Genomic DNA, 144,179 nt, shown 5'->3' with positions numbered 1-144,179 from the left:
ACAAACCTAGAAGCATGATCAGAGCGAACCGGGATTCGAACCCACGATAATAGGATCCTGGCATGCCTAAGCGACGAAACTCAACGCGAATTGCGGCGCGTTAGACGACTGGGCCTCCCGTGTGCCCCGTCCATTCATTAATGAATGCATGTTTTCAGCCAGCATGTATATGTCAGCGAGAGATTTTCACGTGTATGTGTCTGATGACAAAATTACCAGCGATAGATTGTCACGTGTGTGCGTTTGTTGACAAAATTGTCAGCGAGAGATTGTCACGTGTATGCGTTTGTTGACAAAATTGTCAGCGAGAGATTGTCACGTGTGTGCGTTTGTGGAAAACCTGATGACGCGAGCCGCCGCGCCTTCTAGAGGCCACGTTTATGGAGGTAACAGCTGTTGCACTCCAACATAACTCTATTCTGTCGTGCGAAATCAATGACACATGAATAACGAGTCGCCATCTTTGTGAAGCATACGGTAAACTAAGGAATCTATACTTTAAATGTTCAATAGACACACGAGCGCTATGAGCGGGATGGACATATGTGATATGCTTTAATGAGAACCTGCATCTTCGCCTGGGACCTTGAAGCCCTGCACTGCCGAATAACATACACCTGTACGTGATCACATTTGAAAGCATTACGCGGTATGTTACTGAGATCAGTTATTTACTGGTGAATGAAGAATTTCAATTAACATCTGTTGTCCTAAATTACGCATGTGTTGTGAGCTGCTATGTGGAAATAGCGGGACCGTTAATTCGAGTTTGAAGCTGAAGTTTTGATAGCGTGTTTCCGTTAAATTGAATTTTCAAGATGGCGATTTCGGGAAGATTGTTGTACCTGGTGATCATGCCCCTAGTATTGTCGGCCATTGTCCTGGGGGTCATGCTTAGCGTCGCGAGCAACGTGTGGGACTCAGTGCTTGGGACAGACGCGCGTGAGAGGAGATTCCTGGAGTATCAGCGGAGTGCTGGTGGTAGAACAGGCCCGGGGGAGCAGGGGGTCCCGTACCACCCCCCGGGGAATACATTCAAAAACAAGGGAGTAGTGAGCCTTCTGGCGAGTGACACCATTGCTGTGGACCGAACCATTAAGGACTTCCGGCATGAGAGGTGAGATAAACTGTATTACCCACGGGCTGAAGAAGAGGGATGGTGACATATACGTCATGTGTGTCATGTAACGTTGACCTCGTTTTATTCCATTTGATTGGATAACCGTGACCTCGCTAAAGTCCGACATGAAAACTCATGCTGGAACGTGTTTGGTCATTCATAACATAAAAATAAACTTCTTCGAGACTAACACAGTGACTTTATTACATCAGAGAAGCACGACACATACTTCAAATTTGCTCTGCATTCTAATTTTGTTGTGCATAGATGTACTACAAGCATAAGACAATCGAGATTCACCCGTTTGCCATGTACAAATACACTATATGTACAGACAGGTGGGGGTCTCTCAGATTGGTTCCCTTGGTATGCTGCGAAAACGCTGCCCTGACCGCCATTGACTGCACAATGGCGGCCCCCACTAGACAAACAAACATGGCGGGTCTCTTGGTCAATGCTTGTGAGACACCAACCACTTTCAGCTTTAAATCTGAGTGAGTGAGTATGGTTTTACGCCGCTTTTAGCAATATTCCAGCAATATAACGGCGGGGGACACCAGAAATGGCCTTCACACATTGTACCCATGTCGGGAATCGACCCCGGGTCTTTGGCGTGACGAGCGAACGCTTGAACCACTAGGCTACCCGACCAGGGCTTTAAAATCTGATATAATGCAATAAGTTCAGTGTGGTGAAATGAAGTCGGTTTAATATTTTGTGGCACAGTTTCCGGACGTGCTTGTGTATGAATGAACGTACACCTCGCACTGTCAGATCACTCAAACTGAAAAGTCCCCGCACAAATGATACGAAAACCCCGTGGAGCTCAATCTCATTAAAATCAGATCTGAGTTCTCGCTACCGCTGAACAAAGATCTGAGGACATCCCATTGCGGGTCGCGTCAGACCGACCTTTCGCGAACTTTGACCGACTGACAAGAAGTCGACATTAGCCAATCAGAAGGCAGCTTTCTCGTGTTTTACGGCACTAATTTTAAATTGGCGACAACCCTTCGATGCATATTTTGACAAATTCTCGATTAAAACTTTAAAACCTGAACAAAAAAACATTCTGGAATGTCTTTGAGTCCGTTACTATCGTTCGGAATACCCCGTGTTAAAGTTTTCAAGGTTGCTTGATCAGAAATCACATTCCGACTGCCTCTTTCATGATCTGGTAAGCGACGCTCTGATTGGTCGGATGAAAGGTCGTTCTGACGTGACCCCTATTGGGATGTCCTCAGATCTTTGTTTAGCGGAAGCGAGAACTAAGATCTGATTTTAATGAGATTGCCGTGGAATGCCTGGCTTCTGATTGTGTGGCCCCAAACATCCAAAATGTGAACAATGACATGCCGTATTGATCCCTAGCGTAAAACGTGCTGATCACGGTTGTCTTTTCCTATTCTGATGTGACCTTGCCCTTTGAAGCTGACACTAAATATCCAATCAGACGAGTTTGTTTACACTTCCTTCAGTATGGGTCGTACAGTAAACAAGGACTTCATTAGCGAACATTCTGATTTTCTTTTACCAAAATGGTAGGGACAGGATGTAAATTCATCTGATAGATCAAAGACACCGGACTACTTTGATTGCACAGCGGGGATACTGGTAGTGCGGGTGTCCGACTGTCGGCTGTAGGTCCGAAATTCAAAGAGTGGCCTTGATTGACTTTTAACTGTTCTGCTCACGAACAACTAAGCGTTAAATTACCATTAGCAGAAGACATTCCAAAATATTGATTTCTGCAGTCGTGTTTGCACACACAACAGCAGGAACACCCTACTGAGGCGTATGCAGAGAAATGTCAACAATGCCCATATTGGGTATATACCAATATTCATGCGCAATCGGATTTTGGACCGGTTAAACGAATTGTTAAAAGAAACATAACTGTTATATATTTACATTTTAATACACATTTAACGCGAGTAATAAATAACATTCCACATTCATTCTCGTTAGATGCCATTTTACATGAACTCGTGAACGTTCACTGGTAAACTTACTAAAGGTGTTATATAGTTACACTTAAATGCATTATTAACGTGGGAGATTCAATAATTCACTGCTTAAAATACACATATTTTTCTCTGAAATGTAGATCTGAAATTTTTTATTTTGATTTATATTGATATCTATATCAATTGATCAGTTCTCATAAACTTCCCGGCAAAAGAAAGTATGTGCACCCATGTTTGATGGTGGCTAAAAATGAAACAAACAAGAAATTATTATTTCGATGGTGATGTATTTGATACAGTTGTCATGGTTGTGTTTTGGACCTTAAGTTTGCAGTGTTTTAGCGACTGTTTTGAGCCTTGTAAAGTTTTGATAACTTTTGTAATGTTTTGGTCAAATCTAATTTTCAAGTATATACTTTCTTTTGCCCGGCAGTTATATCAATAGATGTACTGGATACTTTAGGTGTACCTCTTTCATCTTTCATTCAAGCTGTATGGTGCTGAGGTACACAGCACTTCCTTCTGCCAGCGTCATCATCGCTTACGACGTTGAAGCCTTCTCCGTGTTGATGCGAACTCTGCACAGCGTTGTCAACAGGTCACCCCCTCGTTACCTGAAGGAGGTCCTGCTTGTCCCGTTTGGTAAAACTGCAGGTGAGCAACAGACAACGCACCGAGTCAGTGAGTGAGTGAGGTTCTACGCCGCATTAGCAATATTCCAGCAATATCACTGCAAGAATGGACGTCACACTTTGAACCAAGGTGAACCGACGTCATCGACGTCCCCTGCGAACGCGACGTCTTCACGCATGCGCAGTGGCAGCCGAACATACGGGTTAATGTGAGCAACGAATTGTAGACCTCACACGTTTGGTATTGCCCAGACTGGGCAAGCGAGTCTGACGCCGGGGAACCGCGGACAACTTGTTTTACTATGTACTATGATTTGGCAACGAAACGTATAAGATTATAGTTTAAACTTGATTGTGTACAGAACTGAAGCAGGAAAGTCAAGCTCGAAGTGAATGGATTCGCTGGCCTCGAATCATCAATGGCAGTTGTCATCACATACTACTTCTGAATTTGAAACCGTCAAAGGGAATATTTGTATAGATATACGCTGTAAAAATATCCCCAAAACGACGTTAATATTTTTCTACGTCAACGCGCCTTGCAGTTTCAGGCTTCTCGTGTGTTACTGCAGTATATCAACATTATTTACAACACCCTATTTTGTTTAATTTCCCGTTTTATGAAGCTCAATGTTCACACAATGATGGCGATTAACGCCGCACTCAGTGATATGTAAGCTAAGTAATGTCGGTCTGTAATTAACCGTGTGTCTACCAGACAATCCAGTGATTGACATCATGCTCATCGATCCACGAAATAAGGATACGATGACATCAACCAAACGAGCCTGATCACCCGATCCATTAAGTCGCTTCTTAAGACAAGCACAGATTGCTGGGAGCCTATATTCCTACAAGCAATCCCCGTGGGTGTAAGCCATATGATTTCAGAAACTTTGATAACACTACTGACCTCATTACTGTCTTCTTTACACAGGGTTAGAAGAAATCACCACTGCCATACACAAGACCTGGCCAGAGGGTCCAGTGAGAGTTATCTCCCGTAACGACCTTCACGGACTTTATGAGGCTCGGTCACAAGGAGCGGAGGAAGCCACGGGAGACGTCTTGGTGTTCCTGGACCCACACTGCGAGGCGGGAGATGGATGGTAATGAATTATCGTCGCGGTTTCCTTTACTGGAAAAGCATTTATTGTTCCTCAGAATTCAGATCGAATCGCAAAAGACAGTTCTTGTTTCAGATGCCCCCAACGCCAATTCACATGTTGTTTATGTTCAAATGAATACAATATACGTAGAACTGCACTTGGAATATTGTTGGAGTTGAGTAAAATTTAACGTCGCAAGTTACCCCGGGGGAATAAGTGAGTTGGATTTTACGCCGCTTTTAGCAATATTCGAACAATGTCACGGCGGGGGGACACCATTTGAAGATCCGAGGTGTGTGTATGTGATATGTCGAGAGTGGAAACGAGAAGCGAAAGTCTAGTATTTCACCTTGACCCTGCACACGAGTCCTAACATGTAATTTAAAGAAACGTTAAATATTTTTACAAATACTTTTTCGAGATTCGATTTTCCAAGAAAGAGTGAGTGAGTATGATTTTGCGGCGCTTTTAGTAATATTCCAGCAATATCACGGCGGGGGGGACACCAGAAAAGGGGCTTTACGCATTCTACTCATGTGGTGAATCGAGCCATCGGCGAGCGGTCGCTTTAAGCTCCTCCAAGCAAATAGTTGACAGTTAGAGTGTCATAGAGTGAACTAACGACGTTCTATAAAAGCAGCGATAATGGGAGATCTTTTGTCTGATTGTGTTGCAGGCTCGAACCTCTTCTCGAGGCGATCAGTCATCACCCGAACATAGTCGCGGTTCCAGTGGAGGACGTGATAGCTACCGACACCCTTGAGCACACGGAAACAGCAACCGAGCGAACGGGGGGCATCTTTTGGAAGCTCACAATGTCGTGGAGACCTCTGTCGGAAGCTGAAAAGAAAGACCGGAAGTCACCCATAGAACCCATTAAGTAATATTCGAATTACCTCCCCTTTCATCAATACTGTCTGAATTTCATCCTTGATTCCAAATCTCATTGAGACCGGAAGTCACCCATAGAACCATAGTAATATTCGAATTACCTCCCCTTATATCAAGCTTGTCCGATTTTCATATGTGATTCCAAATCTCATGGAGACATCTGTCGGAAGCCTAAAAGAAAGGTCCCAATAATATGTCATGGGACGACTAGCTGCTTTAGTGTGCAATGCTTGCCCTGCATATCTCGCTGACTTGTCTGATTTGACGTTGAAGGCCACCGTTATATATAGAACAGTGTGTTAATGCATCCTTAATAATCAGTCTCTTATTTATAACAAGACCCTTTGAATATCCGAAATAGAATTAATCTTCAGGAACTCATGCTTGTCGTAAGAGGCGACTATGCTTGTCGTAAGAGGCGACTATGCTTGTCGTAAGAGGCGACTATGCCTGTCGTAAGAGGCGACTATGCCTGTCGTAAGAGGCGACTCTGCCTGTCGTAAGAAGCGACTATGCTTGTCGTAAGAGGCGACTATGCTTGTCGGAAGAGGCGACTAACAGGATCGGGTGGTCAGTCGACAAGACGGATTTAGTAGTTGTTCATGTTATCAACCTCTGGTTTGCCTGGCTTTGTGGGCCTCATGTTTGTCCGACTAGTGGTTTAACCATGGACCATTGCTACTGCGATCGAATACTGAAAGAGGCATGGCATAGGTGTAATAATGTTGAAACGCCATTTACCCGTCACCTCATTCTGAATGAGTGACTATGGTTTTACGCCGCTTTTAGCAATATTCCAACAATATCACGGCGGGGGACACCAGAAATGGGCTTCACACATTGTACCCATGTCGGGAATCGAACCCGGGTCTTCGGCGTGACGAGCGAACGCTTTAACCACTAGGCTACCCAACCGCCCCGACCTTCTGAATGAAGATTTATGTGTGAAGCTCTTTTCTTATGTCTACCGTCGTGATAATCCTAGAATATTGCTGAAAGCGGCGTAAAACAATTCTCACTCACTGAATTAAAATGTTACGAGAACGGCCACACTTGGGATTTTATTTATGTTTGTTTGTTGTTTAACGCCGCACTCAGCAATATTCCAGCTATATGACGGCGGTCTGTAAATAATCGACGCTGGACCAGACAATCCAGTGATTGACATCGTGAGCATCAATCCACGTATTTGGGATACGCTGACCTGCATCAAGCAATTCAGCGAGCCTGACCACCCGTTCCCGTTAGTCGCCTTTTACGGCAAGCATAGTCGCCTCTTCCGACAGGCATAGTCACCTTTTACGGCAAGCATGGGTAGTTGAAGACCTATTCTACTCCGGATCTTCACGGGTCCTGGGGATTTTAAACCTTAACAAATCATAGTCTAAAATAATACTTATAGTTCCTGTTGCACTATCAATAGCTATAACACAGATATTAACGGTTCACGTATTAGATGAGCCGTCTTATAGAAGATGGCCCAAGTTAATCAGATAATAAGGCAAGAGTTAAGTCTCTTTACACGGACGTGTTGTAGTGATCGACAGCGCAGATGGTCAAAGTAAGGAATAGAAAATTAAACACGTTATCTTTGCAGGTGCTCGCACTTTATTTTCCTTAATCAAATAAGCCAAGACACGTTCAGTTAAAAAATACATTCTTTGCCGTCTTCTAGAACACCTGTGATGTCTGGCGATGCGTTTGCTATGGCAGCTAAGTTCTACAAGTCACTTGGCGGCTTTCGGCCCGAGATGCGCACGCGCGGCGTGGAGCTGGAGTTCTCCTTTAAGGTATAGCCACAGTTAAAGACACTCGTGACACAGATGTAATTTAAAGATTTGTGTAATTATGTATTATTAGTTATTAATTTATTTATTTATTCAATTCACGAAACAATCATTCTTTCTGAAAATGTCTCAGTTTTAAATATGGTCGTAATGCAGTGTATGTTAGAAATACTTCGAGTGAGTGAATGTTGTTTTAAGTTTTTCATCCAATACTCACAAAGTGTGCCTAGTCGCCCGGGTTCGAATCCAAGTTTCACTGTTGATGTCCTTGGTTTGCCAACTCCAAATTCCTATCCATGTTTGTTTCATTTACCTCTGATTGCGTTACTCAGAACCAACACTCACTCACTCAATCACCCACCCACTCACTCACTCACTCACTCATTCACTCACTCACTATAATGGTGTATGTTACAGACATGGATGTGTGGGGGCTTCCTGCTCATATACCCCTGTTCACGGGTGGCACATCTGGCGCATGCGCCGGACGCATATAATAAACGTAGGTACACCCTCTGTGTTTTATTTGTTGATGATACTTGGAGGTAAATTTGAATATCACAGGTTTGGGTACGATACTATGTGTGCCTTGTTCACAGTAACTCTTCGTGAGTTCAAATTGTTCAAAGCGGCGTTACAATCATTCACTCGCTTGACTTGCTTTTGCATGTGTTTGTGAGGATGTCACCTGGTATCATCACTTTTTGACACATGCTTATGATACAATCGGAATCGTACAATGGACTCCGCTTTCAGCAGAGATTTCTTATGATTGTGTAAAAGGTTTTGCTCTGTTTACTTGCGTGATTGCTATGTTTTAGATACATAAAATAATCTTGAAGATATTAACCATCTTTGTTCATACCATTTTATGTACTTTTAATGAGCACCGAGAAATATTGTATTTATCATGATAAATTGTAAGTATCTAGAAATTTCAACACACTGAAACGCGGGATATTTTGCGGGTGTTCCAGTGAGCACAGAGACGGAGGAGAAGGCGTTGATACAGTTGGCGGAGGTGTGGATGGACGAGTATCGACGGCTCTTCTACATGTACCGGAAGTACATCCTAGTGAGTAAGACCCCCGCATGTACCTGTAATGTACCTGATACGAACCATGGACTTTCTGTCCACGTGACCAAATTGACAATGTATGGATGTAAATACTGGTGAATAGGGTTCCATCATGTACCGGAAGCATAGACTGACGAATTGGGCCAAAATATGTACCGGAAGTATATCCTGGTGAATAGAGCCCCCAAATGCACCGGAAGTACATCCTGGTGAAAGGGCCCCAACATGCACCGGAAGTACATCCTAGTGAATAGAGCCCCAACATGCACCGGAAGTTCATCCTGGTGAATAGAGCTCCGACATGCACCGGAAGTACATCCTTGTGAATAGAGCCCGGACATGCACCGGAAGTACATCCTAGTGAAAAGAGCCCAAACATGCACAGGAAGTACATCCTGGTGAATAGAGCCCCAACATGCACTGGAAGTACATCCTGGTGAAATGGCCCCAACATGCACCGGAAGTACATCCAGGTGAATAGGGGCCCGATATACCTGACGTACATCCTCTCAGTGGGCTTTGAGTTTAATGTAAAAGACCGTCCTCTCGTTCGGTTGCTAACTTGCTAGTGACATGGCACTATTCCACTGACTATGTGAGCCTCGCAGTGCAGGTGTACCTATCGTATGTTTCTAGTCACAGCCGTATGGGGGAGACTTCGCCCAGGAGCATCTGCTGCCGACACGCCAGAAGTGCAACAGCTTCGGCTGGTACATCGACTACGTCTACCCAGAGAAGTTCATGCCGGATGAGAACGTGTATGCGTGGGGTGTCGTAAGTACTTTGTTGATTGTGGTGTAGTTGCTGATCGCGGTGTAGTTGTTGAATGAGGTGTTGCTGATCGCCGTGGATTTGTTGATTGTGGCGTAGGTCTTGATTTCGGGGTAGTTGCTGATCGCGTAGGAGTTACTGACAGTGGTGTAGGTCTTGATTCCGGTGTAGTTGCTGATCGCGGTGTAGTTGCTGATTGCGGTGGAGTTGCTGATAGCGGTGTAGGTCTTGATTGCGGTGTAGTTGCTGATCGCGGTGTAGTTGCTGATAGTGGTGTAGGTCTTGATTCCGGTGTAGTTGCTGATCGCGGTGGAGTTGCAGATAGCGGTGTAGGTCTTGATCGCGGTGTAGTTGCTGATTGCGGTGTAGTTGCTGATCGCGGTGTAGGTGTAGATTGTGTTGCAGTTGCCTGTGGTGTTACTGATGACGGTGTAGGTCTTCATTGCGGTTTTGCCTTTTGCGACGAAGTTGCTGATCTCAGTGTAGTTCCTGATTGGGTGATGCTGATGGCGGTGTAGGTATTGATTGCGGCGTTGCTGATGGCGGTGTAGGTATTGATTGCGGCGTTGCTGATGACGGTGTTGGTATTGATTGCGGCGTTGCTGATGGGAGTGTAGGTATTGATTGCGGCGTTGCTGATGGCTGTGTGTGTGTCATTCCCAGGTACGGAACCCCGAAACCAACATGTGCTTGTCAATACCTGCCACCAAGACCACGGAGCTGCCAAGATTAGGGGACGCCGTGTCAAAGGTCAAATGTGACCACAGCGGGAACATGGACCAGGTAGGTGTAGCATGTACTGTTCGACGTATCATAGGGATACTGAGATAGTTCGGGATGTTCACACATACATGATACAAATAATATGCCGGATACAAAAGAAATGCCCTTATCAAAAATAGACAGAGTGGAATACCTCGAGCCAAAGTCGTCACTGTTTACAGATTGTCTAAATATATCCATAGTGTCTAAATGTATCCATAGTGTCTAAATATAGCCATAGTGTCCGACTGAAGACCGCCACCGTGGTCTAGTGGTAGAGCGTCTGCCCTCAGTGCAGAAGCTCGGAGTTCGATCTCCGATCGCGTCATACCAAAAGACGTTAAAAGATGGCACTTGCTGTTACCCTGCCTGGATTAAAACAAGGACTAAGTTAAACTGCGACATTGTATTTTAGTGAGTTAGCACTATAAAACTCATTAGTCTGGACAAGTACAAGCAGCCACACACGCGCGCGCGCTTCATTAGACAAATAGTTTCAGCACTTGGATCTGCATCTCCCAGTTTCCACCCTTGCCGAACTAGGCTTGAATTACTGGGCTCGATTGTGGCGCCACCATTAGCTACTACCAGTTATGTCCCTTCTAAGGCTCTCCTATGGGCCAATCAGATTCCACTCTCGTATCACTTGCATTTGTTTCACACAAAATGGTGGCGCCCGGTCAGGACGATCTGATCGATAATCAAGATCTATATTGTGATAAAACGGGTCTGACATCGCGAAATACATCAAATCACTTGAGCACCTTGATTAAAAACATGAAAAGATTTGGAAAATATCTGCTGACAATGAGTTGACGGTGCACATGCTTTGCTAATCCTGCAATCGACCGAAATCTGCTTGACCGTTTACGAACCGGATTTCGATTTCGGTGCACGATTTTGATTGGACTATGCATAGACTCGTTAGTCCAGCCAAAATGTAACTCCATAATACAAGCCTAGTTCGGCAAGGGTGGAAACTGGATTTTTGTAGTCAGTTAACTCTCTTGCCTCGGGAAGATGTTGGATCTGTCGCATTCATGTCCAGTTTGAATTAAAACACACACAATTATTACACATTTCAATATGTCTCCCTTTGAATCCTGGATCGAGTATGGTGTATTCTTAATCAATATGCGCTATGACATTGGACGAGAACACTTCAGTATTTCTACAAAAGATTATGGGGCTTTGTGAAACAGAATAGTCACAGATATTATTGATAAGATAATATTATTGATGGATAATAGCGTTATATTTGCTGAAGTGGTCACAAATATGGAACAGTTATTGTTGAGCTGAAACAGGATTTTACTGCCGCTTCTAAGATTAATTTGAACTGAGACTTAAGCTTGCGATACGATATTCTGAATTTTATTTTAAGGCGCTCAATGTGTACATGCAGTGTCACTAAGCCGCGATATGATCCGTTGACCGTGGGTTCGAATCCCTGATTTACTACAAATAATTAACCTTAGTTGCCAGCACCCTACCTGTGCTCTTGAGTTTCACAGTCAACTTATAAGTCAGTTTGACTTTTCATCTCACACTGGGGGGCCCAGTCGTCTAAGGCGCCGCGATTCGCAATGCAGAGTTGCGTCCCTTGGGCATGCCAGAAACCTATGATTGTGGGTTCGCATTCCGGTTCGCCCATGTCCGTGCTCGTGCGTTTCACCGAAGTGATAAACGTCTGAGACCTGCATCACTTCGGGCTTTCCTCCCACATTAAGCTGACACGCCGCGATGTAACTGGAATACTGTTAAAAGCGGCGTTAAACCCACCTCACTCACTCATCCCACACTGCGATGATCCCACGGGGATTACGGGTAGACGAGGTCCCCAGCAACGTTTGCCTGTCATAAGAGTCGACTCAATGGATCGGTTGTCGGGTTCGTTGACGTGGTTGATTGCAGGGCGCTGTACTCCGACGTGACGACGCTATAATATCAATCAGTGGTTTACTGTTCCACACTCGATAATTTACAGGCTGTCATCCTATAGTTACAATACTGCTAAGTGCGGCGTAAAACAACATACCAAACATTAAGCTGACGCGCCTTGTTGTAACTGTGTCTATTTAAAGCGACCTTTTATTCGGGCTAGTAGAAGTTCATGGGTATCCCTGTAAAATGTAAATATTGACACCTTGAATCACTTATCAGTGGGAGCGGTGGGGTAGCCTTATGGTTAAGGCATTTACTCGTCACGCCGAAGACCCGGGTTTGATTCCCTAGATGGTCGGGAAGCCAATTTCTGGTTCCCCCGCCAAGATATTGCTGGAATATGGCTAAAAACCGCGTGAAACCATATTCACTCACTTGCTCACTTACAAATGTTTGGGAAATGTTCTTTCAGACATTTTCTTACACGTTCGACAAGACCATCCGACAAGAGGAGTACTGTCTGAGCAGTGACGGCGGAAACAACACGCCCCTCACCATGGTCGACTGTCGCCTCGACTTGGTCACCACGAAGTGGGACTACAATAAGGTAGGAGCGCCCACAACATCACGTGGTGGCTTGCTGACGAAACATATAGTTTTTTGTTTTAACTTCATTAAAAACATCACTTTAAAATTCTAATTCGTTATTGTAAAACCTTATCTATAACCTTTTGGATGTTTGTTTTTCGGGTTTTTTTTGTTTATATGTTCCTTTTGTTTGTCTATTGTGTTGCGATAAACTGCCGGGCAAAAGACAATACGTATTCACTTGTAAATTGGATGTGGCCAAAGCTTTACAAACGTTATCAAAACGTTACTAGACTTCAAACAGTCGCCGAAACACTGCCAAAAGTTAAGGTACAAAACACAGTTATGGTGCCCGAATCAAATACATCCCCATCGAAATCCGCGAAGATCCGGGGTAGAATAGGTCTTCAGCAACCCATACTTGCCGTAAAAGGCGACTATGCTTGTCGCAGGAGGAGACTAACGGGAGCGGGTGGTCAGGCCCGCCGTCTTGGTTGATGCATGTCATCGATCCCAATTGTGTAGATCGATGCTCATGATATTAATCACTGGATTGTCTGGCCCAGGCACGATTATTTACAGACCGCCGTCATATAGCTGGAATAGTGCTGAGTGCGGCGTTAAACAAAAAACAAACAATTTTAAAGAAACATCACCATCGAATAACCTTTTCTTGTTTGTTTCATTTTTTCCACCATCAAACATGGGCGTATATTTAATTCTGCCCTGCAGTGTATTTTCATGGTCCAATACATTTTTATAAATAATTTTGCAGTGGGGCCGCAGCTTTTCTTCTGCTGGTTAAAATGACATATCTTTTTAACATACTACTTTTATTTCTCTCCAATGCAATTACGACTGCCAAGAATGTCTGATTTGACGCTGCACACCTTCGTTGAAATATGTGTGTTGTTAATAGTGACGTCACGAGTTCATGTGTACACGGTGGATGTAGTAGCAGTTGATGGAGTAGTAAATGTAGTAGTGTATAATAATTAATCAGCACTGCTCAGCACCCCTACCCCCTTTCTCTCCATCCCCCGTAAGTTGTATCACGTATATTTAATGAAATACAACTCGGTTGCACGGGTGGCCCAGTCGTCTAAGGCGCCGCGATTCGCTGTGCAGGGTTGCGTCCCTTGGGCATGCCAGGAACCTATGCTTGTGGGTTCGAATCCCGGTTCGCCCCTGTTATGTTTCTAGGTTTGTCAGAATCATACCCGTGCTCGTGGTTTCACCGAAGTGGTAAACGTCTGAGACCTGCATCACTTGGGGCTTTCTTCCCACATTAAGCTGACACACTGTTATATAACTGGACTACAGTTAAATACTGCGGTGTTAAACCCAACTCTGAAATACAACTCATTGTCACATTAAACCCAACTCACTTACTCACTCATTGTTATCCAGGAGGACTGTATGGTGAAGCACGTCAAGTCGGGGCTGTGTTTGTCATCAGGAGGGGGGCAGAAACCCTCCCTCTCCCTGAAGCCATGCGTCAACCAAACAGAAAACCAAATATGGACATTTCTCTATTACCTGAATGTGCCGCTCACATAGAGGGACCAGTCATTGCTGTGTTATTAATATACACAGCAAACATGCATACACCGCAATCACATTCTATTACCTGAATGTGCTGCTTACGAAGAGGGACCAGTCATTGCTGTGTTATTAATATATATACACTGTCAGCACAGCAACATATACCACAATCATCCTCTATTACCTGAATGTGCCGCGCACACAAAGGGACCAGTCATTGCTGTGTTATGAATCTACACTGAATCCTCTCATTCGTCACCACTCGCCCCTTTCCGTAACCTGCAAGAGGCTATTCAGCTTGTCCCGGAATAACACGAGTTGGTCACGAATGTGAATCCTCTATTACCTGAATTACCACGACCTAACACCACCCCGCAATTGTGAACACAATTGTAAAACCACGCAACAAATTATATCATTAATGGCAATACGAAAACATTTGTACATTTTATCCATATTATAACTATTGTTATGGTTGGTTATAAAGCGTATTGCGTGGCGCTGACCTATTAGTATTATAAGCGTTCGTAAAATAACCATTTAACTCCTTGGGATCTTTTTTTTTCTTTTCCTTTTTTTGATCCTTGGGACCTTGCGTACTCCTGTCGGCGACAGTTTGTTATAAATAAGCTGCTTACATCCGTAGATATTGGGTATCTCTACTGATTAAGATACAGATTGTGTTTATGTAATATTTTATCGAATCGTCAGGTATCAAGATGGCATCAACAAGACAGTCCTTTTGAGTCTGTGACGTTATTGAGCTGTGAGACATCTGTCTCCCTGTTGTAAATACGCATTGTGTGAAACCTTCAGCATAATTAATAAATCTATTTTTGAACAGTTTTGTTTTCATTATTGCATGACAACAGCAGTTTGAACAACTATCAGTGACTCACACATCCTCTACCTAGTGAGGGGCGGTCGGGTAGCCTAGTGGTTAAAGCGTTCGCTCGTCACGCCGAAGACCCGGGTTCGATTCCCGACATGGGTACAATGTGTGAAGCCGATTTCTGGTGTCCCCCGCTGTGACGTTTCTAAAATATTGCTTAAATCGAAAAAACAAACTCACTAACTCCATCTCGTGACTGCAGTGTGGAGAAAATGGACGCAATGGCGGCTTGGGTTGGCTCTCGTCGGGTGGAAGACAAATTGGAATCGAACTTCCAAACTATCAGTGATAAATATATATATATATATATATATATATATATATATATATATATATATATATATATATATATTGCTGACTACCCACGCTTGTAATAAAAAAAATATTGCTGACTGCTCCCGCCTGTGAAACACTAATATGGCTAACTACTGTCACATGTGATACAATGATATTACTGACTATTCTGGCCACCTGCGATTAAGTAATATTGCTGACGCGGCGGCGGAGGCTGTGGTTTGAACTGCAAACTGATAGAGTAATATGGGTGAATGAGTACGATTTCACGCCGCTTTAAAAAAATACTCAACTATATAGCGCTCAGGCTTGTCAGCGTGATGAAAGCTCGCAATAAGTGGCGTACACGGTTATAACGGAGGTGAAACCCACGACAAACCAAGCAATATCATCGGGGCGAATCTGGGATTCGAACCACGACCATAGCTTTCTGATAGGCAAGTGTAAGGGACGTAACTCCACACAGCTCATGTTTCAGTCTTCGACAGCTGGGCAATCCGCTCCCCCATTGTCTATGTAAGTAAGCATGACGACTAAGAAGATTACATCTGATCAACGAGTTAATAGATTGGCGTGACTCATCCCGAGTTTGATAAACGTGCAGGTAAGTGTCACATGAAAATTAAAGCAGTACAAAGACATTACTGCGTTACTTCACGTCTTGGCTACGAATGCTACTTGTAGTCAAGCTGTGTTGTCAGAAATTGGGTTTATGAAGTACATTAGTTACATAAATTGATCTGCATGGACAGATTATGACGGCGAGAAGCAGGTCGGACAACTAATTTTCAGTGATCAGTGAAGGTTTGTATTTTTTTCTTTTGTTGTGATTTTATGGTGTGTGTTTTTCATAACGTGTCACTTTCAACTGGAGTTTGTCAAGTAGGAGTTATAGATCGATTACTGCTACAATCAAGCATAGGGCTATGTGTATTTATGAGGAACCGGCATGGTTATATTGATTGATTTTCGTGTCCGGTAACATCTGCAGCAAGGTCGAGGTCACCTTGGGGAGTAATCATTGCTGGCAACTGTGCCGACTCAAGAGAGTACGTGGATTCAATTTAATTTGAATACAGGTCAAATTGTGAGATACATATGGATTAAAAAGCGAACACGTTATTATTGTGTGCATCCCCGTGATGCTCTACGTGAATATACCCCTTCTGTTTCTATAATTTGCATCTCCGTGATGCTCCATGTGTATAAGATATGTATGCCTAATTTATGTCTCCGGACAAACGAGCTAGACATGTTTGCATGACTGTCGTCTCCATGCATATATGAGGGTAGCCTTATTGTGCAAGTATCACGCTGAAGTCCCGGGTTCGATTTTCAGCTTGTGCTGTTCCAGTTTTTATTCCTTACTTATTGTAGTGTATCAAAGTTGTGCTTTCGACCCTACGTTTGTAGTATTTCGGCGTATTTTCAGCCTATAGTTACGTTTTAAATACCATTATCCTCATTACTAGAGAGGGGCGGTGGGGTAGCCCAGTGGTTAAAGGGTTCGCACGTCACGCCGAAGACCGCGGTTCGATTCCCCACATGGGTACAATGTGTGAAGCCCATTTCTGGTGTCCCCCGCCGTGATATTGATGGAATATTGCTAAAAGTGGCGTGACACCATACTCACCCACTCTCTCGGTACTAGAGAACATTTAGCTAATTTTACCATCTAAATGAGTAGAGAACAGGAAGCTAAACACACCACGATCCAAACCAATTGACACCTGCTTGGGAATATAGCTGTGGTCACATTTACCATAAGTCATCATGTTAAAAATAACATTTTTCAATTTTAATTAGCGGGTGGATGTACATTTAAAACATATAAATCTTATACAATATCATTCAATCACAGCTGCCAGCTTTCTCACTGCACACTCTATCTCTGTATGAAAGCAGCAGCTGATTCTGACACAGTAAACTACGGTTATTACGAACTCAAAGGGACCGCTAATTTTAGTTCGTAATAACCGTAGTTCGTTATAGGCATATATACAGCATTTATACAACAAATGGTCGGGACTAAAAAAAGTTTGTTATATCGGTCAGTTCGTTATAAGCGCGTTCGTTATAGACGTACTTTACTGTGTATTGAGAGGAACCTATACACCGCTTGGTGGCATGGCAAGGTTGACATAAAATATTGAATGAGAGAACACCAACAAGGGAACGAACGATTTGCTTAAATATTATTTACTTCATATAAGAATAAACGTTTAATATTTTATACTACCCTAGGTAGTAAAAAACTTTATTGCCTAAAGTACACTAACACACTTAATATAATATACATTTTTCCGCTGTTATAACCATGTTCATTAATGCCCGGTAGTGGCCCAGTTAGTCGGTAAATGGCCATGTCACCGAGACCCTGGGGGCTCACTCTACCTAACGAGGACATGGTTTCCCGCGAGGTGAAGTCCCTGATATATCGCTGATTTGGTTGAAGCTACTTTATTATCGAATTGATAAAAGGATATGGCAGTCTTCTCGTGTATAGTCTCCTTCTTTAACTAAAACATAGGAGAAACTAAAGGAGTATATAGACGTAGAACATCACAGACATGCGAATGGTTGAAAGAGAACGGGGATTATAGGCGTAGAGCATCACGGGGATCCATATGGTAGAAACAGAAGGTGTATGTAGACGTAGAGCATCACGGAGATCTATATGGTAGAAACAGAAGGGGTATGTAGACGTAGAGCATCACGGGGATCCATATGGTAGAAACAGAAGGTGTATGTAGACGTTGAGCATCACGGGGATGCATATGGTAGAAACAGAAGGGGTATGTAGACGTAGAGCATCACGGGGATCCATATGGTAGAAACAGAAGGTGTATGTAGACGTAGAGCATCACGGGGATCCATATGGTAGAAATAGAAGGGGTATGTAGACGTAGAGCATCACGGGGATTCGTATGGTAGAAATAGAAGGGGTATGTACACGTAGAGCATCACGGGGATCGATATGGTAGAAACAGAAGGGGTATGTAGACGTAGAGCATCACGGGAATCCATATGGGAGAAATAGAAGGGGTATGTACACGTAGAGCATCACGGGGATGCATATGGTAGAAACAGAAGGGGTATGTAGACGTAGAGCATCACGGGGATCTATATGGTAGAAACAGAAGGGGTATGTAGACGTAGAGCATCACGGGAATCCATATGGGAGAAATAGAAGGGGTATGTAGACGTAGAGCATCACGGGGATCTATATGGTAGAAACAGAAGGGGTATGTAGACGTAGAGCATCACGGACATGCATATCGTAGAAATAGAAGGGGTATGTAGACGTAGAGCATCACGGGGATCCATATGGTAGAAACAGAAGGGGTATGTAAACAGAGAGCATCACGCACATGCATACGGTAGAAACAGAAGGGGTATGTACACGTAGAGCATCACGGGGATCCATATGGTTGAAACAGAAGGGGTATGTACACGTAGGGCATCACGGACATGCATATCGTAGAAATAGAAGGGGTATGTAGACGTAGAGCATCACGGGGATCCATATGGTAGAAACAGAAGGGGTATGTAAACAGAGAGCATCACGCACATGCATACGGTAGAAACAGAAGGGGTATGTACACGTAGAGCATCACGGGGATCCATATGGTTGAAACAGAAGGGGTATGTACACGTAGAGCATCACGGGGATGCATATGGTAGAAACAGAAGGGGTATGTACACGTAGAGCATCACGGGGATCCATATGGTAGAAACAGAAGGGGTATGTAGACGTAGAGCATCACGGGGATGCATATGGTAGAAACAGAGGGGGTATGTAGACGTAGAGCATCACGGGGTCCATGTGGTAGAAACAGAAGGGGTGTGTAGACGTAGAGCATCACGAGGATGCATATGGTAGAAACAGAAGGGGTATGTAGACGTAGAGCATCACGGGGATCCATATGGTAGAAACAGAAGGGGTATGTAGACGTAGAGCATCACGGGGACCCATATGGTAGAAACAGAAGGTATATGTAAACGTAGAGCATCACGAGGATGCATATGGTAGAAACAGAAGGGGTATGTAGACGTAGAACATCACGAGGATACATATGGTAGAAACAGAAGGGGTATATAGACGTAGAGCATCACGGGGATCCATATGGTAGAAACAGAAATGGTATGTAGACGTAGAGCATCACGGACATGCATATGGTTAAAACAGATTGGGTGTGTAGACGTAGAGCATCACGCGGATCCATTTGGTAGAAACAGAAGGGGTATGTTGACGTAGAGCATCACGGACATGCATATGGTTAAAACAGACGGGGCGTGTAGACGTAGAGCATCACGCGGATCCATTTGGTAGAAACAGAAGGGGTATGTACACGTAGAGCATCACGGGGATCCATATGGTAGAAACAGAAGGCGTATGTAGACGTAGGGCATCACTGGGGTCCATATGGTAGAAACAGAAGGGGTGTGTAGACGTAGAGCATCACGAGGATCCATATGGTAGAAACAGAAGGGGTATGTAGACGTAGAGCACCACGGGGATGCATATGGTAGAAACAGAAGGGGTGTGTAGACGTAGAGCATCACAGGGATCCATATGGTAGAAACAGAAGGGGTATGTAGACGTAGAGCATCACGGAAATGCATATGGTTGAAACAGAAGGGGTGTGTAGACGTAGAACATCACGGGGATCTATATGGTAGAAACAGAAGGGGTATGTAGACGGAGAGCATCACGGGGACCCATATGGTAGAAACAGAGGGGGTATGTAGACGTAGAGCATCACGGGGATCTAAATGGTAGAAACAGAAGGGGTATGTAGACGTAGAGCATCACGGGGACCCATATGGTAGAAACAGAAGGTATATAAATACACTATGGAACATCACGAGGATGCATATGGTGCAAACACCATCATCTGTTAAATATTCATGTTTTGATACTACTAACGGTATGTTTCAGATGACCAATGATGTACTACATAATTGCCGTGGTAGTAATTGGTTACATTTTGGTCACGTGGTTTGTAAGGAGTCGCCGATTAAAAGACTGCAGCGAGAGATTCGTGTTCATCACAGGATGTGATACAGGTTTTGGCAATGGCTTGGCTCGACGGTTGGACCAGCTAGGCTTCCATACATTTGCTGCCTGCCTTACCGAGAAAGGCGCAGACGATCTGACAGAAGCTACGTCTGCTCGGCTCGTGGCCGTCTGCTGTGACGTCACAGATGACGATAGTATCAAGCAAACACTTGCCACTGTCAAGTCACATTTACCCAATAATAAAGGTAGGTAATAATTATGAGTGAGACAGTGAGGGGGTTTAGCGACGCTTTGAACGCTTTGTTTCAGGTATTTATTGAAATTCCTTGGTTTTACTTTATGGAACTGTTTGCCAAAACGCGCCCAATGTGTACAGATCGAGTCGCGTGAACGCACCATCCTATGAGCTGGTACTGCAGGGTGAAATACGTGACTTTTGGTCAGGTTCAGGACAGTGGCCAACAATTAGTTAGAGTTAGAACTCTTAGGTTCTAGATTAGTTAAGGGGGCACGAGTGGCCCAGTCGTCTAAGGCGCCGCGATTCGCTGTGCAGAGTTGCGTCCCTTGGGCACGTCAGAAACCTATGATTGTGGGTTCGAATCCTGGTTCGCCCCTATTATGTTTCTAGGTTTGGGTGTCACTGAAGTGGTAAACGTCTGAGACCTGCATCACTTCGGGCTTTCCTCCCACATTAAGCTGACACGCCACGATATAACTGGAATACTGTTAAAAGCGGCGTTAAACCCAACTCACTCACTCACTAGATTAGTTAACATTCAAGCGATTCACGTTTTGTTGATTAGTTTTAATTCATTTTTGGACCAACTCTGCAAATTTTTTATCTCCTTGCACAACAGCGGGTTTCAAAAGGGAGCTAGGTCTAATAGATAAACAAACAGACCTATCGGGGATCCCGTGAAGATCTGGCTCAGAATTGGTCTTCAGCATCTCATGCGTGTCTTAAGACATGTCCAACGGGATTGGGTTATAAGGCACGCAGACTTGGTTGATGAATATCATCTCATCCCAATTGCGTAGATCGATGCTCATGGTGTCAGTCACAGGATTGTCTGGCCAAGGCTCCATTATTTACAGACCGTCATGTAGATGGAATATTGCTGCGTGTCGTGTTAAACAACAAACAAAACACAACCTTCGGAACCACTCATGTAAATCAGGAACTGTGACGGATATACGAATTTGGGGCGATTTTTACATATGAATGCATGTATACTATTTAAAAAAAAGTAGGGGATATTGGATTTACAAGATTTATGACACGGAAATTGTGAACCCAAAGAGGAAACAAATGACGAAAAGTCATTAAGGGAAAGTTGCCATGACATGAAAGCAAAGTCAATAACGGGTAAACCCCCTCTGTTGGCTAGACAGGCACGGAAACGACGTGGCATACTCCTTACGAGGCGTCCCAAGTCATTTTGGTCAAGGTTATTCCACTCCTGTTGCAACGCAGCACCAAGTTGTTGGACAGTGGTAGGACGTTGTTGACGTTGACGTAACTGCTGTCCAAGCATGTCCCAGACATGCTCGATGGGGGACAGGTCCGGACTCAGCACTGGCCATGGTAATGTGGTGATATGCTGCTGTTTGAGGTAATCTGTAACAATCCTGGCCTTGTGACATCTTGCATTGTCTTCCTGGAAGATGAAACGGCGGCCATGACGGCGTGCAAACGGCACAACATGGGTTGCCAAAATGTTGTCCCGGTAGTACTGGCCTGTCACACGTCCAGGAACAACATGTAAGTCCGTTCTTCCAGCAGCAGAGATGCCTCCCCACACCATTACAGATCCACCCCCAAATTGATCATGTCTAATGACGTTAACATCATGGAAACGTTCGTTTCGTCGACGCCACACTCTCCTACGCCTGTCCAGGAAGTCCACAGTGAACCTCGACTCATCTGAAAACATTACATTGTTCCAACGTCCATTATCCCAGTGTTGATCCCGACACCAACGGCGTCTTGCCCTAATGTGATGATCTCTCAAACATGGAATGACGCTAGGACGTCGGGCGTGTAAATGACCTCTGTGCAGTCGATTTCTGATCGTCTGGGCACTCATTCTCACACCAGTGTCTGCTTGTAGTCGAGCATTAATCTGATTAGCCGTTATGACACGATTTCTCAAGGCTAAAGTACGGATAAATCGATCCTGTGCATGAGTTGTCGCCCTTGGTCGACCATAGCGTCGTCTATCGTTAACAGAATGTGTAGCACGATATCTGGACCATAATCTGCTTATGACAGACTGTGGCACGTTCACCGTCTGTGCCACAACGGTCTGTGTTGTGCCAACCTGTAGCATGCCAAGGGCACGTAACCTTTCATTTTGTGTAAGTCGGCGCATGTCACCCGTTTGGTAACTGAGTTCCAAAACAATTAAACTGATGTTCCCACCTTCAAATTTCCTTCCACAGTGGGTATAACCTTCAAATTCAAAGTCGTGCAAATCTGGTGTTCAACCCCATGATCATCACGTGCATCACGTGCAGATCCTGGGGTTGCCATTGTTGTGTTTGGGGGCCGAATTTCACTGGAAATGTTTCCTCTGTAAGGATCTATATTACTTAGTCTCGTATTCATTTGCATTTGTTACAAGTATGATCGCAAAATGAAATATCCCTTACATTTTTTTAATAGTATATTATGTGCTTGGGTCACGATTTGGGACGAACGTTTCTGTTGTCCACACGAACAAGTGAATGTTTTTGTGTTCAACTTATCGACAATTAAGTGAATTTGCAAAGATCATCGCAAAAAATTGTTCACATGTCACGCTGTATGTAAGGTCTGAGACCGACAATCAGAAACATGTGCACACAATGCGAATCTACTAATTAGTTTTAAAACGCCAGACACATGTCGACCATGGTCTGGTTACGGCGACCTGTGACATTTGTCCACCTATATTCTACCCTCAAAAGAAAAGATTGCATTTACACCCTCCTTGAACCAGGACGTGTGTGTCTTCTATTGAAGTGCGTGCACGTGGTGTCTTAGCGTGTTAATTACAGGTAATGTTTCACCTGCTCGTTCACCTCCGCGTTAACCGGTTCCAGGTACAGCAATTACAATATCTGCACTTGTCATGCAGGCGATAAGATCTGGGTGCAACTTGACGACTGAGTGAACAAAGAGGGTTTCGGGCACATGGACACCTTTGTGAATTATTGTAGAATGTTTGAGTGAGGGACCGTATCGAAATCCGTTTGGTTGATTTGGTTATTGGAAGTATATTGTGTAACAGCATTTTGTGTATGGAGGTAGCGGTTTGTTTTTAACAGGACCTCACGTTTTTCATTGATGGAATAAGTAAAAAAATATTGTTTGTCTTTTCGAATCGCTTAATGACGTCATAACGGGAATGATGCCACATGGTGTTATGGCTATAGTCTTCCTACATATATAAGTGAGTGAGTGAGTGAGTGAGTTCGGTTTTACGCCGCTTTTAGCAATATTCCAGCAATATCACGGCGGGGGACACAAGAAATAGGCTTCACACATTGTACCCATGTCGGGAATCGAACCCGGGTCCTCAGCGTGACGAGCGAACGCCTTAACCACTAGATTGGACTCAACCAAATAATTTCTTGGAAATCTACGCAATAGTTTCTGTTGTAGTATGACATGTTGTGGAAATAATGAAACGAATGCTGAACGAATGTATTTCTCCAACAAACCTATTATAGAATTATAGGTATTTTGAAATCGTACTCACGTAGGGGTGGATTGAAATATCTGGCCAACAGAAATACATGTCACCAAAGACTATCTGTCCACCCCGAACTTCAACCTGGCCAAAATAGTTGTTCACGGTGACAGTGCTGTTGATAAATTGCAGGAGCCAAGAGGACAGTCCCCATCTGTAGTTATGTTCCATATTATCCTGATGAGTGAGTGAGAGAGTTGTGTTTAACGCCGCTTTTAACATTATTACAGTTATATCATGGCGTGGCAGCTTAATGTGGGAGGAAAGCCCGAAGTGATGCAGGTCTCAGACGTTTACCACTTCGGTGAAACCCACGAGCATGGGTATGGTGCTGACAAACCTAGAAACATAATCGTGTCGAACCGGGATTCGAACCCACAATCATAGGTTTCTTACCCTGATGATGTGCTGCTGGAAGTTACAAGCATGAAACCCCCTGAGGTATGAGAATACCGCCATTTTAAGGTGCAGACGATGACACGAGAAAGGCTTTCTTGAAAAACATAATTATGCTTCAGACTGTTGAATTGCAAAAGAATTGCAAGCCCCAAAAATGATTTTGTGCGAGACCTTTACTGCAACCTACATATGGTCGTTTGTATTGTATGAACATGTATGCGTTTGAAACCTGTGTACTTTTGTTCTTATAATGTAATTGTTTTGTACATCACATGGTGTCATTATCTACTCTAGCAGTAATAAAGTATCACACCCGTAGCCTGTGTTGGACCTTGTGTTTTCCATCACAATCCCGGTTACATCACCCAGAATAAAGACAACGCTGGCCCAGTCGTCTGAGGCGTCGCAATTTGCTGTACATAGTTGCGTCCCTTTGGCACGCCAGAAAATTATTATTGTGGGTTCGAATCTCGGTTCGTCCCAAATATTTCTAGGTTTGTCAGCACCTTATCCGTGCTCGTTGGTTTCACCGAAGTGGTAAAAGTCTGGGACCTGCATCACTTCGGGCTTTCCTACGGAAGCCTTTTAGGGGCAAGTGTTTTTTAATTTTTTTCGATACAATCTTGAAATTTCAAGGTACAGAAGTTGAAATTTCAAGATACTAAGTTGAAATTCCAAGATACCGAAGTTGAAATTTCAAGATATTAAGTTGAAATTTCAAGATACTAAGTTGAAATTATCTTGGAAAACATGATACTATCTTGAAATTTCAACTTAATATCTTGAAATTTCTACTTCTGTATACTGACATTTCCAGATTGTATCGGGAAAAAAATAATTAAAAAATGGCCCTAAAAGGCTTCCGTACTTTCTTCCCACATTAAGCTTATTTCTAGGTTTGTCAGCACCATAAACGTGCTCTAGGGTTTCACCAACGTGGTAAAGGTGTAAGACCGTCGTCACGGCGATAAACCCACTCACTCACTCACTCTTACCCAGAATCCCCAAGGCTTGTCAAGCCTATCCCGTAGAGCGCGAACATCTATTTGGGCTAGATCGAGTGTCTGGACTGGGTAGAGATATTTAATAAATGTGTTGCAAGAATTTTTGTTATTTCAGGAATTTGGGCGTTAGTGAACAACGCAGGGGTGACAGGGGCGGTGGCACCATCAGAATGGCTCAGTCGGGAGGACTGGAAGATACCCATGTCCGTCAACGTCTTGGGGATGGCAAGCGTCACTAACCACTTCCTCCCTCTCCTGCGCATGTGCGGGGGTCGTATCATCAACACGTCTAGTGTTTTAGGGAGGGTTGCAGCAGGCCCAACCGCCTACGTCGTCAGCAAATACTGCGTGGAAGGTTACTCGGATACGCTAAGGTTGGTTGACTGGGTTCCTGTCTGCCTCAACGAGTAGTACTGGTGGCCGATTTTTCGTAGCCTGCAATTGGACCACATTCTCTCAGTACATGGCGTCATTCTCGAGCCTCGAGTATTATATCTCCGTTCTTTTATGATATGAGCCTCGAGTATTATATCTCCATTCTATTATGATAAATTAGGAGAGAAACGTACTCTGTTTTCAATGTAGAGATAGGTTACCTGTAGATGTAACCGCGCTAGATTGAATTTGGAACAGAACGCGCAGCATGAGGTTTCAAATGTTAAATATAGCGCGGTTAACACAGGATGTTTATCACCATTCTACCATGACTAAATAAAACGCGAACTTTTTGCTTTTAGCAAATATACTGAGTGAAGCGGCATGGGTTGCGTCCAGTGTTTTAAGAGTGTTGTCGATTTGAATTATGGAATCACAGACAACAGCAGTAGAATATAAAGCGCCAAATACCAAGCTCTCTGTTGTCCTCAAAACTTAAAATCCCTTTCTTTTTGTAGATTTCTATCGTGTTTTCTGCACGAAATATATTGCCACTCATCCTTGAATACTGTAGTAACCACAACTTTGCAATTTGTAACCTGTAAATGTAGATATAATTATTTAAATATGCCTACCGACAATGACTGGAAAAAATACTATACCATGAACATTAGCTTCCGCGGTGATGCGGCCGTCAAATCGGCTGTTTCATTCAGATGGGGGTGTATTGTGATTTGACAACCTCTGATTGACCAATCAGAATAGAGTAACTTTCAAATTCATGGTAGAATTAAATATATACCATAATGGAAAGAGGATTTGGTGCACTGGATTTTCAAGGATGAGCATTCATGTGTCCTCGGAAAAGAATGCAAACATACAACGGTAAGTTTGTTTGTGAACAAACATTTCTCTCGCGATGTGAAAATTAATTAGCACAGAAGTGTTGTAAAATGTTCGCCTCTACACTTACTCTATGTTTATTTACATTTGTAATGAAGGCAGTTACGCATGCGCACCTATAATCGGATATGGTAGATTTCACATTTTTTGGCCGCCGCCTGTTGGTTAAAAGTACCATTTAAGCTTGCTGCGCGATCATTACCCCACTCACGCCGATGGCATAATGAATAAGGCACCAGATGGTATATCCCGGGGTCAGAGATCACCTGTGTTTGAGTGTCTACAAGGATTTTTCCGAGGCACACTGTACCCGCTGCTCTTTACCCTGCCAGAATTTCTGCAAATCACATGCTTATGAATTTCATTCAAAAAAATAAATACCTATCTTCATTGCAATTAAACCAGGACGCCCGATTCAGAAACGATCTTACAGACCGGATTTTTATCTTCAAATAAGTCAATTATATCGTTTAAAACAAATTAAACTAAAACTAAACTAAAATTACCATTGTTTTTTTTATGATCTGCTACCTGTATATGTATTTCAAGAATGACTGGCCTCATTTGGGAACAGTTGTGTAGTGAGTGAGTGAGTGAGTATGGTTTGACGCCGTTTTTAACAATATTCCAGCAATATCACGGCGGGGGACACCAGAAATGGGCTTCATACATTGTACCCATGTCGGGAATCGAACCCGGGTCTTCGTCGTGACGAGCGAACGCTTTAACCACTAGGCTACCCGACCGCCCCGACGGTTGTGTAAGCTTAGGGTAAGCCTGTGCTTTTGTTGTTGTAAAACGGTAAAATATACACTGTATCTGCCATCGCTTTCAGGACCCCGTTCCACAAAGCGATCTTAGCGTTGCGACTGCGTAAATCTATGCTAAAGTATACGAGTTATGATTATCTTAGCGCTAAGATCGATTTGTATAGCGGGGCCCTGAACATAAAATAATCGTTCGGCATTTTCATGTGACATAACTAATATACTATCCATCCTTCTAGGGATATCTTTGCATGATACACAACTGATTCGCGATGTCGAGTGTAATTTTAATTTATCTGGCATATCTCATTACCCCTATTAAAAGCCGAGTAGAATATGCCTGTCCGGACAGAGGTAACTGAAATGTTTCTCTCCACAGGCGAGAACTGTTGCATCAGGGTGTGTCAGTCCACATCATAGAACCAGGAGCTTTCAAGACGAACATCACAAACCCGGACCTGCTCACTGCATCAATGGAGAAAGTGTACCGGAAGTTGGACCCGGAAGTGCAACAGTATTATGGGAAGGAGTACTGTTCTGGGTGTAAGTGTTAACACATTCTGTTCATTCATAAAGAAGGGCATGGACGTGTCATGCAATACAAGGTATACATTTCATCACTTCGGGTTTTACTCCCATATTAAGCTGACACGCCGTGATGTAACTGGAATTCGGTTCAATGCGGCGTAAAATCCAACTGACTCACTCACTCATTTGGTAAAAGATATCTGCGACGAGAAGATAAAACTGAACATTTAAAGAGTAAGAAATACCTTTAAGGTTCTTAAAACATATCAATTATTATCCACGAGCTCGGGCATGGTGCTGACGTGTATAAAAACATAATCAGGGCAATTCTGAGACTCGATGGGTTTTTTTAAATAATTGTTTTATCGATGTATTTCCTTGTTGCTTACATTCCGTGAGATCCCCTAGCGTTACACCTTTGATGATGTCTAGTATAATAGCGGATATATTCTTTTGGAAGACAATTATTATGTCTTTCATAATCAGATTATGATAGGAAAACACTCACCTGATTGCTTGTTATGTTTATTCAACAAGAGTAAAACCCATCCTCGATGACCAAGGTCTTATGACGTGCTCATAGTATATAGACTACTCATGAATCATGTGGGTCCTTAATGATTTAGACCCGTGAAGATCCGGAGTAGAGTAGGTCTTAAGCAACCCATGCTTGCCGTAAGAGGCGACCAATGGTATCGAGTGGCCATGCTGGCTGACTTGGTTGAAGTCAGTTGTATGGATCGATGCTCATGATGTCAATCACTGGATTGTCTGGTCTAGACTCGATTATTTACAGACCGCCGTCATATAGCTGGAATATTGCTGAGTGCGGCGTTAAACAATAAACCAACCAACTAATGTTTTAGAGTAGTATTTCATAACAGAACGGAGATTTCATACACTGGGTAATCGAGGGTGTGTAAAACCCGACTCCCTCACTCACTCGCTGTTGTATGTCCCCAGTGCAGACGTTGATGACGCTGCTGTCGAGATGGGAAGCTGACGGAAACCTGGACAAAGTGGTCGACGCCTACATACACGCCATCACCGCCGTGTACCCCAAAACAAGATACGTCGTCGGCGTTGACGCCAACACCATCTTTACGCTCTTGTGGAATGTCCCAGACAGAATCACTGACCTAATTCTGGGCCTTACCTACCCGAGACCTCAAGGTGAACGCTGATGAGCACAGGAGGATGAACGTGATGGGTACAAACGCAACACTTTAAGTTTCATGTATCGCCATATCGTGTGTGTTTTTTGTTGTTGTTTTTTGTTTGTTTGTTTGTTTGTTTGTTTGTTTGTTGCTATATCCCAGCTATATGACGGCGGTCTGTAAATAACAATATCAACATCGTAAATTTAATTTCCCTGTTGAATATCAGAATACCTATATGCTATCAATATACCCAGCAAAGTATATTCAATAAGATGCTTGTCTTCATAATTGAATCAATAAATACAAATAATCATCTTTAACGATGACGTCACTTGGAGGCTGCTGACCAGAGTACCCCGCCCCAGGGGCTCATTGGATACAGGCAGAATATATTAGAATTTGAATGGACATGGAACTATATAGAGATGGCTGATTTGCCCAGGTCATTCACGTTTTGCATGGTATTCATGGAGCAAGTCAAAAACATGTTTATTTATTTGTTTGTTTGTTGTTTAACGCCACACTCAGCAATATTCCAGCCATATGAAAGCGGCCTGTAAATAATTGAGTCTGGACCAGACAATCCAGTGATTGACCTCATGAACATCGATCCACACAACTTGGATACGATGCCATGCATCAACCAAGTCAGCGAGTCTGACCACCTGATCCCGTTAGTCGCCTCTTACGACAAGCACAATCGCTTTTTACGGCAAGTATGGGTTGATGAAGACCTATTCTACCCCGGATATTCACGGGTCCATTTGCAGAATATCAAAAGTGTCAAAAATTTTGATTATCAAAAGAAACATTGATTATTGTATTGGTCTTCAAAGCCAGGACGGATAAGCTCCAATCTACCTCCGGGTACTCCTTGAAGAATATCAGCCATTGAGAAATCTCTGATCAAGAAGTCAACATCTGCTCTGGCAGACTACTATTTCTGGAGATTGCTGTTTGGCGAGAGCAGATCCAGTACTGTAGAACAACAGCCTTCCTCTTCATTCCGAAGCGGGGGCACGGGTGACCCAGTCGTCTAAGGCGCCGCGATTCGCTGTGCAGAGTTGCGTCCCTTGGGCACGCCAGGAACCTATGATTGTGGGTTCGAATCCCGGTTCGCCCCGATTATGTTTCTAGGTGAGAGCTGCATCACTTCTGTGATATAACTGGAATACTGTTAAAAGCAGCGTTAAACCCAACTCACTCACTCATCCCCCAAGCTTCAAGAACTCACCTTTCAATCTCAACTTAAGACTCACCCGTTCACTGTGCCATACATATAGACTCCCTATTTCTAGTGTGATGCAATTTTCGAAAGCCCTTTTGAGAAGATGATTTCAGCTGGATTCAAACGCTCTACAAATATCTTGTATAATTGTTGTATAATGTGAAATAGGTATGTATTAACTAATAAAGATTCACTGATTTGAATCGACTTCTCGAGTTTTTCGAAGATCGTTAAATATGATATCATACCTTCACAATTTGCATCCAAAAGAACACTTTAAGATGCATTTATCCGGAAACATACATTGACACTCAGAGACACGTTCACGTTCACGTGTATTATATTTGCACATGCGCGCACATCGCGTGTGAGTACACGGGTGGCCCTGTCCTACACGCAGAGATTCGCTGTACAGAGTTGCTTCCCTTACGTGTTCCAGGTTCCTGGGAATCTCACACGACGTGATACAACTTAAATGTCCTATTCAAAGCGACGCAAGACCAAACCCGCCTACTTACACACATGAATACACAATTTATGAAATAAACGATTCTGTTTGTACGTAAGGGGCCACATCCGTGGTTTAGTGGATAGAGCGTCTGCCGGTCAATCCCCTGACCGCGTTATAACAAAAATCCGTACTTTTTATTACCCTGCCTGGCGTTAAGGGGAAAAAACAAGGACTGGTTGGCTTGGAAGTCAGTATACTGGGTCTGAGTGGGGTATTCATGTTATACTGCGGCATGGTATCTCAGTGGGCTAGCACTATAAATCGGCATCAGTCCGGACTAGTAACAAGCAGCCACACACACACACACACACACACACACACACACACACACACACACACACACACACAGAGTTAACCTGCTTCCGCCTCGGATTTTTTAACTGGCTCTTTCTGTCTGCTCCTCCGTTTGATCAGGCGTTGGCATAATGCCACACACACACACACACACACACACACACACACACACACAGAGTTAACCTGCTTCCGCCTCGGATTTTTTAACTGGCTCTTTCTGTCTGCTCCTCCGTTTGATTGGCATAATGTCATCGTCGGTTTGGCAATTCATATGGTATGGTAGACGGAAGAATAGTTTTATATCCACACTCAGTGGCTATTCTAGCCATTGGTCTCTATTTCAGCCGCGTCAGATTGGCCAAGTGGGATTCACCAAACATAAACCCATTAGCATATCGTCTCAAATATTACTGGCCCATATATATTTCCATATCCCCATCCAATGGCGAGTAGTTGAATATTGCTGAGTGCGGCGTTAAACAACAAACAAACAAACAATGGTGAATAGTATAGTATAGCACTACTGCTGGTAGTGAATAAAACGCGACAACGCCTAAATGGAGGCGGAATTAAACGCGACAACGCCTTAAATAGAGGCGGAATTAAACGCGACAACGCCTTATATAGAGGCGGAATTAAATGCGACAACGCCTTAAATGGAGGCGGAATTAAACGCGACAACGCCTTAAATGGAAGCTGAATTAAACGCGACAACGCCTTAAATGGAGGCGGAATTAAACGTGATAACGCCTTAAATGGAGGCGGAATTAAACGCGAAAACGCCATAAATGGAGGCGGAATTAAACGCGACAACGCCTTAAATGGAGGCGGAATTAAACGCGACAATGCCTTTAATAGAGGCGGAATTCAACGCGATAACTCCTTCAAATAGAGGCGGAATTAAACGCGACAACGCCTTAAATGGAGGCGGAATTAAACGCGACAACGCCTTAAATGGAGGCGGAATTAAACGCGATAACGCCTAACTGGAGGCGGAATTTAACGCGACAACGCCATAATTGGAGGCGGAATTAAACGCGACAACGCCTTAAATGGAGGCGGAATTAAACGCGACAACGCCTTAAATGGAGGCGAAATTAAACGCGACAACGCCTTTAAACGGAGGCGGAATTAAACGCGACAACGCCTTAAATGGAGGTGGAATTAAACGCGACAACGCCTTAAATGGAGGCGGAATCAAACGCGACAATGCCTTTAATAGAGGCGGAATTAAACGCAACAACGCCTTAAAATGGAGGCGGAATAAAACGCGACAACGCCTTAAATGGAGGCGAAATTAAACGCGACAACGCCTTTAAACGGAGGCGGAATTAAACGTGACAACGCCTTAAATGGAGGCGAAATTAAACGCGACAACGCCTTTAAACGGAGGCGGAATTAAACGCGACAACGCCTTAAATGGAGGTGGAATTAAACGCGACAACGTCTTAAATGGAGGCGGAATTAAACGCGACAACGCCTAACTGGAGGCGGATATATGTATTCAACAGTTTGTTAATGAGTGGGAAATGACAGGGGATATCGTGAATCTGGAGAAACGAACCGCTGTTTCCTGCGTGACAGGCGATCACTGTAACAACTGGGCCACCAAACGCCTGGGGCTGTTATTCTTGGAAACTGGCTGTTCATACAAATACGGAACTCAGATGCAACTAATATTAAAACTTTCTAGTTCCCCCATGTTCTTAAAACTCTTGAAGCAAATACATATATCTAGAAGAGCATTGTACGACTGCATTCTGAACAGAACGTTTCAGTTACCTCTGTGTGACATTTAACAGAGCTAATAGACTGGTGGTCGACGTCGACGTGCACGGGTGTTGTTGTGGAAGTGCAGGTTGACACTGGTTCAGCTGAGTCCAAACAAACATGGCTGAGAGTGAATCAAACCTACAGGTAAGTTTATAAATGAAGGCAACTCAAGCAGCCTGAAAATAAGGCTTTCTCCCAACACTATAGGCTACGATATTTACTGATCGTTTACTCTTTGGAGTTTTGTATCGAAAATGACATTCGTCAACTAATTCCTAAATAAACATATCCGATGGTCCCTCTGTTGATGACGATTATTTAACAATGCATAAATCGATTCTGTACCAGACAATCCAGTGACTGACATCACGTGCAACCATCGTCATCGAGCCTGACAACCCGATCCATTTAGTCGCCTCTTACGGCAAGCATTGGTGGCTGAAACCCTATTCTGGTCCGGAATACCCACGGGCGTGATTGAGTGAGGAGAACATGGTTGTATTCTCTGCTCTCACGGAAGATTCGAAGTCAAAAAACATTTTTCAAGGAAATATTTTTTTAATATTTGAATATGAATATAGGCATTTGAACTTAATAACAATTTTCAAGCAATGTCAGATGAAGCAATTTTCAAGCAATGTCAGATGAAGCAATTTTCAAGCAAAGTCAGATGAAGCAATTTTCAAGCAATGTCAGATGAAGCAATTTTCAAGCAAAGTCAGATGAAGCAATTTTCAAGCAATGTCAGATGAAGCAATTTTCAAGCAATGTCAGATGAAGTACACCAGCAATGTCAGATGAAGTAATTTTCCAGCAACGTCAGATGAAGCAATTTTCCAGCAATGTCAGATGAAGCAATTTTCCAGCAATGTCAGATGAAGCATTTTTCAAGCAATGTCAGATGAAGTACACCAGCCACGTCAGAAGAAGCAATTTTCAAGCAATGTCAGATGAAGCACTTTTCCAGCAATGTCAGATGAAGTACACCAGCAATGTCAGATGAAGCAATTTTCAAGCAATGTCAGATGAAGAACACCAGCAATGTCAGATGAAGCAATTTTCAAGCAATGTCAGATGAAGCAATTTTCAAGCAATGTCAGATGAAGCAATTTTCAAGCAATGTCAGATGAAGTACACCAGAAATGGGCTTCACACATGGTATCCATGTCGGGAATCGAACCTGGGCCTTCGGTGTGACGAGCGACCCGAGCGGTCTGGAGCATGGAGTACCTGGGAAAAGTGCGCTATATAAAACTATAATTTATCATTATAATAAATAATATTCAATAGTTGAAAAATTAATGATATTGCCACACAATCATAGTCTCTTGAAGCAACTACGATCATCCGTTCCATACGACAAATGCAGTCATATACTGATTGGTATCCTGTGTGAACAACGTTTCCTTTTGATCTAATTACCCCGTAACGTGGACAGTAATACAAATGTACATGTACAATTATGTGGGCCATGTTTGCTCCCGTGTTTTCTCCAGTGGGTGTTGATAGATGACTTTAGCGCCAGGAACATGACGGGACTGCAGGCCGTGCTGGTTAGTTACAAATTACTCGCGCTGTATGTCTGACTGTGATCCCTGTGCAATCATCGCTCCCTCTTCCCCCCCCCCCCCCCCCCCCCCCCCTCCGTCCACCCTACTCCTCTCTCTCTCGTTAATGTCATTGTTTTTCACGTTTTCTAATGACCTCAAACTCCCTTTACTTGCTTTTGATGTCTACTAAATGCATGCGATCTACGTCGTCATTCTACCGCTTCTCATACGACATATTTCATATGAGATGCATGCATTTGAATTATACAAAAAATAAACTTTTAAAAATTCACCTTCTTGAAATATTTATATATATTAAAGGAGAACAATTTCGAAAACGAGAAAAACCACACCCTAGTCTACAAACCCGATTAAAAAATGCAGTCGATTTTTATTCCTTTAATGCGTTAGTAAATAAAAAGACAGCAGTGTGTGTTTTCACTTCAAAACAGTTGTCTCCCTTCCCCTATACGTCGTAGTGTTATGCTCGATAGGTGATGTATATAATCTAGGTTAAAAGTTACAAGTGCGATAGAATTAAGTTTGTCGGCGATAGTGTGCTGGTCTCCTGATAAGGGTGGTTGAGATAAAGTCCTATCTGTACTATGTCGCGAGTTGTCGTCTAAGGGCACTAGCTCGACTGAGATTAATTCATACAACCATGGCTCCGGTCATTAACTTCAGGAGAATTATTCTAATCGGCTTATGTGTGTATATTCTTCTGACGGTGTATTTTCTTCTGTCAATCATTCCAATGCATCAGAATGAAGAAACCGGACAATCGTGGCACCATCGTGGCAATGAATTGAACTTTGTACAACAACCAGCCGACGTGGTCATTGAAGATAACGATGTTAATTCCAGGCTGCAACGCTCGCAACTTCCTGTCAAAACAACACAGACTGTGAAAACTAAAATTCCGGGAACGCCAAAGCCAACACGACTACGAACCGTTAAGCGAAGGACGAGGGACATGTTTCAAGAGTTTGTGAAGCCAAGTAAGGTGCATTTAAATTTCACTGAAATTGCTCCTAAAGTTTTTGCTTTTTCAGCGTTCTTAGATGACAGATATGACACCTCATATGTCCGGGTCGTTGTGATAGCCCCGAGCGGTCGGAAGAAGCGCATGACAGGCTTCTATTGTGTCTTCAACAACAATGACATGATCGAAATGGTATATTATGAAACATGTGAAAACCATCTTCAAGTCAACGCATACTATATGTTATCGTGCGCAGTGCCTGAGTCAATAGCAAGGAAATTCCACGACATCAACATTCTAACAATCTCCCCGTCCAAAACAGCAAGCCCCGGCCGCTATAAGTTCATAAATGTTGTTAATAACCGAGGAAGATTTGAAAGTGACAGACGGAGACAAATGGGACGTTTTGCCGTATGTATTCCTCCGCTGTTTGGTAGTGTTAACCCTTTACGCCTCGTAGAATTCATTGAACTGTCACGCCTACTGGGGAGTAATCATTTCACGTTTTACACACATTTTGTATCGAAGGATGTGATGCAGATATTAAAACATTACGAGAGACAGGGTGTTGTTACTATCATGCCGTGGTACCTCCCTGTCAAGAGTATATGGTACAAGGGACAATCCGCCGCTGTGGGGGACTGTCTCCTCAGGAATATGCATATTAATCATCTTGTGGCCTTTAACGATATCGACGAATATATCATGCCTCATTATAACAACTCGTGGAGTTCCTTTCTGGAGTATGTGCATTATCAACAATCATCTAAAGGCGTTAAAACGGGGAATATTGCAGTTTATAGGTTTAAAAGTGCATTCTTTGAAGTTCCAACATACGCGAACGCCAGGAATCTATCAAAGGCACAACAGGGAGTTCAGCTGACAATGGACAAGTTTGTTTCACTGAGGCAGACAAAGAGGACTACAAAATTGAGCAGGATACGTACGAAGATGCTGGCGTACCCCACACGGGTATTTGAGTTGGGTATCCACCATCTTAGTAAGCAGATCAGAGAGGAATATTTCTGCCTCGATGTGGAACCGGAAGTAGCCTTTTTACACCACTACCGGAATTGTGACCGCATGTGGGATATGAGCTGCGATGAATATGTACAAGACAAAACGGCTTTGCGTTTCAAATATTCTTTAGTCAACAACACTATAAGTGCTTTAAAACTATTAAAACATACACAGGCGTCTGTATGATCATTAATTATGTGTCCACATGACAGAGTGCTTCCGGAGCTATATGTGCAATGATCCAGGCGTACTGAGGGCGCCTGGAAAGATTGTTTAGCTATCTATTAGTGGTATACATGTTATGTAATTCTACCTCCACCTGTGAGGATTATCCCCCTTTCCTTGTATCAACCATGGCGGTTCAATAAACACGTGTTCCAATGCTCTGTGGTTGGTTCAACTCCTGGGGCCTTACTGGCTTAGCGGCAGTGGTGGGAAACTCCTTGCTCCTTACCGGCTTGGCGGCAGTGGTGGGAAACTTCTTGGTCCTTACTGGCTTGGCGGCAGTGGTGGGAAACTTCTTTGTCCTTACTGGCTTAGCGGCAGTGGTGGGAAATTCCTTGGTCCTTACTGGCTTAGCGGCAGTGGTGGGAAATTCCTTGGTCCTTACTGGCTTAGCGGCAGTGGTGGGAAACTTCTTGGTCCTTACTGGCTTAGCGGCAGTGGTGGGAAACTTCTTGGTCCTTACTGGCTTAGCGGCAGTGGTGGGAAACTTCTTGGTCCTTACTGGCTTGGCGGCAGTGGTGGGAAACTTCTTGGTCCTTACTGGCTTGGCGGCAGTGGTGGGAAATTCCTTGGTCCTTACTGGCTTGGCGGCAGTGGTGGGAAACTTCTTGGTCCTTACTGGCTTGGCGACAGTGGTGGGAAATTCCTTGGTCCTTACTGGCTTGGCGGCAGTGGTGGGAAATTCCTTGGTCCTTACTGGCTTAGCGGCAGTGGTGGGAAACTCCTTGGTCCTTACTGGCTTGGCGGCAGTGGCGGGAAACTTCTTGGTCCTTACTGGCTTGGCGGAAGTGGTGTGAAACTTCTTGGTCCTTACTGGCTTGGCGGAAGTGGCGGGAAACTTCTTGGTCCTTACTGGCTTGGCGGCAGTGGTGGGAAACTTCTTGGTCCTTACTGGCTTGGCGACAGTGGTGGGAAATTCCTTGGTCCTTACTGGCTTGGCGGCAGTGGTGGGAAATTCCTTGGTCCTTACTGGCTTAGCGGCAGTGGTGGGAAATTCCTTGGTCCTTACTGGCTTGGCGGCAGTGGTGGGAAACTCCTTGGTCCTTACTGGCTTAGCGGCAGTGGTGGGAAACTCCTTGGTCCTTACTGGCTTGGCCGCAGTGGAGGGAAACAACTTGGTCCTTACTGGCTTGGCGACACTTATGGGAAACTCCTTGGTCCTTACTGGCTTAGCGGCAGTGGTGGGAAACTCCTTGGTCCTTACTGGCTTGGCGGCAGTGGTGGGAAACTCCTTGGTCCTTACTGGCTTGGCGGCAGTGGTGGGAAACTCCTTGATCCTTACTGGCTTGGCGGCAGTGGTGGGAAACTCCTTGGTCCTTGCTGGCTTAGCGGCAGTGGTGGGAAACTCCTTGGTCCTTACTCGCTTGGCGGCAGTGGTGTGAAACTCCTTGGTCCTTACTGGCTTGGCGACAGTGGTGGGAAACTCCCTGGTCCTTACTGGCTTGGCAGCAGTGTTGGGAAACTCCTTGGTCCTTACTGGCTTAGCGGCAGTGTTGGGAAGCTCCTTGGGCCTTACTGGCTTAGCGGCAGTGTTGGGAAGCTCCTTGGGCCTTACTGGCTTAGCGGCAGTGTTGGGAAGCTCCTTGGGCCTTACTGGCTTAGCGGCAGTGTTGGGAAGCTCCTTGGGCCTTACTGGCTTAGCGGCAGTGGTGGGAAACTCCTTGGCCCTTACTGGTTTGGCGGCAGTTTTGGGAAACTCCTTGGTCCTTACTGGCTTGGCGGCAGTGGTGGGAAACTCCTTGGTCCTTACTGGCTTGGCGGCAGTGGTGGGAAACTCCTTGGTCCTTACTGGCTTGGCGGCAGTGGTGGGAAACTCCTTCGTCCCTACTGGCTTGGCGGCAGTGGTGGGAAACTCCTTGGCCCTTACTGGCTTAGCGGCAGTTTTGGGAAACTCCTTCGTCCTTACTGGCGCAAGGAGAATCCCGACTGCAGAAGGAATGGGATTGGCGTATATAGTGACTGTCATGTTTACTTGACGTTCATTTAGTGTTTACTTGGTCTTCACGTCCACACAATGTGTCAGTTGCATGTTGCCAATGTCAACACTGCAAATAATCAAGCGTTGATTAACCTTAAGAAGGGATTAGTTTCAGTCCAATTAGCATGCCAGCAGCTTAGTAGCAATGTTGATTCAAGTCATTAAACACCACTTTGTTATCATGAAGTCTTTGATAGGCATTTAGAAGTTGCAATTCACCTGCATTATGTATGTCATCCAAATACTGATTGTTATCATTGCCCTAACTACAACGTTTAGACAGGATCTCTGTACAAGAACTACGTTCTCTGAGAATCCTGCTATCGACCGAAATCCAGTTTACGAACCGGATGTCAATTTCGTTACGCGATTCTGATTGGACTGTGCATAGACTCGTTAGTCCAGCCAAAATATAACTCCGGAATCCCAGCCTATTTCGGCAAGGGTGGGAACTGGACTTTTCCAGTCAGTTAACTCCCTTGACTCGGGAAGATGCGGTACAAAGTCTAGACAATGTCTATGTACAGGTACGTCTAGATAGTGACTACATAATTCTCTTTAATAACAGCGTATTATATTTTCTTGTAGATGACCTTTTATTGATCCTTAATTTGGTTATTTGACTTTATACTAAAACTCTATGGAGACATATAGGGATACCACACCGTTTATATCGCTGTCAGCATTTTTCTGCGCGATACTTGAATTATTCGTGGTCTGAATCTTGATACAATGAAATCTTAGAATGTTTTCAATTTGCGTTTATATACTTTTTATTTATTTATTTTTTATTTATTTTTATAGCACCCTTAAAGCACAATGATTCCACGTTTTACTTTCCCTGTACAATACCATGTGGACAGGCGTATCGGAGGATATTGTTTCCATTTTAAAAATAGATAAATTAATCATTTTTATTAATTGACATCAAGAACAGTCTTTTATTTTGGATGCAATAAGTGACTTGGTGTTTTTAAGTATTTTGTAGCTTTATAACAAATATACTGAACAACAAAAGTTATTTTTTACCAAATCTGAAACATTTTCGGTTTGCAACAGATAAAAGACTCCCGTAAGTGTTTAAATGGTTTAATTTGCCATGCAGACATCAGAAAATGCGTGATTTCATAAAAATCATGACCATGCCAAAATGTCAATTTACAAATCAATAGCGTGTGTGTCCACCTCTGGTTGCGATGGAAGCAACACATCTTCGTCTCATGGAATGGACCAGGCGTCGCACAAAGTCCTGTTGGATATCTGTCCATATCTGCTGGAGCATGTTTCGAAGTTCCTGGAGTGTCTGTGGAACACGCGGTTGACGTCGAAGGCGCCGATCCATCTCATACCACATGTGCTCGATTTGTGAGAGATCAGGGGAGAGAGCTGGCCAGGTGATGACATTCACGTTGTTTCGTTGAAGAGAATCCTGAACAAATCGAGCAATATGAGGCCGGGCGTTGTCATGTTGAAAGGTAATATTACGACTAGACAATGGATGATAGTAGGAGCAACTATCCGGTGACCCGCACACGTCCATGCTTTGAGGGCAGTTTGAAGTCATACCTCAATAGCAGTGTAACATGTGTATGAGCTATGCAGTCTACCCCTCCGCCTTTAATACATTTGGCTCATACCTAAAGACGTTAAAAGATGGTACTTGTTGTAACCCTGCCGAGCGCTCGGCACTGAGGGGATAACACAAGAACTGGTCGGCTATGAGTGTAAATAAAACTGCAATTCAATGTGTAGATGCTTTTGGTTTCCGTACTTATAAAGTACAGCTGTTGTGTTTATAAAATACAGCTGTTGTGTTTATAAAGAACAGCTGTTGTGGTGTTGAATGGTACATCTGTTACGGTGTTTATAAAAAAAAACAGCAGTTGCGGTGCTTATAAAGTACAGGCGTTGTGTTTATAAAGTACAGCTGCTGCAGTGTTGAATAGTACATCTGTTACGGTGTTTAAAAAAAAAAAAACAGCAGTTGCGGTGCTTATAAAGTACAGGCGTTGTGTTTATAAAGTACAGCTGCTGCAGTGTTGAATAGTACATCTGTTACGGTGTTTATAAAAAACAGCTGTTGTGGTGTTCATAAAGTAGAGCTGTTGTGTTTATAAAGTACAGCTGTTGCAGTGTTGTATGGTATATCTGTTACGGTGTTTATAAAAAAAACAGCTGTTGCGGTGTTTCTAAAGTACAGCCGTTGTATTTCTAAAGTACAGCCGTTGTGGTGTTTATAAAGTACAGCTGTTGCAGTGTTGTATGATATATCTGTTTCGGTGTTTATAAAAAAAACCAGCTGTTGCGGTGTTTCTAAAGTACAGCCGTTGTGTTTCTAAAGTACAGCCGTTGTGTTTCTAAAGTACAGCTGTTGTGGTGTTTCTAAAGTACAGCCGTTGTGTTTCTAAAGTACAGCCGTTGTGTTTCTAAAGTACAGCTGTTGTGGTGTTTATAAAGTACAGCTGCTGCAGTGTTGTATATTACATCTGTTACGGTGTTAATAAAGTACAGCTGTTGTGCTGTTATATAGTACAGCTGTTGCGGTGTTATATAGTACAGCTGTTGCGGTGTCATATAGTACAGCTGTTGCGGTGTTATATGGTACAGCTGTTGCGATGTTATATGGTACAGCTGTTTCGGTATATTAATGTTATTGCAGTCTGATATATTTTGTGAAAACATAATGCTAATGTTACTATTGGTATATTTGCTATTGTTGTATGTGAGAGTCTTGATATTGTTGTTGGTATATTTATAACTGCAAACCACGGACACCATGGAAGCCGGTTGCCTATTCCTCGCTTATACACGTGTTTCAAAAACCTGTTTCGACATGTAAAGGGTGAGGCGTGAGCGTGTCACTTCGTCAGATCCGTTTCTTTACGTGAGACAAAAAACGGTAAATATATTATATGCATGTATCCTTTCATGTCCACGTTTTCATAATCTCAAACAAAAGGTGTCCTGACATTCACCCCGATATCAAAAGACCCGTTATCAGTTCGATAAGACTGATCAAGATCCTAGACCTAGTTAACCCTGGCTGTATCTCATGAATCATATCCATATACACAAGCTCAGGGCTATGCATTTAACGTGAAAGGCAAGTCCTACACAATAAATAATCATATATGCATCAATTAAATATGTGTTTATACAGTAGCTCCCCCTTCTAATCCTACGCATTTCAGATAATACCTTTGATAGTCAACGGTGGACTCTGAGCAATACTACAGCTATATGACGGTGGTCCACACTGTGTAACTATCAGCAATACTACAGCTACATGGCGGTGGTCCACACAGTGTAACTATCAGCAATACTACAGCTATATGATGGTTGTCCACACAGTGTAACTATCAGCAATACTACAGCTATATGACAGTGGTCCACACAGTGTAACTGTCAGCAATACTACAGCTATATGACAGTGGTCCACACAGTGTAACGTCAGCAATACTACAGCTATATGACAGTGGCCCACACAGTGTAACTATCAGCAATACTACAGCTATATGACGGTGACCCACACTGTTTATCGCCTGCAATACTACAGCTATATGACAATGGCCCACACAGTGTAACGTCAGCAATACTACAGCTATATGACGGTGGTCCACACAGTGTAACTATCAGCAATACCACAGTTATATGACGGTGGTCCACACAGTGTAACTGTCAGCAATACTACAGCTATATGACGGTGGTCCACACAGTGTAACTATCAGCAATACTTCAGATATGTGATGGTGGTCCACACAGTGTAACTGTCAGCAATACTACAGCTATATGACGGTGGTCCGCACAGTGTAACTGTCAGCAATACTTCAGATATGTGATGGTGGTCCACACAGTGTAACTTCAGTAATACTACAGCTATATGACGGTGGTCCACACAGTGTAACTGTCAGCAATACTTCAGATATGTGATGGTGGTCCACACAGTGTAACCGTCAGCTATATGACGGTGGTCCACACAGTGTAACTATCAGCAATACTACAGCTATATGACGGTGGTCCACACAGTGTAACTGTCAGCAATACTACAGCTATATGACGGTGGTCCGCACAGTGTAACTGTCAGCAATACTTCAGATATGTGATGGTGGTCCACACAGTGTAACTGTCAGCAATACTACAGCTATATGACGGTGGTCCACACAGTGTAACTATCAGCAATACTTCAGATATGTGATGGTGGTCCACACAGTGTAACTTCAGTAATACTACAGCTATATGACGGTGGTCCACACAGTGTAACTATCAGCAATACTACAGCTAAATAACGGTGGTCCACACAGTGTAACTATCAGCAATACTTCAGATATGTGATGGTGGTCCACACAGTGTAACTTCAGTAATACTACAGCTATATGACGGTGGTACACACAGTGTAACTATCAGCAATACTTCAGATATGTGATGGTGGTCCACACAGTGTAACTATCAGCAATACTTCAGATATGTGATGGTGGTCCACACAGTGTAACTGTCAGCAATACTACAGCTATATGACGGTGGTCCGCACAGTGTAACTGTCAGCAATACTTCAGATATGTGATGGTGGTCCACACAGTGTAACTGTCAGCAATACTACAGCTATATGACGGTGGTCCACACAGTGTAACTATCAGCAATACTTCAGATATGTGATGGTGGTCCACACAGTGTAACTTCAGCAATACTACAGCTATATGACGGTGGTCCACACAGTGTAACTATCAGCAATACTACAGCTAAATGACTGTGGTCCACACAGTGTAACGTCAGCAATACTACAGCTATATGACAGTGGTCCACACAGTGTAACGTCAGCAATACTACAGCTATATGACGGTGGTCCACACAGTGTAACTATCAGCAATACTTCAGATATGTGATGGTGGTCCACACAGTGTAACCGTCAGCTATATGACGGTGGTCCACACAGTGTAACTATCAGCAATACTACAGCTATATGACGGTGGTCCACACAGTGTAACTATCAGCAATACTACAGCTATATGACGGTGGTCCACACAGTGTAACTATCAGCAATACTTCAGAGATGTGATGGTGGTCCACACAGTGTAACCGTCAGCTATATGACGGTGGTCCACACTGTGTAACTATCAGCAATACTACAGCTATATGACGGTGGTCCACACAGTGTAACTGTCAGCAATACTACAGCTATATGACGGTGGTCCGCACAGTGTAACTGTCAGCAATACTTCAGATATGTGATGGTGGTCCACACAGTGTAACTGTCAGCAATACTACAGCTATATGACGGTGGTCCACACAGTGTAACTATCAGCAATACTTCAGATATGTGATGGTGGTCCACACAGTGTAACTTCAGTAATACTACAGCTATATGACGGTGGTCCACACAGTGTAACTATCAGCAATACTACAGCTAAATGACGGTGGTCCACACAGTGTAACTATCAGCAATACTTCAGATATGTGATGGTGGTCCACACAGTGTAACTTCAGTAATACTACAGCTATATGACGGTGGTCCACACAGTGTAACTATCAGCAATACTACAGCTATATGACTGTGGTCCACACCGTGTAACGTCAGCAATACTACAGCTATATGACTGTGGTCCACACTGTGTAACGTCAGCAATACTACAGCTATATGGCGGTGGTCCACGCAGTGTAACTATCAGCAATACTACAGCTATATGACGGTGGTCCACACAGTGTAACTATCAGCAATACTTCAGATATGTGATGGTGGTCCACACAGTGTAACTTCAGCAATACTACAGCTATATGACGGTGGTCCACACAGTGTAACTATCAGCAATACTACAGCTAAATGACTGTGGTCCACACAGTGTAACGTCAGCAATACTACAGCTATATGACAGTGGTCCACACAGTGTAACGTCAGCAATACTACAGCTATATGACGGTGGTCCACACAGTGTAACTATCAGCAATACTTCAGATATGTGATGGTGGTCCACACAGTGTAACCGTCAGCTATATGACGGTGGTCCACACAGTGTAACTATCAGCAATACTACAGCTATATGACGGTGGTCCACACAGTGTAACTATCAGCAATACTACAGCTATATGACGGTGGTCCACACAGTGTAACTATCAGCAATACTTCAGATATGTGATGGTGGTCCACACAGTGTAACCGTCAGCTATATGACGGTGGTCCACACTGTGTAACTATCAGCAATACTACAGCTATATGACGGTGGTCCACACAGTGTAACTGTCAGCAATACTACAGCTATATGACGGTGGTCCGCACAGTGTAACTGTCAGCAATACTTCAGATATGTGATGGTGGTCCACACAGTGTAACTGTCAGCAATACTACAGCTATATGACGGTGGTCCACACAGTGTAACTATCAGCAATACTTCAGATATGTGATGGTGGTCCACACAGTGTAACTTCAGTAATACTACAGCTATATGACGGTGGTCCACACAGTGTAACTATCAGCAATACTACAGCTAAATGACGGTGGTCCACACAGTGTAACTATCAGCAATACTTCAGATATGTGATGGTGGTCCACACAGTGTAACTTCAGTAATACTACAGCTATATGACGGTGGTCCACACAGTGTAACTATCAGCAATACTACAGCTATATGACTGTGGTCCACACCGTGTAACGTCAGCAATACTACAGCTATATGACTGTGGTCCACACTGTGTAACGTCAGCAATACTACAGCTATATGGCGGTGGTCCACGCAGTGTAACTATCAGCAATACTACAGCTAAATGACGGTGGTCCACACAGTGTAACTATCAGCAATACTACAGCTATATGACGGTGGTCCACACAGTGTAACTATCAGCAATACTACAGCTATATGACGGTGGTCCGCACAGTGTAACTATCAACAATACTACAGCTATATGACAGTGGTCCACACAGTGTAGCTATCAACAATACTACATCTATATGACAGTGGTCCACACAGTGTAGCTATCAACAATACTACAGTTATATGGTGGTTCTAAGGCAGCGGGGCTCTGTTCAAGGCACACTACGATTGTTTCATTAACGTGACGCAAATGTCGTCACTGCATTTCCCGACATGCTTCCAACGTCTTTTTTCCACCATATGTGTCCATGTACCTGATACATGTACACAGCCCGGCGCACGCGCGTTGACAGCTACCAGACGCTAATCTCACGCGCTGGGTAATAAATTACACGCTTGTCACATAAAACTTTAAGCTATGGTCTGATTTAATCCATTATCAGGGAGGAATAAATATCCTATTTGGGGTTGTTGTTGTTTTTAAATCGATACGTTTAAATAAAAGTGGACTTTAGTCCAGAAAACACTCAAGATTTTGCAGGGCATGCACAAGAAGAGCACAATATTTAGTTCAACTACCAGGGGCGTTCCCCAGGATGATCAGATACGCTACTTCCTCAGGAAACAGGAAAATGACGGCGGTCTGTAAATAATCCAGTGACTGATATCCACGCATTGATCTAAGCAATTGGGATACGATGACATGCATCAACCAAGACAACTGGCCTGACCACCCGATCCATTTAGCCTCTTACGACCAGCATAGGTTGCTGGGGACCTTTGTTCTTACCCGGAAACCCCACGAGTGTCTTCATGGGGTAAGCCTTAGAGCCATGTAAACGGTCGGCCAGAGAGATTTTGTCGCAACAGTATTGACAACAGATTATGGCCTAACCAGCGATGGAGAACTATTCGGTTCAGCGGCAAGTTAATATTTAAGCTGTATAGCAGAGCCAGGATGTAACGACTGCATATGGGAGGTCGACAAATTTGGCGTGGCAGATTATGGTGTGGGGGTTAATCTCTCTGGTAGAACAAACCTGGTGCAACTGCAAGGCATCTTAACGGCCCAACGCTGAAATTCTACAGCCGTACGTTGTTATCATTATGTACAACCTAGCGGAATAAAGACCGCCTCCGTGGTCTAGTGTTAGAGCGTCCGCCCGGAGAGCAGAAGGTCCGGGGTTCGATCCCCGGCCGCGTCATACCAAAAGACGTTAAAAGATGGTATTTGTTGTTACCCTGTCTCGTGCTCGGCATTAAGGGGCTAAAATATACTGTGTCTGAGTGGGGTATTCATGTTAAACTGCGGCATGGTATCTCAGTGGGCTAGCACTTCAAATCGGCATCAGTCCGGACTAGTACAAGCAGCCACACACACGTGCATGCACGTCGCTATATAAGTGCAATAATCTTGGACGCGACGTTAAACCCCATTTCACCTAACCTCACCTAGCGGAATATTTCAACATGACAATGCTGGGCCGCATACATCATAACGGGTTTACCATGGAGCCATTATGTATTGTCCTCCCGTGGCCCTCCACTTTGGAACCAGACAGAACACCAGTATAACGCATCAGATCGAAACGAATGACAGCGTCGTCCAAGGCATACTTGCACAAAGTGATCTTAGCACAACAACTATCTAACGTCGATACTTCAACACAGGCTTACAGTAGACTACAGTGGCTTTGTGCAAGTGGGCCTGGACGCAACAGCTCCAGCATCTGCTCTGCAGGCCGAGTGGGCCAGTATTCCCCACCCTGTGCTCCCTACTCTTACGTCGTCCATGGGCAGTAGGTAGCCGGCTGTACAATGACACAAATGACGGACGCGAGACAAATCTCGTGACCTTCATTTTCAGTGTAATGTCTTCATATTGGACACGTGTCCCGTTTGCAGTATGGCATCAGCTGTCACGTGTTAAAATGGGCCGGAAATGTTCATCACTTCCTACACCAAAATCGGCGTTTTCTGTTCTTTTTCGTTTGTATGTGTTGCGCTGGGGTCACGCGGCTGGCGTCATTTCAGCCAAATGCGCCATCCCCTATATTGCGTCAATAGTCATTGAAGCGGACGTAAAATATCTTTGTAACTTAGCATCTTGGCTATCCTGCAAGAAGTGGCAGTAACATATCAATAGTAGTCTTGTGATACATACTTTGGTTGCTGCGAAATCATAGCTATATTGTTTTCTGTTCCGCTTTTACTATACGGCACCCAGAGGCGATGTAGAAACTCTACGCGGTAGCGAGAATAGATGTCAGCGGACTCGGACAGTGAAAACGGGGCGCAGTACACAGCAACGATATCAGATTGGTTTATAATTTGGCAAAAGGAAATATCTCAGAGGAAGTTATCAGAAATCTTCTTTATTCTCCTTTGATGAATTAAGAGACATTCTGAGCTTTAAAAACAATTAAAAACGCAAGCTCAGCAAACTATTTTTTTAGAACCCATTAATTAGCAAATGACAAATATTTTGTCCATTTCGTCACATGGGATGTTATGCAAAGTTTCTCAAAATCATAGCAATAATGATTAGTTAAATGTGGAGATATCATGTTGACTGACTTACAGGAATCAAATATATTGACAAAAAAATACCATGCATAGTCTATCCACCCGTGAAGATCCGGTTCAGAATAGGTCTTCAGCAACCCATGCTTGCCAGTAAAAGCCGACTATGCTTGTCGTAAGAGGCCACAAACGAGATCGGGTGGTCAGGCTCGCTGACTTGGTTGATGTATGTCATCGTATCCCAAGTGCATGGATCGATGCTCATGATGTCAATCACTGGATTGTCTTGTCTAGACTCGATTATTTACAGACCGCCGTCATATCGCTGGAATATTGCTGAGTGCAGCGTTAAACAACAAACAAAACAAACCATTGTCTATCGAAACATGTATGATTGGGTGAGTGAGTATGGTTTTACGCCGCTCTTAGCAATATTCCAGCAATATCACGGCGGGGGACACCAGAAATGGACTTCACACATTGTACCCATGTCAGGAATCGAACCCGGGTCTTTGGCGTGATGAGCGAAGGCTTTATCCACCAGGCTAACCGACTGCCCCTGGAAACATGTATGCCTCTGGGGAGGAGTTTTTTCATCTGACACCCTCACTCAATTGTTTGGATAAAACTGATAATCCTCACCCTATCAAACTTAAATAAGTATTTATCCATGAAATTAATCTTGTAGAAAACAACATGTGGTATGTCCCCAGCTCTCTGGCAGCATTTTTTTTATAGTAAATCTCAAAATATTAGTCTGTGACGGAGTTGACATTGTTATAACTGTTGTAATGTCTTCAGCTAAAACTTGAACTGGAGTGAACAAAACTTGCATTCTGCAAAATAACAAAAGGCATCCATCATACTGACTACAGAATGCATCCATATGTCACTTAAACCACGAAGCAAATACAGCAGAATATGGCCAGTTTTAGTAAAAGATCCCCCGGTGATACTTCCATCATCTATGTGTAGGGGGTCATATCTGAATTGGGGGCACGGGTGGCCCAGTCGTCTAAGGCGCCGCGATTCGCTGTGCAGAGTTGCGTCCCTTGGACACGCCAGAAACCTATGATTGTGAGTTCGAATCCCGGTTCGCCCCGATTATGTTTCTAGGTTTCTCAGCACCATACCCGTGCTCGTGGGTTTCACCGAAGTGGTAAACGTCTGAGACCTGCATCACTTCGTGCTTTCCTCCCACATTAAGCTGACACGCCGCGATATAACTGGAATACTGTTAAAAGCGGCGTTAAACCCAACTCACTCACTCACATCTGAATGCTCAACTCGGTAACAATTTCTGTAAGGTCCGTGACTTAATTTCCCCAACCATGTAAACTGCATGAGTTGTAATTACTTATGGTTCTCCTACCATCTAAAATATTTTTAATAACATCACTGATCATATAATGAGTATTTGTTGTGTTAATTTAAATTTCAGATTTACTTGAAATAATGTTGCAGACATTTCTGCAATGTCCAAATTTAGTCCACCCCATCGGATCACAAAGATAATGTGACGGGGTTGATATACAGAACATTACACGGCCTTTTGCAACAATTCAAAAGGCCCAAAGCTCATATCAGTATACCCTATCTTACAGCGGCTTATGTACTCTATGGACAGTCTACGTATCTTATAGATTACCCCGTGTTGAAAACACTGATAAACATGTGACGGTGAGGACATGTGTATGCTGTTGTGACTCCATCTTCCCGGGATAACACGGTAGTTTATGGATAACAACTTCTTTAATACTAAAGTATAAAATTGTGTCTGCCCTGTCATCCGTCAACTTCTAAGTAATGCCTATCAAACAATTTAGGACAACATCATATGCAAAGAGCAGCAGCTTAATTGTTTCAATAACTTCACTTACAAAAATGCCCCGGCATTCACTTGCCTCAATTTCAGACACTAATTGATTAATAAAGAGAATAAACAATAACGGGCTCAACATACAGCCCTGTCTTACACCACAGGGGGTGTTAAAAACATCCGATCTGCTATTACTTTTCTTCACACATGCACAAACATTTTTATACATATTTTCAATAACTTTATCCATTTTACCATGAACGCGTTTTTGGAGAAGTACATACAACAGTTTCTTTCTATCAACAAAATCGAACGCCTTTCTAAAATCTGTAAAGGCGGCATAAAAGCGATGTTTTGGTTTTCTTAAATACTTTTGACACAATGCCTGCAAAACAAAAATATCATCAGTTGTTGAATGATCCTCTCTAAATCAAGCTTGGGATTCCGATAACATCTCGTTGATTTCAGCCCAGTATCTAAGTCTATGTTCAACAACAGAAGTAAATATTTTTCCCATTACATTTAGGAGGCATATTCCTCTATAATTGTTAGGATTTGTTGACTCACCAGACTTATACAAAGGAATTATAAGGCCAATATTCAAGGCACACGGGAAAGCCCCTGTCTTTAAAATGGCATTGAAAAGTATATTTAAGTATGGGACGATATTCATGCAATATTTGTAGAACTCGATCCAGGTGCCAGATACTCACATTTGATAGATGAAGACTTCTATCATTACTGTCACGTGACATGGGGTAGATTGCGTCTTCCATTCAGATGATAGGGTTGCCGGTGCCCGCTATGGCAATGGAACTAAAAAAAGTTGGAATAGCTTTGAAAAGGCCGGTCAAACGTAATGTGACTCATTGACAAAAAAGATAGGGACAGATGTTGTCACAGACCCGAAAATATATTCATTGTCATTCAAACATTTTATGTGTTCTGATACAAATATCACTATATACAAATAATCGCGCGCAAAAATAATTGAAAAAAAATATAAAAAAGAAAGTGGTGAAAATTGCCATTGATTCCAGCCGGCAGGACCTGGGGACACACACTTTTACCAAAACTTTGCACCTCATCTTCCATGTAATACAGGAAGTGTACAGTTTAATGCATATATTTTTAATTAGCGTCAGAATAAAGTCTCTCTTACTATATGGGCAATTCTGATAAATATTTGATAAACGTGAGTTCGAATCCCATATCGATTATCCCGTTTTTTATTCTTTACCAAAATAGTAATCGCCCAAGACCTGCATCAGTTCTGGCTTTCCTCCACATCAAGCCGACACGCCGTGATTTACAACAAAAATTCAGTTCGGAGAGGTAAACTTTAACATTTCAATTGTGTTTGCATTACGACGTTACAAAGATTAGCCCGAGACCATACAATAAATTATGGTCTTTGGATTATCAAAGTTATGTATCCTTCAATAGTTCCTTGCAGCAGTACATAAGTGTGAAACTATCAATACAAGTCGCATCTGTGAATCAAGCGATAACGTGATATCTAACTCCAAGAATAAAGCAATAAACGCTCCCTTGTATCTAACTCTTCTCACTGAGAGATTGAAAAGTTCAAAGTGAAACAAAATGGCGGATACAGCGCTTTCCTCCGAAAATGTTCAAAAGTTGAAGGTGTGTTGCACAAATTTGCACATGTAAATGTTTTTATATCAACCGCACAACCTTACATAGCTGTTTTCCTTTATTACTCCGAAAAAAAATCACAAATTAGCGCTTTGAATGCTTTGATATGCAGGAAGTAATGATTCGGTTTTCACGAAAAATAACAACGCACATGAATGGAGATGGTAGAATAACTTGAGGATGTAATGAAATAGGCTTACACGTTTTGATAACAGCAACCGTGTCCGTATTTTCAAGTAAACGATCAGATTGCAGTTGTAGGTGTAACCGTTCATTGTAACAAGTATCTTCATATTTTCTGCAGATATTTCATTAAACGGCTTCAAGCCTCATTATCCTAGTTAGCCACACGAAACGTGTCTCAGTGAATGTAGCTTGTAAATATTGCTTCCACTTGCAGGTTGCAGACCTGAAGAAAGAGCTGAAAGATCGGGGTCTGACGGTTTCTGGGACCAAGGCAGAACTTGTGGAGCGCCTTATGAAGAGTCTTGAAGCAGCAGGCAGGGAGATACTTTGATCAGCATTTTCTTACATTGAAATAGGTTTTTTCTTAGACCATGTAGACCTGCAATGACGTTAATAGTTACTTTTCATGCTTAATTTGACTTAACTCTCAATTGGTAGTAATTTGATTGGGAGGGGGTTGAGTAAAAAAGTCACTGAAATTGCGTTAAAAAAATACATTTAGCTGCGGGTACTGTCCCCTATTCATCTTTTATCATGTTTATTACCAGCAGTTCTTTATGTCACTACTAGTGGCTGCATGTCAATCTGTTAGTAACTGTGCATTTATAGCACACTTCCAACATCGGAGGGTGTACAAATCATTAAAAAAAATTTTTTTTATATATATACATGATATAGATCTACCTATCTCTACAGTAACCATGTTTACAACTTTACAAAACCTGCAAAAGATATACTTTATTACAATGAAAATGAACCGTGAATAAGAATTTCAGATCCATGAACATGATGACTATTCAATATTGTGTATTGGGTGATTTCAAATAACGATTTTTATTATTTGTTCAATGTTATACACTTGCCAAATACCTTGAAAATGTTTCCGTAATTCCAAGATACGAATTTGTTTCCGTGATTCCAAAATACAAGTTTGCAAAGATAGAAGTTAATTCTCAGTTACCTCCCATATGTGCAAGCGCATTCATATACTTCTGTCATCAACACCCAGTGCCCAAAGATGGCGGTGTGGTCAGCAATTTCAAATGTGAAAGGCAAAGCCGAAGTCTGGAACCACTACAGTCTAAAACAAACAGATGGCAAAATTGATGAATACATGACACTTTTTATGGATAACAAAATATTGCTGTATGTAGCGGGTGCTCTTCTGAATTTAAGATTTAGAATTATACAATATATTGTGATGAGTATTGCAATACGGCCTTGTGCATCGCAAAATATTGTGATTTACTGTAAACCTCTGATACCCATCCTTAGGCAGTGGGGTAGCCTAGTGGTTAAAGTGTTAGCTCGTCACACCAGGTTTGATTCCCCACCTGGGTACAGCCCATTTCTGGTGTTCCCCGATCGTGATAGTGATGGAATATTGCTAAAAGCGGCAAAAAACCAAATTCACTGGAATTTCTTGGCTCGATCATAGCGCCACCAGTGGCTATTACGAGTTATGTCCATTCTATGCCCCTCCTATTGACCAATCAGATTCAACCTGTCCTATCATTTACATTTGCTTTAAACAAAATGGGGACGCCCAGTCAAGACAATCTGATCAAAATGTTCAAATCTATATTGTAATAAGACGGGTCTTACCTTGTGAAATGCATCAGATCATGTGACTCGTCACGATATGGCTGAAATATTGCCGATGTGAAGTTTAACTTTAACTCACTCACCCACTCAGATCATCTGAGCACCTTGGTTAAAATCATGAAGATGATGGTAGACATCTTTTGCAAATCCTGCATAAGACCGAAATCTGCACATTGAAATCCATGTTGTTTATGAACCGGATGTCGATTTTGTTACAGCATTTTGATTGGACTGTGAATAGACTCGTTTGTCCAGCAAAAATAGAACTCCATAGTTCCTGCCTAGTTTGTTAAGGGTGGAAACTGGACTTTTACAGTCAGTTAGTTCCCTTGCCTTGGGAAGATGTTATAACCCATTAATAATGATAATCTTCACATATAATAATAATCAACACAATCAAGAGGTTGTAGTTCATTTCATTAGAAAGATGGGAACATTTTGAAATAATGATCCACTTGAACAAAGCGATCTTACAGCTTTACTCCCATACTCGAACTGTTACAGTAGTCTTAACACTGTAGGTTTTGTGCAGGTTGGTTTTGTGCCTGTTCTGGATTGGTCAAAATCATGGAGTTGATTAGGTTTACGTTATTGGAGCACCACATAACTCGGGTAATACCATGTTTTATTACCCAAAGGGCAAACATATCAGGGTTCATACAAATCATATATGCCCTAGGGTCTTATCACGTCACAAGACAACTGTGTATTGTTTCCGTCATCTGAACAGCATTGTTGACGTCATTCGATTCTTATTGTGATGTGAGGTTGGAATGGCATCACACTAGAAACAACGTCATAGCTGAAGATTGTTGATGTCATTCAACAAATTGTGGTTCGGAAGCTGTTGTGACGTGCTGTCCTTATAGGTAAACACTAAAATTCATCTCTGTATGTAGACATCTTCTTCAGTAATAAATAGAACGTTATATTCGTGTTCTATGTTTATGACACTTGTGCCTAAATTCCAGTATTGACACTCATGTCGTAAACATCGTATGACATGAACACTCATACACAGCATTCCCGTTTACCAGTAATTACCATTTTTTACTGGTAAAATTAGGCTTGGACCGGTAATTCATGGGACTGCCAGTCCCTGTGGACCGGCAAATCAAGTACCTTGTAAATCTTTGTTGTTGAACGAAACATCAGTGATATTCATATAAGTACATTTTTCGGACAATGTCATCTTGTCTGTTACCATCAGGGTTTCCCTGGTCTATTTCAAGGTTAAATAACCATTTGTAGCGACTTTGTCTCGAAATATTTTTTTAAAAAGAGAGAGAAAATTGTGCCTGAAGTTTGTGTGAATGACGTATAGATCTAACTAAGTTACTTCAGAGATGACATCTTTGCACTGAACATGATGTTGAAAGAATTTAAACCAAATAAGTTCCATACGTTTTTATGTTTGTTGAAAGTTGAGACTGACAAAAATTTCAGGGGACTGGTAATTTTTAGAGTTGCCTGATATAATATCCTCAATATATGCTTTCTATGATTTTTAATATATGTGCTATTATTTCAGATTCTAGTGAGGCTCCTGATATCAGTCTTGGTGAAGAAAATATAAGCTTGGAGGTAGGAAAAACATCATATTTACCGGTGCATCAAATAGCAAACAACTTGTCTAATAAACATGATAAATCCCACATACATTGCTATGCCTGGGAATTTTGTTTTCTGAAGAGAAAAAATGTTTTTCTGCGAAGTTCATTGTATAGCCATTTAATGTATTATGTTGATAAGATTGCAAGGGGAAACTGTTTGTTTGTTTGTTGTTTAACGCCGCTCTCAGCAATATTCCAGCTATGCGGCATCAGTCTGTGAAAAAGCGAGTCTGAACCAGACAATCCAGTGATTGATATAATGAGCAGGAAAAACTGGTACAGTGGGAAACCATGATGTAATCCTTCAATACATATTTGATACTGAGAAAACTTGTGAATAAGTTCATTTCTTTGAGTTTTATCAATAATGAAATGTATTAAAATCTTCTTAATCAGCTGACCAACATCATGCAATATCACTACTACTATATACTGAACAAAAGAAGAAAGGGATCATTAATATTTTTGGGGATATCTTTTGCAGCGAAGTCTGTGTTTCTTTTAATGTGTCAGTATATAAAAGTATTTCATGATCCCTAACTTAATTTCTTCAGTATAGTTTTACACCTAACACTTCATTTTGCACTGAACTCTCCATAAAGATCCAGGTTAGAATTTGTCATCAGCAACCCATGGATGTCATAAGAGGCACTATTGGGATCGGTTGGTCAGGCTCTTTGACTTTGTTGGCTGCAGTTTGTCATTGTATCCCAATTTCATGAATCGATGCTCATGATTTCAGTCACTGAACAAAATGTCACAGGGACTAATATTCTGATATACTAAAGGTAACATTGACGTAAATGGGCGACCATTGATAACATGTATAGGAGTGAACTGATGGATTGCATTTGATGCCATGATGACAAGATGTCAGTATAAGTATTATATAAGATAGCTACCCGATAATTTGCAAAGAACAATTAAGAACAAAGTATGGTTTATTTCACAAGAAAACATTGTTGAAAAACAAACAGGTCATTAATAGTAATACTGCAATACTGTCCCAATTCAAATACCCTACTTGAGTAGTCAGTCCGCCCTTGTTGTGTTGCAGGAGCATGATGAGGACCTGGTGTTGAAGGAAGACAAGAAGGAAGAACCTGAGGAGCCACCTAAGAAGAAAATAGCTCTCATAGCCCCTGTCAAAGTGTAAGTATGAGCAGACAGTGGCTGTGTTCCCTGGGCACTGAGGCCACTGGTGCAATTCACTGTGCAGAGTTACATCCCTAGGCATGCCAGGAACCTATGAACTATATCCATGCTTGAGAAAAAGTGGTAAACAATTAAGAACTGCATCATTTTGACTGACTCACCAATATATAACACATATACTCAATCAGTAGTCCTCTGCAGAGTTACCTCCCTCCACTGTACCAGGATGCTGGCTATGTCCCATCCCTTATTTGCATGTTATCCTTGGTTGTCACTGCCATGCGACCCAAGGGCATTCCGTGTTAGAATAGGTCCCCAGCAACCTATGCTGCTTGTAAGAGGCGACCAAATGAAGTAAGTCTCGGTGACTTGGTTCACAGCGTGTCCTCGTACCACGACTGTGTGGATCATTGTTCACAATATCAGTCACAGAATTGTCTGGACGAGACTTGATTATTTAGAGGCTGCTGTCATATTGCTGGACTATTGCTGAGTGGGATCGGATGCATGTCATTGTATCACAATTGCGAACATCGATGCTCATAATGTAAATTACTGGATTGTCTGGCCCAGACTTGATTATTTACAGACAGACATCATATAGCTGGAATATTGTCATTAAACAACAGGCAAACAAACAAACACTGGTCACTGGTGTGTCTGAACCCGGCCTACTAATTCACAGATCCTAGTGATATTGCACAAATATTGTTGAGTGTGGTTAACTAACCTTCACTTCAGACGGAATGTGGTATCTTTTATCCATGTGTATTGTTTGCAGTACACCGGAGCCGATTTCCTCCCCCGTGTCTGAGGACAAGTCGACCGTGTCAGATGGAACCGAGCTTGAGGTATGTCCTGGTAGGAAAGATAGCGCTTCAATAATAGACAAGTCTCTGACTTGATCCACTAGTCCGAAGCGCAAGTCTAATAACATTATGTTGGGCCAAGTAAGCTGGGGTAAAAAATGTCCATGTTATAAAACTAAAATCTACTAAAAGTTATTATATGAGATAGCTACGCAATAGATTGCAAAGAACAGTTGGGAACAAGCGTGGTTTATTTCACAATAAAACATTGTTGAAAAACCAACAGGTCACTAATAGTAGACCCGAGAAGATCTGGGTAGAATAGGTCTTCAGCAACTCATACTTGCTGTTAAAGGCGACTCTGCTTGTCGTAAGAGGCGACGAACGGGGTCAGGTGGTCAGGCTTGCTGACTAGGTTGATGCATGTCATCGATCCCAATTGCATGGATGGATGCTCATGATGTCAATCACAGGATTGTCTGATCCAGACAAACCAACCAACATTAAATATGGTACTTGATGTTACCCTGCCTGGTGCTAAGCATTAACAGAAACTGGTCAGCTCGGAGAGGTATACTGTGGAAGAGATCATGGGGAAAATACCTAACAAGGGCATACAGACCCAATACCAATATCAAAGTCCCACCTGGGGTAAAGTCACAGATGTGTTATTGTAGATCCAGGTCAATCATAAGTCAATCGTAAGAGTCAACTTAATAGATTAACAGCGTGGATCGTTGCTCATTATATCAATCTCTGGATTCACTGGTCCAGACTCGATTATTTACAGGCCACCATCATATTACAGGAATATTGCTGAATGTGACGTTAAACAACACACTTGCACACACCGACAAGCCCACACTCCACACACACTCGACAAAACAAACACACACACGCACACACACACTCCGCACACACCAAACAAAACAAACACACACACACACTCCACACACACTAGACAAAACACACACACACACACTAGACAAAACACACACACACTCTCCGCACACACTAGACAAAACACACACACTCCACACACACACACTCCACACACACACACTCCACACACTCCACACACACACACACTCACTAGACAAAACAAACACACACAGACCATTATATGGTGACCAATGATATTGTTCGGACAATCAGTGAAACTTGTCACTGTTTTATTCTACAGAAACTGAAAAAGAGAGCTGACCGGTTTGGTGCTCAGTCCGAGAAAACTAAACTACAGATGCGAGCAGAAAGGTATGTTGACAAAATCTCTTTCTCACTTATGTAAAAACTGCAAAATAATATCAGGCCAACAAGAGATTAACATGACTGAGGATTATTCGTTAACACACTATGTCGTGCTGCATTCTATTGATATTATTGTTTCGTTACCATGGTCGGTGTTAAACAACAACTTTCTCACTCACACTCCGCAGACTTGAATTAGGATGACCAGGGCTCCAGGACCCGTGAAGACCCGGGGTAAAATAGGTCTTCAGCAACCCACGCTTGCTGTGAAAGGCGACTATGCTTGTTGTAGGAGGCGACTAATGGGATCGGGGGGTCAGGCTCTCTGACTTGGTTGATGCATGTCATTGATCCAAATTGCGTGGATCGATGCTCATGATATCAATCACTGGATTGTCTGGTCCAGACTCGATTATTTACAGACCGCCGCCATATAGCTGGAATATTGCTGAGTGCGGCGTTAAACAACCAAACAACCAACCAACCAGGGCTACAGAGAATCTTCTGAGTGCTGAGTACCAGTATGTTGATAGTTTTCTTTTTGGTATTCATTACATTGTTTACTCTACTGTGTACTTTTACACCAATGAGTAGACATTTTTTTTAAATAATTCTGCTTAGGCTTAAAAAAATAAAAGAACTGATTTTCAGGCAATGGTTTTTGAAAATATAAAAATCTTCTATTTTTTTTTGGTTTTTCTTACTAATATGTAACCAAATAAACAGTTGTGTAACCAGATAAACAAAGAACAATCAACCTGGGAAAGGGCCTCCCTACATAAATGTATTCCTTGATGAGTAAAGTACTGGAATGCAGTATTTGACTACCGTTGGTTCAGGTGCGCATGTTGACAAGGCTACATTGGGTAATCACGCTCAGTGTTGCTATACCATTGGGTTTTTAAACAAATTTCCTGTGTTTTGTACACATGCAACTCAAAATTACTCAGGTAATGTTGAATTATTTTGGGGATTTTACACACATATTCAGCTTGTCTGGACTCCTGTCCGAACTGGACACATTCTCTACAGTGAGACAGTTTTCCTACAATCTGAAATGTGGCACAAACTAGGCTTCACAAGAAAAACTGTTCTTGTTTTGAAAGTGTTTGCTTTTTTTGTAATCAGGAAAATTATTTGAACATGCAGTTGCATAATCAGAATACTTATCTCATTTTATGGCAAGCGTGTGGCCTACCCATCAGGTACAAGACGACAGGTACAAAAGTCAGTTCCTGTAAGGAGCTCTTCATAGACTGACAATTCTTCATTGATGACCAAAGTCCTTTGTAGGACAAATAATGTCTACAACTTTTGATTGGTGCAAAAACAAAAACCCTTCCCAAGGATAGTATACCGTTATGATTTGGTCGAGGTATTCATGGTAATCCGATGATTCCACTAAACATAAACTTGTTACTTATAATTTAAGGGGCAGTTGGGTCTTGTGGTAAAGCGTTAGCCTATCCCACCAAATGTCCAGGTTCAATTCCTGACATGGGTACAAGGTGTGAACCCATTTCTGGTATCCACTGCCATGATTTTGCTGGAATATTGCTAAAAGTGGCGTAAAACCCAAGTCACTGACTCACTCTTATAAATTTTGTTTCGTCTCTTCACAGTCATTTTTTTCCAGCTGACACAGAGAGAGGGAGCATAGCAGTAGCAATGTCTGAAGCCCATTCTTAGTGGCCCATAAGTAACACAGTCACTCTGATTTCCAGGTTTGGCATCAACTCGGGCAACACCACAACTACAAAAACAACAACAACAGCAGCAGCAGCTCTGACAAAGCCTGGGAAACTCTCACAAACACCAGTCACAGTAAGTGATATAAACTCTCCGAACCAACTTGTCTCCTTTGAGGATTCCAGTGCAGAATCGTTCCCCAGTACTCCATGCTTGTCTCCCTTGTGGCTATTCCAGAGCAGAATAGATTCCCAGTACTCCATGCTTGTCTCCCTTGAGGCTATTCCAGAGCAGAATAGATTCCCAGTAACAAATGCTTGTCTCCCCTGTGGCTATTCCAGAGCAGAATAGATTCCCAGTACCCAATTCTTGTCTCCCTTGTGGCTATTCCAGAGCAGAATAGATTCCCAGTACTTTAGCTTGTCTCCCTTGTGGCTATTCCAGAGCAGAATAGATTCCCAGTACTTTAGCTTGTCTCCCTTGTGGCTATTCAAGAGCAGAATAGATTCCCAGTACCCAATGCTTGTTTCCCTTGTGGCTATTCCAGAACAGAATAGATTCCCAGTACCCAATGCTTGTTTCCCTTATGGCTATTCCAGAGCAGAATAGATTCCCAGCACCCAATGCCTGTCTCCCCTTGTGACTATTCCAGAGCAGAATAGATTCCCATACCCAATGCCTGTCTCCCTTGTGGCTATTCCAGAGCAGAATAGATTCCCAGCACCCAATGCTTGTCTCGCTTGTGGCTATTCCAGAGCAGAATAGATTCCCAGTACCAAATGCTTGTTTCCCTTGTGGCTATTCCAGAGCAGAATAGATTCCCAGTACCAAATGCTTGTCTCCCTTGTGACTATTCCAGAGCAGAATAGATTCCCAGTACCCAATGCTTGTCTCCCTTGTGGCTATTCCAGAGCAGAATAGATTCCCAGTACCCAATGCTTGTCTCGCTTGTGGCTATTCCAGAGCAGAATAGATTCCCACCACCCAATGCTTGTCTCGCTTGTGGCTATTCACAAGCAGAATAGATTCCCAGTACCCAATGCTTGTCTCCCTTATGGCTATTCCAGAACAGAATAGATTCCCAGTACCCAATGCTTGTCTCGCTTGTGGCTATTCCAGATCAGAATAGATTCCCAGTACCCAATGCTTATCTCCCTTGTGGCTATTCCAGAGCAGAATAGATTCCCAGTACCCAATGCTTGTCTCCCTTGTGGCTATTCACAAGCAGAATAGATTCCCAGTACCCAATGCTTGTCTCCCTTATGGCTATTCCAGAACAGAATAGATTCCCAGTACCCAATGCTTGTCTCCCTTGTGGCTATTCCAGAGAAGAATAGATTCCCAGTACCCAATGCTTGTCTCCCTTATGGCTATTCCAGAACAGAATAGATTCCCAGTACCCAATGCTTGTCTCGCTTGTGGCTATTCCAGATCAGAATAGATTCCCAGTACCCAATGCTTATCTCCCTTGTGGCTATTCCAGAGCAGAATAGATTCCCAGTACCCAATGCTTGTCTCCCTTGTGGCTATTCACAAGCAGAATAGATTCCCAGTACCCAATGCCTGTCTCCCTTGTGGCTATTCCAGAGCAGAATAGATTCCCAGCACCCAATGCTTGTCTCGCTTGTGGCTATTCCAGAGCAGAATAGATTCCCAGTACCAAATGCTTGTTTCCCTTGTGGCTATTCCAGAGCAGAATAGATTCCCAGTACCAAATGCTTGTCTCCCTTGTGACTATTCCAGAGCAGAATAGATTCCCAGTACCCAATGCTTGTCTCCCTTGTGGCTATTCCAGAGCAGAATAGATTCCCAGTACCCAATGCTTGTCTCGCTTGTGGCTATTCCAGAGCAGAATAGATTCCCACCACCCAATGCTTGTCTCGCTTGTGGCTATTCACAAGCAGAATAGATTCCCAGTACCCAATGCTTGTCTCCCTTATGGCTATTCCAGAACAGAATAGATTCCCAGTACCCAATGCTTGTCTCGCTTGTGGCTATTCCAGATCAGAATAGATTCCCAGTACCCAATGCTTATCTCCCTTGTGGCTATTCCAGAGCAGAATAGATTCCCAGTACCCAATGCTTGTCTCCCTTGTGGCTATTCACAAGCAGAATAGATTCCCAGTACCCAATGCTTGTCTCCCTTATGGCTATTCCAGAACAGAATAGATTCCCAGTACCCAATGCTTGTCTCCCTTGTGGCTATTCCAGAGAAGAATAGATTCCCAGTACCCAATGCTTGTCTCCCTTATGGCTATTCCAGAGCAGAATAGATTCCCAGTACCCAATGATTGTCTCGCTTGTGGCTATTCCAGAGCAGAATAGATTCCCAGCACCCAATGCTTGTCTCGCTTGCGGCTATTCCAGAGGAGAATAGATTCCCAGCACTCAATGCTTGTCTCGCTTGTGGCTATTCCAGAGCAGAATAGATTCCCAGTACCCAATGCTTATCTCCCTTGTGGCTATTCCAGAGCAGAATAGATTCCCAGTACCCAATGCTTGTCTCCCGTGGGGCTATTCCAGGGCAGAATAGATTCCCAGCACCCAATGCTTGTCTCCCGTGGGGCTATTCCAGGGCAGAATAGATTCCCAGTACCCAATGCTTGTCTCCCTTATGGCTATTCCAGAGCAGAATAGATTCCCAGTACCCAATGATTGTCTCGCTTGTGGCTATTCCAGAGCAGAATAGATTCCCTGCACCCAATGCTTGTCTCGCTTGTGGCTATTCCAGAGGAGAATAGATTCCCAGCACCCAATGCTTGTCTCGCTTGTGGCTATTCCAGAGCAGAATAGATTCCCAGTACCTAATGCTTGTCTCCCTTGTGGCTATTCCAGAGCAGAATAGATTCCCAGCACCCAATGCTTGTCTCCCGTGGGGCTATTCCAGGGCAGAATAGATTCCCAGCACCCAATGCTTGTCTCCCGTGGGGCTATTCACAAGCAGAATAGATTCCCAGCACCCAATGCTTGTCTCCCTTGTGGCTATTCCAGAGCAGAATAGATTCCCAGCACCCAATGCTTGTCTGCCGTGGGGCTATTCCAGGGCAGAATAGATTCCCAGCACCCAATGCTTGTCTCCCGTGGGGCTATTCCAGAACAGAATAGATTCCCAGTACCCAATGCTTGTCTCGCTTGTGGCTATTCCAGATCAGAATAGATTCCCAGTACCCAATGCTTATCTCCCTTGTGGCTATTCCAGAGCAGAATAGATTCCCAGTACCCAATGCTTGTCTCCCTTGTGGCTATTCACAAGCAGAATAGATTCCCAGTACCCAATGCTTGTCTCCCTTATGGCTATTCCAGAACAGAATAGATTCCCAGTACCCAATGCTTGTCTCCCTTGTGGCTATTCCAGAGAAGAATAGATTCCCAGTACCCAATGCTTGTCTCCCTTATGGCTATTCCAGAGCAGAATAGATTCCCAGTACCCAATGATTGTCTCGCTTGTGGCTATTCCAGAGCAGAATAGATTCCCAGCACCCAATGCTTGTCTCGCTTGCGGCTATTCCAGAGGAGAATAGATTCCCAGCACTCAATGCTTGTCTCGCTTGTGGCTATTCCAGAGCAGAATAGATTCCCAGTACCCAATGCTTATCTCCCTTGTGGCTATTCCAGAGCAGAATAGATTCCCAGTACCCAATGCTTGTCTCCCGTGGGGCTATTCCAGGGCAGAATAGATTCCCAGCACCCAATGCTTGTCTCCCGTGGGGCTATTCCAGGGCAGAATAGATTCCCAGTACCCAATGCTTGTCTCCCTTATGGCTATTCCAGAGCAGAATAGATTCCCAGTACCCAATGATTGTCTCGCTTGTGGCTATTCCAGAGCAGAATAGATTCCCTGCACCCAATGCTTGTCTCGCTTGTGGCTATTCCAGAGGAGAATAGATTCCCAGCACCCAATGCTTGTCTCGCTTGTGGCTATTCCAGAGCAGAATAGATTCCCAGTACCTAATGCTTGTCTCCCTTGTGGCTATTCCAGAGCAGAATAGATTCCCAGCACCCAATGCTTGTCTCCCGTGGGGCTATTCCAGGGCAGAATAGATTCCCAGCACCCAATGCTTGTCTCCCGTGGGGCTATTCACAAGCAGAATAGATTCCCAGCACCCAATGCTTGTCTCCCTTGTGGCTATTCCAGAGCAGAATAGATTCCCAGCACCCAATGCTTGTCTCCCGTGGGGCTATTCCAGGGCAGAATAGATTCCCAGCACCCAATGCCTGTCTCCCTTGTGGCTATTCCAGAGCAGAATAGATTCCCAGCACCCAATGCTTGTCTCCCATGGGGCTATTCCAGGGCAGAATAGATTCCCAGTACCCAATGCTTTACCCTTATGGGTATTCCAGGGCAGAATAGATTCCCAGTACCCAATGCTTGTCTCCCTTGAATAGGTCCAAATTAGGTCCTAATGTCGCCCTGTGGGTTCCCATCTATGACCTGTCACATTGGACAGTCGCCCCACATTAAGACGGCATGCTGTGAGATATCTGAAATACAGTTCATTATCAATGCATATTCTTCATCAGGCAGAGGACTTGGAAAAACTCAAGAAGCGGGCCGAGAGATTTGGATCGACTGTTTCCACTGCTCTGTCTAAGGTAAGACAGGAGGAATAGAGGCCTACAGGCCTTGAGACAAGTTCTTTCATTCTGAACATTTACGAACAGCTGTAGGTAAAAAAACAGAATTGAAAACACACTGATAGGATGATGATGTAATTTTGATAATTCTGGGTTTTGGTATAGAATAGATCCCCACCAGCCGATGTTGGTCGTAAAAGCCAACTTTTTGGTTGGATGGTCAGACTTCCTAACTTGGTTGATTGTGTGACAGGGTGGAACATTGCTAGTGAGATCAGTCACTAGATTGTCTGGTCCAAACTTGATTATTTACAGGCCGTTGTTGTGTAGCTGAAATGTTGCTGAGTTCGGCAATAAACACGTTCACACAATCACGTTCACACAGTCAGGCTAAATATTCAGCAGAGTTGCCAGTATTCCGACTGTGTTGTGGTGGCACAGGGTCCGATGTTCACTGCACAGGTCACAAATCAGGTGACGTTCAGCAATGTTGGTCACGGGGAGTCCTTGGATGGGTGACGGCGTTCAGCAGCTTGACTCCTGAGACAAGCTAGGGCTTCGGTCCTGCCCCACACTGAAGCACATGTAAGACATGCGATGTCACCTGAGGCAGGCGACTTCGACTTTGTAATATGCCTTTTTTAACCCAGCACTGAATGGGTGCATGGGCAATAATAGTGTAGTGCCATGAATATTCACTTTGGAAAAATGCACTTATTATTATTATTGTTGTTGTTGTTATTCACTTATATGTTGAGAAGTCATGAAGGAATTGTTTTCTTTTTTCATCGCTTGAAAAATAGTAGAAACTCTGACTCAAACCGGGTGGTCGGGTAGCCTAATGGTTAAAGCTTTAACTCGTCACGCCGAAGACCCAGGTTCGATTCCCGACTTGGGTACAATGTGTGAAGCCCATTTCTGGTGTCCCCTGCCGCGATATTGCTGGAATATTGCTAAAGCGGCGTAAAATCAAACCCACTCACTCACTCTGATTCAAACCAAGTCAAAGCTATTACAAAATGAGTTGCAATACGATATCATGCAATGTTTTTCTCATCCTCTCCAGCTGGAGGAGGAAGACCGCATAAAGAAGCGGAAGGAAAGGTTCGGAGGCATGGTATCTGCAGACAGTTCAACACCCGGAAAGACAGCTTCGCTCCCCGAGATGGATGTAAGTCTTCAGTGTTTCAGTTAGGTGGAAATGGTTTGCCTGTACACTGTTATATTAACATGTGTTTAAATATAATGCAGTTTTCAAAAATTAACATTAGCCCAAGACTAGAAAAATTCCGGAAAATGAAATGGTTAGTGATAACATCTACAGGACATATTGACCCATGAAGATCCGGGTTAGAATGGTTCTTCAGCAACCTGTGCTTGCTGTAAAAGGCGACTATGATTGTCGTAAGAGGCGACCAACTGGATCAGGTGGTCAAGCTCGCTGACTTGGTTGATGCATGTCATTGTATTCCAATTGCGTGGATAGATGCTCATGATGTCAATCACTGGATTGTATGGTTCAGACTCAGTTGTTTACAGATGGACGTCATATAGCTGGAATATTGCTGAGTGCAGCGTTAAACGAACAAACAAACAAACAAACAGGACATATTATTTCAGACTTCTTCCACATTTATCTTCCATGCTGTGATGTAACAGAAGTTTGTTCAAAGATGCGGTTATATCAACACCTCTCTCACTCTATTTGACTTTCAAATGCATCACCTGTTAACACAATGTGTTATAAATGTGTCAGCATCAATAGACGAGGATGTAAAGCATACAAGACGGGTCTTCCGTTACGCATTCAAGCCACTGCCAGAGTCACTTGTCTGCCTATGGACCAAGCATTTCTGCAGCTTGCTCAAAAGAATATGGAACAGTATTTAGTACTGCTGTATATGATTATACTTGTTACATTGAAATAATTGTTAAAAATAATTAATCAAAGTTAGAAAAGATAGTTCAAAATTTGCACAGAATTAGCTGGGGTTTTTTTTACAGCGAATTTCTTCCATGAACATACTTGTCAGATAAATCAAAGTTTGCAGTTGCCCACATGGGTACATTGTGTGAAGCCTGCTTCTGAGGTTCATTGCCATGCCACGTCTGGGGTAAAGGTATAAACCTCACTCACTCACTTAAAGGGGGCACAGGTGGCCCAGTCGTCTAAGGCGCCGCGATTCGCTGTGCAGAGTTGCGTCCCTTGGGCACACCAGAAACCTATGATTGTGGGTTCGAATCCCGGTTCACCCCGATTATGTTTCTAGGTTTGTCAGCACCATACCCGTGCTCTTGGGTTTCACCGAACTGGTAAACGCCTGAGACCTGCATCACCTCGGGCTTTCCTCCCACATTAAGCTGACATGCCGCGATATAACTGGAATACTGTTAAAAGCGTCGCTAAACCCAACTTACTCACTCACTCACTCAAACCTTACTGTTCCAGGAAAAGAAACGGAAACGAGCTGAACGATTTGGTCTGTCATGATTGAGAGACAGCTATCACTGATGCATCGTTCATTCATCGTCCATCCTCACATTGACCTCCTAGTTGCCATGGTTACTGCATCTGCCTCTCGCATACTGAAGATATTTTCCTCACATTGTGCCTCCTTTGTCAGCTGACTGTTGTCATCCCAGGGCTGTACCATCACATGGTACACACTGTCAGATACATGGTACACAGATAGTATCCCATTGTCACTAAACACAATGCACATTGTCATGATATGTCATACACAGTGTCACAATAAGACACAAAACGGGATATATATAATATCATGATACATATTGTGAAACAAAGAAATGTATGACCATGGGTTCGAATTCCAGATTCGCCCTGGTTATGTTTCTTTTCTCTTTTTGTCAGCTTCATACCCATGCTTGTGGTAAACATCTAAGACCTTTCTTACTACATCTAGCAGGCATTAATTATTAGAGATTTACTCACTCACTTACTCAACCCCAGGGCAAAAGGTCAGTGGTTCAATCGCTGGACACTTCATACCAAACTTGTTGTTAACCTGCCTGGCGCTGGGCATTAAAGGGATAAAACGAGGACTGGTCAGCTCGGAGTCAGTATACTGTGTCTCAGTGGGGTATTGATCCCTGGACGATTCATACCAAAACATTTAAAGATGGTACTTGTCGTTACCCTACCTGGCGCTCGGCATTAAGGGGATAAAACAAGGACTGGTCGGCTCGGAGTCAGTATACTGTGTTATTCATGTTAAACTGCGGCATGGTATCTCAGTGGGGTAGCACTATAAAATCAGCATTAGTCCGGACTAGTACAAGCAGCCACATACACATGTGCAAGCATATCGCTATAAAGATGCAATAATCTAGAATGCAACATTAACCCCATTTCACCTCGTCTCAACAGAAGTTCATCTTGATGGAATGCGATGTGTATCATCTGATGACGGTGTGTATTATGACAGCCCTGGGAATCAAGTCAGCAGGTGGAAACGGCCTCATGTTCTGTAATACTTTCATGGTTTATCTTGTATGAAACTAATGAATTAATCAAAACAAAAGATTTGCCATCATGATCCCCATGTTACAAGGTAGCATCCATTGTATGAAAATAAACATGCATTTCGGGACCACTGGGAACATTTGTTAAACTTGAAGTTTCTCAACTACAATTGACAAACAATCAGAGGACATTTTTTTGATCTATGTTGTGTGTATTTCTAATTCTGTTAATTATTGATTGGAAAATATTTAAACTCATTTTGTCAAATGCTGTCAATTCATTTCACAAAGGGGAGAGGTATTTCCCCAACATTACATCGAAACTACGTTACATGGCTGTAAATGCTTTTAACCTGGCTTTTGTTCGAAGTTAGAAGTAACATTATTATGTTACCATGGTTACATTGTAATGTGGAGTTTCTGTTACCGCAGAATACATCATTTTTGTCAATGTTTATACTTAAATCATTGCAAGTTAACAGATTTTAGTAATCAAGAAACAGTGTATACAAAATTAGTAATTTTAACATTTTGGGTGGATGAGTGGTATTTTATTCCTGTATTTTACATGAGTTTAATATATGAAATGATCGATCGGAATGATGGCAATAAAAACCTCAATTTTTGTTCAACAAATACTATGATTTCATGTACTTTATTGACAGAGAATGTTTCAAATAATGCATCAAGTCTCATCAGGACATTGACTGTGTGTACATCACCAATGTATGGGACAATGCTGCCACAGACATGTTTAGATGAGAACACTCCAATTAGGGAATAAGTTCTTAATTTGATTCATGTCTGCCTATATTTCTGAATGTTACATCACAGTAATAACAGTTTGGCAATGAGAAATGATATTAACTTTTGGAGAAGACATTGTTTTCAATCACAAGTCTTTGTTCCAGGAAAAATGACGAAAACGTCATATTTGGCTAATATTGGCAGGTAACGTGATTTTTTTAAACAAACAACTTAGTCTGCATTTGACCATTTGAAAAAGTATTTAAAGAGATTGATAATTGTGCTTTTAAGAACACATTTAATATTTTTCTTTAAAAGTTAAATGTAAAGGGCACTCTTTACATTATCCAATCAGTTGGGAGGCGTTATTGCTGTTTGCTGCTGAAATGTATATTTATTAGTATTGTACCTGTCATTTTGTCTTGAAATGTTTGAGGCATTTCAAGGATGTTTGTCAGACTTAATATATGAAAAGCATAAATATACTACTCAAAATAAATTAAAGAACACTCCCATTTGGAAGGCTGTGTGTTGCAGTACCCACCAGCCATCACATGAACACATTGGGCATCTTCCTGAGGCAAGGGCATTAACTGACTTTAAGAGTCCAGTTTCCACCCTTGCCAAACTAGGCTTGAGTTACTGGGCTCCATCGTCATGCCACCAGTGGCTACTATGAGTTATATCCCTTCTAAGCCTCTCTTATGGACCAATCAGATTCCACCTCTCGTATCACTTGCATTTGCTTCAAACAAAATGGCAGCGCCCAGTAGAAACGATCTGATCGATAATCAAGATCTATATTGTGATAAAATTGGCCTTACATCGCGAAGTGCATCAAATCACTGTCTGTTAACTCTCTTGCCTCGGGAAGATGCACATTGGGTGTCCTTTAACTTCATATATTAATGAAAATTGAATTCTAACTTTGGTCAGATGTACTCCTGGCCATTCGCCAGTATTGTTCTGTTGGCGCCTTGTCGGTCACATTTGCTCAAAATAGGGACTGATAGCACATGGCATCATCAGTGCAGCAGCATTTTACAAAACAGAAGGGCTTCTTAACGTATAATTAACTCTCATTGGTTGAAATCCAATTTATAGATTGTGTACAAGGTAGTCTGAAATAGCATTTGGTTTGTGCGTTCTCATGCCAGGTTTCTGTGGCGATTTCACCTGGTTTTGTTATCTTCAGCCACAGGTTTCGGTAGGATCCTTTTTCAGTGTCTTTGTTTTACTTGTCTACTTAAATTTGGCTGACAACCATGGTTGAGGTGATGTAGATGATCAGTTCCTGTGGATCAGTTTCAGAAGCTGCTTCATTACTCCAGAAGCACTATATAATGTCAGATTTGTTGTTTATTAAGTCAGTTGAGGTGAAAGTACCAGGTTCAGTAATTCTGTGAGGCTTGTAAATACTGATTAGATATCAGATATTTTAGTTGTATTTATGGGTTATTTGCTCATAAAAGGGTTTCCAATATTCTCTATGTGTTGTGTTTTTATTCATTAATCGGCAAGTGTGGTCGGGCTTCGATCATACCAAAAGACACTGAAAGATGGTACTTGTCGCCCTGTCTGGCACTCGGCATTCAGGGGTTAAAACAAGGACTGGTCGGCTCAGAGTGTCCGAGTGGGGTATCCATGTTAAACTGTGGCATGGTATCAATAAGATAGCACCAGACCAGTGCAAGCAGCCATATAAAGCAATGTGCGTGCAATATTCTTGAACGCGACGTTAAACCCCATTTCACTTCGCCTCACCTAAAGCGCACATGTTAGAGATTACCTCTAGCACACCCTTCAACTCTACATGAAACTGTCACTCAAGTTCTGTCATTTGTTTCAAGTGAACACCCTCATGTTTTAAGACATACAACGAAACAGGATTATCAAAACAATTATCTTTATACAGTTAGTATTTATATTTACACTTAACAAACAAACATTTCCCCTGCCACTCTTGTTTTGAGGGGGAACTTCCCTCTCAGAATTGACAGCAGAGAAATACATATCTTTGCCAGTGCTCCGCCTGGCTTGGGTCTGGAGACTATCTGGGTCCACTTGCACAAAGTGATCTTAGCGCTAAAACTATTGTAAGCCTATGTTAAAGTATGGGAGTTACGATCATCTTAGCGCTAAGATCGCTTTGAGCAAGTGGACCCTGATCTGCCAACTCATCCCATTCCTTCCATGATCTTAATGCCACTTTGAACGGTATTTCAGTTATATCATGGCATGTCAGCTTGAAGTGGGAGGAAAGACACCTACAGGTGCTGACAAACCAAGCATCAGTAATGGGTTGGATGCAACAACAATAATGGCTGAGAGACTGTAGAATGACTTGTGACCTCTGGTTCAACAATCCCCCTTCACTCCTTGAGGAACCTGGAGTTGTGGCAGACGACCTTGGCAGCGACCTTCCTGCCGGTAGCGGTGGACATGTCACAGATCTGCAGCACCTGGCTGTTGCTGTACACGCCGGGGATCGTCTTCGTCATCTGGGGGAGCTGCAGTAGACAAACAACATAATTAGTCTCTAATGAAACAGCTGCAGATCCCTTTCCACAATGTGATCTTAGTGCTATATATTGATGTCATGTGTGGGGTTGCTATTTTCATGATTGATAATTCTTTAGATCTGCATCAGAAACAAGCCATAACGTTTTCATATTCCATCTTGATTAAAATTGCTTGCTATCTTCTCTACAATTATTCCAAGAAAAATGGGGGCACGGGTGGCCCCGTCATCTAGGGTGTCCCAATTAGCTCTGCAGAGTTGCATCCCTTGGGCACTCCAGAAACCTATGATCATGCGTCCGAATCCTTGTTCACCCCAAATACGTTCTAAGGTTTGTCAGCACCATGCTCATGGGTGTCACTAAAGTGGTAAATGTCTTAGACCTGCATCACTTTTGGCTTTCCTCCAACATCAAGTTGACACCGTAACTGGAATACTGTTCAAAGCAGCTTTAAACACAACCCGCTCGCTCCCAGCAGATGGCAACTGACACATATTCACACCTTTACTGTTACTCCCAAGACACTCTTCAACAATGTATGCGGTCAACAGTCACCATATACTAGTTCCATCTACAAGTTGGTTCACTGGAAATAGCTTTAATATTGTTGATGCAGCGTCAAGCAATATTTACTGGCTCACCATTTTGGGCGGCATGAACTGCAGAGCGGACTGGGAATACTGGGGGCCGCACTTGATGGCCTCCTCGATGAATGACACGATAAAGCCTGTCCTGGGGGTGAAACTGCCGTCATGGATGATGGCATTCATCAGCTGGAACAAGTTCACTGAAAAAAGAACAGCAAATTACAAAAACATTAAACCTATTTCACCCATTCTCTTGTCAACAATAATCATGTGATGATGATGATGATGATGATGATAATAATGATAATCTGTTTGTTGTTTAACGCCTCACACAGCGATATGTATTTCAGATAAATGATGGCGGCCTGTAAATAATCAAGTCTAGACCAGACAATCCAGTGATTGATATTGTGAGCAACGATCCACACAATTCGGATACGATGACATGCATCAACCAAGTCAGCAAGCCTGACCACCCGATCCCTTATAGTCGCTGCTTATGACAAGCATAGTCGCCTTTTGCTGAAGACTTATTCTAACCCAGATCTTCATGGGTTGATAATAATAACAATGTGCATATTTATAATAAGCCAAATCCACACCCTTAAGCATGCTCAAAACGCTACATTATTACCCCGGTCAATGGATCAGTGTGTACTCTATTTTCATTTTGAGCTTCCTGGGGAGAATACCACCCTGTGAGAGGGCAGAAGGTTAACGCTACCATTTCATCCTAATAGTGACCCATTCACTGCTGAGGCATGTTTCGAACAGTCGCCTGAGGAGACACCAAATGTGCTGCATGTACTTCAGTGTGGGGCAGGACTAATGCCCTCAAAACACTCAGGAAACCCGGTTTCGTAAACTGGGATGCAGATTTCGGTCAATTGCAGGATTTGCAAAGCATGTGCACCGCCAACTCGTCAACACATATTTTCAAAATCTTTTCATGTTTTGAATCAAGGTGCTCACTTGATTTGATGCATTTCACGATGTAAGACCCTTTTTATCACAATATACATCTTGATTATCGATCAGATCGTCCATCGCTGCCATTTTGTGTGAAGCAAATGCAAGTGATACGAGAGGTGGAATCTGATTGGACCATAGGAGAGGCTTAAAAGGAACATAACTCGTAATAGCCAGTGGTAGCACTACGATCAAGCCCAGGAATTCCAGCCTAGATCAGCAAGGGTCGAAACTGGACTTTGAAAGTCAGTCAACTCTCTTGCCTTGGGAAGATGTCAGGAGTCAAGCTGCTGAACGTGGTCACCCATCCAACTACTCTCCGCGGCCAGCATTGCTTTATTTCACCTGATCTGTGACCTGTGCGCTGTACACAGGACCACATGCCTTCCCTACCCTTCACTCCTTTGCTTCATTTTAACTTGTTAAGTTAATTGCTGTAAAGGATTTACCTAGAGCCTTGTTGAGTGGTTCCTTTGTGTCGAATGTTGGAGAAGCCTCGCCATCTTCCTTCACCGAGATGTCCTCTGTGATACAGAACAAAACATTCAGTTCACAAATGTTGGAAAACACTGACGAGTACATGCTCATAGACTTTATTTACCAACTAAAAGCTGATTCATCTGAAACAAAACGTTAACAATTTTCATTCTTGCCGAGTGACACTTGACATTGCTTGTTGCATATTTACCGAGATTGAATCCTTCAGAGTGTAACGTCAGCTGAGGTTCATGCATATTTACCGAGATTGAATCCTTCAGAGTGTAACGTCAGCTGAGGTTCATGCATCTTTCGAATTTTGGCCGGCCGCACATCAATCTCCTCTAGTTCCTGTAAACAAATAGTTGTACCACTCATCGGCTTCACATTGTACCCATGTGGCAAATGAAACCTAACTGTGCGATCTCATACGTATCAAAATACATCGCTCGTGATCCAATACGTATCACGATACTTGCATGTGCTCTTATCTGTAGTGCGGATGGTTCTTTTTAATAGACAAAATGTCCAAATACCTGACACACTGATGATTTACAGCTGGCAATGTCAAGTATTGAGGAGTGAGTGAGTGAGTATGGTTTTACGCCGCTTTTAGCAATATTCCAGCAATAGCACGGCGGGGGACACCAGAAATGGGCTTCACACATTGTACCCATGTCGGGAATCAAACCCGGGTCTTCGGCGTGACGAGCAAACGCTTTATCCTCTAGGCTACCCGACCGCCCATCAAGTATTGAGGAAGCCATGGCTGAAAAAATTTACGATATTATTAACACTAATTAGTGTTTGGCGTGACAGTTATTAAAGCAAACAGTTAAGGTAAAAATTAATTTGTTCACTAGAGTGTGACTGTGATGAATACTCGTATCGAGGATAAAAATCACGATCTACCGATGCAACACCTTTAATAGATGACAGGGTCAACAGTGTTGCAGCATGACAAGACCCTCACATTTGAGGGTTTGTACAATAAGCATGAGGGGACCTATTCCGTGAATCACTCAAAACAGCAAATCAAACCATACCTCCATTTCCACTTCTTTTCTTGATCGCTTTCTTCCTCGTCGTACAAAGGGCTCTGTAAAATAGAGGGTTTATCAGCTGTGGTGTGATTATTTCGACATAGTCTATAGACCATGTGTACATACACATCACCAAGTGAGGATGAACCAGAGGAGTAGTCTCCACACCTTGCCCTTGGCCTCCAGTGATACAGTCACAAGGACAAGACTAGAGTCAGTCGGGCTATACCTCCACCTATACATGAACCCACGTACCTTCAGGGCCACTCCTGGCCTCCAGTGATACAGTCATAAGGACAAGACTAGAGTCAGTCGGGCTATACCTCCACCTCTACATGAACTCACGTACCTTCAGGGCCACTCCTGGCCTCCAGTGATACAGTCACAAGGACAAGACTAGAGTCAGTCGGGCTATACCTCCACCTATACATGAACCCACGTACCTTCAGGGCCACTCCTGGCCTCCAGTGATACAGTCACAAGGACAAGACTAGAGTCAGTCGGGCTATACCTCCACCTATACATGAACCCACGTACCTTCAGGGCCACTCCTGGCCTCCAGTGATACAGTCACAAGGACAAGACTAGAGTCAGTCGGGCTATACCTCCACCTATACATGAACCCACGTACCTTCAGGGCCACTCCTGGCCTCCAGTGATACAGTCACAAGGACGAAACTAGAGTCAGTCCGGCTATACCTCCACCTATACATGAACCCACGTACCTTCAGGGCCACTCCTGGCCTCCAGTGATAGTCACAAGGACAAGACTAGAGTCAGTAGGGCTATACCTCCACCTATACATGAACCCACGTACCTTCAGAGCCACTCCTGGCCTCCAGTGATACAGTCACAAGGACAAGACTAGAGTCAGTCGGGCTATACCTCCACCTATACATGAACCCACGTACCTTCAGGGCCACTCCTGGCCTCCAGTGATAGTCACAAGGACGAGACTAGAGTCAGTAGGGCTATACCTCCACCTATACATGAACCCACGTACCTTCAGAGCCACTCCTGGCCTCCAGTGATACAGTCACAAGGACAAGACTAGAGTCAGTCGGGCTATACCTCCACCTATACATGAACCCACGTACCTTCAGGGCCACTCCTGGCCTCCAGTGATACAGTCACAAGGACGAGTCTAGAGTCAGTCGGGCTATACCTCCACCTATACATGAACCCACGTACCTTCAGGGCCACTCCTGGCCTCCAGTGATACAGTCACAAGGACGAACTAGAGTCAATCAGGCTATACCTCCACCTCTACATAAACCCACGTACCTTCAGGGCCACTCCTGGCCTCCAGTGATACAGTCACAAGGACGAGACTAGAGTCAATCGGGCTATACCTCCACCTATACATGAACCCACGTACCTTCAGGGCCACTCCTGGCCTCCAGTGATACAGTCACAAGGACGAGTCTAGAGTCAGTCGGGCTATACCTCCACCTATACATGAACCCACGTACCTTCAGGGCCACTCCTGGCCTCCAGTGATACAGTCACAAGGACGAGTCTAGAGTCAGTCGGGCTATACCTCCACCTATACATGAACCCACGTACCTTCAGGGCCACTCCTGGCCTCCAGTGATACAGTCACAAGGACGAACTAGAGTCAATCAGGCTATACCTCCACCTCTACATAAACCCACGTACCTTCAGGGCCACTCCTGGCCGCCAGTAATACAGTCACAAGGACGAGACTAGAGTCAATCGGGCTATACCTCCACCTATACATGAACCTACGTACCTTCAGGGCCACTCCTGGCCTCCTGGGCTGCAGTGATACAGTCACAAGGATGAGACTAGAGTCAGTCGGGCTATACCTCCACCTATACATCCCACGTACCTTCAGGGCCACTCCTGGCCTCCTGGGCTGCAGTGATACAAAGGACGCAGAGCTTGGCGAGCGTGTATCCGCGGGGATCGATCATGAGGTGGAGGCGTGTCTTGGTGTGGAGGATGCGGGGGAGTGTGTGCAGCAGCAGGCTGAGAGTCATGTGTTCCAGGTCCATGTGGAAGATGGAGAACACCAGACTCAGGGACTGGCACAGGTCCTCCGACTTGTTGTTCTCCAGCATTTGCTGTAACACAAGTGGAGGGGATCCATGTAGAGCTACTTTACCTGTACATCAGATGGCGCTGAATTGTATTTCTCTGACTTTAGTTTGCCAGCATTTGCCCTAACACGAGTGAGGCCTTTTCAAGACTGTGAACACCACCAGATTATACATCCTATTCAAGGCACATGGACCTCAAAATTTAGGACAATTCTTTCATACTAACAACTCACCAGGACCATCCTCTCACAGCCAGTCAGCCCCTAACAACTCACCAGGACCATCCTCTCACAGCCAGTCAGCCCCTAACAACTCACCAGGACCATCCTCTCACAGACAGTCAGCCCCTAACAACTCACCAGGACCATCCTCTCACACAATCAGTCAGCCCCTAACAACTTACCAGGACCATCCTCTCACAGACAGTAATCCCCTAACAACTCACCAGGACCATCCTCTCACACAGCCAGTCGGAGCCGCACAGGTTGAGTAGCTGCTCGAGGGTGTGCAGACACTTGAGGTCGATCCATCCCTTGGTGAAGATCTGAGTGAGAGTCTGCTGCAGCACATCGCTAGGCAGGGCCTTCGGGGGAATGTGGATGTGGGCCGTCTGACGCTGGGGGTGGTTGGTCGGCAGGATGTCATTGACGATCTTCTCCATCACGATCGACATCAGGTGGTTTCGACTGAAGGAAGGGAATAAAGGCAGGATGAGTGAGTGAGTGAATGAACGCCACAGTCAACAACATTCGAGCTGTAAACACTGGAGTCTGATTCAAAGTTACTGAAAGCACGGACTGTCAGGGTCAGTTCTAGTTCCTGTCTGTAGGGATTAGATTATTGCACTTATATAGCGACGTGCATGTACGTGTGTGTGTGTGGCTGCTTTTACTAATCCGGACTGATGCCGATTTATAGGGCTAGCCCACTGAGATACAGTGCTGCAGTTTAACATGAATACCACACTCAGACACAGTATACTGACTCCGAGCCGACCAGTCCTTGTTTTAGACCCTTAATGCCGAGCGCCAGACAGGGTAACAACAAGTACCATCTTTTAACGTCTTTTGTTATGACGCGGCCAGGGATCAAACCCCGGATCTTCCGCTCTCCGGGCGGACGCTCTACCACTAGACCACGGAGTCGGTCAGTAAAATACAAGTTACATCTACAAATCCATAACATTACTTATACCTATAATTTGATTAATTCAGATTTGGGAAGTTTAACTAACATTTGCTGCAGACTCTTCTCGTACCTTTCATTGGATGCTGCTGCCTCCCCCTTGATGGGTTTAGTGAGATGCTCCAGCATCAGCAACGGCTTCTCCCGCGCCTCCTCGCCAACGGTGTTCATGTAACTGCACAGCCACACACACGCCACCACCGGCAGACAGCACATGCGGCTCTTCACGTTGTCCAGGATCACCTGCACACCATCCATACATTTTACTTCATCTCCAAGTTTTAAGCTAAAACATTCACCATTAGCATAAGAAATCCACTGGTATTTTCTCTTTGCCTTGTTAGCCCCCCATAGTGGCTGAGTGAGTTGGCTTAATGCTGCTTGGAACAGTAGTTCAGTTATACCATGGCGTGTCGGCTTGATATGGGAGGAAAGTGATGTCTCAGATGTATAACACTTAAGCAAAACTCACAAGCATGGGTATGGTGCCAAGAAACCAAGAATCGTAATCAGTGTGAATCTGGGATTTGAAAATATCATCATGAGATTCTGGCATGACTAAGAACACGACACTGCACAGCAATTTTCAGAGCCTTAGACAACTGGGCCCCCAGGGTGTGTGTGTGTGTGTGAGTGAGTGAGTGTGTGAGTGAGTGAGTGTGTGAGTGAGTGAGTGAGTGAGTGAGTGAGTGAGTGAGTGAGTGAGTGAGTGAGTGAGTGACAGTGAGTGAGTGAGTGAGTGAGTATGGCTTTACCCCGCTTTTAGCAATATTCCAGCAATATCATGGCAGGGGACACCAGAAATGGGCTTCACACATTGTACCCATGTCAGGAATTGAACACGGGTCTTCGGCATGACAAGCGAACGCTTTAACCACTAGGCTACCCGACCGCCGTGCTGACCTTGACATTCTCAGCACTGAGTGCCCCATGCTCCCAGGCAAACAGCACTTCCTGTATGGCGAAGGGGGTGTTGTTACATACTTCATGCCACCGAGTTAGGCTGAAACAAACCAAGGGGAAGAGAGTAAGGGGGATGTCATTTATGTCATTTATTCACAAAGACAAAAAATAGATATCTACTTCATTTGTCAGTCATTACTGTTTTGGATACTGTCCCCCATTGTGGTCAAAAGGGACACACATCTCCATGATAACACGAATCACCATAACAATAAGATCTCCATGACCATAAGACCTCCATGACAATAGGATATCCATGGCAATAAGACCTCCATGACAATAGCATATCCATGGCAATAAGATATCCATGGCAATAAGACATCCATGACAATAGGATATCCATGGCAATAAGACCTCCATGACAATAGCATATCCATGGCAATAAGATATCCATGGCAATAAGACCACCATGACAAAAAGATATCCATGGCAATAAGACCTCCATGACAATAAGATATCCATGGCAATAAGACCTCCATGGCAATAATACCTCCATGACAATAAGATCTCCATGACAACAGAGATTCACCTTGTTCTAAGTTCGCCGCCGGTGGTGAACTGCTGTAGGAGGTTATCGACCTTGTTGGGGTCGTTGGGGACACAGATCTCCACGTTCTTGTACTTCCCATCTTCTGGCAGCCATCGCTGTGCCCACTGAATGATGAACGATTCAGAGGGATCCTTCAGATTTGTCACAATCTGTAAATGTAGAAGAAATATAACTCTGTCAAGCCGTTTTCAAATTCAAAGAACATTATCAGTAATGAATTTGCAAGTACTTCCAAAAACAGAAGCAGCCTGTCAATTCCATTCCCAGAAGGTCCGAAAGACAATACCCTACCACCATGTGTATCCAGTGTGATACCTTTACTGAGACTGAAGTACCTTGGATTTAAATGAGTGAGTGAGTATTGTTTTACGCCGCTTTTAGCAATATCCCAGCAATATCATGGCGGGGGACACAAGAAATGGGCTTCACACATTGTACCAATGTCGGGAATCGAACCCGGGTCTTCGGTGTGACAAGTGAACGCTTTGACCACAAGGCTACCCGACCGCCTCCTGGATTTCAAAGGAAGCACACAAAGGAGACCAGTGAGACCACCTAGCCTGTTTCATATTCAGATGTGAGGAGAGGTGAAATTGGGTTTAACATCGCGTCCAAGATTATTGCACTTATATAGCGATGTGCATGCACATGCATGTCTGTCTCTGCTTGTACTAGTCTGGACTGATACCAATATATAGTACTATCTCACTGAGATACCATACCGCAGTTTAACATGAATAACCAACTCAGACACAGTATACTGACTCTGAGCCGACCAGTCCTTGTTTTAGCCCCTTAGTGCCTTAATGCCGAGCGCCAGACAGGGTAAAAACAAGTTCCATCTTTTAACGTCTTTTGGTATGACGCGGCCGGGGATGGAACCCCGGACCTTCCGCTCTCCGGGCGGACGTTCTACCACTAGACCACAGCGGTGGTCATATTTAGACCTATGCATAAAGATTTAGACAGTCTGATGCATCAGGCTACCGAAATGATAACGTTTCCCTGATGTGTGAAACACGTGTCTAATGAACACGACACTAAACCAGAAAGTTCCATGCCTCCAGCTTCCAAAGCACTTCTGCTTTAATGACCTTCACCCCGAGCCAATGACAGCCAATCATATGCTTGACAATTTCTAGTAGGAACATGGGTGCTAACTCTTCTGAACATGTCATCTAACCACAGAGGGTTCAGTCCACAAAGAAGCAGAAGTACCTTATGAATGATAATTCCTGTGACCTTGCCCTTATCTGAAGGTCACTCAATGTGCTACATTAAGGATATATGTACTACAGTCAAAAAGACTATAGTACTGGTAAACACTTCTTGAGTTATCATGAACGTAATACATTTTTCAGTGTACATGACCTTGAGAGTTGTACTGGGTCACCTCTGTGCCGTACAGCTGTATGATATGGCAACAAGACTCACCTCTATGTCGTACAGCTGTATAATGTGGCAACAAGACTCACCTCTGTGCCGTACAGCTGTATAATGTGGCAACAAGACTCACCTCTGTGCCGTACAGCTGTATAATGTGGCAACAAGACTCACCTCTGTGTCGTACAGCTGTATAATGTGGCAACAAGACTCACCTCTGTGTCGTACAGCTGTATAATGTGGCAACAAGACTCACCTCTGTGTCGTACAGATGTATAATGTGGCAACAAGACTCACCTCTGTGTCGTACAGCTGTATAATGTGGCAACAAGACTCACCTCTGTGTCGTACAGATGTATAATGTGGCAACAAGACTCACCTCTGTGTCGTACAGCTGTATAATGTGGCAACAAGACTTACCTCTGTGTCGTACAGCTGTATAATGTGGCAAAAAGACTCACCTCTGTACCGTACAGCTGTATAATGTGGCAACAAGACTCACCTCTGTGCCGTACAGCTATATATTATGGCAACAAGACTCACCTCTGTGCCGTACAGCTATATACTATGGCAACAAGACTCACCTCTGTGCCGTACAGCTGTATGATATGGCAACAAGACTCACCTCTGTGCCGTACAGCTGTATGATATGGCACAACATCAGGAAGGTGATGTCAAACAACTGGGCACGCGTTTGGGCAGCTTTGCCACCATCGCCCATGGCTTGACGTGCAAATTCATTGATTCTGAAACAGATCATACACCATCATAAATATAAACATGAAGGCAAAAAAACAAAAATGTGGTCCTAACTACCCTCATAAACCTGTCACCATGTTATCCCATATTGCATAAGGTTCCTGACAACCACAGGTAAACACATGAAATCTGAAACTTTTTGTACTATATATTATAAGACCACATATTTTAATAACCATTTGATTAGAATTACACTCAAATGTAAAATTGATAAAGTAGTTATTTTTCTCTGAAACAGCTAGTCTGTATTTCAGCATTCTGACTGAATGTCGTCTTTTGTTTTTCACACCCTTCATCATTTCATTTAAGAAATAAACGACTCGTGGTCCTTGTGTATCGTACAAAAAACGCTTCAGGGAGAATAAAGGGGCGCAGAATCCAACCTTGGGGCTTGTCTATCTCGCCCACTTTTAGATGAGATCATTTGACCTCTGTGTTTATCTGCATACCCCAGCTACATCTATGGGTAACAACTCACAAGAAACGTCCCCCTAAACAATGACATCGTCCACCGTATGATATCATCAAGTTGCAAGCTCATATTCGATTCTCCAGAAATGACTTAATGATAGAGCAATGTTTTTTCGGGAAATAAACCATCGCTGCACTTTTCACTGCTTTTTGCAATTTATCTCATCTTATATACGAAAATAACACACTGGTGACACCTCAGACATGCCTTTAATGTGACTGCGGCTCTTCACATCCAACATAAGACACTGGATTGTCTGGTCCAGACTCGATCATTCACAGACTTACAAACCAAGTCACCGAGCCTGACCACCCGATCTATTAAGTTGCCTCTTACAACCATGTCACCGAGCCTGACCACCTGATCAATTAAGTTGCCTCTAACAACCCAGTCACCGAGCCTGACTTTCCGATCCCTTAAGTCCCCTCTTACAACCAAGTCACCGAGCCTGACCACCCGATCCATTAAGTCCCCTCTTACAACCAAGTCACCGAGCCTGACCACCCGATCCATTAAGTCCCCTCTTACAACCAAGTCACCGGGCCTGACCACCCGATCCCTTAAGTCGCCTCTTACAACCAAGTCATCGAGCCTGACCACCCGATCCATTAAGTCCCCTCTTACAACCAAGTCACCGAGCCTGACTTCCCGATCCATTAAGTTGCCTCTTACAACCAAGTCACCGAGCCTGACCACCTGATCTATTAAGTCCCCTCTTACAACCAAGTCACCGAGCCTGACCATACGACCCATTAAGTCCCCTCTTACAACCAAGTCACCGAGCCTGACCATACGACCCATTAAGTCCCCTCTTACAACCAAGTCACCGAGCCTGACCACCCGATCTATTAAGTCCCCTCTTACAACCAAGTCACCAAGCCTGACCACCCGATCCCTTAAGTCCCCTCTTACAACCAAGTCACCGAGCCTGACCACCCGATCAATTAAGTCCCCTCTTACAACCAAGTCACCAAGCCTGACCACCCGATCCCTTAAGTCCCCTCTTACAACCAAGTCACCAAGCCTGATCACCCGATCCATTAAGTCCCCTCTTACAACCAAGTCATCGAGCCTGACCATACGACCCATTAAGTTGCCTCTCACAACCAAGTCATCGAGCCTGACCATACGATCCATTAATTCGCCTCTTACAACCAAGTCACCGAGCCTGACCACCCGATCCATTAAGTCCCCTCTTACAACCAAGTAACCAAGCCTGACTACACGACCCATTAAGTTGCCTCTCACAACCAAGTCACTGAGCCTGACAACCCGATCTATGCAGTCCCCTCTTACAACCAAGTCTGACCACCCGATCCCATAAGTCCCCTCTTACAACCAAGTCACCGAGCCTGACCACCCAATCCATTAAGTTGCCTATAACAACCCAGTCACCGAGCCAGACTACACAACCCATTAAGTTGCCTCTCACAACCATGTCACCGAGCCTGACCACCCAATCTATTCAGTCGCCTCTTACAACCAAGTCTGACCACCCGATCCCTTAAGTCCCCTCTCACAACCAAGTCACCGAGCCTGACCACCCGATCTATTAGTCGCCTCTTACAACCAAGTCACCGAGCTTGACCACCCAATCCCTTAAGTCCCCTCTTACAACCAAGTCACCGAGCCTGACCACCCGATCTATTAAGTCCCCTCTTACAACCAAGTCACCGAGCCTGACCACCCGATCTATTAAGTCCCCTCTTACAACCAAGTCACCGAGCCTGACCACCCAATCCATTAAGTTGCCTATAACAACCCAGTCACCGAGCCAGACTACACAACCCATTAAGTTGCCTCTCACAACCATGTCACCGAGCCTGACCACCCAATCTATTCAGTCGCCTCTTACAACCAAGTCTGACCACCCGATCCCTTAAGTCCCCTCTCACAACCAAGTCACCGAGCCTGACCACCCGATCTATTAGTCGCCTCTTACAACCAAGTCACCGAGCTTGACCACCCAATCCCTTAAGTCCCCTCTTACAACCAAGTCACCGGGCCTGACCACCCGATCTATTAAGTCCCCTCTTACAACCAAGTCACCGAGCCTGACCACCCGATCTATTAAGTCCCGTCTTACAACCAAGTCACCGAGCCTGACCACCCGATCCATTAAGTCCCTCTTACAACCAAGTCACCGAGCCTGACCACCCGATCTATTAGTCCCCTCTTACAACCAAGTCACCGAGCCTGACCACCCGATCCATTAAGTCCCCTCTTACAACCAAGTAACCGAGCCTGACCACCCGATCAATTAAGTCCCCTCTTACAACCAAGTCACCAAGCCTGACCACCTGATCTATTAAGTCCCCTCTTACAACCAAGTCACCGAGCCTGACCACCCGATCTCTGAAGTCCCCTCTTGGGACCTATAATAACCCGGAATCCACACAGGGCCAGTGAATGTTGACTAGCGGTGGGACGATACACCAATGCATCGGTGGATCACAATATTTAACTTCCCGGTACAAATATTGATCACAGTTGCACACTAAGTAAAAAATATAGATTCATACCTTAAATGTTTACTATAATGGTTGTTACACCAAACACATATTAGTAGTGAAAATAAGCAGTAAAAAAGTAAATATTTTCATCCATTGAGCCATGGTTGATACTGCCAGCTGTAAATCGTCAGTGTGCCAGGTATTTGACTATCCTGTCTGTGAAACAGATGACTAATGCACCACAGGTAAGAGCAAATACAAGTATCGTATCGTATCGTATCGTATCGTATCGTATCGCGAGCAAGGTATCATGATACATATAGGATCGCACAATTGATATATCGTACCAGCCCTAATATTGTCACCATACACACTCCCACATCTATTTCAGCACTTGAGGAAAAGTAGGGCTCAAGTCTGAAAGCAGCTTCTACAGCTTCTACAGCTCCATACTCACTTGATCAACTTAACAGCAAAGTTCTGGAGTTCTCCCATCGCTGCACCTGCCGCTAGAATAATCTCGAAGCTCCGCCCTGACAACATGTGATTGAGGATCCCAACCAGAGGGTCTTGATTCTTCTGGTAGTCCGCGTCAAGCGTCTGTACAGACAGGGCAACACTCACACAGTAATACACACGCCCAGAACCAGGCTGGGGTCACCATATGGGAACAAGCTCCATGTTAACGATTAGCGGACACATGACTGCCCATGTTTTACTTCCATTCATACTTCACCACACTTGTTAAAAGCAAAAGTAGTCATATTGTTCATTAGCATTCATAATTCCTTAAACTATATATTAGGCCAGCATTTGGTTTGACCAGATATTAGAGCCACAAGATAAAATATCAACAATTAAGTTCTCCCAAATTTGTTGTCAATATACCCCAATTCATTAATCAATTATCCATTTAAGACAATTTACTTTTAATTCTCCTTGAAATGTTCTCTTACATTTTCAGCCAATCATATTGATGTTTACTAATAGTTTCAGCATCCAGTCAGTGCCACAAGAACTCGATGATAGCGTGTATAACATAATATAATCGTATAGAGAAAACAATCACACCCCCTCTATATACATAGAGACAAGGAGTGACACCCCCCATTATGATTCTTATTCAAGATTTCGCACTCGGTTCGAATCACAGCTTGATATCGCATGAAATTTGACTGTCACTTATTTCAACCTATTGGAACTTGCTAAACAAACCATAGGCTACACAATCGTGTTCATCTGTGGTCACCTTACCTCGTATTTATTTTAAAACAACCATCAAATACCAGCTCAATGCTGCGCCACTGAGGTAAACAAGAAAAAGGTGGACGGAAGTTACGGCGTTACAAGGGGCTTGAACACGGCAAACGCAAACCGAGTGCGAAATCTTGAATAAGAATCAAAATGGCGGGTGTCACTCCTTGTCTATATGTATAAACTGGGGGTGTGATTGTTTTCTCTATACGATTATATTAGGTTATACACGCTATCATCGAGTTCCTGTGGTCAGTGCCCCTGCTGGCTCGTCGTCCTACATACCCTACTGATCAATGATGTTAAGTAGTTAGCTGGGATATAGCTTGTACTACAGGAATATAGAAAACATCCCACCTACTTCAAATGTCACAATATTCACACAACCCGAGTTTGAAGAGATTCTTTAAAGAGATTATCTATCTTAATATTCTAAATATATTCTACAAAATTGTAAAAAAAATAAAATAAAAAAATCGGTAATCTTGACGCAAAATACAAATGCCCTTTCTTAACTACACATGGTGTTCTAGCATGTTCAAGGATGAAGCTACTTAGCATCAGTGATGAAAAGCAGGAAGTTAATGTGATAAAACTATTGTTTTTGCATTGAATGTTAAGGCAAGGCATCACTATGGTAACAGATTAATAATCAAGCATGGCTTTGTTAGCTAATTAAGCAAATCAAATAGTCCAGCGAATGGAAAATATTTTTCATGTTGAACGTTGTCAAGATCTTTACAAAATTGGAAGAATCCATTCAAGGGTTATTGTTCACAAGTCTTGAGTCAACTTTGACTTCATGGTACGACCAATAAGTAGCTATATACAGAGAGCTGCATGTCACAGTTAAATATATCTGCAGGCTTGAATCTCAACATTGTCCTGTATTGTTTTAATCTATGACTTCATAAAATCTGACAAAACCAGAAAAATTTACAGACATGTCAACAAGAAGCCAATATTAGCCAAATCATTCTTGACATGTTTTCTTCATTTCAGCTTAATAGTTGTAATTAGCTGTAATTCTCCAACCCTTTCAACCGAGTGAGTGAATGTTTTATAATGCCGCACTCAGCAATTTTTCAGCTTAATGAAATCTGCATCTGATTAATTGTTTCTGGGAGAGACAATCCAGCGATTGATATTGTCAGCAACGATCCACACCATTGGGGTACGATGACATGCAATCAACCAAGTCAATGAGCCTGACCATCTAATACATAAGCCGCCTCTTAAAACCAGCACAGGCTCGTGGGGATCAATTCTAACCTGAAATCCCTACGGGAGAACCGCGTAAGTAAGAGAATGTCCTTTAAAGCTGCAGTCAGCTATATTTCAAATAATTATCTACATAATTATGAATTATAATAAAAATAATCAATTCAGGACAAAGCAAACCAGTGATTAGCAGCAATCCACGTCCTTGGGTGAGTGAGTATGGTTTTACACCGCTTTTAGCAATATTCCAGCAATATCACGGCGGGGGACACCAGAAATGGGCTTCACACATTGTACCCATGTCGGGAATCGAATACAGGTCTTCGGCGTGACGAGCGAACGCTTCAACCACTAGGCTACCCGACCGCCCCCCACATCCTTGGGACTGCCCAGAAGTTATCCTTAAATTTATTAATCAAAATGATAATTTCCTACATTTAGAGAAAAAATAAATAAATAAATAAAAAAATAAATAAAATAAAATAAAAATAAAAATTTGTTTATCTTTGAAGTATAAGTTAAACTCTAATAATATAGTGAGTGAGTGAGTTTGGTTTAACACCGCTTTTAACACTATTCCAGTTATATCGCGGCCCTAATAATAAAGCCAATGCATCCTGGTTGGAATTATAGAACCGATAACACAAGCTGACTGAGGGATGGTGAGACTCGATCAAGATCCTGGCTGACAGCCAGAGCTTATATCATTTTAGCAGATCCTTTAGGCCAAAGCGATACCTCTCTGTATGAGGATGTGAGGACACCTACATAGGTCAAGGTGAAATTTTGAATCAGCCAATCAGCGTTGAGGATTCCAAATTCATGAATCAGGTTAGCAAAGCATTCATACAACGTATCTGATTTCTGTATCTATAAAAATGATCTAACATGACAAGTTCTAAAAGTATCACTTTAGAAAGCTGACAGCCGATTGGCTCAAGAACTCTTGCAACCTTCTTTTAGACTGGGCAGTCAAAATTTGTCCGGGTTCACATGTCATGACATGACATTCAATGAAGGTGTCGTCAGATATATCACAGAGAGATATATTGCATCAGAGTAAAACGATCTGATTTTGATGAGATTATTCATCTTAATTACGGATTTCATACAAAATATCATAAATCTCAACTACAATTCATTCTTAGTAAATCATCATAGATATTTTTTACCCATTATTTTCTCCCACATATTCCACTTGTCCGACATTAATCTACGTCTGTACACCTAAAGGTCAAGGTCCTTCCACAACATCTCAATAAATCTACATATTCAGGCACAGATCGTTATCAGACCTTCACATACATTTAACAAAAATCAGTTGTCGAAATCAGCATGAGTTGAATATGACAAATAAGTGATTTGCAATTTCAGGACACGAGTTGTTTAGTGGGACTGTGTTGAAAATGACATAAAAAACGAGTGATTTGCGATTTCGTGGACTGGAGCATAATGTCATGCAACATACCATGCAACAGGCTGTGAGAATCAATGACTGCAAGTTGTACATCACATTTCAGACACACACTGCCAGGTAGGAACGGAAAGGTCTCAAACCGACTCCCTTACCACAAAAATAAAGCCAAAACTGCGTTTAATCAGGTACATTCCCGAGGTCATCTAGCAGGGATTATTATTAATAAGCTCTACACAACCTGAGATTCCTACTTGCTCAGTCAGCTATTGCCTCACGTTCAATAAGTTCAGATAGGGGCTTGATCATGTGTGTGTTTGTATCGATCAACATACATGATCAGACATGGCTGCAACATTATTTGGAAAAAAAAATCAAAACTGGGGAAAACCAGTCGGTTTCTAATGTTTCTTCAGCAAGTAAAATGAAATATTATACATGGGTTATTTCAAGAATGACAAGTTATGGTAAACAGATAATAGCTCGCATGATACAATTTTATTCCTTATATATTTTTATGAAGCAAAAATACTCAGCTAAAAATCTCTCCAGGAAGAGAATGAGTGTGGTTTTGAGTACCCTAATGCATGAACATCAGGGTTGGAACTTAGTCTGGGCCAGACAACGCGGTGGTCAACAGCTTTTAAATTTATTTTGGCAATATCATGATGATCTTCCCGAGTTAGGACATTGACTGACTATAAAAGTCCAGTTTCATCACTATGAAAGTCCAGTTTCCACCACTATAAAAGTCCAGTTTCCACCACTATAAAAGTCCAGTTTCCACCACTATAAAAGTCCAGTTTCCACCCTTGTTGAACTAGGCTGGAATTCTTGAGTTACATTTTGGCTGGACTAACAAGTCCATGCATAGTCAAATCAAAATCGCCTAATGAACTAGATGTATCATGACAGGGGACACCCGAGTTGGGCTCAAACATTGTACCCATATGGCAAATCAAACTAGGATCTTCAGGTAACAAGTGAAAGCTTTATCCATGAAGGTACCAGTCATTTTGTCCATTAGATCCCCATTTGAGTCAACTTTTTACAAGTTTTAGAAACTTTTCATCTTTCATGGCCAGATTCCGACAGGCGCTTGACGACCTAGACACAAACTGAAGAGGGCCTGAGCAATGACATAAACTATCAATCATTTTTTCAACTTTTCTCTATTGTCCATTTTCTCAATTGTCACTCTTAAAATCTCTTTCTGTGACATAATGCATCTAAATCCCAGGATAAATTTAGTGCGAACTTCCTTCAAGTTCGTAATTTGAGGTTTTATTTTGCATGTTCTTTTCAAATTTTGGGGTTGTTTTGAGGTTGTTGTTTTTTGTTTATTTGTTGTTTAAGGCCGCTCTCAGCAATATTCCAGCTATATGACGGTGGTCTGTGAACAATCAAGCCTGGATCAGACAATCCAGTGACAGACATGATGAGTATTGATCTATGAAATTTGGATACGATGACAATCAAGCCTGGATCAGACAATCCAGTGACAGACATGATGAGTATTGATCTATGAAATTTGGATACGATGACATGCATTAACAAAGTTAGCGAACCTGACCAACCGATCCAGTTAATCGCCTCTTACAACAAGCATGGGTTGCGGAAGACCAATTCTTACTCGGACCTTACATGTACTATTCAATTTCAATTTATTATTGTAGTTTGAAATGTGAAAGGTCAAAACAAAGTGGTTACAATCACATTATTGCTTTTCACACAATTAAGTTAAATTTCACAGATTCTAAGATGTAGCTAAACATTAAGCTTAATAACTTATGGGGTTTTTATGTCCTGTTATTGTCAAAAAATATCTAACGAACAGCATTAGTAGCACAAACAAACATAAACTACCTTTTAAATTAAATATTAAAAACAAACACTTATTTTCAAAATCTCAGAAAATATTTCACGATACAATTCATGTTTTTCTCAGAATCGAACATTTTTAATCTTTTTTCTTCTTTTTTTTAAAAAAGAGGTTATTTAAGGATTGTAATTATTTTCAATTTCAGAGATATACTTGCTATATTTCCATATACTCAGTTCAGAAATCCTTAATTTTCAACATCTACTCTTAAACTACATGGAACACATAACTGTTACCAAGTATTAATAAGATGACAAGCTGATATAAGTTACATTAAGTCAGCAATCACCACCAAGGTTGAGTAAAAAAATTAGGATGAAGGCAAAAATACCCCTAAAACTCAAAGGTAATTCTTTCCATCCCCGATTGCAAAAAAAATTCTTGAACTACTTCTGCCAGGATGGTGTTGAAGTAGACGTGCCAGATGCGGGGAGCATGTCATGACGCTAGTCCCCCATGACAATCAGCTGACACACAAGCTGTTCACTGACAATGTCACAGCGCCATGATGATACATGACAAAAGTGCAAGTGCCCAGGTCTGCTATAGATGACCCAAATATGTCGTGTATGCTCTTGTAAAGGGTGCCCACGGGTGTCAGCTGTGATCAGGTCTTTGTAAGCAGTGAAAGTTGAATTACACGCAAGATCCTATTTTGTAGAACAGTATAGAGCAAGAATAGCTGCCTTGCACAAAATCTGACTTCCCAAAGAAAATAAGTAACGTGTGTTCGAAAACCATACAAATGTGAATGTTATCTATTTTGCACACTAAACAATTCACTGGATTGAGTATGAGTCGACATTGATCCAGAAAGCAACACTTTTTTTCCTGAATAAATTCGCTGTGCAGAGTTGCGTCTCTTGGGCACGCCAGAAACCTATGATTGTGGGTTAGAATCCCGGTTCGCCCCGATTAGGTTTCTAGGTTTGTCAGCACCATACCCGGGCTCGTGGGTTTCACCGAAGTGGTGAAGGTCTGAGACCTGCATTACGTCGGGCTTTCCTCCCACATTAAGCTGAGACGCCGTGATATAACTGGAATACTGTTAAAAGCGGCGTTAAACCTAACTCACTCACTCCGCCTAGTGAATAGTTCTAGTGTGCAAAATCTACTCATATTCCTGCTAGTTGATATTCAAATAACATACACATTACTATTCTTGATGACATGTTACTTTTTTTCTTTTGAAGGCCTGAATGCGATCTGATACAAGTATGTGATGTTTCAAAGCAGATCTGACACCTAACACTTCATTTCAAAACATTTCGTAGACCGGTGATTTTTCATGTACCTAACAGTTAATAATCATTAAAAACAAGCTGTCATAAGCAGGTGTTAACCATTTAAATAAAAATAAAAACACAATATCAAATAAACCCAAATCCTGATGAACAAACCCAAATAACAGTATTTCTCAAAACACATGGTTAACATATATACTACCCAAAAGAAGTTAAGGACCACCATGACAGATTAACTCTAATATGAAAGAATCAAGTGGCCCTTAACTTCTTTTAGGTAGTATACATACACAAAATCTATGTGTATATTCATAAAGAGAACCAAACATTGTTTAATTATAAAATTACAAATCATGTTGGTGTAGAATAGATCTATTGAGAACTAGCAAGTACCTAGAACTAGCAAGTACCTAATTAAGTTGGTGTAGAATAGATCCATTCAGTACTAGCAAGTACCTAATCAAGTTGGTGTAGAACAGATCTATTCAGTACTAGCAAGTACCTAATGTTGGTTTAGAACAGATCTATTCAGTACTAGCAAGTACCTAATGTTGGTGTAGAATAGATCTATTCAGTACTAGCAAATATCTAATGTTAGTGTAGAACAGATCTATTCAGTACTAGCAAATATCTAATGTTGGTGTAGAACAGATCTATTCAGTACTAGCAGGTACCTAATCAAGTTGGTTTAGAACAGGTGGTCTGGTCTTTGAAGTTTGATTCTATAGTTGAATCTAGGGCTCTTTAATTTTGAAGTGTAAGGACCCCTTGACTTTCATGCTAAACTTGGAACTGATCTCCAGCTGATGGTCTGTAGTGGGGCACCCCGGAGCTGACCCCGGCGAGAAGCAGACATGGGCACTTTCTACCGTACTTACACATAGCCTCACGTTATTGCTTGAAGCCAAATGATAGTGGAGGCAACAAAAATGTCGACAATAACGACAGGAAGACGAGACTAGGCAAACGTAAAGAAGCCAGAAAGCACTGTGTGTCCGACAGTGGAAGAACTACCTCTACCTTCAGAATACTCGTCACAGTCATCTCGGCGCGCATTATTAAGCTCACCGTGCCGCTACCCGAACTACACTGCTCGGGTATGCGGTGCTCACGCTCACTGTTGCTGAAAAAGAGGAACAATAGCAGAGGTTAGAGGGGTTAGAGGATAACAGCTTTTACAGGTCATATAGGTATATGTAGGGGTTAGAGGATAAAAGCTTTTACAGGTCATATAGGTGTATGTAGGGGTTAGAGGATAACAGCTTTTATAGGTAATATAGGTGTATGTAGGGGTTAGAGGATAACAGCTTTTATAGGTCATATAGGTGTTTGTAGGGGTAAAGGATAACAGCTTTTATAGGTCATATAGGTGTATGTAGGGGTTAGAGGATAACAGCTTTTATGTGTCATATAGGTGTATGTAGGGGTTAGAGGAAAACAGCTTTTATAGGTCATACAGGTGTATGTAGGGGTTAGAGGATAACAGCTGTTACAGGTCATATAGGTGTATGTAGGGGTTAGAGGATAACAGCTTTTATAGGTCACATAGGTGTACATAGGGGTCAGGGGATAACAGCTTTTATAGGTCACATAGGTGTACATAGGGGTCAGGGGATAACAGCTTTTATAGGTCACATAGGTGTACATAGGGGTCAGGGGATAACAGCTTTTAAAGGTCACATAGGTGTACATAGGGGTCAGGGGATAACAGCTTTTATAGGTCACATTGGTGTACATAGGGGTCAGTGGATAACAGCTTTTATAGGTCACATAGGTGTACATAGGGGTCAGGGGATACCAGCTGTTAAAGGTCACATAGGTGTACTTATGAAGGGTTGAAATTATTGCTAGTCTGCTATCCTGAGACTACTAAATTGTGCTGGGAACAAGCAAGAATCCAATGATGGTAGTCCTCATTGATTTGTAATATTTGAGGGCTATAATTCTGAACCAGTTCTCAATGCTTGAGTTTTGCTACAAATTGTAACTGAATAAAACTGACAGAAAATGTAAACATAGTAAACATATTTGTTTATCCAAGTAGGATTAGCCACAAACCCCAAGGACTAGTGTCTTTAGGTTTACACTCTGGACTAGTTTTAAGAACAACGAAATTCTTGTATCTGGTGAGACTAAGAGGTGATTGTGCTACAAGGGCTCACCGTCTATTTAGCAGACGCTGCCTCTGGTTGTCGGACAGCAGACTAAACCTGTTACACTCGTGCAGCAGCTGCCCCAGACACTCGTACCTGCAGCAGACAGCAGCAACAACATAACTCAGACACCAGACACAGACCACTGCAGCTCACCTGCTGAATAGGTAGTCAACAGCTTAAATTGTCAACAAAGACAGCCAGGTAACGAAAGTTGCTGTCTGTATTAGTGAGTGAGTGAGCATGGTTTTACGCCACTTTTAGCAATATTCCAGCAACATCACGGCGGGGGACACCAGAAATGGGCTTCACGCATTGTACCCATGTCGGGAAGAGAACCCCGGTCTTCGGCGTGACAAGCGAACGCTTTAACCACTGGGCTACCCGACCGCCTCGCTGTCAGTATTAACATTCAAATATGTTCCACATAAATACCACGGATTAAATATAACCACTGAAATCCTACTCATTTTTACAAAATCTGATATCATCACACAAAACAGTTCATGGAAGTTTAAAGAGACTAATACACATGATGAGAGAATTTAAGAGCATGCTCAAAATACAACAGTCAAATCAAGGTAAAAATTTATAATACTGCAACAAACAGAACATATATGTCGAGTCCCACTTCTATCTATGCTTATACAAAAATGTCATTACGTATGAAATAAAAATAGGCGAGTAATGATTAAAAATAGGTGTTTCAATATGGCCGTCATAAAAATGTCTGGCCTAACCAAGATGCAAGATGACGTCAAGGTCTCACCACAGTGCAACCTTAGCCTCGCTGCAGTACAAAGTGACAGACCATTGGGAATCCGTGTTAGAACAGACTCCCAGCAACCCACACTGATCGTGCATGGGTACGTAATGGATCGGGTGGTCAGATCCAGTGACATGGTTGATTAGATATATCATCATACCTCAACACTGAGGGAGGGTTGTTGCTCATAATATCAATCACTGAAATGTCTGGTCCAAACTCTATTATTTTACAGGCAGATGTCACACAGCTGGAATATTGCGGAGTGCAACATTAATCTTCAACCAAACACAGTGCCAGATGTAGGTGAAGTCAATCTAATTAAAATCAGATCTTAGTTCTCGCTACCCCTAAACAAAGATCTGAGGACATCCCATTACGGGTCACATCAAAACAACCTTTCCCGAACCTTTGACCGACCAATGGAAAGAATGACAAGAAGTCAACATAAGCCAATCGAGCTTTACAGTACAAGATTCAAACTGGCAACTACGCTTCAAAACATATTCTGACAAACTTGATTAAAAAATTCTGGAATGGCTAATAGATAGTCTAGATTGTATGAATATAGTCATTAGCCCATAACTGTTGTTCGGATTACCTGGTGTGTGTTTTTGGAGGTTGCATGATTGGAAATCACATTCCAACTGTCACTTTCATGATCTGATAAGCAACACCCTGATTGGTCAGATGAAAGGTCGTTCTGACATGACCCGCAATGGGATGTCCTAAGATCTTTGTTAAGCGGTAGCAAGAACTGATTTTATTGACATTGAAGGTGAAGGTTACACTTACTTCTGCTTGATATCTGTGAGGTCAAGGAGATGGATGTAGTTGAGGATCATCTCAAAACCTTGCTCCAGTTCCGCAGAGAAATCTCGGCCTGATGACTGCAGCTGCATCTTGACCAAGATCTGTGGCAACTGTGGGATAGAGAGAGGGAGTTAGTGAAGTCATCTTACCCTGCAGTCAGTCAGCGATGGTGTGGTGTGGCGTGGTGTTGTGTGGCGTGGCGTGGCGTGGCGTGGCGTGGCGTGGCGTGGCGTGGCGTGGCATGTGCTTGTACTAGTCTGGACTACAGATGGTTTTATACCCTACTGAGATAGCATACAGCAGCTTAGCACAAATACTCCACTCAGACACCAGCTGTCAGACACATTATACTGACTTCAGGCTGACCAATGCTTGTTTTATCACTTAACACCAAGGTAGGGGGAGGTTAACAACAAGCACCATCTTTTAACATCTTTTGGTATGTCAAGACTGAGGTTCGAACAACTGCCCTCTCTCTCGCCAGGCAAATGCCCTATGCACTAGACCACGGAGGCGGTCAAAATTATGGAAGGACGGGTGACATATCCTTGTGGACTACCACTTTCGCCATCAGATAGATGGCAACTCTGTAGCAGGAGTAGTAACATTTCCTTGTGGACTACCACTTTCGTCATCAGATAGATGGCAACTCTGTAGCAGGAGAAGTAACATTTCCTTGTGGACTACCACTTTCACCATCAGATAGATGGACACTCTGTAGCAGGACTAGCGACATTTCCTTGTGGACTACCACTTTCACCATCAGGTAGATGGCGACTCTGTAGCAGGACTAGTGACATTTCCTTGTGGACTACCACTTCACCATCAGGTAGATGGCAACTCTGTAGCAGGACTACTGACATTTCCTTGTGGACTACCACTTTCACCATCAGATAGATGGCAACTCTGTAGCAGGAGTAGTGACATTTCCCTGTGGACTACCACTTTCACCATTAGGTAGATGGCCACTCTGTAGCAGGACTACTGACATTTCCTTGTGGACTACCACTTTCACCATCAGGTAGATGGCCACTCTGTAGCAGGACTACTGACATTTCCTTGTGGACTACCACTTTCGCCATCAGGTAGATGGCCACTCTGTAGCAGGACTACTGACATTTCCTTGTGGACTACCACTTTCACCATCAGATAGATGGCCACTCTGTAGCAGGACTACTGACATTTCCTTGTGGACTACCACTTTCACCATCAGATAGATGGCCACTCTGTAGCAGGACTACTGACATTTCCTTGTGGACTACCACTTTCACCATCAGATAGATGGCCACTCTGTAGCAGGACTACTGACATTTCCTTGTGGACTACCACTTTCACCATGAGGTAGATGGCCACTATGAGCAGGACTACTGACATTTCCTTGTGGACTACCACTTTCGCCATCAGGTAGATGGCCACTCTGTAGCAGGACTACTGACATTTCCTTGTGGACTACCACTTTCACCATCAGATAGATGGCCACTCTGTAGCAGGACTACTGACATTTCCTTGTGGACTACCACTTCACCATCAGGTAGATGGCCACTCTGTAGCAGGACTACTGACATTTCCTTGTGGACTACCACTTTCACCATCAGGTAGATGGCCACTCTGTAGCAGGACTACTGACATTTCCTTGTGGACTACCACTTTCGCCATCAGGTAGATGGCCACTCTGTAGCAGGACTACTGACATTTCCTTGTGGACTACCACTTTCACCATCAGATAGATGGCCACTCTGTAGCAGGACTACTGACATTTCCTTGTGGACTACCACTTTCACCATCAGGTAGGTGGCCACTCTGTAGCAGGACTACTGACATTTCCTTGTGGACTACCACCTTTACCCACCAAAAACCTGGCCACCCTACTGGAGACACTGGGGACTCACCTTGAGGAATGTAAATGCTGCCCACTTGAGTTCCTCCTGTGTTTCATGTGAATCTACGAGACCCATAAAACATGCACGGAATATCTCCTGATGCAGTTGCGGCCATGACAGTTTCTGCAAAATCAAGAGATGATGAACATCAGTGACATTACAAACAATGAGATCCTCCATCCCAACAAAGGGTGATTCTGAAGGAGATTATGGATATTTGACTCAGGAATAGCATAGTTACCATGAGTCTCGCGATGACTAGGATCTGGTCGACAAACGGCTGTACTTCATTGGTGGAGTTGAGCACCGCCTCTAGGGACACCAGGGCATTGAGGGTGGGGCAGATAGGTAGGTGGGGTACCCGCAACACCGGCTCACTGGACAGGGGGGCTTCCTGCAACCTGTAACAAGGGTCAGACATTGACATTGTTTTCCCAATTTGCCAGCCTTAGGGCACTTTGTTTGGAATCCTGGATAAATCCCTGCACATTGCATCCTTGGGGAATCAAACCCGGGTCTTTGGCATGACTGGCTAACACTTGACCATAAGGCTACTCAGATTAACCTTGCATCAGTATGAGGGAGTGAAAGTTATTAATGCAGTCAGTAATATTCCAGTGATACCATGGTTACCTATAGACAAGGGACAAAGCAAACAGGTGACTAGTAATGTGAGCAACTATCCACGCCATCAGTGCATGATGACACGCAACAGCACAGTCACCGAACTTGACTACCAACTCGTACAACAACAACGAGGTACTCAGAATCTACTCTACCCTGGTTGAGTATCAACATGAAGCTACTCTATAACGCTAATCGTGAGAGGGAAAAGAGCGCCACCTGGAGAGTGAAGCGAGGGTTGCGGACACCTTCTCCCTGGTGGAGTTGGGGATGACACTCTGCTGTAGTTGACTCAGCGTGCCCCTCACATTCAGCTCCGTCTGCTCAAACTCCCGGTAGACATCTGCAAGTAGACAACATCATCTACACAGTGCTTTATGGCAAAAAGATAAAGAACAAGTTCGCGAGAAGAAAGCAATCATAGCTTCATCACTATCATAGTGTGCGTGTTTGTTTGATGTTTAACCCCACAATATTCCAGCTATACAACAGTGGCCTATAAATAATTGAGTCTGGTCCAGACAATCAAGTGATTGATATTGGGAGCAACAATCCACACCATCAGTATACGAAGACACGCCATCGACCAAGTCACCAAGCCTGACCACCCCATTCATTAAGTTGTCTCTTACCAATTCTGGGGACCAATTCTAAACCGGAATCCCCACACAGTATGCCTATCATAATCCTCATACCTTAACATGGACTTACACAGAGATAGACACCATGAGTATAATTCTACTAGTCCATGATTGAACCCTGACTAGTGGGTTATTATAAAATCCAAATAGATTTTGTCTTCAGGTCTTGTAAGTGGCCATATTTTTTTTAGATAGTTGATAAATCACACAAATTTCAAATAACAGCCAACAACACAACAACACCACTGACCTGTCACCTCTGACCTCGAGATCTGCAACAGAGCTATAACAGTGGACTTTTCCAGGATCTTGAGAACAGCGTTGCTGGCGTTCTCGATGATGACAAGTTCCTGATGCTGCTTGCCTTCCTGCAGCTTCTGCAGACACTTGAGGATGTTGAGAAGCAGCCAGTGCACCAGCAGCAGCAGCGACTTGCACAGCTGCAGCCCGCTGTCAGGCCCATGTGTGAAACTCAACTTGGTAGCGAACGTCTCTGCCAGGTCAATGAGAGCCACGATACAGTAGGGTCTGGAGCTGTCATCAAAACTGGAGATATGTTTCAACACAGAACTTGTTGGAATTACCTGAAATAGCAACAGGAAGACAAGTAAGTTACATACCTTCGGTTGTAATGGTAGGAAACAATGTTTTCCAGATTTCTTATAATAAAACAGATAGGAAAGACAAATATCCATGATTCTCAGATCTGTAACCATGATAACGATGGTTTTGTACTCAAATTAACTTACTTGTTGCATTTCTTCCTTGATTTAGACTATCCACCAAAGATTCTGAGTCGTATGTATGTGAGTAATAATCGGTTGTTCAATAGTAACAATAAAATTGGCAAGGAACCCTTTTCTTTGTGTAACTTTATCACATCATTATCAACACCATAATCAATACTCGGAACTGTTGTTGATCACTTTTATCTAAAGACAAGATTTGTATTGTTTTGTTTGTTGTTGCACTCAGCAATATTCAATCGTTTTGATGGTGGACTGTAAATAATCAGACACACCAGTGATTGATATCATGAGCTGGGTAAAATGACACTCAAACCTAGTCACCTAGCTTAGACATACAATCCATCTAGTCACATTCCAGCACAAGCATAGGAATTCCCATGGGGGCTGAAGTCAATGATCATGTTCTGATGAACCCTGTTAACATTCAAGTAAATATTGATCTTCAGACACCTACGCTTGTCATAAGAGGCAACCAACGAGATCATGTGGCCAGACTAGCCGACTTGGTAGAAGCATGTCATTAGATTGATGCTCATGATGTCAATCACTAGATTGTCTGATCCAGACTTGATTACTTACAGACTGAGTGTTGCCTTAAACATTTGTAAACAACAAACAAACATGGCTCAAGATGCAATCAAAGATGTTTAATGTGAGAATATTGGGCTGGAAATATGATTTACCTGTGATAATACTGCATGTTTAAGATAGGACATCACCAGAGTGTTTGGACTACTACCAACCAGAGCCTGTTGTAACAAAATATCTGAAAGAAGAAAAACAGACCAATAATTAATCTCCAACACTATACAGTATATAATGCAATTAAGATTAATGCATGGAAAGTTTTCTGGCAACATCAGTGTACGTAAATAGGTTATCAACAACTTAGATGCTAACTAACCTGCTAGATCACAGGACTCTCCACTGCATGACGCAAGTATTCGCTTGAGCTGCACACCCCACTGAATATCTGACCACCTCTCCCTCCATGCCCGCATCAGGGTCAGCTTCACCTGATTCGTCAGGCTGCTCAGCTCCTTGCGTTGTGTTTCCATCTTGTCTGATCAGTTACTCACCTTTTGGAAAAGACGAAAGTTTATTACAGTTATCTGAAAGTCATCAGTAACATGTTATCATGGTTATAGTAACATGTAGCAATTATTGTACTTGTCTTAGGGTTTCAGTTGGCACTGTGTGGAGGATCGAACTCACATTGCCATCTTGAAGCTAAGCTAGGTTTACGAGTAATGCTAATTAGCCAAGACCTTAGCATGAAACCACAATGCTCTTTTAGCTAGTGATGAGCACCAGATTGTTTATCTTGATGCTCATACACTGTATGGTAGCCATTTTCTCTGCAAAACTTGAAACTTAATGCAAATTTATAGATTTTTCCCCAAATTACATTTGATTAATTTATGAAAAGAGATGAAATAGCTAACCCATATCCTAACTTTAAACTAACCCAAAGGAACGTGAATGGGTACCTAAAGCTAAGGACTGTAAACATGATAAGGGGGTGTTTGATTAGCAAGGGCAACCAACTCGAAGGATCGTAGAGGGGTGTTTGATCGGAAAGAGGAACCTAACCCTAATGATTGCAAAGGAGATACAAGGGCTAAGGATAGAGTTGTGGATAACCAACCTGAACCCTAACACAACTAACACTATAAATGAAAGATTGAAGAGGCACCCGAGATCAGAGAAGCGAGAGCCACAGCCAGTAGCCAGGGCCAATTAAGGCTTTAAGCTACACCCAGAAAACAGCAGTCTTGCACTTCATTTGCAAAATAGGCGAGACAAATGTCGGTCCAAATGTTACTAGTCACTAGTGTCAGACTGTCGGAATAATTTTTTTATTTTCACCCGTGTTTAGTTATACACTTCCTTTGAATACAGCCACTATTTGTCTTTGTAGTCTTACGGGGAAATCATTAAGTTCTGTGTAGTTTACCCAGGTAACGGGTACAGTACTATCAATCTAGCATATCATAGCCAGAAGATCTAGATCTGGCACAAAGACTGAAGACACTAGATGTCGGACGTGATGATCGAATATGGAACTATATAGTTGCAATATTCTGATTTGGAGCAGCTATACACGGTTGATTGAATTGCGCGTATTTCTACAGAATGCAATAAAACAAATGACGTGTTAGAACATAATACGTTACCTTATCGATGCATTTAAAATAAATATAATTTATTTCGGCGCCATGTTGGCTTAACCGGTACAATCCGAGCGGCAAGTGGCAAGCATTGTTTACTCGAACATTAGTTCGCGAAAAAAGCTCCCAACAGGGATATCACAGTCCCAGGACTCTCTATACTGTCATACAGGATGGTCGCGAATGTAGCACGTTGTGTAGAGGAGCTTACTACGGCCGTAGCTCGGGAAAGTAGCCGATAAAAGCAGAATGGAATCCGGATAAAATTCCGGGCAGGTTCATGACCACTTTACTCCGGGCAAATCAAACAAATTCAGCTTTGCGATTTATGACGTTGAATGTGGAGAATAAAAGTCAGCTGAGTTTTCAGTGTTGAGATATATTATTTGTAGTCTGTCTCCCAGACCCCAGAGAACACATTTAAAAAGGAGTCCAACTCAAGTCTAGAGTCTAGTCTGATTGTAGTCTTACGGGGAAATTCTTTTTATTTTGTAGATATATGTTTTTAAATAAAATAACTTTATTTCTAGGACTAAATGTCAGTCTATATCATCGGTAGATTTCATAGCGCCAAATTTAGTATTTCAAACCACCGCTTCCTCGTTTGGTACCATCCTTATATCCTTGATTTACACATTGAAAACTGTAGTTTATCTTAGTGTTCACATTTTGTCATCGCTGCGTTGTCTCAGACCCTATATGATAAGGAAACGTCTAAGGTTTATACAACATACGAACAGCTTCACTATTTATACCGACTGAGGCGGATAAGATATACTATAAAATGAATTTTGAACTCATCACTCACCCATCAAACTATCTTGCTATCGAACATTAGTTTTCTTTCTTGCACAGTTTGATCTCAAATGTTGTCGTCCAAGGACAGTAAAACAACAACACAGTATGACACAGTTTAGATCCTTTATTAATCCAATTTACCAACCATTTAAATCAACACCTACAGTTTATACCAGTACAATACGGTCTATAGGCCACAAGCAACCGGAGCTAGATCATGGGGACTTCAGTACCAGTAGTCGTCGTCGTCGTAGTAGTAGTAGTAGTAGTAGTAGTAGTAGTAGTAGTAGTAGGCGTCGTCGTCGTCATCATCATCATCATTTATGTATTTACATAGCGCTAGCATCCAACTATTAGATGTCCACAGATACCATATAATAGATTATATGGTCTCTGATGTCCAGTAGCGCTTGAATAGGATCTACAGAGAGGATCTGTCGAGAGGATAGCATGGTTGAGCTTTTGTTAATTATTTTGAAAATGCTTCTATGAAAGACGTAAATTTTCAGCATTCTTCAGAATGATTCTAAGTTCTCAGCACATCTTAGTTCCTGTGGAATGGCGTTCGATGATGCAGGGCAAGAGAGTATGTCCCATCGCCCTGATTTGGGTTTAACCAGCTGGTGTGTGTGTTCAGATACCTGTAGGAGTCCTCAGCAGGATTTACCACCACCCTAACCTACAAATATGCTCTGATACGCAATGCATTTCAATTCTAGTTTTGCTTTGTTGTTGTTTTTGTTGTTTAACGTCGCACTCAGCATTATTCCAGCTATATGACGGTGGTCTGTAAATAATCGAGTCTGGACCAGACAATTCCGTGATTGACATCATGAGCTTCGATCAACGTAATTGGGTCACGTGTAGTTTTGTAATTAAGTTTGATACGTCTACGAGTTTGTTAGTATAGAATATTAGTTACATGGTCCTGTGTTCAGTGAGGTATAGTTCTTGACACACAGTAGAAGCCATTACCTAGTGACCTGGTGCACTTCCTGTGGATGCACGTTTGTCTTGCAACATTCGTGTTATAACAGGTAGCCATGAAGTAGCACATAGGTGTTTCTGAGATATTACAGTTCAACTGTCCTTAACATCGGGGGACACGGGGGACCCAGTCGTCAAAGGCGGCGCGATTCGCTGTGCAGAGTTGTGTCCCTTGGGTACGCCAGAAACCTATGATCGTGGGTTCGAATCCTGGTTCGCCCCGATTATGTTTCTGGGTTTGTCAGCACCATACCCGTGCTCGTGGTTTTCAATGAAGTGGTAAACGTCTGAGACCTGCATCACTTCGGGCTTTCCACCCACATAAAGTTGACACGCCGTGATATAACCATCTTCCCGAGGCAAGTGAGTTAACTGACTGTTTATAGTCAGTTAACTCCCTTGCCCCTGGAAGATGTGATATAACTGGAATACTGATAAAAGCGGCGTTAAACCCCACTCACTCACTAACACCGGCCATGTTGATAAGTCTTCTTGTTGGAGCGATCACTTATATACAATAGCTACTTTCATGCCCTCTTTCACGTACTTGAACTCTCTAGATTGGTTAACTTAATTTTGTTCAGCCGCCTATGTAATACAGGCATGCTTGTTTGTCTGTCTAATCAATTAAAATTAATGCGTCTTCTACCGCCTACGTGGTCTAGATGATAGAGCATCTGCCCCATCGAACCCACAAACATAGGTTTCTGGCGTGCCCAAGGGACCCAACTCTGCACAGCGAATCGCAGCGCCTTAGACGACTGCTCCCTTCCCCCTTTCCAAGAGGTGAGTGCTCTCTAGAGTTGCGTTGGGTGGTTGTGTTTATGTGGCTGCATGTTATTTCGAGTTATGTTGAAGGTCGCTTTGAACAGTTTTCGTTATATCACAGTGTGTTCGTTTAATGTGGGAGGAAAGCCCAAAGTGGTGCAGGTCTAAGTCGTTTACCACTGGTGAGACCCACGAGCACGAGCAGGATTATGGTGCTGACAAACCTAGAAGGGACGCAACTCTGCACAGTGAAATAGGATCCATGCGGTGAAATAGTCCATCCATGCCCCTTCAATGCACGTGGTTTACGTGATCCTTGTGTATCAAATGCACACCTGGAAGCAAAGGTTGAAACAGGACTGTGAAGATCCGGGGTAGAATATGTCTGCAGCAACCGACGCTTGACGTAAAAGACGACTGTGCTTGTCGTAAGAGACGACTAACGGGACAAGCACCGGTAGCTGAAGACCCACATCTAACCGGAATCTTCATGAGTGTAGACAAATATATATGCATGGATCCTGAATGGTGGACAGCACGTTTCAAGGTGTTTTCCATCTTCGCTAATCCAGGGTATGTTATCTACACTTGATTATCTTAAATACCCTGTGTGTTTGCAAGGATAGCTGCTTCGTTGCTTGGTTCAGTTTGTTGTATCAGTCGCAGCTGTGACTTGCGTTCATAAAATACTGTTTTTACGGAAATGCTCTACTCAGCACTGATAAGCATGCTGTTTTCTGTTTGATGGATTAAGGTAATGATATATATTATTCCACTGGGGATGGGCGAGGTCGGGTGGGGTGGCGCAGTAATATTCAGTTGCATTTTTGGAAAGGGGTCTGCAGTCGTATTAATTTACAGTAGTTATTTCTGCATTTGTTTGGTGAGGGGTAATATCTGCAGTGTATCATACAACATGGGTAAATATGAGAAGCCAGATATTTTATAGTAATTGTCCAAACCAAGGAAACTAATAGTTCTATCCACATTCCAAACTGCCCCACACAACACATCCAATAAAGAACACTGAGCGCAAAGAAACTTTATTTCTATGCACTGAGTGAGGCAGGACTTCGAACTTTACCACTGCTGGGAATACTACATGCATCAGCAAATCCCATCAGTGATTGTTATAGATAGAAGATGACAACAGTGATAATTGGTTGAACACAGTATTCCTGGATTTTGCATTACCAATTCTTTTGGGAGGAAAAGAGTAAATAACAAATCACATATCTTTCAAATATGTATTTATTAACAGGTTTTTGTATAACATGAAAACCAATTGTTTTCATTAATATCATTTTACAAGAAATAGGCGATTGTTGTACACAGAATGAGAGCATGAGTTGATAAATAACATGAATAGTTCCCAATTCACTCACTCACTCACTCTACAATCAAACACAATCACTCACTCACTCGTGGACATGCCCTAGATCTCCTGCAACAAGCTATCATATTACACATAAGGGTAGAAGGATGGTGTGTAAGAGCTTTCTGGAATTTGCACATGTGCATTTTAGCAATTCTCAATGCTGATTGGTTAATTGAAGCCATATGACATCACAGTGCTTCTTTGTTGAGAAACATATGTGATGATGTCATCCACTGTTCATGTCACAAAGTGATTACCTTACATCATCTCAACAACAGGCTGCCTTCAGTGACTTCCTCTTGACATTTCTATGTAGGGATGACATGATTCTGGTTTCACTACATAGAGAGAGCTGCCATCGACCGATATAACAAATTCCACATTAGAAGGTTCATGCTGTACCTAAATATCTGAAATGTTCAACATGTATTTTTGTCCTTAAGTTAGCAGATAGGATGGGAATTCGACCATTTCTTAATACTTCCAAGTTCAGTTCAGCTTGTTGGGCGGCTGCTGAGACTGAAATATCTGTCTTTGCGTCCTTACCTTCATACATCAAATGCAACGTTGTCTTACACGCCTCATTCGGCCCATGTCTAAGTACAGGGAGAGAGAGAGCCCGCTCAGTCCTTGTCTTATCCCCTTTATGCCGACGTGACAGGGGGTCGAATACGATACCTTCCACTCTCCAGACAGACATCCCAATCCACTGGATCACGGAGCCCGCTCAGTCCTTGTTTTATTGCCTTTATGCCGACGTGAGACGGGGTCAAATCCCATACCTTCCCCTCTCCAGACAGACACCCCAATCCACTGGATCGCGGAGGCCGCTCAGTCCTTGTTTTATCCCCTTTATGCCGACGTGACAGGGGGTCGAATCCCATACCTTCCACTCCCCAAACACATTCTATCTACTGGATCACGGAGGCCGCTCATACAAGTATGTGACAGTGGGAACACCATGATGTACTGTTGTCAGAGCACTATCAGGCAACTTAAATTGAACTATATCCACTATATTTCTGTTGACGCATGTACATCTTATGAAACAAATTGTAACTGAAACAGAGTAACCAATGAGATCTCTCCATGTGGAAGAGTCATATCCACTGTTTAAATGTTCCACAACCATGTTCTTCCCTTAAACACACAGGAACATGTGGAAACTTGACAACAAACAACAGCACTTTTTAAATGAAGTTCAAAATGAGAAGATCCCCCAAAATCCTTTCCCCTTGGGGATGATAAGCACCAAGTGTATTGCTGAGATTTCCTTCTCCAAACAATCGTAGACCGTGTTCCGCCAATGTTCCGCCAGTGTTCCGCCAATGTTCTGCCAGGGTTCCGGCAGTGTTCTGCCAGGGTTCCGCCAGTGTGCTGCCAGTGTTCCGCCAGTGTTCTGCCAGTGTTCCTGTGTCACCGGAACAGGCTGTTGGCCCGGACCTTCTTGCTGATGACTGGCGGCCGATTGGCAGACATCCAGCCCGGAACCTTCCTCTTGAAGTTCTTCTGGGAGCTGCCCTGTGTCTGTGGAGATGGCACCGACTGCGCCTTCACCAGCTTTGGCTGAAACATAAGTGAAGTGAGGTGAAATGCATTGAAGATTATTGCACTTCATAGCAACGGACCCGTGAAGATCCGGGGTAGAATAGGTTTTCAGCAACCCATGCTTGCCGTAAAAGGCGACTATGCTTGTCGTAAAAGGCGACTAACAGGATCGGGTGGTCAGGCTCGCTGACTTGGTTGATGCATGTCATTGATCCCAATTGCGTTGACCGATGTTCATGATATAAATCCCTGGATTGTCTGGTCCAGACTCAATTATTGACAGACCGCTGTCATATAGCTGGAATATTGCTGAGTGCGGCGTTAAACAACAATCCAATCCAATCCAATCATAGCGACGTGTGTATGTGTATCTGCTTGTACTAGTCCGGACTAATGCTGGTTTCATAGTACTAGCTGATACCATGCTGCAGTTTAACATGAACACTATACTCAGACACAGAATACTGTCTAAGCACAAGTCCTTGTTTCATCCTCTTAGTGCCCAGTCAGAATAACAACAAGTACCATCTTTTCATGTCTTTTGTCATGGCGCTGCCAAGATACCGAACCATGGACCTTCTGCTCTCTGGGATGATGCTCTATCCTCCAGATGATGGAGGTGGTCAAGTGTGTGACTGAATGTGAAATTTAAAATATCTAACGGCCTAAAAGTGAGAGAGTGAGTAGTGTTTAACTCCACAATGAACAGTATTTCAGTCGTATCACAGCGGGTAAACTTGATGTGGGAAGAAAGCCAGGTCTCAGATGTTCATCACTTTTATGAATCCAACGAGAACAGGTCTGGTGCTGACAAACCTAGAAATACTATCAGAGTGAACCGGGACTTGAACTCATGATTGTAGGCTTCTACCATGCCCAAGGGACGCAACTCTTCACAGCAAACTGTGGCGCCTAAGACACAAGGCTTCCCATGTACCTGGCCTTGAAGAGTTGTATCATAAAAGAACATCGCCAAAATTCTTCAAATCGCTGACTCCTTGTGGCGTACGAACAAGCAGGCAAGGGTTATTTTTGGGTACCTACCAAGAGGTTTGTGGTTTAAAATTATGGTCAATCACTTCACACTTCAAGAGAAACTTACTTTGTTGCCCGGTGATGAGGACCGTGATGGGGTAGGGGATGTGATGCTGTGTCCAGCAAGGAGTACCAGGTCACCTTGTGCGTTGACTTCCTGTCCGCACTGCTGGACGAGGATGGCGATGACCACCTTGATGTGATTATACTCCACAGACATGGGAAGCTGGTCCTTGATCTTTGTCAGACTTCCGATACCTACAACATAGTCAGACTTCCGATACCTACCACATCGTCAGACTTCCGATACCTACATCAACAGACTTCCGATACCTACAACATCGTCAGACTTCCGATACCTACATCAACAGACTTCCGATACCTACAACATCGTCAGACTTCTGATATCGACAACATTGTCAGACTTTTAGCTGTTTACAGTTTTCCAGTTATATCACGGCGTGTCAGCTTAATGTGTGAGGAAAGCCTAAAGTGATGCAGATCTCGGACGTTTACCACTTCAGTGAAACCCACGAGCATGGGTATGGTGCTGACAAACCTAGAAACATAATCAGCCCGAATCAGGATTCGAACCCACAATCATAGGTTTCTGGCATGCCCAAGGGATGCAACTCTGCACAGTGAATCGCGGTACTTTAGACGACTTCCCTTACTGAACTAGGCTGGAATTTTGCGGCTCGATCGTAGCGCCACCAGTGTCTATCATGAGTTATGTCCCTTCTATGTCCCTCCTATTGACCAAACAGAATACATCTCTCATATCACTTACATTTGCTTCAAACAAAATGTCACCTAATCTCACATCACCTGTAAGTCAATCACATCACCAGTGAATATTGACAGCTAAGGGATGTAACTCTGCACAGGAGTGAGTGAGTGAGTTTGGTTTAAAGCTATGTGTATCAGTGCATTATCTCGGGAATATTTTGGCTTATTATTGAAATGAAAGCCCCAAGTCATGCAGGTACTTGAGTTTTACACGGGTATGGTGCAGACAAACCAAGAAATATGTCCACAGCAAACCTGGGATTCAAACCCATGAACATCAGATTCTGGACTGACTAAGGGAGATAACTATACAAGCTAATTGTGGTGCCTTCTGTAACTGGGCCACCCAGGCCAACATAATAGATCAGTCATGAGATGAATGAGTGAGTGTGTATTGTCTTCTGACACAATCAGCAATATTGGGATGTTAGTTTGTTGTTTAACACTGCACTCAGCAATATTCCAGCTATATGACAACAGTCTGTAAATAATCGAGTCTGGACCAGACAATCCGGTGATTGATATCATGAGCATCGATCCATGCAATAGTGATACGATGACATGCATCAACCAAGTCAGCGAGCCTGACCACCTGATCCTGTTAGTTGCCTCTTACAAGCATAGTCACCTTTTACGGCAAGCATGGGTTCCTGAAGACCTATTCTAACATAGTAAACATTTAACATAGTAGATAGAAGTTATCAGCCATATTTTTTATACCGACACAGAGAGGAAACAGACCTCAATGTCACTGAAATATATTACGAAACACTACAAGTAAATGACGAATACTGATACAACGCTTGAAGAAATGTCATATTTTGGACTTAAAGATCCATATTGAACTTAATGGCCTTGAGATGCTGCTTGCAAGCTTGATCTTGTCATCCCTTCAATGTAGATCCTCTCTGGTTTAAATTTCTCTTGGGACTTGAACTGACTTAGAAGCTTTATTCATGGCAGACACTGATACAAGCATTCTTGCAAATCAGTTCCCAACATCAGCGGCAGATGCCGATCGCTCCACAGACCATCATGCACTTACAGGAGTTAACTGGCGGCCTCCGGATGACGTCGGTGATCTTGCTGAGGAGTTGAGGAACCAGTCCCAGTCTCTTCACGTCCACCGACAGCCCGACCTTGAGGGCTTCACACAGATGAGTAACAATGGTGGACGTCTTGAACCCACGGAGAGAGGCTACGTCCTCCTGTAAGAAGACATCCTGTCATTCAGGAACTTTAGTTCATCAAGTAGAGTGAGTGAGTGAGTTTGGTTTTACGCCGCTTTTAGCAATATTCCAGCAATATCACGGCGGGTGACACCAGAAATGGGCTTCACACATTGTACCCGTGTTGGGAATCGAACCCGGGTCTTCAGCGTGATGAGCAAACGCTTTAACCACTAGGCTACCCGACTGCCCTCATCAAGTAGAGAGGCCCAGGCTAATGTGTGACATATTGAAATAATACCAAAAAATGGGACATAGATTAACTCTTATCTTAAAATATTTGTTTATTTAACACAATCTAATATCAAGCTTTATCAACATGGCAATGAAAAGCTCAGTGGCAAGGTTAACTTGTGGTTGATTGCATGAGCAACAATTCCTGCTGTCAGGTCTCAATGACACACAACCAGCCAGGTCACAGTGACACACAATCAGCCAGGTCACAGTGACACACAACCAGCCAGGTCACAGTGACACACAAACAGCCAGGTCACAGTGACACACAAACAGCCAGGTCACAGTGACACACAGTCAGCCAGGTCACAGTGACACCACAGTCAGCCAGGTCACAGTGACACACAAACAGCCAGGTCACAGTGACACACAAACAGCCAGGTCACAGTGACACACAAACAGCCAGGTCACAGTGACACTCAATCAGCCAGGCCACAGTGACACACAACCAGCCAGGCCACAGCGAAACACAATCAGCCAGCCAGGTCACAGTGACACCACAGTCAGCCAGGTCACAGTGACACACAATCAGCCAGGTCACAGTGACACACAACCAGCCAAGTCACAGTGACACACAGTCAGCCAAGTCACAGTGACACTCAATCAGCCAGGTCACAGTGACACACAACCAGCCAGGTCACAGTGACACCACAGTCAGCCAGGTCACAGTGACACACAATCAGCCAAGTCACAGTGACACACAACCAGCCAAGTCACAGTGACACTCAATCAGCCAGGTCACAGTGACACAATAACAGCCAGGTCACAGTGACACACAATCAGCCAGGTCACAGTGACACACAGCCAGCCAGGTCACAGTGACACACAATCAGCCAGGTCACAGTGACACACAATCAGCCAGGTCACAGTGACACAATAACAGCCAGGTCACAGTGACACACAATCAGCCAGGTCACAGTGACACACAACCAGCCAGGCCACAGCAACACCACAGTCAGCCAGGTCACAGTGACACACAACCAGCCAGGTCACAGTGACACACAACCAGCCAGGTCACAGTGACACACAATCAGCCAGGTCACAGTGACACACAATTAGCCAGGTCACAGTGACACCACAATCAGCCAGGTCACAGTGACACAGAGTCAGCCAAGCCACAGCGACACACAACCAGCCAGGCCACAGCGACACACAACCAGCCAGGTCACAGTGACACACAACCAGCCAGGCCACAGCGACACACAACCAGCCAGGCCACAGCGACACACAACCAGCCAGGTCACAGTGACACACAGTCAGCCAGGTCACAGTGACACACAACCAGCCAGGTCACAGTGACAAACAACCAGCCAAGTCACAGTGACACACAACCAGCCAGGTCACAGTGACACGACAGTCAGCCAGGTCACAGTGACACACAATCAGCCAAGTCACAGTGACACATACCCAGCCAGGTCACAGTGACATACAACCAGCCAGGTCACAGTGACACACAGTCAGCCAGGTCACAGTGACACACAATCAGCCAGGTCACAGTGACACACAACCAGCCAGGTCACAGTGACACACAACCAGCCAGGTCACAGTGACACCACAGTCAGCCAGGTCACAGTGACAGTCAATCAGCCAGGTCACAGTGACACACAATCAGCCAGGTCACAGTGACACACAATCAGCCAGGTCACAGTGACACACAACCAGCCAGGTCACAGTGACACACAACCAGCCAGGTCACAGCGACACACAATCAGCCAGGTCACAGCGACACACAACTAGCCAGGCCACAGTGACACACAACCAGCCAGGCCACAGTGACACACAACCAGCCAGGTCACAGTGACACACAACCAGCCAGGTCACAGTGACACACAATCAGCCAGGTCACAGTGACACACAAACAGCCAAGTCACAGTGACACACAACCAGCCAAGTTACAGTGACACACAACCAGCCAGGTCACAGCAACACACAATCAGCCAGGTCACAGTGACACACAGTCAGCCAGGTAACAGTGACACACAATCAGCCAGGCCACAGTGACACACAACCAGCCAGGTCACAGTGACACACAACCAGCCAGGTCACACGCTGAAACCACCCGACGCTCACCAATCTACACTTGGGGTTCTGGGTAGGATACTTACGAGAGTTTTGGACTGCTTCTCAAACATGATGTACGATGTCCGCTGTGTGTCTGTCAACTGCATCAGCTCGCCATGGAAGTCGCCATCTCCCTGAAACAAACACAACTGCTTATCAGTGCATACCAAATCACCTAGTTCACAAGCAAGGAGGTCAACCATGCCAACATGTTACACGGCTTACAACTTGGTGTCATCAGTCACATCACAAACACATCCTTCCAGGTACCCATTTACAGCTTGGCAGACCGAGTTAGTGAGTGAGTACCTTTGAACAATAATTCTATAATATCCTGGGCTGTAACATGGGAATCAGAACATTGAGTGAGTAAGCAGCCTGAACAATAATTCTATTATATCATGGGCTGTAACATGAGAATCAGAACATGTAGTGAGTAAGCAGCCTGAACAATAATTCTATTATATCATGGGCTGTAACATGAGAATCAGAACATGTAGTGAGTAAGCAGCCTGAACAATAATTCTATTATATCATGGGCTGTAACATGAGAATCAGAACATGTAGTGAGTAAGCAGCCTGAACAATAATTCTATTATATCATGGGCTGTAACATGAGAATCAGAACATGTAGTGAGTAAGCAGCCTGAACAATAATTCTATTATATCATGGGCTGTAACATGGGAATCAGAACATGTAGTGAGTAAGCAGCCTGAACAATAATTCTATTATATCATGGGCTGTAACATGAGAATCAGAACATGTAGTGAGTAAGCAGCCTGAACAATAATTCTATTATATCATGGGCTGTAACATGAGAATCAGAACATGTAGTGAGTAAGCAGCCTGAACAATAATTCTGGGGTGTTTGCAGAAATAGGAAGGATCATAATCAGGTGAGGTGAGGTGAGGTGAAATGGGGTTTAACGTCGCGTCCAAGATTATTGCACTTATGTAGCGACGTGCATGTACGTGTGTGTGTTTGTGTGGCTGCTTGTACTAGTCCGGACTGTTGCCGATTTATAGTGCTAGCTCAATGAGATACCATGCCGCAGTTTAACATGAATATCCCACTCAGACACAGTATACTGACTCCGAGCCAACCAGTCCTTGTTTTAGCCCCTTAATGCCGAGCGCCAGACAGGGTAACAACAAGTACCATCTTTTAACACGTCTTTGGGTAAGACGCGGCCTGGGATCGAACCACGGACCTTCTGCTCTCCGGGCGGACGCTTTACCTCTAGACCACGGAGGCGGTAGATCATAATCAGGGCTAAACTTGGAGTCAGTCCCAAGACAAGCAAAAGTGGGCAGCTAAGGGACACAACTCTGCAAGGAACCAGACCAGAACAATATCTCTTTGAACAGTATTGTCATCTTGATGTGAGAGAAGAGCCTGAAGTGATCCAGGTCTCAGACGGTTACAACTTTGGTGAAACAAGCACAGATAGAGTGCTGACAAACCTAGGAACATAATCAGCACGAATCTGGGATCCCAACCAGCGTCTGAATCTCACCGGAGTAAACTGAGAGCCTTCAGGTCCAGCACATTTAAAAAACTGTTGGCGAAGTGGAAAACTGCAGCCCCAAACATTTTAGGTGGAACAGGGAGGCATACTCTTGCAACATAAATTACAAAACACAACCAGCCAACCAGAAGCTTTACTGCTGTCAAACCAAGGTCTGCGTTGTTAAAAGAGTTAACGATGGAATACTTTGAAGTTGGACCCCGTTTCACCGAGCAATCTCAGTGTTATGTTTCATTTACCATGTTTACAGGTTTACACCTTAAAATTAACTTGCTACCGAATGGGCCGGCTCAAATATCAAACTATCGGCCCGAGAACAAGTCAGTCGGCCATGGGCCTACGGGCTGATGTCTATTTCGAACACTGATCCCGACCAACATTCATAGATCCTTGGAACACCTACAGGCTGAACTCAATAGGCCAACTGTAGTGCCTTGGACATCTGGGTGACACTTATACTGAGGCTTGCAATCGTTGAAGTGAGGAGTACATGACCCACATCAACCAAATCTAACCCAGGTCCTCCAGCATCACCTCTCCTGCCATACCTGTTAGTCCGGTCAATATAGTGTCAAATCCTACCAAACCCACCACAAATTGCAACAGAAATGATTTCTCCTGTTTCATTTTCAGAAGGCATCCCTTCACAACATATTTAAAATCTAGGAAAATCTAAGTTGGGGAAAATTGTTTAGTTTGGGTATGATCTTTTGGGGGCAAATCAATGTAAAATACAAAAAAAGCCCCAAAACTTCATTTTTCATTTTTCGTTTAACCATATCAAGTTAGTTATCAAATGAAAGCTGGCATCACATGCAGTCCTTTTGTATCTATAGTTTGTATCTATTTTGCATAAAAGTAAAATAATCGGCCTTTGAAACAAAACAAAAAAACAAAATTGGGGGGGAAAACACATATATCCATATTTATTCATCACATCAACGTATCTGAATATGTGGTTTGGTTGGTTTGTTGTTTTACGCCACACTCGGCAATATTCCAGCTATATGCCTGCGGTCTGTAAATAATCGAGTCTGGACCAGACAATCCAGTGATTGATATCATGAGCATCGATCCACTAAATTGGGATCGATGACATGCTTCAACCAAATAAGCGAGCCTGACCACCTGATCCCGTTAGTCGCCTCTTACGACAAGCATAATCACCTTTTACAGCAAGCATGGGTTGCTGAAGACCTATTCTACCCCGGGTCTTCACGGGTCCATAATTCAAGTGAGATTAGATGCATCAACCTAGTCAGTGAGCCTGACCACCCGATCCCGTTAGTCGCCTCTTACGAGCATGGGTTGCTGAAGACCTATTCTAACCTGGGTCTTCACGAGTCCTGACTATGTGAAAGTGTAGCTTCACCAACCTTGTCTATCGTGACGGAAGGGAAATCATCCAGCTTGAGGTCGTTGTCTTGACAGAAGGTGGTGATGATCTTGATGAACGTGTCTCCGAACCTCTGGACCTTTGCCTCTGGGAAATCCTCAATCTTCAACATGCTCGGCTTGCTTCCCGGTCTAGACACACACAAAAATATGTAGAAAATCCACTGAAAAGGAAATCCTATTATTTATAAATGGATCACCTTTTACAACTTGCCAAATTACAAATGAGATATGACCACACCACATTATGTGTCCCCCCAAACTAAACTTTTTTTCCCAAGACTATTGCAAATTCCAAGTGAAGACAAGCAATGCTTAAATTGATGAGCACCTTGTTGCTGGCTAAATACAACCATCAATGTACTCACCGGATCTTTGCCAGGTCGATGAGCACCTTGTTGCTGGCTATACTGTGGGGGGTGAAGCCAGTATCCTGTGCCACGTCGTTACGTCGCTTCATCAGCAGGATGTACAACTCACTCTGCAAACGTAACTGTCTCAATACAGCTCTCAGTTTATCAGTTCAAGGAGAACATGGCATGGAAGCAGCACGAAATGAATACAATGAGTTTGTAATAAATAGTCATACAATCAAATAAAGAGAACTCAAACTGTATATTTACACCTTAAGACAATGTCTCTTTTTAGCTCTGGCAGTATCTTTAATGACACTATTACAAGAACTCTTCTTGTCTGGAACTACGAACAACTTGATGTATATTCAATTGTCCTCAGGGTGAGTTTTCAATGTATTAGACTCCTGGATTATGGAGGTCTGAACCTGAGTCACAAATAATGGTGAAGCAGCAGAAATCACCATGGGGCATGTTTGAGTTTTTGTCCAGACAATTACAAACTTAATGAAGCGAATTTTGAAATTATTCATCATAGGGGATCACTTCTAACCCGGAAATCCACCAGGAACAACAGTGAGATGCAGTATCTTGTGTACCTGAAGACGAGCTGTACGTTCGCACACTGGTGCTGGTTTAGGCGTTGGCTCCGGCATGCGCACAGCAGTACTGGTTGACTGGGGAGGACGGTAGGGAATGCTGGGAAGTCGGACATCAGGTCTGCAGAAAATAATCAATTACCATTTGAAGCATACGATAAATATATTTGCACCACTGACCATTTTGTTTGATTCTGTTTGTTTATTATCAGCCATATGATGGCGGCCTGTAAATAATAATCAAGTTTAGACCAGAAAATCCAGTGAACGATATAGTGACCAATGATCCATGCTGTCGGGGTATGATGACACGCAATCAACCAAATCATAGGGCCTGACCACCCCATCCAGAGGGTCACCCCTTACATCCTGTGTAGGTAGCTCAGTATTTACATTTGGAGACCTATCTCCCTTCAGCTAAAGAAGGACTTATTTGACACTGAGACAACCACCTCCTTTGAACGCGACGTTTAACCCCATTTCACCTCACCTTACCTCAACTAAAAAAGAATCTACTTGACACCCACCTGCCTACAACACAACATAAAACCCCATTTCACCTCACCTCACCTCCGCTTAAGAAGAACCAACTTGACACTGAGACACCCATCTCCCTTGATTGTAACGATAAACCCCATTTCACCTCCGCCAAAGAACTTACGTGACTCTGATGGAGATGGACTTGGTTCTCTCCTCATCCAACATGTCTTGGAGGGGCATGATGGTGAGCGTGTTGCTCGGCGACGCTCGGTACTTCTGGAGCCACTCCCGCCCCTGGCGTGACACACTGACTGTTGACCCAAATCCATGTTCCACGGCCTTCTCCGTCAGATAGCCCTCGAACAGCAGACACTTCCCTACAACACCGCACATCTAGGCTGACATTCATTCACAAATTCCCTTTGGCAGAAAAGCAGAAGAGAATTTTTGTTATCTCCCCTGTATCATTGACGCAGAGCTCCAGATAAGCTGCGTATCTGTGTGAATTACACATCAGAAATGCAGAAATATGCAGTAAAATAAAATCCAAGCATATCAAATACGCAACGAACATTACAGATACGCTACAAAAATAAAACTTGTGCGTATCAACAAAATATTGTGAAGTAACCCTGCGTATTCGATTAGGAAATCAGAAACTTATTTTGAAATTATAAACGGGCATTCCGTCAACCTTGCCAAACTCCACGATGACAGTTACATCATGATCATGAATCGTGGTATTTTTGAGTCCTATAAAGCTCTCGAATCCACACGACACCAGTTTGCAGGGACTAGATGAATAGTGTTTTTAAATATCTAACTTAAACACCCACGTGTGCAAAAAGTAGTGGGTAACAGAAATTTGAATACCAAGATAGAATAACTGATACCCAATGATTTTAAAATGCATGGGTAAAATACCAACAACACCAAAAGATTATCTGGAGCTCTGTTGACTACAAACACATGGCAACTGACCATGTTGAGTACTATTTACTTTTGTATGTAACAAATAAGACCTGCATTTACAATCAGTGTCAATTACTGTCAAACACTTTAGCTCCCAATATAACTCAACACATATCGCTATAAAGATACATCCCCAAATCGTCTCTTCAACCAAGTAAACTCCGACATCTCTGTCAATAGTGAGATTTGGCCTTACGTCCCTGCAGGCATGACACATGTGCGTAATGTCTTCATCTAAACGACATCAATGGTTTCATAGTTAATTACCCCATTCAGGAATATTCCAGCAATATGACGGCAGTGTGCAAACAATTAAGCCTGGGCCAGACAATCCAGTGATTGACATCATGAGTATTGACCTACGCAATTGGAATATAATGACATGCATCCTAATCCCATGAGCTGTTGACGCCTTTTACATTTCATTTTTGTGTTTTTTGTTTAACGCCTCACTCAGCAATATTCCAGCTATATGACGGTGGTCTGCAAATAATCGAGTCTGGACCAGATAATCAAGTGATTGACATCATAAGCATCGATCCACGCAATTGGGATATGATAACATGCATCAACCAAGTCACCAAGCCTGACCCTGTTAGCTGTAGTCGCCTCTTACAACAAGCATGTGTTGCTAAAGACCAATTCTAACCCGGATCTTCAAGGGGAGACAAGCATGAGTTGCTGAAGACCAATTCTAACCCAGATCTTCACGGGGAGACAAGCATGGGTTGCTGAAGACCAATTCTAACCCGGATCTTCAAGGGGAGACAAGCATGGGTTGCTGAAGACCAATTCTAACCCCAGATCTTCAAGGGGAGACAAGCATGGGTTGGTGAAGACCAATTCTAACCCGGATCTTCAAGGGGGTTAAATCATGGATACTAACCGGTATTATAATTTGATCCACTTACCAAATCCTTTCCACCACTTTAAGCTTCTGTACCTGTAGAACAAGCAGGTGATGAGTGCAAAATGTGACTTGAACGGATTTGAAAAAAACTCAGTCAACTATGATTAATATATACTCAGGGATGTAGCTAGAACTAACTGTCCTTGGCAACATTTGGCCAAAATAGATTTTGTTTTTTAAAGTTTCGAGGTACTTTAACATTGTATTCAAAGCAACAATGCAAAAATAAGTAATAAAACTTCGTTCTCTTAGTTGCCAGTGAAATACAAGTAACCTCTACAAACTATAACATTATTCATAACAATTTAACTTGAATTGGGAAATCTTAAATTCCAATTTGGGAATTTTTACTGACATTGACTACAGACTTGAAGCTGTCATAAGTCTATGTTAAAGTATGGGAGTTATGCTTGTCTTAGTACTACAACTGCCGTAAGTCTATGTTAAAGTATGGGAGTTACGCTTGTCTTAATACTACAACTGCCGTAAGTCTATGTTAAAGTATGGGAGTTATGCTTGTCTTAGTACTACAACTGCCGTAAGTCTATGTTAAAGTATGGGAGTTATGCTTGTCTTAGTACTACAACTGCCGTAAGTCTATGTTAAAGTATGGGAGTTATGCTTGTCTTAGTACTACAACTGCCGTAAGTCTATGTTAAAGTATGGGAGTTACGCTTGTCTTAATACTACAACTGCCGTAAGTCTATGTTAAAGTATGGGAGTTACACTTGTCTTAGAACTACAACTGCCGTAAGTCTATGTTAAAGTATGGGAGTTACGCTTGTCTTAATACTACAACTGCCGTAAGTCTATGTTAAAGTATGGGAGTTACGCTTGTCTTAATACTACAACTGCCGTAAGTCTATGTTAAAGTATGGGAGTTACGCTTGTCTTAATACTACAACTGCCGTAAGTCTATGTTAAAGTATGGGAGTTACGCTTGTCTTGGTACTATGACTGCCGTAAGTCTATGTTAAAGTATGAGAGTTACGCTTGTCTTAGTGCTACGACTGCCAAAGGTCTATGTTAAGGTATGGGAGTTACGCTTGTCTCAGTACTACGACTGCCAAAAGTCTATGTTAAGGTATGGGAGTTACGCTTGTCTCAGTACTACGACTGCCATAAGTCTATGTTAAGGTATGGGAGTTACGCTTGTCTCAGTACTACGACTGCCATAAGTCTATGTTAAGGTATGGGAGTTACGCTTGTCTCAGTACTACGACTGCCATAAGTCTATGTTAAGGTATGGGAGTTACGCTTGTCTCAGTACTACGACTGCCAAAAGTCTATGTTAAGGTATGGGAGTTACGTTTGTCTTGCTACTACGACTGTCATAAGTCTATGTTAAAGTATGAGAGTTACGCTTGTCTTAGTACTATGACTGCCGTAAGTCTATGTTAAAGTATGAGAGTTACGCTTGTCTTATTACTACGACTGCCATAAGTCTATGTTAAAGTATGGGAGTTACGCTTGTCTTAGTACTACAACTGCCGTAAGTCTATGTTAAAGTATGGGAGTTATGCTTGTCTTAGTACTACGACTGCCGTAAGTCTATGTTAAAGTATGGGAGTTATGCTTGTCTCAGTACTACGACTGCCATAAGTCTATGTTAAGGTATGGGAGTTACGCTTGTCTCAGTACTACGACTGCCGTAAGTCTAAGTTAAGGTATGAGAGCAGGGGTCTGGTGAGCTACTTGTGGCCACCTGGTGGACGTACTTGCCAGATCCCCAGACCTTGTCCTTGGTAAAGCGTTGAATCCTCTGGTTGTTGGACCCCACCAGCAGCTGTATCGGGGACGTGATGCCGAACCTTCCACCCATCGCCTGACGGGAGAGGAAAACAGTCTTATATTTTGTTTGTTTACTTACGCTGCAGTCAGCAATATTCCAGCTGTATGACTACTTCATGAAAACAGTGTTGACTAGACAAACCAGCGTTCATACAAAACTTCTAACTTGCTATGCAATCAATGATGTCATCAGTACTGACTGCACAATCCACTTAAGTCGTCTCCTACACCAAGCATAGGTTACAAGTAGGGCTGGGATGGGTAACTCGGAAAGTCGAGCCGGGTGGGTACTGAGTAGGACCCAGGTACCAACAGGACTACCCAAACCCGTGGTAAGTCACGTGATATATGTCCCCATATGGTACAATAGTAAGAATATGCTGTACTTGACAGCATAGAAGGTAACAAAACTAATACAAGTTGTAGTTCTATTTTGAACGGAATATGGTTTTACAGCAATCTCATTAAAATCAGATCTTAGTTCCCGCTATCGCTAAACAAAGATATGAGGACATCCCATTACGGGTCATGTCAGATCGACCTTTCATCCAACCAATCAGAGCATCGCTTACCAGATTGTAAAAGTGACAGTCAGAATGTGTTTTCTAATCATGCAACCTCGAAAACGTTAACTCAGGGTATTCCGAACGACAGTGTGGGAAGCACTGCCATACAATTTCAACCATATATTAGACATTCCGGAATGTTCGTTTGTTCAGTTTTCAAAAGTTTAATCGATAACTGTGTCAACTTATTTTCAAGCATAGTCTGAAATGAAAGTCGCCAGCCATTAGCCATTATAATATTATTTCCTTTCATGACCATAACCAAACAACCGTCAACCTCGTCTCCGACAGTACCATGCATCATAAACAGGAAAAGCAACAAATTACAATCATAAACAAGCACATTCTCACTCAACTAAACATCAACCATCATCAACCATTGTCATCACTCGATCATAGCCATGAGAAAGTTTTATTACACAATCACCTTCTTTATAAATAACAATCACAAAGTCAACATCCTCACACAATCATGACAGATACCAATGGTAATAACGATCATCCAGAAACAATCATCCTAAAACTCAATCATCATAAGACAATCATTCTAAGACTCAATCATCATGAGACAATCATGTTAAAACTCAATCATCATGAAACACAATCATCCTAAAACTCAATCATCATGAAACACAATCATCCTAAAACTCAATCATCATGAGACAATCATCCTAAAACTCAATCATCATGAAACACAATCATGAGACACAATCATCCTGAAACTGAATCATCATGAGACAATCATCCTAAAACACAATCATCATGAAACACAATCATGTTAAAACTCAATCATCATGAAACACAATCATCCTAAAACTCAATCATCATGAGACAATCATCCTAAAACACAATCATCATGAAACACAATCATGAGACACAATGATCCTGAAACTGAATCATCATGAGACAATCATCCTAAAACACAATCATCATGAAACACAATCATAAGACACAATCATCTTAAAACTCAATCATCCTGAAACACAATCATGAGACAATCATCCTAAAACACAATCATCCTAAAACTCAATCATCCTGAAACACAATCATGAGACAATCATCCTAAAACTCAATAAGCATAAAACACAATCATCATGAGACAGTTACAATGAGACAATCATTCTGAGACAGTCTTTCTAAAACAATTATCCCTAAACAATCATTATGAGACAATCATTACTATCTGACCCCTGACCTCAATGGCCGTGAAGAGATCCTTGGCCTCCCGCGAGTAGTCCACTGGTTTGTCCGGCGCCACACTCCCAGCATCCATGCCCCAGTTCTTGGAGCTGTAGAAGCCTTGCTTCTTCCCAACCTCAATTCTGCAGAAAACAAGACATTCAAATCTTCCCTGCCAAGAAGACAACATCACAGCAGGTCTTTCTGTCCCAATACCCTCCACTGACAGACAGCCAGGGAGGTAGGGTAGATTAGTGGCTCATCACACCGATGGCCTGGGTTCAATTCCCCACATAGGTACAATGTGTTAAGACCATTTCTGGTGTCCCCTGCCATGATACTGCTGGAATATTGCTAAAAGCAGAATAAAACCACACTTTCACTCTATTCACAGCTGTGACATTTGATAGGGTAAATCATGCTATTGCAGGATAAGTCGCAGACAAAACCCAATGGAGGTTGCTTACAATGCTAAAATGAAATAGATCTATAGTCTGGAAGGTAATTTAAGGTACTGACGTTTACTACAATATCTGAAAAACTATCGGACCTACTCCAGTCAAAAGTGGTATGAGATTATTAAACAGTCATACATAACTGGATATTACATTTAAAGACAATCGGTGCATGAATAAAAATTCTGTCTATTTAGCTGTCACTATATTTCATCAACAACCAGACCTGTTCGTCAAGGGTGGAACGAGCATTCATTGTAACAGGCTTCTGCATAATGCTACCCCTGCGTCACAGGGCCATATGACACAGTTGAACCAATCAACTCAAAAGGTTGAATCAAGGGAATCATGCACGCACGAATACAGTGTTAGCGTTGGGCGTCTCAACGCACGTGATTCTCGTGCGTGTCAGACAAATAGTTACTTCTTACTTTTTCCGACAGTTGTCGCAGCAGTTTTCAGTGCCACCAAGTTCTTGCATCTCCCGCCCCTCGAAGTGAGCCAGCAACACCCTGACAGGGGACAAAACACTCATGAAAGTGAAACCTCATACTCAATTCAGATTGTTTGCAACTGATAATTTCCAAAACATACTCCAAAATATATTTTAAAAAATACATGTAAAACATAAGACAGTGACTGTCAGATGCAGCTCCTATCTCTGCCACTGAGGTCTTTCGCAAGAACTTACAATCAGAATGAAAATACAAATTGTGAATCAGTGATTTATACAGATTCTCGCCTCAGCAATCCTCAGAGTTTTAAACTCTGTTTTGTCTTGTTTTGATATATTTGATATCAATAGACGCAAGTGTGAGATTCTATCTATCATCTAAAAATCCGACTTCCATCCCCCACCAGTCTCATGTACCTCCTCCTGCACTGGGCTGTGCTCAGATACTGCATCAACCCCCATCAACCCACCCCCCAGTCTCATGTACCTCCTCCTGCACTGGGCTGTGCTCAGATACTGCATCAATCCCCATCACCCAACCCCCATCACCCCACCCCCCAGTCTCATGTACCTCCTCCTGCACTGGGCTGTGCTCAGATACTGCATCAACCCCCATCACCCCACCCCCCAGTCTCATGTACCTTCTCCTGCACTGGGCTGTGCTCAGATACTGCATCAACCCCCATCACCCCACCCCCCAGTCTCATGTACCTCCTCCTGCACTGGGCTGTGCTCAGATACTGAATCAACCCCCATCACCCCACCCCCCAGTGTGATGTACCTTCTGCTGCACTGGGCTGTGCTCAGATACTGAATCAACCCCCATCACCCCACCCCCGAGTCTCATGTACCTTCTCCTGCACTGGGCTGTGCTCAGATACTGAATCAACCCCCATCACCCCACCCCCCAGTGTGATGTACCTTCTGCTGCACTGGGCTGTGCTCAGATTCTGCATCAACCCCCATCACCCCACCCCCCCAGTCTCACGTACCTCCTCCTGCACTGGGCTGTGCTCAGATACTGCATCAACCCCCATCACCCCACCCCCCCAGTCTCACGTACCTCCTCCTGCACTGGGCTGTGCTCAGATACTGCATCAACCCCCATCACCCCACCCCCCAGTCTCACGTACCTCCTCCTGCACTGGGCTGTGCTCAGATACTGCATCAACCCCCATCACCCCACCCCCCCAGTCTCATGTACCTTCTCCTGCACTGGGCTGTGCTCAGATACTGCATCAACCCCCATCACCCCACCCCCCCAGTCTCACGTACCTCCTCCTGCACTGGGCTGTGCTCAGATACTGCATCAACCCCCATCACCCCACCCCCCCAGTCTCACGTACCTCCTCCTGCACTGGGCTGTGCTCAGATACTGCATCAACCCCCATCACCCCACCCCCCAGTCTCATGTACCTCCTCCTGCACTGGGCTGTGCTCAGATACTGCATCAACCCCCATCACCCCACCCCCGAGTCTCATGTACCTTCTCCTGCACTGGGCTGTGCTCAGATACTGCATCAACCCCCATCACCCCCCCCCCCCCCCCCCCCCCAGTCTCATGTACCTTCTCCTGCACTGGGCTGTGCTCAGATACTGCATCAACCCCCATCACCCAACCCCCATCACCCCACCCCCCAGTCTCATGTACCTCCTCCTGCACTGGGCTGTGCTCAGATACTGCATCAACCCCCATCACCCCAACCCCCCAGTCTCACGTACCTCCTCCTGCACTGGGCTGTGCTCAGATACTGCATCAACCCCCATCACCCCACCCCCCAGTCTCACGTACCTCCTCCTGCACTGGGCTGTGCTCAGATACTGCATCAACCCCCATCACCCCACCCCCCCAGTCTCACGTACCTCCTCCTGCACTGGGCTGTGCTCAGATACTGCATCAACCCCCATCACCCCACCCCCCAGTCTCACGTACCTCCTCCTGCACTGGGCTGTGCTCAGATACTGCATCAACCCCCATCACCCCACCCCCGAGTCTCATGTACCTTCTCCTGCACTGGGCTGTGCTCAGATACTGAATCAACCCCCATCACCCCACCCCCCAGTGTGATGTACCTTCTGCTGCACTGGGCTGTGCTCAGATTCTGCATCAACCCCCATCACCCCACCCCCCCAGTCTCACGTACCTCCTCCTGCACTGGGCTGTGCTCAGATACTGCATCAACCCCCATCACCCCACCCCCCCAGTCTCACGTACCTCCTCCTGCACTGGGCTGTGCTCAGATACTGCATCAACCCCCATCACCCCACCCCCCAGTCTCACGTACCTCCTCCTGCACTGGGCTGTGCTCAGATACTGCATCAACCCCCATCACCCCACCCCCCCAGTCTCATGTACCTTCTCCTGCACTGGGCTGTGCTCAGATACTGCATCAACCCCCATCACCCCACCCCCCCAGTCTCACGTACCTCCTCCTGCACTGGGCTGTGCTCAGATACTGCATCAACCCCCATCACCCCACCCCCCCAGTCTCACGTACCTCCTCCTGCACTGGGCTGTGCTCAGATACTGCATCAACCCCCATCACCCCACCCCCCAGTCTCACGTACCTCCTCCTGCACTGGGCTGTGCTCAGATACTGCATCAACCCCCATCACCCCACCCCCCAGTCTCATGTACCTCCTCCTGCACTGGGCTGTGCTCAGATACTGCATCAACCCCCATCACCCCACCCCCGAGTCTCATGTACCTTCTCCTGCACTGGGCTGTGCTCAGATACTGCATCAACCCCCATCACCCCACCCCCGAGTCTCATGTACCTTCTCCTGCACTGGGCTGTGCTCAGATACTGCATCAACCCCCATCACCCAACCCCCATCACCCCACCCCCCAGTCTCATGTACCTCCTCCTGCACTGGGCTGTGCTCAGATACTGCATCAACCCCCATCACCCCACCCCCCCAGTCTCACGTACCTCCTCCTGCACTGGGCTGTGCTCAGATACTGCATCAACCCCCATCACCCCACCCCCCAGTCTCATGTACCTCCTCCTGCACTGGGCTGTGCTCAGATACTGCATCAACCCCCATCACCCCACCCCCCAGTCTCATGTACCTTCTCCTGCACTGGGCTGTGCTCAGATACTGCATCAACCCCCATCACCCCACCCCCCAGTCTCATGTACCTTCTCCTGCACTGGGCTGTGCTCAGATACTGCATCAACCCCCATCACCCCACCCCCCAGTCTCATGTACCTTCTCCTGCACTGGGCTGTGATCAGATACTGCATCAACCCCCCATCACCCCACCCCCGAGTCTCATGTACCTTCTCCTGCACTGGGCTGTGTTTAGGTACTGCACCATTTTTCCCAGCATCTTCAGCTTGTGTTGACGGAATTTCTCATTGTTGATTTCATTGATGAAATGTTTGCTGACGTTGAAGTCCGCACTAGAGTAGAAGACGTGACAGGCGCTAGGCAACCCATCTCGCCCAGCACGCCCCACTTCCTGGTAGTACGACTCGATGTCCTTCGGAGCTGAAGACATGAGATAGAGTGAGTTTGTTGTTTAACGCTGCACTCAGCAACATTCCAGCTCTATGTTGGCAGTCTGTACATAATCAAACCTGACCAGACAATCCAGTGATTGACATCATGAGCAGCAATCCACACAACTGGGATACAATGACAAGAAATGAACCAAGTCACTGAGCCTGACCATCCTATCATTTAGTCACCTCTTACGACAAGCAAAGTGAGTGTGAGTGAGTGAGTGAATCAGTATGGTTTTACGCCGCTTTTAGCAATATTCCAACAATATCGGCAGGGGACACCAGAAATGGGCTTCACACATTGTACCCATGTCGGGAATCGAACCCGGGTCTTCGGCGTGACGAGCCAACGCTTTAACCACTAGGCTACCCAACCGCCCCTACGACAAGCAAAGGTTGCTGTGGACCAGAATTCGTACCCGGAATCACCACAGGTAGAGTGAGTGAGTGGTTTAAACGCTGCTTTGAAATGTATTCCAGTTACATCAATTTGTTGAAAGCCAAAAACGTGGGTATGTGCTGACAAACCAAGAATCACGATCAAGGCGAATAGGATATTCAAATATAGGATTTGAACACACGATCCCGAGACAAACACGGCCAGTAGTCTGTTAGTCTGTGACAAGTGGAAATCAAGCAGGGCCAGTCCTATTGTAAAATCTAGTTATTTTATATAAACTAGTCCGAAATGAGTTGTGGACTAGTTGGATATTACCAGAGGTATCTAAGTTCTAACCCTTGCGACCATAGGATCCCAACATGCCTAAGAGACGCAACCCTGCACAGCGAATCCCAATGCCTTTGACGACTGTGAGTTGGTTGAACAGTATTTGGGTTACTGCACTGCACACCAGGTTAATGTGGCACAAAAAACAAGTGTGGGCGAGATCCTGATAGATACAGGATCAAATCAGGGAATCAAACCCAAAGAGCGGATCCTGGCATTACTAAAGGCCAAGAACTCTACACATTTCTCAAATGTCCCATACACTGAACTAAAAATGTTAGTGATGACAATATTTTGTTGCTGATATTTTTGTAAGGAAGAATGAGCACACAATTTCATCAAAATATCCCAAAAATATTACTGATCCCTAACATTTTTGTTCAGTATATATACCCCTTTATTTGGTAGACCAGTTCACGACACTGCTTCAATCTACCACTTAAAGTCTCACAGATCCTGTAATACTCACCCCCATAATGGATGACCTTCCTCACGTCAGGCTTGTCAATACCCATTCCAAATGCCACTGTTGCCACGACAACCTGAATTCTGTCATTCACAAATTTATGATGAGCGTCTTTTCTAGCCTTAAGACTCAGACCTGCATGGTACGGAAGACACAACACCCCTTGAGCTGGAAACATACGCACAATCCATGATTAGAATCGTCCAACTCAACAGTAGCAATCTTGATCTTATTCCTTAGTCAGATCTGTGCTATCATTTTAATATATTAAATTAAAAAGGTTTAGAAGTAAATGTACTCAGTCACTAACATATACAACATAATATTTGCATCACTGGTGAGGTGAGGAGAAATTGTGTTTAACGTTGCGTCTAACATCATTGCACTTATATAGTGATGCGTGTGTGCGTGCGTGTCTGCTTGTGCTAGTCCGGACTGATGCCGATTTAAAGTGCTAGTCCACTGAGATATCATGCTGCAGTTTAACATGAATACCCCACTCAAACACAGTATACTGACTCCGAGTCGACCAGTCCTTGTTTTAGCCCCTTAATGTCATGCGCCAGACAGGGTAACAACAAGCACCATCTTTTAACGTCTTTAGAGGTGATATTTGCATCAGTGACATTGAAGATGAGGTTAGTCATCAGTATATATGTATGGATTCTATCACACAAGTCAGTGTGTACAGGATTTCGCCACCGTGATCTAAGTAACAATTTGGGGTCTATCCATCATCGAATAAACAACAGATCATTACTAGACATATCTATTTCCTAACTCAATGTTAAATTGTTTGTTGTTTCTTAGCTGCAGTCAATATTCAAGTCGACTCAAGTCACATCCAACATCGTCTATGTAGATAACAAGCAATAGTCACCTCTGCATCTTTAACATTGACGATGACTTTAGCCATTAATGACACTTAAAGTACAAAATTCAATAAGAGAGTGAGTGGGTTAAATGCTAGTTTGAACAGTATTCCAGTTTAATGCAAAATCCAAAAGTGATAGTTTTAGATGTTTCACTTTGGTCTAAAAGTGATAGTCTTGGATGTTACACTTTGGTCCAAAAGTGATAGTCTTGGATGTTACACTTTGGTCCAAAAGTGATAGTTTTAGAGGTTACACTTTGGTCCAAAAGTGATAGTTTTAGAGGTTACACTTTGGTCTAAAAGTGATAGTCTTGGATGTTACACTTTGGTCCAAAAGTGATAGTCTTGGATGTTACATTTTAGTCAAAAGAGATAGTCTTGGATGTTACATTTTAGTCCAAAAGTGATAGTCTTGGATGTTACATTTTAGTCAAAAGAGATAGTCTTGGATGTTACATTTTAGTCCAAAAGTGATAGTCTGGGATGTTACATTTTAGTCCAAAAGTGATAGTCTGGGATGTTACATTTTAGTCCAAAAGTGATAGTCTTGGATGTTACACTTTAGTCAAAAGAGATAGTCTTGGATGTTACATTTTAGTCCAAAAGTGATAGTCTTGGATGTTACACTTTGGTTCAAAAGTGATAGTTGTAGAGGTTACACTTTGGTCCAAAAGTGATAGTCTTGGAGGTTACATTTTGGTCCAAAAGTGATAGTCTTGATGAAAACCATGAGCATGGGTACGCAGCATAATCTGGGATTCAAATCCACATTCACAGGAATTCCGCACAGGGCCGCAACAATGCACGGTTAACAGATGACTGCACCACCACCCCTGCCCCCTGTGTGTAGTCCTTCCTTACTCTTGAGCACACTGGTCACCTCCATGGTGGACTTCTTGGTGGGGCAGTAGATGATGGTCGGCCCGTCAAACTCGAACTTGTTGTCCTTCTTCATCATGTGCTGCTTCAGGTCGTACCACACCTCCGCCTTCGCCGCCACCGACAGGAACAAGTTGGGTCTGAAATACCAGACATCGGATGTGAGAAGTTGTACATTGTACTCTCCTCATGCTACATTAGCACTGCGTGGACCTCCAGACACACTTTGATACAATACACACAACCATTGACAGGAACAAGTTGGGTCTGAAATACCAGACATCGGATGTGAGAAGTTGTACATTGTAGTCTCCTCACGCTACATTAGCACTGCATGAACCTCCAGACACACTCTGATACACTACACATAGCCATCGACAGGAACAAGGTGGTCCAGCATGAGATGACACATCGTACACCCGTCTTGTGACTTATTGGTAGGGTTCTACATAACCCTAGTCACAGTACACAGTACACAGTACATACTGCAATATCATTTTCATGTAGCAATATGTATTGCAATCACTATTTCAGAAACACGTGAAGATCCGAGTAAGAATTGGTCTTCAGCAACCCCTGCTTGCCGTGAAAGGCAACTATGCTTGTCGTAAGAGGCGACTAACAGGATTTGGTGGTCAGGCTCGCTGACGTGGTTGATGCATGTCATCGTATCCCAATTGTGTAGATCGATGATCATGATGTCATTCACTGTATTGTCTGGTCGAGACTTGATTATTTACAGACTGCTGTCATATAGCTGGAGTATTGCAGGGTGCAGCATTAAACAACAAACAAACAAACAAACACTATTTCAGAGCTAATTTTTGTGAACGTAATCAAATTCTTAGAATGACAGAGGAATCAATCTACACTGGCAGTATGTATTGAGGTGAAGTGAGGTGATAGGGTGCTTAACGTTGTGTTCTAAATTCTTTCACTCATGTAGCGACGTGTATGCATGTGTGTGTGTGGCTGGTTGCGCTAGTCCGTACTACTGCCGTTTTTTATAGTGTTAATCAATTAAGATACCATACAGTTTAACATGGATACCCCACCAAAACACAGTCCACTAACTTCGAGCTCAGCTTAATGCCGAGTGCCAGGCATTGTGTGTTTATAGGGTAACATCAAGTACAAGCTTGTAACGTCTTTTGTAGGGCTGGGATGGGTAACTCGGGTCCTCGGGTCGGGTCCTCGGGTCGGGTGGGTACTGAGTAGGACCCGGGTACCCAAAGAACTACCCGGATCCGTGGTTGGTCATGGGATACATTGTTTACTGACAAAAATGATCTTGAACTATATGGTTAAACTAAAAGTCACTAATGTTCGCATTTCTTTCTGACTATGCACCCAGACTAATATATGTTTGAATAAAGATAAAACTTCAGTCAACTTCAGTGTATGCATGACCAGATCGATTTATATGTGCATCTCAATACATTTTGTCCAGGGCTACAGTCAAACTATTCCCAATCGGACATTTTGTACCTATCTCTTGAGACTCATCCCAGCCCAAGTCTTTTGGTATGACGCGATTCATACTGACACAATCAAGAACATCATGTACGCTGTTGAAGGGCAATATTATGCTGCACCATAACCATCTTGTCTTGTGTGGCTAAAGATCTCCTCAAACAGTACAGGTAAGAATGGGCTGCTACCAAGCTCACCTGTCGAAGCCAGTACATGTGACAACTGGATTCCTCAGCTTCAGAGAGCGACAGATGTCTCGCCTCACGTCCACCGTGGCCGTCGCTGTCAAGGCCATAACAGGAACCTAGAGGAGAATCGGTCAATGATTGGTCAGTGATTATTGGTCAGCATGTTAAGATTTGAGCTCAACTGGATATGAAAACTTCTTTTAGTGGCATTTAGAAGTTGGTTTGATGAAGAAAAACTCATTCTATGGATGAACAACTTCTTTATTACAATTAGTGCAATGTTTCGGTGTAGATCCTAACAACTTTATCAAGCAAGTGTACCTACTTGTCCCTGGACAACATTTCCACAGACAACTCAAACTGATTTTTCATCTTTGAAGTCGGGTAAGTAAGGCATTGTTTTTCCACACCCCTGACTCAATTGACACTTCTCTACATGTCTAATATTTGGACCAATCAGCATTAATCAACTGTAACTGAAATTTAAAAACATGACAAATCATATGACACATCTACAAAAAGAATCTTGTTGAAATCTAAAAATATTATCACCTAAAACCAAATATCACACCAATGTCTTTGATCTTCAACCTACAGAGTGACGAAACTTTTGTGAAACCTGGAAAACGGGTGCTGACAAACCAAGGATCCTATTGACGAGCAAAGCTTGAACCATTACCCCACTGTGTTATTAAAAGTGTTTGAATACATTGCTGACACACCACAATACTATTTGTTTGTTTGTTGTTTAACGCAGCACTCAGCAATATTCCAGCTATGACGTTGGTCTGTAAGTAATCAAGTCTGGACTAGACAATCCAGTAATTGACATCATGAGAATCAAGCCATGCAAATGTGACACGATAACATGCATCAACCAATCCCGATCCCGTTAGCCACCTACGACAAGCATAGTCGCCTTTTACGGCAAACATGGGTTGCAGAAGACCTATTCTGACCCGGATCTACACCGGTCTCATATTCAGGGTAAATATGGGATTAGAAGCAGGCATCATGAATCCTCGCAGGGCTAGGGCAATACATGGCAATACATGGCAATACATGACACTTCATTGTACATGACATGTTCACTTACATCAGGAAACTTGTCCTTGAGAGAGCCGAGACTCCTGTAGGCTGACCGGAAGTCATGGCCCCATTGCGACACGCAATGAGCCTCGTCAATAGCAATCAGGTCAATACCTACAAGAGAGAGCAAGGTCCATGTGGATATTTATTATATAATCCAGAGATTTCTCGAAGCTGTTACTTGAAACACATTTTGTATACTGACTCTGAGCTGACCAGTCCTTGTTTCAGCCCCTTAGTGTTGAGCGCCAGAGAGGGTAAGAACAAGAACCATCTTTTAATGACTTTTGGTATGACGCGGCCCGGGGATCGAACACTCTACCAATAGACCACGGAGGCGGTCTGGTGCACCAAGTGCAGGGCCCTTCTGTTCCTAATAATGAAACTTTTTTGCTTCCATTTGAAAATGTACTGCATACCTATTTTGGTGTTGAGGTCTGTGAGCACGTTACTTCCTGTACTGGCGTACTCCGGAGTGATGTACAGAACACGGTACTGCCCTCTGCAACAGACAATGCAGACCTTCAATAACATGCTTGTATGGTTGTAACACCCACTCAGCAGTATTCCACCTAGGATCACTGAGTTAGTTCTGTTACATGATGAACCCAGAACGAACTTGTCAATCAGTAGAGATCTAGTCTGGAACTAGTTAATCACAAGAATCTAGTCTGGAAGAAATCAATTACTAGAAATCTAGTCTGGAACAAATCAATCACTAGAAATCTAGTCTGGAACTAGTCAATCACTAGGAATCTAGTCTGGAACTAGTCAATCACAAGAGATCTAGTCTGGAACTAGTCAATCACTAGAAATCTAGTCTGGAACTAGTTAATCACTAGGAATCTAGTCTGGAACTAGTTAATCACTAGGAATCTAGTCTGGAACTAGTTAATCACAAGAAATCAAGTCTGGAACTAGTTAATCACTAGGAATCTAGTCTGGAGCTAGTCAATCACAAGAGATCTAGTCTGGAACTAGTTAATCACCAGAAATCTGGTTTGGAACTAGTTAATCACAAGAAATCTAGTCTGGAACTAGTTAATCACTAGGAATCTAGTCTGGAACTAGTCAATCACAAGAGATCTAGTCTGGAACTAGTTAATCACTAGAAATCTAGTCTGGAACTAGTTAATCACTAGAAATCTAGTCTGGAACTAGTTAATTTCTAGAAATCTAGTCTTGAACCAGTTAATCACTAGAAATCTAGTCTGGAACTAGTTAATCATTAGAAATCTAGTCTGGAACTAGTTAATTTCTAGAAATCTAGTCTGGAACAAATCAATTACTAGAAATCTAGTCTGGAACTAGTCAATCACAAGAGATCTAGTCTGGAACTAGTTAATCATTAGAAATCTAGTCTGGAACTAGTTAATCACTAGAAATCTAGTCTGGAACTAGTCAATCACTAGAAATCTAGTCTGGAACTAGTTAATTTCTAGAAATCTAGTCTGGAACTAGTTAATCACTAGGAATCTAGTCTGGAACTAGTCAATCACTAGAAATCTAGTCTGGAACTAGTCAATCACTAGAAATCTAGTCTGGAACTAGTTAATCACTAGAAATCTAGTCTGGAACTAGTCAATCACTAGAAATCTAGTCTGGAACTAGTAAATCACAAGAGATCTAGTCTGGAACTAGTAAATCACTAGAGATCTAGTCATGAACTAGTTAAATGCCAGCATGGTTTACCTCATGAGTTCGCTCATAACCTGACTTGAGTTTTCTTGTGCAGATCCCAGCAAACAGGCCTCAATGTTGGCCGCCCTTGAACACACAAGCATGGCCGTCACTTTGTGGATTTCATACATATGCAGACATACACACATAATAAAGGTGCAATCACCAAACATAGATTTCAAAGTTTTTCAAATCATTGTAAGCACTACCGAGGAGTGAGTGAGTGAGTTGGGTTTTAACGCCGCTTTTAACAGTATTCCAGTTATATCACGGCGTGTCAGCTTAATGTGGGAGGAAAGCCCCAAGTGATGCAGGTCTCAGACATTTACCACATCTGTGAAACCCACGAGCATGGGTATGGTGCTGAAAAACCTAGAAACATAAACGGGGAAACCGGGATTCGAACCCACAATCATAGGTTTCTGGCGTGTCCAAGGGACTCAACTCTGCACAGCGAATCACGGCGCTTAAGACGACTGGGCCACCCATGCCCCCTCTACTGAGCAGAAACCTGTCCCTTCACTGACTTCAATGAGGCCCCACAGAAATCAGCAACACTCCTCATGGTGGCCTGTAGACAATCAAGACTTGACCCACCAAGCAGTGACACAAAGCATGATCCACAACCCATGCCATCAGAATTGATGAGGGTGCCGTTGTACAAAACAACCTTAGCGCTATGACTGTCCTAAGTCTATGTTAAGTTATGGGAGCTATGGCCACCTTAGCGCTATGACGGTCCTAAGTCTATGTTAAGGTATGGGAGCTATGGCCACCTTAGCGCTATGACTGTCCTAAGTCCATGTTAAGGTATGGGAGCTATGGCCACCTTAGCGCTATGACTGTCCTAAGTCTATGTTAAGGTATGGGAGCTATGGCCACCTTAGCGCTATGACTGTCCTAAGTCTATGTTAAGGTATGGGAGCTATGGCCACCTTAGTGCTATGACTGTCCTAAGTCTATGTTAAGGTATGGGAGCTATGGCCACCTTAGCGCTATGACGGTCCTAAGTCCATGTTAAGGTATGGGAGCTATGGCCACTTTAGCGCTATGACTGTCCTAAGTCTATGTTAAGATATGGGAGCTATGGCCACCTTAGAGCTATGACGGTCCTAAGTCCATGTTAAGGTATGGGAGCTATGGCCACCTTAGCGCTATGACTGTCCTAAGTCCATGTTAAGGTATGGGAGCTATGGCCACCTTAGCGCTATGACTGTCCTAAGTCCATGTTAAGGTATGGGAGCTATGGCCACCTTAGCGCTATGACTGTCCTAAGTCCATGTTAAGGTATGGGAGCTATGGCCACCTTAGCGCTATGACGGTCCTAAGTCCATGTTAAGGTATGGGAGCTATGACCACTTTAGCGCTATGACTGTCCTAAGTCTATGTTAAGGTATGGGAGCTATGGCCACCTTAGAGCTATGACGGTCCTAAGTCCATGTTAAGGTATGGGAGCTATGGCCACTTTAGCGCTATGACTGTCCTAAGTCTATGTTAAGGTATGGGAGCTATGGCCACCTTAGAGCTATGACGGTCCTAAGTCCATGTTAAGGTATGGGAGCTATGGCCACCTTAGCGCTATGACTGTCCTAAGTCCATGTTAAGGTATGGGAGCTATGGCCACCTTAGCGCTATGACTGTCCTAAGTCCATGTTAAGGTATGGGAGCTATGGCCACCTTAGCGCTATGACGGTCCTAAGTCCATGTTAAGGTATGGGAGCTATGGCCACCTTAGCGCTATGACTGTCCTAAGTCTATGTTAAGGTATGGGAGCTATGGCCACCTTAGCGCTATGACTGTCCTAAGTCCATGTTAAGGTATGAGAGGTATGGCCACCTTAGCGCTATGACTGTCCTAAGTCTATGTTAAGGTATGGGAGCTATGGCCACCTTAGCGCTATGACTGTCCTAAGTCTATGTTAAGGTATGGGAGCTATGGCCACCTTAGTGCTATGACTGTCCTAAGTCTATGTTAAGGTATAGGAGCTATGGCCACCTTAGAGCTATGACGGTCCTAAGTCCATGTTAAGGTATGGGAGCTATGGCCACTTTAGCGCTATGACTGTCCTAAGTCTATGTTAAGGTATGGGAGCTATGGCCACCTTAGAGCTATGACGGTCCTAAGTCCATGTTAAGGTATGGGAGCTATGGCCACTTTAGCGCTATGACTGTCCTAAGTCCATGTTAAGGTATGGGAGCTATGGCCACCTTAGCGCTATGACTGTCCTAAGTCCATGTTAAGGTATGGGAGCTATGGCCACCTTAGTGCTATGACTGTCCTAAGTCTATGTTAAGGTATAGGAGCTATGGCCACCTTAGCGCTATGACGGTCCTAAGTCCATGTTAAGGTATGGGAGCTATGGCAACTTTAGCGCTATGACTGTCCTAAGTCTATGTTAAGGTATGGGAGCTATGGCCACCTTAGAGCTATGACGGTCCTAAGTCCATGTTAAGGTATGGGAGCTATGGCCACCTTAGCGCTATGACTGTCCTAAGTCCATGTTAAGGTATGGGAGCTATGGCCACCTTAGCGCTATGACGGTCCTAAGTCTATGTTAAGGTATGGGAGCTATGGCCACCTTAGCGCTATGACGGTCCTAAGTCTATGTTAAGGTATGGGAGCTATGGCCACCTTAGCGCTATGACGGTCCTAAGTCTATGTTAAGGTATGGGAGCTATGGCCACCTTAGAGCTATGACGGTCCTAAGTCTATGTTAAGGTATGGGAGCTATGGCCAGCTTAGCGCTAAGATCGCTTCTACCACAGCACCCTGGGCATAATGCAATCAGTCAACAATGTTCAAGCGACTGAGGCTGACCGCCCAACTAATTTTGATTTACTATTTCAAGAAGCAAAACGGACCAGTTCTACCCAGTTCTGCCCATGGTGGAACGCTCCTGAACTGCAGAGAAGCTGACAGAAAATGAATTCCATGAAAGACAAAAACGTCCAGATCAGTTAACAATGTTTAGGAAAACAACTCACTTGAGCCCCAACACTTGGTCCTCCATGAGTGAAATCAAAGGGGAGATAACTACAGTAGTTTTACCAGTAAACACAGAGGGGTACTGGTAGCAAAGACTTTTTCCATGACCTGAAGAAAACAAAGTGGAGTGAACTAATGAAAATATATATAAGACTGACGGATGTTTGAAATGGTGATTGCTTATATTAAATGGCTCAAGAGATGGAATACCTGTGCTATTACTTACCTGTGGCCATGATGACACAGTTGTCCTTCTTCTCGTTCACCACTGAGTTTATAATTTTCCACTGCATCCTGAAAAGAGAAAGTTTGTTTGTTTGTTTGTTTGTTTGTTTGTTTGTTTGGTTGGTTGTTTAATGCCACACTCAGCAATATTTAAGCTATATGACGGCGGTCTGTAAATAATCAAGTATGGACCAGACAATCCAGTGACTGACATCATGAGCATCGATCCACGAAATTTGGATACGATGACATGTATCAACCAAGTCAGCGAGCCTGACCACCCGATCCCGTTAGTCGCCTTTTACGACAAGCATAGTCACCTTTTACGGCAAGCATGGTTTGCTGAAGATCTATTCTACCCCGGATCTTCAAAATAGAGAAGAGAAAGTCATTCTGCTTTGCATGTGTAGATAATCTCACCAACACATGTTGAACGTGACTAGAGGCAATAATTTGTTTACTGGAGTTTTGCTTAACACAGCTTTGAACAGTATTTCAGTTACTGTAAATCTTGAAATTAACGTGTCGCCAACCTAATGTGACTGCTGATCCCTAGCCAAAAATAGTGAAATTGGGTTTGATGTCACAAGATTATTGCACTTATATAGCGATGTGCATGCACATGTGTGTGTGTGGCTGCATGTATTAGTCCGGACTGATGCCGATTTATAGTGCTAGCACACTGTGATACCCACCATGTCCCACTAAGATAATACTTGACCTAAGATAATACTCGACCTTAGATAATACTTGACCTAAGATAACACTTTACCTAAGATAATACTTGACCTAAGATAATACTTGACCTTAGATAATACTTGACCTAAGATAATACTTGACCTAAGATAATACTTGACCTTAGATAGTATTTGATCTAAGATATTACTTGACCTAAGATAATACTTGACCTAAGATAATACTTGACCTAAGATAATACTTGACTTTTTGCTATGAAAAACTCATATTGCGATTGAGAGCCGCATATCCTTTTGAGTCTTAAGATTTGGCTGTTACGTCCGTTGAACTTGATGTGACGCGGCTGACAGGAAGTAAATAGTAGATATGAATGTGTATAGGTTTGCAATGTAGGTCAAATTCCAGTTTGAAGGTGTTTTGGTCATGGATGACTCACATGACTAAGAATGCCACCTCATCCCTTGAAAATTTGGCAGTGAATTTTATGCTGGGATGTGAGTCATTGACCATGTTTACGTCTGTGATGAAAGATTCCAGTTTAGTTAAACTCATGGTCCAGATTAGGAAGATGTCGTCAATGAATCCGATGTTAAGGTCGGGTTTCTTAGTGGTTCATTTGAGAAGTTTTTCTTCTAATTCTTCCAGGAATATATTTGCCTAAAAGGGGGGTAGTTTTGTCCCTATGGCTGTGCGAACGTTACGCTATTAACCAAGTTCTTTTTATGTACATGGTGTTTGTGTTTGTTTGTTGTTTAACGCCACACTCAGCAATATTCCAGATATATGACGGCGGTCTGTAAATAATCGAGTCTGGACCAGACAATTCAGTGACTGACATCATGAGCATCGATCAACGATAATGAGATCGATGACATGCATCAACCAAGTCAGCGAGCCTGACCACCCGATCCCCTTAGTCGACTCTTGCGACAAGCATAGTCGCCTTTCATGGCAAGCATGAGATGCTGAAAACCTATTCTATCCTGGTTCTTCACAGGTCGTGTACATGGTGTAAGACAAGTCATAATAAAGAAAGTAGGATGGTCAGGTTTATTGACCAATCAGGATTGAAGCGTCTTATACCCTGGACTACGGCTCTGAGGCCTTTCAAATTAGGTACGTGTGCTATAGGGAAGTGACGTCCACTGTGACAAAAATGATGTCACAATCTAAGATTGGAACTTTCTAATTCTGAATGAAGTGAGTGGTGTCTGTGATGTAGCTGGAATAATTTCTGACAAACTCTTTTACATGTTCATCTACGAGGCTGCCAATTTGTTCAGTGGAAGTACCATTGCCACTTATGATGGGGCGGCCTGGTGTTTTACCTTGGGTGAAGCATTTGTGGACTTGGGGCAGAAGGGTAAGGGTTGTGGTCCTCAGGTACAAGTCTGTAATTACTTGAGTCTGATATCTTCCTTAGTGGAGATTTTGGAGAGGAGTTGTGTAACTCGTTAGTGAAGTCCATGGTAGGCTCATGGTTTGTGTTGTGATTGAAATTTTCCTCAGTTGGCGTTTGGCCTCAATGATATAGTCTGTTAAGGATGACAACTGCAGATCCTTTATCATCTATTTTAATAATGACGCGTGTGAATGGGATGTTGTTAATTTCGAGCAGCTGGCGTTTCACTGATTTGATGAATGTATCACTCATTTACAGTGCCAATTTGTGAAAACACATCTTCCCACTTCTAGCTTTCAGTGGGATCATCAATATTACCCTTGGGTGTTAGCCTAAACCCGTTTCTCATTATAATGCTGCATGCTATCAAACTTTTATACTCACGGTCTGAATTTTGAGTAGCCGAAATACTGCTTCAAGACATCCAGGAACTTTTTGTCCTCCGGCTGATTGGCAGCATCTGGATGAAGAAAGCATTCATTACTCCGGACAGAACCTCCTGCAGGACCACCAGCTTTGTTTGTTGTTTAACATCCCACTCAGCAATATTCCAGCTATAAGATAGCGGTCTGTAAATTATCAGGTTGGACCAGACAATCCAGTGATTGACATCACAAGCATTGATCCATGCAATTGGGATACGATGACATGCATCAACCAAGTCAGACAGCCTGACCACCCGATCCTGTCAGTTGCCTCTTACAACAAGCATAGTCGCCTTTCAAAGCAAGCATAGGTTGCTGAAGACCTATTCTACCCCGGATCTTCGACCAAGTCAGCAAGCCTGACCACCCGATCCTGTCAGTTGCCTCTTACAACAAGCATAGTCGCCTTTCAAAGCAAGCATGGGTTGCTGAAGACCTATTCTACCCCGGATCTTCCCAGGACACCAGCACATAAACACCATGGCTTAATGCCTTCCTAGGAGCAACACAAACATACCATCATCTTCCTCCTTGTCACCAATTTGTTCTTCCTCTATAATACTTCTCTCTGCTTCCTCCAGTAGCTGAAATAAACATATATAGGATTTGTACAGTCTAAGTGCTGAGTATCACTCTGATAGTAATTGGGTACAAGGACACTCTATCAACCAAGTCACCGAGTCTGACCATCCCATTCCTTTGGTCGCCTACTACAACCAGCATAGATCCTGAGGACCGATTCTAACCCTGCTAGGGCAGACCTTTACACATCTTCCTGAGGCAAGGGCGTTAACTGACTATAAAAGTCCAGTTTCCACCCTTGCCGAACTAGGCTGGAATGTCCAGGCTTGATAATAGGACCACCAGTGGCTATTATGAGTTATGTCCCTTCTATGTCCCGCCTATTGACCAATCAGATTACATCTCTCATATCACATGCATTTGCTTCAGACAAAATGGCGGCACCCATTCAAGACAATCTGATCGATAATCAAGATCTTTTATTATAATAAAAAGGGTCTCCCCCACATCAAATCACTTGAGCACCTTGATTAAAACATGAAAAGATATGCAAAATATCTGTCGACGCCTAGTTGATGGTACACATGCTGTGCAAATCCTGCAGTCAACCGAAATCCATGTTGTTTACAAACCTGATGTCTAGTTCTTTAGAATCATTACACGAGTTTGAATTGACTATGCATGAACTCGTTAGGTCAGCCAAAATGTAACTCCGGAATTCCAGCCTAGTTCGGCAAGGGTGGAAACAGGACTTTTATAGTCAGTTAACACCCTTGCCTCAGGAAGATGGCCTTTATATGGATCATGACTGCAATGAATCAGGGACTGAAAACCAAGCCAGCTGATCCTACCTGCATGTCATCCTCATTGAAGTCATCATCAAACTCATCACTAAACTCCTCCTCGTCTCCAGCGACATCGTCCCCCTCGTTGTTGTTGTAGTTCTTGATGAGGTTCCGCATGTCATCTTCGTCAAAGGAAGGCTCTCCATCAACCTGGAAAAGAGAAATTCCCACAAGTTGTACTGCCAAGCCCGGCTTATCCATGATGATGAATGGTTTGTTCTTTGGTTTGGTTTGACACAATGAAATATTCCAGCTTATAACGGTGGTCTGTTAATAATCGAGTCTGAACCAGACATTCCAGTGATCAAAACCAACTGTTTTATTTACGCTTTCAGACTTTAATAATACAGGTATCACAAGTTCATTAAAAATATTAAAAGCACAAAAAGGAGTAACCATGGAAATTCTGCAATAATTCTTACCTTTTTGATGAACTGTGTGTAGACATGCAGATTTGTTCAATCATGATCCAATGTTGTGATTCAACAAGACCCACTATATTCAAAGTGAGATGTTTTGTTTGTTGTTTAACACCGCACTCAGCAATATTCCAGCTATATGACGGCAGTCTGTAAATAATCGAGTCTGGACCAGACAATCTAGTGATTGACATCATGAGCATCGATCCACGCTATTGGGATACGATGACATGCATCAACCAAGTCAGCAAGCCTGACCACCCGATCCCGTTACAAGCATAGTCGCCTTTCACAGCAAGCATGGGTTGCTGAAGACCTATTTTATCCCAGCTGTTCACGGGTATATATAGTCTATATTCATGGTAATGTTCATATGCAGACCCATTTACAAACCTTTATTTGTGCTTTTGTTTGATTGATTTTTGGAGTGTCTGGAATGTTGGAGAAATTATCATCCTCAAAGTTAATGTCATCTAGATCATCAATATCAGCTGCATTGTCGTAATTCAAATCCTCTGTTTTATCAGAATCAAATCCATCTTCAACCTTCTCAGTTTTGATTTGATTACATAGCAAACTTTCTGTAGAAACATCTTCTATTCTTTCTGTTTTAAGTTGTTTACATTCAGAACTTTCTGAAGAAACAATGCATTGTTTGTAAGGTTCATGATAACCTTCTTCTTTCTGTACACACTCAAACGTATTGTTCGATGGGGTAGACGTATGTGGTCCCCACACCACATTCCTGATGCGTTTCACTTGTTCCAGAGCCTTCTCCACCAGCAGGTTGGCCTGGTCATCAGCAGTGCTAATGTCATCCACTATCACAGCTGCAAGAAGACTTGTAACCTCATCTTTCAGAGATCTTAACCGTTCTTGTAGTGTCTTGGACATGTTGATCTGAGGTTAGTTTCTCATCTTGGCCTCATGGGTGTTCAACCTTTCTGAGATATCCACACCTGAAATCATAAATACATTAATCAGTATTTATATTATATACATATGAATGAAATACTGATTTATCAGTGACGATAGATCAAGTTATCAGTCACTAGTGACTGATATAAACAAGGTGCCGGAACTACTTTCTCCTGGATCAAAACATTACGTTTACGTCAGATGCCGACTGTCTCAACCGCAGGTGCATAGCTTCTCTTCAACTGACCACAGGAACTTTTTGACGAGTCTGATGTCTGGAAATAACATCTATGGCAATGTTAATATCACTCTTGCACCCGACATGCTTCGCAAGAGATGAGGCATAACTGGCAACAGCGAGACGTACAGCCGAGGCGAGAAGCACCCGCTTGAATTTTTCGAAAAATTGAACTTTCCTAATTTAATTCATGACAGCAAGCAACAATGTTTCAGTTAAAATGCTCGGGATTCTATAAAAATGTGTTTATGTCAACTTTCATACTTATCTGTGAGAAAATGTGATCAAATTTGGCGGATTTTGTAAGCCTGGAGAGCGCTCAGCTGATCGTTCGACATGGTCACAGTACTAACTGTTTATGTATTCCTACGCCAATAAAATAATCGCTGTTTGAAAATGATTTCTGTTTTCATTTTAAACAGGAATGTTTAATTATGACAAACAAAAATATCCACGGAAATGAATAGTCGATATGAACTAATATATTTCGCATAACATATATTAACAGGGCTAGTTTTATTCACGAACTATATTCTTTTCGCAAACTCCCTTTATACGGCGGTGGTTAAGGGGCGACAGGGAGAACTTAGTAATTTATCAGACACTGTTTTCGAAAAAAATATAAATTGCAAGTAATAAAAATAAAACATGTATATAATAAATAGAAAATTCAATGTGTTTTCTCAAATACCACTTTTATCTCATCTTGTGAAGTGGGGAGAGTCTAATATTTTCACTCGTGAAAATATTAGACTCTCCACACTTCACGAGATGAGATAAAAGTGGTATTTGAGAAAACACATTAAATATCCTCTATGTATTGGACTGTTTCAGCTGATATCCTGGGAACTGAACGTGACAAGAAACTCGGCTACCGTCTGTTAGGACAGCGTAAATAAACTTTGAGGCAATATGTAAACTCATTTCTGAACATTGATTTGTTCCCTGTGATCTATGATGATTTTGATATTACAAAGGGTGCATGTTCATTAATTTCTTCCACCTAAACAACAGAAAAAAAGAACGGAAGAAGCTCATCAAATGTGGTTATTTGGAAATACCCCTGATGGTGATCATGGTTATAGTTTAATAACAAAAAGTATCCCTGTAGAGAAAGCATTTTCGGATTTCGGGATTGCATGGATAATATGATTACTACTCCATTGCTGTCATCCATGTTTCCTGGAATAACTGTGTATTTGTCGTCATTCACTTGGTGCTCAGTTAATGATGTTTTATCACAGGTATAGTTAGTGGTAGCACCACTCAGATTACCTGACAAAGGTTCCCATTTGACATTTCTTGTGTGTCTGAGGTAATTATTCAATCTAAATCCAGGTCTGAAGTTTGGTGAAATGTATGTTATGTAATAGAGAGGAATGATCAGCTGAGTTTCACAAAAAACAGGATTAACCGAAAAATATATGATTGATTAATCACTGTTATTGTGCAGTGGATTTGTCAAAAGTAAGTGTTTACTTGTGTAGGATTACTAACATGACTAAAGCAGACGGAATACACCAGTGAAGTGCCAATGTAGAAACAGCATACAATGTTCAAAGGATTAACTGAAAAATATGTTGATTCATTGCTCAATGTTATCTACTTCAATGGATTTTTTAAACATGTTAAAGGCCCATTGACACCATAAATATAGTTTGCTGATAAAAAACAGTGAGTGAGGTTTTACACAGCTTTTAGCACTAGTCCAGCAATATTATGGCCAGGAACACCAGAAATTGGCTTCACACAATGTACCCATGTTGGGGAATTGAACTCTGGTCTTCGGCGTGACAGGGAAACACCTTAACCACTAGGCTACCCCTCCCGTCCCTGACGGGTAAGACTTGACACCTATCTGTCCCTGAAACAAACTAGCGTAATCAGTTGAGAAACGAACTCAAGGTATAATATCCAGAAACACTATAAAAAATATATCACTAAAAGAATTGAGCGGCAATGCATACACATACAACGTTTGGAGGGGGGGCAGCCGAGAGCTGCGATGGGGTCCAACCTGTCTTGTAGGACCCCATCGTGACTGTTGGCTAGGTGGGGGGATACGGGTGCAAGTCTTTCCCAGTGTGCATCAATTAGCTGTCAGTCAGAAATTATGATGGGGCCCTTGGTGAAAAATGACACATGCTCAAATATATCTGACGTTTGTCAGCTCAGCTACATTAGT

The 144,179-nt window shown here is 43.3% G+C and overlaps 7 protein-coding genes across 9 annotated transcripts; 4 read left to right on the top strand and 3 right to left on the bottom strand.

The window, feature by feature from the left end:
- The first annotated feature begins 515 nt into the window (after positions 1-515).
- LOC139464344 (probable N-acetylgalactosaminyltransferase 9) lies at positions 516-14,945 on the top strand. The gene is made up of 11 exons (XM_071245872.1): positions 516-1,117; positions 3,578-3,741; positions 4,657-4,828; positions 5,505-5,708; positions 7,395-7,509; positions 7,924-8,008; positions 8,484-8,581; positions 9,221-9,358; positions 10,019-10,138; positions 12,474-12,608; positions 14,000-14,945. The coding sequence occupies exons 1-11, from the start codon at positions 819-821 to the stop codon at positions 14,147-14,149; spliced, it is 1,680 nt and encodes a 559-aa protein (XP_071101973.1). The 5' UTR covers positions 516-818; the 3' UTR covers positions 14,150-14,945.
- An 853-nt stretch (positions 14,946-15,798) lies between these two features.
- On the top strand, positions 15,799-29,255 carry LOC139464343 (dehydrogenase/reductase SDR family member 9-like). The gene is made up of 5 exons (XM_071245870.1): positions 15,799-15,924; positions 20,263-20,588; positions 25,596-25,854; positions 27,905-28,068; positions 29,017-29,255. Exons 2-5 carry the CDS (start codon positions 20,270-20,272, stop codon positions 29,235-29,237), a joined length of 963 nt encoding a protein of 320 aa, XP_071101971.1. The 5' UTR covers positions 15,799-15,924; positions 20,263-20,269; the 3' UTR covers positions 29,238-29,255.
- Positions 29,256-35,168: 5,913 nt separating this feature from the next.
- On the top strand, positions 35,169-36,940 carry LOC139464342 (beta-1,4-galactosyltransferase galt-1-like). The gene has a single exon (XM_071245869.1). It carries the CDS (start codon positions 35,231-35,233, stop codon positions 36,755-36,757), a length of 1,527 nt encoding a protein of 508 aa, XP_071101970.1. The 5' UTR covers positions 35,169-35,230; the 3' UTR covers positions 36,758-36,940.
- On the bottom strand, positions 36,933-38,762 carry LOC139465160 (proteoglycan 4-like). The gene has a single exon (XM_071246850.1). It carries the CDS (start codon positions 38,760-38,762, stop codon positions 36,933-36,935), a length of 1,830 nt encoding a protein of 609 aa, XP_071102951.1.
- Positions 38,763-51,502: 12,740 nt separating this feature from the next.
- On the top strand, positions 51,503-68,356 carry LOC139464341 (SAP domain-containing ribonucleoprotein-like). Its single transcript, XM_071245868.1, has 10 exons — positions 51,503-51,563; positions 51,976-52,075; positions 54,898-54,950; positions 56,037-56,131; positions 56,916-56,985; positions 58,127-58,197; positions 59,916-60,015; positions 64,402-64,473; positions 65,522-65,626; positions 66,905-68,356. Exons 1-10 carry the CDS (start codon positions 51,519-51,521, stop codon positions 66,944-66,946), a joined length of 753 nt encoding a protein of 250 aa, XP_071101969.1. The 5' UTR covers positions 51,503-51,518; the 3' UTR covers positions 66,947-68,356.
- A 2,240-nt stretch (positions 68,357-70,596) lies between these two features.
- LOC139464883 (mediator of RNA polymerase II transcription subunit 24-like) lies at positions 70,597-100,996 on the bottom strand. 3 transcript variants are annotated; one of them, XM_071246451.1, is made up of 22 exons: positions 100,930-100,996; positions 99,657-99,831; positions 99,436-99,518; positions 98,254-98,587; positions 97,582-97,705; positions 96,980-97,139; positions 96,748-96,861; positions 94,841-94,968; positions 93,289-93,375; positions 92,141-92,249; positions 84,569-84,711; positions 81,053-81,173; positions 79,024-79,193; positions 78,435-78,534; positions 77,605-77,774; positions 76,792-77,032; positions 76,136-76,370; positions 74,287-74,339; positions 73,504-73,591; positions 73,213-73,287; positions 71,849-71,994; positions 70,597-71,195 (listed from the first exon to the last, which is right to left on the bottom strand). In XM_071246451.1, exons 2-22 carry the CDS (start codon positions 99,808-99,810, stop codon positions 71,058-71,060), a joined length of 2,973 nt encoding a protein of 990 aa, XP_071102552.1. In that variant the 5' UTR covers positions 99,811-99,831; positions 100,930-100,996; the 3' UTR covers positions 70,597-71,057. The 3 variants fall into 3 exon arrangements, with proteins under 3 accessions (XP_071102552.1, XP_071102553.1, XP_071102555.1); XM_071246452.1 differs by having other exon boundaries at positions 92,147-92,249; XM_071246454.1 differs by having other exon boundaries at positions 92,195-92,249.
- A 4,233-nt stretch (positions 100,997-105,229) lies between these two features.
- LOC139464340 (bifunctional 3'-5' exonuclease/ATP-dependent helicase WRN-like) lies at positions 105,230-141,790 on the bottom strand. The gene is made up of 25 exons (XM_071245867.1): positions 141,232-141,790; positions 140,426-140,569; positions 139,570-139,636; positions 139,012-139,087; positions 136,531-136,598; positions 136,304-136,412; positions 133,332-133,406; positions 132,059-132,141; positions 131,647-131,753; positions 130,560-130,666; positions 128,872-129,029; positions 127,140-127,304; positions 125,719-125,929; positions 122,412-122,492; positions 121,542-121,668; positions 119,708-119,814; positions 117,991-118,022; positions 116,289-116,484; positions 115,628-115,748; positions 115,044-115,156; positions 114,657-114,807; positions 111,795-111,884; positions 109,272-109,434; positions 107,505-107,695; positions 105,230-106,420 (listed from the first exon to the last, which is right to left on the bottom strand). Exons 1-25 carry the CDS (start codon positions 141,730-141,732, stop codon positions 106,271-106,273), a joined length of 3,393 nt encoding a protein of 1,130 aa, XP_071101968.1. The 5' UTR covers positions 141,733-141,790; the 3' UTR covers positions 105,230-106,270.
- Positions 141,791-144,179: the final 2,389 nt, after the last annotated feature.

This window comes from Haliotis cracherodii, unplaced genomic scaffold (genome assembly GCF_022045235.1).
Source record: "Haliotis cracherodii isolate W230 unplaced genomic scaffold, xgHalCrac1.p SCAF_17, whole genome shotgun sequence".
NCBI classification, from domain to species: domain Eukaryota; kingdom Metazoa; phylum Mollusca; class Gastropoda; order Lepetellida; family Haliotidae; genus Haliotis; species Haliotis cracherodii.
This window is presented reverse-complemented; position numbering and strand designations above follow the sequence as displayed.

Coding starts and splice junctions, on each gene's coding strand:
- LOC139464343 (XM_071245870.1), top strand. CDS start 20,270: ATGATGTACTACATAATTGCCGTGGTAGTAATTGGTTACATTTTGGTC. Junction 20,589..25,595: donor ACATTTACCCAATAATAAAG/GTAGGTAATAAT, acceptor TTGTTATTTCAG/GAATTTGGGCGTTAGTGAAC. Junction 28,069..29,016: donor GAAGGAGTACTGTTCTGGGT/GTAAGTGTTAAC, acceptor GTATGTCCCCAG/TGCAGACGTTGATGACGCTG.
- LOC139464341 (XM_071245868.1), top strand. CDS start 51,519: ATGGCGGATACAGCGCTTTCCTCCGAAAATGTTCAAAAGTTGAAG. Junction 54,951..56,036: donor AAGAAAATATAAGCTTGGAG/GTAGGAAAAACA, acceptor GTTGTGTTGCAG/GAGCATGATGAGGACCTGGT. Junction 56,132..56,915: donor CTCATAGCCCCTGTCAAAGT/GTAAGTATGAGC, acceptor TATTGTTTGCAG/TACACCGGAGCCGATTTCCT.
- LOC139464883 (XM_071246451.1), bottom strand. CDS start 99,810: ATGGAAACACAACGCAAGGAGCTGAGCAGCCTGACGAATCAGGTGAAG. Junction 77,775..78,434: donor TCAGTGCTGAGAATGTCAAG/GTCAGCACGGCG, acceptor GATGGTGTGCAG/GTGATCCTGGACAACGTGAA. Junction 71,995..73,212: donor ACCACTCAACAAGGCTCTAG/GTAAATCCTTTA, acceptor TTCTTTTTTCAG/TGAACTTGTTCCAGCTGATG.
- LOC139464344 (XM_071245872.1), top strand. CDS start 819: ATGGCGATTTCGGGAAGATTGTTGTACCTGGTGATCATGCCCCTAGTA. Junction 9,359..10,018: donor ACGTGTATGCGTGGGGTGTC/GTAAGTACTTTG, acceptor TGTCATTCCCAG/GTACGGAACCCCGAAACCAA. Junction 12,609..13,999: donor CGAAGTGGGACTACAATAAG/GTAGGAGCGCCC, acceptor ATTGTTATCCAG/GAGGACTGTATGGTGAAGCA.
- LOC139464342 (XM_071245869.1), top strand. CDS start 35,231: ATGGCTCCGGTCATTAACTTCAGGAGAATTATTCTAATCGGCTTATGT.
- LOC139465160 (XM_071246850.1), bottom strand. CDS start 38,762: ATGACAGTCACTATATACGCCAATCCCATTCCTTCTGCAGTCGGGATT.
- LOC139464340 (XM_071245867.1), bottom strand. CDS start 141,732: ATGTCCAAGACACTACAAGAACGGTTAAGATCTCTGAAAGATGAGGTT. Junction 119,815..121,541: donor ATCTCTTCACGGCCATTGAG/GTCAGGGGTCAG, acceptor CTCTCCCGTCAG/GCGATGGGTGGAAGGTTCGG. Junction 109,435..111,794: donor AGAAGCAGTCCAAAACTCTC/GTAAGTATCCTA, acceptor GTCTTCTTACAG/GAGGACGTAGCCTCTCTCCG.